The 144179-nt window shown below is 40.0% G+C and overlaps 2 protein-coding genes across 2 annotated transcripts; both read left to right on the top strand.

The window, feature by feature from the left end:
* The first annotated feature begins 71727 nt into the window (after nucleotides 1-71727).
* On the top strand, nucleotides 71728-127713 carry LOC142935418 (matrix metalloproteinase-17-like). The gene is made up of 10 exons (XM_076079787.1): nucleotides 71728-72163; nucleotides 93553-93685; nucleotides 93791-93926; nucleotides 104942-105228; nucleotides 116027-116203; nucleotides 116973-117075; nucleotides 118753-118835; nucleotides 119547-119699; nucleotides 120261-120518; nucleotides 127388-127713. The coding sequence occupies exons 1-10, from the start codon at nucleotides 72029-72031 to the stop codon at nucleotides 127711-127713; spliced, it is 1791 nt and encodes a 596-aa protein (XP_075935902.1). The 5' UTR covers nucleotides 71728-72028.
* Nucleotides 127714-137173: 9460 nt separating this feature from the next.
* On the top strand, nucleotides 137174-139945 carry LOC142935232 (T-box-containing protein TBX6L-like). Its single transcript, XM_076079447.1, has 9 exons — nucleotides 137174-137180; nucleotides 137279-137426; nucleotides 137637-137739; nucleotides 138431-138595; nucleotides 138688-138834; nucleotides 138964-139040; nucleotides 139191-139258; nucleotides 139411-139624; nucleotides 139750-139945. Exons 1-9 carry the CDS (start codon nucleotides 137174-137176, stop codon nucleotides 139943-139945), a joined length of 1125 nt encoding a protein of 374 aa, XP_075935562.1.
* The last annotated feature ends 4234 nt before the right edge of the window (nucleotides 139946-144179 follow it).

Raw genomic sequence — 144179 nt, 5'->3', positions numbered from 1 at the left:
GTGTGACACTGAAACTTGCTTTTGTTCACTCGCCAGCTGGTACATTTTCTCCTCACACACACATATACACACACTTAATGTTATCCTAATGTGTGCCTTTACTGTAGATTAGAAGTCCGGAGCATATGTCCGTCTTCCCAAATGAATATGAGGAGGTGTAATGCTATGTATTAAATGTTTTGAATGTTTGCAAATATATTTTTTTGTGAGAATTAGGAAAAGGTGTGCACACTTTCCAAGACAATGCAAATGTTTTGCTCCCTATACCAAATAGAATCCATGTTGCATACTTTAATGTGTATAACAGTAAGACTTTGTTAATATTAAACATGTACTTTAAAGATGCAAACAAGAGTGCATCACTCAATATGAATTGTACATAATTGAAATCAAGTTTGAGACTTTATTGGAACCATCAATCCTCTACGAATGATAGGAAATTGTTTTGATGCATGCTCGTACAAAAATAGGACAAGACAGCAATCTTCATACCACAGCACTGACAGTGATGGAATGCCTACTTCCACATCCTACAATCAGTCATTTATGAATCTTTTTGAAACATGTGATCAAACTTTAGTTCCGCTTGTCTTGGACGCGAAGAGTAAAAACACTTTACTGAGTAAATCTTTGGCTGTGGTGCTATCATAACTCCAGCCCATCACTAAGCCCCTGTGAAGCTAACCCAAATACGTTGGATGGGTGATTGTGTACACTGTGAATTCATAAAAGCACAGTATGTTCTCCAGTAATAACTAGATTATGTATCTGCGCGTAAGGGCTTCTTTTGCAGTATATCCAGAAGCCGAAACCACAGACTTAAAGTTGGACACCTGTAGCTCAGAGCAAGTGTATAGCAAATATCATTATCTATTATTTATGCTTGAAGTCTTGAATATGAATATATGCTCTTCTGGAGATTACTCCTCTTCTCTGGTCTCTCCAGTTAATGACAACGATTCATCACTGAAAGCACAAGGGAGAGGAATAATGAATTATTGAGCTTTTCTTTTGCAGAGATTTCCATTCCATGTGTATTTTTAGGTCAGTAGCAATAAAATAAACATGGGGTTTTGTTACATATTGTTATTCTATGACGTCAATTGCCTATTAGTCTTAAACCCAATGTACTGCATTGTATGCATGGTAGGCTGTAACGTTATGTCGAAACAAGACACAAATGTTCACTCTGTATGTGTTTTCAGCTGTCATGGTTTGTCAGGAATATTGCTTTGCTTTCTCTAAGGCAATTTCAAAAAGCAGACTCCCGTTTCTGTCCTCTCAAACCTAATTCCACATTGGCTCAGATGTTTGACGTTTGTTCTATTTTTGGACTTATTTATCTCTCCCTCACAGAGTTTTCTTGCTGTCATTGGAGACCATGTTCTGCGGATTGTTTACCTATCGAGCCCAACTTGCTGAGTTGTATCAGGGGTATATAACATCCTTGGACTTTTCAGCTGTAATCATTTTCCCATTTGATAAATGGGCCTCTCCGCTCTCCCTCCTCCTCCCTGAGTGTTTTTCGAAATCCAAACATACACAGGTTGTATATGTGATCGACTTAGATAGATGTGCAATTATACACACACCTTTGGGAATGTTGCTGTGTCCACTTAAGACAGGTATAGATCCAACTCTTTGGAAAGTTTTTTTGTATTGAACACAAATGCTTTACAGCAATCCAGAATATGTCAGGGCTTTACTGCACTGAAAAGCATATTTTATGCATTATTACCATTTTGTCTATCTCCGGTAAATACTCAACCCAAAATCTAGTTTCAAGTTTCAATGAATCCAAAAGAAAAGAAGTGCTTTTGCAAGTCTATTCTGATGCTGATGGCCATCACGGCCCATGCTATGGTGGAGGCCAGTCAACCTTTATATGTCAGCGGGAGTCTCAGTTGGAAATGCTGATAAATAACAAGGCAGACATCTCCCGGTTGGACTTTCTTCAGCTCCAACGTTACCTGAGCCCCAGCGAGTAATAAATGAAGGTCATTGCATGCACTGCTTCCTGGAAATCAGCAAGTAAGGGCAGTCCTGGGATAAGAGTCACCTCTTCAGTATAGCTTTAACATTCACACATGGAGGTTTGGACGAGGGCCGTGATCTTGGTGGTCAGGAAGACGTTTCTGCCATCTAACAGTGAAGCTCTCATCTGGAGGAGCTGATAAAATGGAGTAGCTCAGTTGGATATGGGGCTATTTCCATCGGACCTTTAACTTGCACGGCTATTACTTAAGCCTGCTCAATCTGCTCAGCTCCAGCTGGGAATCCTCACCTCCTGGTTTGGTAGTCATTGTTATGAAATGGAACCATTTCATATTACTAAGTTCCATTACTGTGTCTACATTCTGTTACGACTCCCACCTGTCCTGCCGGGAAAGTCATTTATTTTTGATGGAGCAGAGAGAAGTCTGCACTCTGCAGTCTTTCGGAGATTAAATTAACTCTCTTTTTAGTAGCAAACTGTGGATCTCCCAATCCATAGAGAGTGCTAACTCGTCTAACTCATGACTTATATTACACCACGTGGAGTTAATTCTGGAAATGGATCTCCTTTTTTCTATTTCTTTGACCTTAAATCTTTAACGCATATTCTGTTGATTTACATAATTGAATCATGTTTCATCTAGAATATTCCCCCCGAGTTAATTGCTCCGATAAGTAAAGGAGGAGATACGCTCTTTGATAAATTGGTATGTTGTTAGGCTTTTATTATGTTAATTAAAAGGGCCAACCAACTATTTTCTAATTTAACTGCATGTCTAATGATCAAAGTAGTAACATGATGTGATGCGTTTCTCCATATGTATTGAAGTCAAAGAAGCTTTCAAAAACATCAGAAATACTTCAAATATGTATCTTTTAATATGCAGGAAAGGCAGATAATTGGCAGTGTAAATGAAAAATATTCAAGCTTTGTGATATTAATCAGAATTTTGTCAGCAGCAGAGCTCAGACCTTGATCTCTTTGATTATCTAACTCCACTTGTTAAGTTGCATTAAGCGTGATAAGCATCCTTGGACTTTCAGCCCGCCCCATATCACCGTCACTGTAACCAACACAAAAGCAATGTTTGTGATGCTTAAAATACTTTGAGGCATATTTAAAAAAATTAAAATTAAAATGAACATAATTTTATGTGTTGGGATTAATGGCAGGAGCGAGTTTGGTTATTAGCAAGTACAACATTTAAATTATTGATGGTAATACAATTAGGAGTATATCAATTTGATTATAAATTCAGATAATAATAACGGGGCACCACTCTGGGATCAGGGACTATTAACCAAACTGTGGATAAAGTCTTTTGGTGTTTCAATAGATAAGATAATGTTCCACATTTAGAGTGAACAGTGAAGGGTTGAATCTGAGCACTGACTATAACAACCAGCTATTACTACAATACATATGCACAAACTAATCACAGAAAACCGCTCCTTAAAACATAACAGAGTGTATTTACCTACTGTTTAAAACCCAGTAATATAAATAAACAAACATCTGTTTTACATTTACAATCATACTACCTCAAAGCAATAAGCAACACTTGGTGAGGGGAGTGAGTGTGTGTGTGTGTGTGTGTGTGTAGAAGGGGGAGGAAAGAGAAAAAGGGGAGAGAGAGCGAAAGAGAGAGAGAGAGAGATGGCGGACAAAGTCACATGAGTGATTAAGCCGCGCAGGACTCCGCAATGGCGGAGGAGAGAGGAGAGGCGGACTTAGTCACTTAAGTCTTAAATGATTACGCCACGTGAGACTTAACAATGGTGACGTGGGCGTGATTATTTAAAAGTGGGAATGCGACACACATGGAGGCTATGCTTAACACACCACGTGTGTAACAGCGTGTGTGTGTGTGTGTGTGTGTGTGTGTGTGTGTGTGTGTGTGTGTGTGTGTGTGTGTGTGTGTGTGTGTGTGTGTGTGTGTGTGTGTGTGTGTGTGTGTGTGTGTGGGTTAGTTTGAAATGAAAGGAAAATACTCAAAGTAAAGTAGATCCTCACTGCGGCAGTAAAGTACAATAACTTGTAACTTTTTCACACAGGAACCTGATTGGCGAACTCAGATTCGGCAATCGGTAACAAAGTTACAAAAACACAACGTTGCGATCGGCGTGTATTTCTTCAGACTTCGACCGGGGACGTGACACGCTGTGGTTGAGTTAAGCGGCGCCCTGATCCACCGTATATGGAAGCGGAGAAAACTGCGAATGTCGACTTGAAGAATCAGGGAACGGCGTGATCTTCCTTCTGCAGGTTATTAAAGTGGGGGAGCACGGGGCAAGTTATCTGTTTCTCCTTCAGTATCTAAGTGTGTGAACACTGTTGCTCGACCAGCGAGGTGGGGGCTGCCACTATAAAAGATGACACCAGCTTGACTTGTCGTTGGCCCCATTTCAAGATAAGCAACGAAAAGTCTGAGTTCCTTAGACTCTATGTTGGAGGATAAATCCCCCAGTGACTGTGGGTTTTGATGTCTGATCTCAGATTGTTCTGTCTCCAGATAACTGTGATGGAGCTCCGGAGGGAAACCTTTCCCCAGGCAGTTTGGTAAAACAGGGTGGAAGTCACCTGGAGGTGGATTGACGAGTTGTACAGGAGCTGGACTACACTGTTGTGGGTAGAGTTAGACATCAAGCTATTTTGGACTTGGGGATGATACATGTGGTTTGATGTTTGGTTGTGTTGTTGTTGTTTTTCCTTGAATCTTTGATATTGGTTACAGTTTTACTAGTTTTATTTATGTGTTAACAGTACCTATGCTTTTTAGGATTGTCTATATTTCTCACTTATTAAAAAAGTATTTTTCAAGTTGCCCTTTTTCCGAACTGTGACACGTTTAGTTTAGTATGGGAGTAAAGCTCACACTTCCTTCTTTTATGTATTGACTATATTGCGCTCCATCCAATAACTGAATATTCAATTATGACAACCTGTTTCCTAAAATAATATCACATTAGCAATACATATTGCTAACTTGTTGTGGATTACATTTTGAGGGAAACATAATTGACTGGATTATGCTCACTGGCAATGGTGTTTCCAAGGAATTAAGTGCTACCTTCTTGCACCAAAAGCAAGACATAGGGGTGGAGGTCTGTGTGGATGGATGGCATAAAAAGGCAGGAGGTAAGAGACCAGGGTTTGCATCCTAACACTCGTCCCTTCCCAGATCTGTTCATTAAGCGTTTCGTCATTATGTTGATAAAAAACAATGTATGGTAAAAAAGTAATTTCCAGGAGACGGAATTGCTGAGTGATTCTTGCCGCCATCTCTGTCTCTGTAAATTATTCGGCACTTTGCAGCAGTAGGACATTTGCCAGGATATTGGTTGTTTATTATGTCATTTATTCTCCTGAAGAGAATCATGGCAATACTTATTTTCTCTTTAATTCGCTCCACTGTTGTTGTTCGAACACCATGAAAAACTTTAATTTAATGGCGCTCATTAAGGCAAGTGCTGTTTTTTTCTCCTTCCTTTTTTTAAAGATAAATGTGACATAATACAATTTTGATATAGGTTTCACCTATATGTTTGAAATTTGGTAGGAAGATATATACCAAAAAGTAGTGTAGTGGATCCTCAGCAACCATACGTATACAAGTAATATATCTCTGGAGAAACTGATTTAGACTTTAATAAAATATTCTGCAATTGTTACAGCGGATGATACGGATGTTACTTAACTTCCAGTCACGTCCACCTACACAGTTTTTAGAATTCCAACAGTGTGTGACAATTAATGCTGGATGCAGGCTGTTGAAAACATTCACTTAAATAAAGTTATGGTCATTAGCGCTTGGTGATCCATGAGTGTTTACGTTCTCATTAGTGGCGTCTATTCATCCCTGTGACAGCTGTGGAGGATGTTTACTGACCTGTGATTTGTTACAGAGGAGAAACTATTGCTGCCATTAAATTATCCGTGGACACCATGCCCGAAAGACAGCGATATGTTCATCAAGTGGGCTGCTAATTTTCTTTACCTACCTTGAGAAATACCTCTGTTTTGCTCTGTTTAAATCCCTTAAAATGATCTTCTTGAGCGGAGGGAGAGAAGAGCAAGAATATGTTTTCAAACTGTATCGTATTGTATTGAAAAGGACATTTTTTCTTTAGCTGTCACAATTATGTAGGATCCATGAGTTACAGAAACACAATTCTCTGTGAAGACATTTTTTTAACATAACAGGGCAGGTATTGACAGATTTAGCTTTAAGAGTAATCGCTTTCCCTCCATTCCACTAAACACACAAAACAAAGAAGACTCACTTTATGTCATACTTAATGCTGTCTTTTTCTCTCTCTCTCTTGCTGGGTTATGATATGTTTTCCTCCTTGTAGCCACCTTCCACCTCCATCTGTCTTCATGCCACATTATGTGAACAATGGAAAGGGGTTTAGCATGTGTCGATAAATCCTAATCTCTGCACCTGTGCCCAAAAGGAAAAAAAAAATCAAGTGTGAAATTATGACTCCTGCTTGCTATTTCCATTTCCTTGTAGGAGAAGAGGTGCGATAGTCAAACAAAGCAGTGATTAATCTTTTAATATCACATCAACTCCCTTTTCAATGACTAATAATTCGTTTTTAATTGTGTTTCCAGTGTACATGGGCACGTTTGCTCTTCGTCTTTGCACGTTTGATTCTAGATTCTAAATCAAAGTATTCACACTTTCAGATGTTCGTTAATACATCCCACTCACTATATTATAAAAGCGACAGTATTTTGCTTCCAACATAGACTGAGCGTGTGTGTGCTTTGAACTGTATCTCTATCCATTTATCGCACCAACATCAATCAAATGCCCCATTCCGCACCTCCGTTCTGTTGCCGATGTGTGTTCCAGCATGCAAAATCAGGGAGGACTTTGAGTTAACAGCCAACTGTGCTACAGCTAGAGAAATGAGACCTAACTCTCCTTTCCTATTTTTTTTAATTCAAATATTTAAAATTGTTAACATTTTCCTTAACTCCGAAAGAGTTAACTATATAAAACATCTGTGTGTATTTATCTTCAAAAAAAGTTTCCTGAGCATTACCCAAGTGTTTTTGACGAGACTTACTTTCTCTCACCCAAAACTCACACCCATGAATTTATCTATTACTTTTTATTTCAAAGGAATAGAAACAATTAAAAACAGCACCTTTTGAAGATCACTTATATACACATTTTATGTGACAGGAATGTAAAAATTATATGATACTGTAATACCCAAACTATTGCTTAAAGCCAAGAGCAGGTACAGAATCTTTACTTTGAGTGGAGATGCACACGAGCAGATTTCTGAAATTAACACTCACAACAGGAGATATGTACATTTTACCACCCTCGGCTTGCTCCTCTCATCTCACTCTAATTAACACGGCTGTATGCTGCATCCAGGTATCCCACACACAATAGACATTTATTGTTAACACCTCACATGCAATCCACCTTTACCTGGCCGTCACACACAAGTGCTTCTTCGGAGGCTGACGAGGGAGACACAAGCTTTTTACAACACATCCACATGAATATGTCTCTGGCCCCAAATGTACATCCAGGCTGTACGCAACGATTCCCTTCCAATTCGACCTTGCAAATGCAGCAGCAGCATTGCTACCTACATTAACTTAGTGCTTGACTCGGTCTCCCCAAGCAATAAGTACCAGCCCCTCTGACAGCAATTACCCGATGAGTCTGGTCCCTGCATGACCAAATACTATACCTCCTGTCATCATTATCACCGCAAAAAAATCCACAGCCATCTGGTCAGTTAGACCTGCAAGGTTTAGGTTAAGGGCTTTTTTTTTAGTCACATTCAATTCTTAACAATTCATTTTGTTGGCTTTAATTTCAGAAAAAAATTCCAATTCCTTACGACTTGAGTCTTAGTTTCGTGGTTTTGGCCATCATTTCTCATTTCTGGTAACACTGATCACTAGAGATGTGATGATCGTCTTTTTCAAAGATGACAGTGAAGGTCATTTTTTTTTTACCATTTGCTTTTGCTTTGTCTTCCAAATAAGTTTAGCGAAGACTTTTGTAGTATGAAACGTATTTTTTATTGAATGCTTGATTGTCTTCAAAGCATATTGTAGCTCCAATTGCAGATATTTTTCACTATGAAAGGATGGACCAGTTGGTTTCACTTTGCTAGCCTTTGAAATGCAACTTAAATCAATGTCATGGCCTTAACAGACCCATTTGTGGGAATAATATACACCCATGCAATTTTTAAGCAAGTGAGCGTAGCCTACATCTGTCACTCTTTCCAAAATCAATTCAGGCCCTCAGGCTGCAGTTTCCACACCAGCAGTGTCAGCCCCTGTTACCCAACCGCCCAACAGTCAATCAGACAAGTTGTTGGATTACATTGCAAGCAATGGCATCAGGCATGAAGAGCACATGACCCAATGTGAGTAGTGTGATCAGAAATACATTTGTTTGAAGAAACCTGACTTGGTTTAATCCAGGGCTGACTTTCTACTGTTTAGGAAGCAAGTCGCCCATTCTAAATTTCATTTTGTGCACCTATCTCTCTTTCTGTCACTTGTGAAAATGTGAGATGAAAGATCCCTACCCACAGCAATAAATCCCCACACATAAATGACCACAAATGTATGTTAATGCATTTAAAAAAGGACCCATATGACCATTACAAAAGTTCTTGGTATGTTTTCTGATCTGCCAGTACAATGGTTAAGGTGTGGTTAGGGAATAACTATGGTCATGGTTAAAAGAAACCATGTTAGGAGTGGGGAGATTGAAGCGATAGCAATTTCATCACATTTGATAACTCAGATGGCGCACTATGCTGTTGAAAATAGTAATTATTCACACAAACCCAAAAGGTTGCTGGTCAGGAAAAGTAAATCTTTGATGAGGACCATCTCATAGGCATCTGTTTGTGTTTGCAATCAAATACGACTTCAACTGCATTCATTCAACCATCTTAGACTACGTATGGACTGCCAATCTTCCAATTTCTCATTGGAAACTACATCAATACTGACAATAATGAATGATGAATGACAGACCTCCCAGGCAGGTAAAAAAAGAGATATTTCTTCTCATTGATGCAAAACCCGAAAGGAGCTTTAAAGACCAACTTTAAAGTGAAGACATTTTACGACGAATAAGCAGAAGATCTCAGATGATCCATTTGTCCAGTCAGTGTATCTGCTCTCTCTGTCAACTGTGTTGAGAGATTCCCGGCCTCATCATTTCTAGTTTTGCCAAGAAGTTTAAATGTGTTTTTGTCGTATTCGACTCATTGCTATTCTGATAGTTTTTGATTTCCCTGCTCCTTTTGATTAGGGGCTGGTCATCAAAGCTAGAAAGCCACAGTCAAATCAAACATTTAGCAATTCATTGTGTTACAGTTATAGCTGAGGAAACTATTTTAGAAATCTAAAGGAGAAAAAGCAGTCAGTTCAAGGCCTGGTTGACAGAATTTAGCAGCAAGTCTTGCGTGGAGCAAATTGGATATGAGATTGCGGGGAAGCCAGGACCTAGTACCTTTCCATTAAAACCTGTCAGTGACCGGCCGTCGCAGGGAGCCGGAGAACATGTCCTTCCCTACTATGAATTCCAACTGATTGTAATGTGAAAGATCCCCGTGTCTGTTTCGAAAATGTCTAAGTGGTCTTTGTCACCTGGTTCAATAAATGTATTGACTCTGTCTCAAGCGCTGCCAGAAATTGATTTAGCCTCAGAAATATTTAATTGGAAACTTTGTCTCTGTTAATGCTGCAAAGAGAAAGTTATATGAGGATAAATATGCACTCCGGCTAATTGGACATTTTTCATGAGAACATAGTTAGAATGAGAGAGTTGCGTGTGTCTCTGTCTGTCAGTCTCTGTCTGTCACTGTGCTATAATCCCTGATTGAGGCCTATTATACATTTAGGCATTGGGCTGTACATCAGACTTGAACCAGATTAAGTATTGTTAGGGATTGGTTGACGGATCCTAAATTGAATTGAGTTTTGAATTCAATTTGATGAGACAAACAAACGTATGGATTTTTCAATAGGAGTCAGAGAATGAGGGACAGCAAGAATAGCAATGAATGGGACAGAAAAAAGATTAGCACCATTAATCATGCATTATACTTGATCTATTTATACTCTAGTTAATAACATGTATAATTTGGACCAAACTGCACTTTGCCATTTATCATCCTTTTGAACAAATTGCAAAGGCTGTGGCACAATCATTCAAATGATTATGTTCAATTGTTTGCTGTTTCCTACATTATCAACAGCTTATGTCATGTTTGATCAAAAAGTATCAACTGGTTCTTTGTTGGACAGTCTTCCCCCCAAAACATCAGGCATTAGTTCATTGCATAAGTGATTACAAGCAGACTTATGCAGACATATTAGACTATTTTTGTAAATATGTCCTGAATTGATGAATTGGTCTCAGGTGAATCTTGACTCTTACTAATGAAGGGGGACGTGGGAATTATCAGATCAACCACTTAAAATGACTGCTATGCAGTGCTGTAAAACAGTCTTTTTTGTTTTTGTTTGTCATGCTCTGTCAACATATTATGCAAACAGTAAATGTGAATCCGGTCCACTCTCTTGCCATCAATCTCTCACACATAAAGTAATGTGTAACTTTACACTGTTGAAATCCCTATATGCCAGACAGAAAGAGCGCACCAATACGCATTTCCCATCATTGTAATCAAAAACTATCAAAGCCATAGTTAACCTCAGAAAATACTTAAACAGCATTTGACCTTTCGGTTTGTAAACGCACACAAGGACTTGTCATTCAGGACGCACTGCAATGTTCATCGACATAAATATTCACTTTGGAGAGATAAACTAATGGTTCATGAGTAAAGGACGTGCTTTTGCAGGTTTTCCATTGGGTGGTGCAGTTTATGAATTGTTTCGAAAAATGCCCTCACTGTTGCAAATTGAAAAGGATGATTTGAGAACTGTACAGACGGGACTGAGAAAAACTGTAATTCTATCAGACATAGATAATACATAATACAACACCACATGCAACCCGTTCCCATACAACTAAACTACACCCTCAATTACGTTTGGAGGGAAACGTATGTTCTCAAGTCAAAAGCAAACACAAAATTACTTTGTTAGGTTTAGGCAATGTATGAAACGTCTAAAATAAACATTATCTACGACACATTTTCCCTTGAAATCTAAATCACAACGCAGTTTTGTTGCATGGGAACATAGTTTTTTGGGAGACCAGGCTGTCCAATGTTATGTTAAAAAATTACTCAAAATCATGCAGTTTTAAATCAATTGTTAACTATCATTATACATCCACGCAACACTCCATTTTTATCTAGATTATTAAAAAATGAGTTTAAAAGCGTTCAGTACGTTGGTAAAAATAATAATAAATAGTGTATTTTGTGAATCTCTCTCTACATTCTAATTATATTTGTTTGCTTAGTGTGTTTTAGGACCTTAATGAGGTGCTCCACGCAATTAGCAGCTGTGTCAACAGAGATGCAATACTGCTTGATTAGCCCAACTCTTCAATGGATGCGTCCTGTGAGGTGTATTGCTGATGACTGTGACCAACTACTTTGACATGAGTGCTTTGGCTTGAAGCTCGCTCAAGGTCTCATGGTCAAAAAACAAGATATGAATTACCTGAAGCAGTTTAAAAAGCATATATTTATCTTCATTCTTTATCGCTTTCATCTGCAATGTAATTACGCCTATGAGAATATAATATATCGTGAACAAGCAGGCAGTTCAGCTCCCCTTTGTGCTGGCACAGCAGGGTTTGGAGTTGATGGAGGGACCGTTGCTGAAGAAATCCTTTGTGTCAGAGACTTTGAGCTAAACTTCGCACAACGGAAGAGCTTCTGGGGTTCTCTCAAAGGGATATGCAAACAAACACAATTCCTAATTAGTCGCGTAACATGCCAATCGATTTAAGTGGTGTAAATCCTGTCTGGGCAAACCTGCTTCTCGGCAGCAATTACACTCCTGCAGTTAAATGGCAGCGTGGTACGCTTCGCAACCTCATCCAATTCCAAAGTTGACGTTTCATCTTTATATGCAACACAAAATGTAAGCTCACCTCTTTTTAAAGCAGGCAATTTTCTCAGCAAGTTTCCGAGAGGATATTAGATCTCAGTGAACGTGAACGGTCATTGTGGTCAATTCACCACAGGTATCGGATGCGTTGTTTAAATAGAATATTTTTTGAAATGCATCTTGGCTGAGAGGACGATGTGTGGTTCGATTGTGCTGTTAGAGAGACAGCAAAGAGCTCACGCACTATCAATGGTAGTGCCATTTAATTATCCACCTAAGTGCACATTTTTCAACGGGAACATTATAAACAAATGCTAATTAACTGAAGTCGGTCCCCACTGTACACCTGGCTCCGCTTGCAGACTTTGTGTAAAAACCTGTCTTCCACAAGCACATATAACAGGTTTTAGCACCCATGGCATGTCATACTGTGAAGACTTGCGCTTTCATTACAAAGTCACAGCAAGGAATTGCCCTGCTGTGTAAAAAAAAAAAAAGCAGACAATCCCCCACCCTCAACCAAGCTGTATTAATGTCATAGCGCATTGTAGAGGTAGTTTTCAGCTTTCTCTGCTTTGTTTTTTTTGCTGCTGCAGTATTGTTCCTCACTTACAATCCTATTACTTTAATAGGACAGATGTGATTCTCACTGTTTCTTGATTTACTCTTCTTTGTCAGCTAAAGCCCTGTTGAGGCAAACAATAAGACCTTCCAAATTCCTTTTATCTCCGGTATTTGTTTGTTTTTCCTGTGGAGAATACAACTCAGGTGGTGCGATGGTTCATCCGTTAGTGTTTTCGCCTCACAGCAAGAGTGTCCTGGGTTTGGAAATGCACGTTCTTCGTGTCTTTGTAAGAGTTTTCTGCCTGCACACCAGCTTCCTTTCACAGTCCTAAGAAATGCATGTTATTTCAGCCGGACATTGAGTCAGCAAGAAGAACACATGATCCCTCTAAGTCGAGGGAATAACTTGACCTTATTGAAAAAAGTAAACAAGACAACTTTCACATTGTTTGTTGTGTGGAGTTTCATTTTTGTCAAAATAAGTTGCCTGCCCCCCTCCCCCCCCAAAAAACTGTGAATGATAAATGGACAGATCCTGTATAGATGTAAAGCTTTTGCAGGGAGTAATTTGTTATCTGACAAATCCATTAAACTTACCCGAGTGTAGAGGAGTGTAGCCAAGTACCGTATTTTCCGCACTATAAGGCGCACTTAAAAGCCTTTAATTTTCTCAAAAAACGACAGTGCGCCTTGTAATCCGGAGCGCCTTATATATGGATCAATTGGTTAATTGGTTGATCCATACTGGTTGTACATGGCGCTCTGTCAAAATGTTTCAGTACGACTGGTAAACTACAAAGCCGCACCGCGGTAAACACCGGTACTGTGCTTACTCCTAGTCCAACACCACTTGTGTGTATAAAGACCCCAAAATGGCACCTTTCAAGAGACACGCTTACGACGCTATTCTATTCTATGCGCCTTATAATCCGGTGCGCCCTATATATAAAAACAGTTCTAAAATAGGCCATTCATTGAAGGTGCGCCTTATAATCCGGTGCGCTTTATAGTGCGGAAAATACGGTATACTACAACTCAGGCTGAAGAAACTCAGAGGCTGCGTTACTTTTCCATTGAGAAATCTGCAATCTGTTGGTTATTTGTGTTCAATACTAATGGGATGCAAATATTGCTTTTTGGAATGGTTCTATTAGTACATCTTTTTTTATGTGGAGTCCTGTTTGGAAATCAAATCTGGATGAGTCAGTGAGTCCCATGCTGCAGGCAGACTTTGAGTGTTTACTCAGCTCAGGCTCGGTGCAGAACACTGAAGGCCTAGTTTGTTAAAGGAAAGTCAAGCCACCAGGGAGCGGAGCCGTAGCATGGTGAGTGGATACTTTAAGTCTTAAAACCATTATTTATTCATGTCATTCTCTTGATCATATGAAGGTCAAGCAATATTTATGAACAGTAATGCTATCCTTGCAAAGCTTCAAAATAGTTTCAAACCAAAATGATTGTGGTATTTCGGAGCTTTAAAGCCTAAGGGTGCTGAACTGACAGTTCACTGCTTCTATTTGTCTGAGTCTTATTCAAATGTTTATTTCACTGAAAATATATATTTTACAAACACTTTCAACTGTAAAAACCTTGCACATGGATGTGATGACCAGCACACTGTCACCAGGGTGGGCCTTGAACCGTTCCAAACACATTTTGGAGCAATTAATTTGGAGGGAGATAATGAGCCAACAAGCTAAGCACATGGACGAAACTTCGGTGGCTCAGGTGCAGGATTTGTAAGATCAATGCAACACAAATATCCACACACTGGAATAAAAGCTCTGCTGTGAAAGAGTCTTTATTCACAACATTTCAACCAAACAGGCCCTCCTTAGGAAACAGTATTTTCTATAGGGAACCGCTGTGTAAAAAGTAAACAAGACATTCACTCATTTAGACGAAAGGAGATTAACTATTGCCTCTCGGCTTGCATGATCTCCATTTAAATGTAAATGTAACTACTTCAAGATATTCCCCCTATTGAATAAAGATCTTGGTTTTCTTCTTTATAACTTTGCAGCAGCATTCATGTATGTTTATTCTAAGAGTGTAATGTGTGTTTTATTTCTGTTATTAAGGTGAAACTTTACCTTGATTTTACATAATCACTGTGCCACCATACCTCAGCTCTGCTGTAAATCAAAGCCATTGTTTATGTCTTTGCATGCAATCGCTGAGATGATCAGATATATTACGCTCATTGCTACATTAAAAAGACTCTCCAATTTTTGAAAGCACACGGAGGAGCCCAACATGGTTTTGACACTAATCTTGTGACAAATCTGGCATGTGTTCTGTAGACATAACATATATATTTGGTTATTTAACTGAAATAAAAAAATATATAAAATAAAATGGCAGCAACAGGCAGGCAATCAGTAAGTGCAAACTAGTCCAAATAGGGAGCAGGCCTCCATGCAAACAGGATGAAGGCTGCACACTGCAGCTAATGTGACACAATATTAATGATCTGGCGGAAAACTAATGTTCGTGGGCAGGTATACTGGGTGGCTGATTAAGGGGAATGAGGGGCAGGTGTGCTGATAGGTGATGATCAGGCGATTGGGGAACAGCAAGTAGAGTTTAGAAGAGCTAACAGGAATGGGTCTGAAATGACAGGACATGTTAGACCTGACAGGCACAACAAATATGGCCGCCCATAGGTAATTATAATGATAACTTGAAAATAAAAATGTAATTCAACAATAGCATTATAATCTTTCACATAGGAATGTTTTATTTGAGTAAAAATGAAAACGCAATATTCTGTCCATTTTCATTTTCACATACTCTCACATGAAATTAAATAAATAATTTAATTTTCAAATTCACATCTGAATTCTCCAAATTTGAAAATATTGCAATATATACAATCTAACCATTTATGCAAGCAATATTTAAGTCAAGATGAAAATGATATTTTTCTAAAAAAAAACAATTATTTAAATAAAAACGGAACTTGACATTTCATCTTCAAAGACTTAACCTGCTGTACATTGTCAATATTAAAAATGCAATAAGCCAAATCACCCCCAGTCTACATTTAAATGTCACCACCACGTTTGGTGTTAAAATGAAAATGCAATCTGGAGTCCTCTTATCAAGGTGGATCTCAACAGGCGTCAACCTGTGAGGTTGAGCAAAGTGAAGCCAATAAGAAAGTGCCTTAAACTTGCATTCTCTATACTTGCCATTAGGGGGCGACTCCTCTCGCTGCAAAATGAAGTCTTATTGTATGAAAAAATGACCCTACTCACTCGATTCATTACATCAGTAAACATTGTAAACATAAGTTTATGGTCTCAATCGCTTTAAAGCAGGCATGTCCAAAGTCCGGCCCGCGGGCCAATCACATTTTCACATTATCAAATCTGGCCCTCTTTGAAAAAAGTTTGGACACTCCTGCGGTAAAGTAACAATAATGTCAGGAAGTAAAGTGACATTTTTTTATCAACCTGACAAAATTATGTTCTTGTGGAAAGAAAAGAAAAGGCAACACTGTAACCTTTACATTCTAATAGAATGTAAAGAAGCTACAGTGTATAGAATGATTCTATTGAAGTTATTCCTTTTTTAAATGTTTTAGACGAGTCACTAATCACTTTAAAATAGTGATTATAGCTGATTTAACTTACAGACATGAGATTGATCTTCTCATGTCACTCTCTTTATACAATGATATAAATTCATCCCCGTTTTATTGATATCTTACGAAAAGTTACTCCTCACTTTTCGTGCGTTTTTCCTGCAAAAGTCCAGCAACATGAGTCTGTTGTTGCTTGTTACATGCATACTGTCTTTTCAAAATAAACTTCCATCTTCACAGGAAACAACTAAGGTTTAGGGCAAGTGTTCTATAATACAACAATAATGTTAATTTAGTAAAAACTGGTCCCATTTAGACCAAAATAGACCATAAGCAGGGTGTGCTTTAGGGCGGGGCTACCTTGTGATTGACAGGTCACTTTCACTACCACAGCTGTATACAGCTTCTCAACATCGCTCGTTAACAGTCCCAATAATGCATGACGATCAAATCAGATTCAACTTCATTGTCTTTGCACAGGGACAACGAAATTAGCATATGGAACAGGGAAAGTGCTAGGGACAAGCTTTGACTAGCATGGGCGCAAGATTTTTTGAAATCTCTGCCTACTCTGTGCTCATCTCCATAACTTCTCAGAACATGTAGTCAGATCCACCCTGAACCAAGCGGCGCAAAAAGGTGCTAAATAGTCCTTTTCAGAAACACACACTTAAATGCTACTATAAGTATCTATAGTATAGATACTTATGTAGCAAACAGGTAAATCAGACTTTAGTCAGACGTTTGCATTCTGCATTTTGTACACAAATAATGATTCAACACGCTGTAAGAGTGAGTTTATCATGATATAGATGCATTCAGATGCCGTAAGTTTATACAGTTTATAGAAATATCATACACATCAGTAACCACGCAGAAGTCTAATAATTAGTATCAGCCCTTTACTGTTAATGATCTCTCTCACACACACACACACACACGTGCATCACTGAAAGCCATGGAAACGGCAACCGACGTGATATTCGAGCTGCGTGCCTTCGTTCTGTCTCATTTGATATTGGAGTTGACCTGAGTTGACCCGAAGCTGGAAGCTGAACTTTTGGAAAACTTGGACAACTTTTGTTGGAAAAGGATTCATGGGACAGCTGAACGGGAAGAAAAAATGTCATTGTTCGAGTGACTGCTGCTGTGAAAATGGATTTTAACGGACCCCACGAGGAGGAGCACCTGCTGGACCCGGACTGGATCGACTACCTGAACTTCATTGCAGGTGAGACATCTTCTAACACCACACATCATCGATCAGATCATTAAAACATGTTTCTGTAAGAATAATTCATCTAATATGATGAATATGATGAAATATGATAAGTCTGGCTGCTTGAAAAATCCCAAAATGACCTCCTACATTCTGAAGAAACAGCCTTTGTGTAAAAATGTGCATTTAGAGCAACACCTATCTTTGCCAGTTGCTCCGATAAAGTACAAGTCTCTCCTCGGTTGGCCCGACGTGCTGTGTTAAGGCTGTCTTTGAAGCTGTTATATTAGTGTAGCATTTCTCCGCACACACTCAAAGAAACAGCAGTTGATCTGACCAATGTACCCCACAGTGCTGATTCATCTCCTCGCTAGGCCAGCCACCACTAATCTTTCTGTAGCGGGGAGTTTCCCCTGTAGCGAGCCTCGATCATAGATTTCATCTCGCAAGGGGCAGGAAAAAATCATGTACACAACTCAAGGAAAAGTCATGAAATCTCGTGAAAATTACAAACACAACCACAGAGGTGAGTTTTATTAGGTTGAATATTAAAGAGCAGGTATTTTTACAGAAGGTTTTGAGTTGTATGTTTATTGTTTCATTTGTTCTGACAGGTTTTCAGTGGCAAGCAGGTTATAGCCATATTGGAATATATAAAGGGATTGTAGCACTAAGCTAAAATGTATCTCTTTATAAATATATATTTTACTACATATTTGTGTAAATCTTGCCCTTGGATGGGATCACAAAAACACTGTCCTTGAACCATTCCAGACACATTTTTGGAACAATTGATGTGGAGTGAAATAATGAGCCAACCATTTTAGCACATGAAGCAAACCTCAGTGGCTCCGGTGTAGGATATAAAAGATCGATGCAACACAAGTTTCCACACTCTGGAACTAAAGCTCTGCTGTGAAACTTTATTGACGACATTTTAACCAAGCAGGCCCTCCTCGGGAAACATTATTTCCTGTTTTCTAGAGGCAAACGCTGTGTGTAATGTGACATTATTCCCTGATTTTCACTGAAGCAGATTAGCAATTGCTTCGAGGCTTGCAATTTATAAAAATCGATATAGCATGTCTCAAGGTTTGTCTCTCTTTAATTTTGCCTGTATCGTGACATTTCCATTATCAGCCCTTCAGCAGTGTATGTTTGCGTTGGGAGCCAGGAGCACTTGGTCTACAGGTATTACATAGGGCTTCTACTTATCAGGTTTTTGCAGACATGTTTTCAGTGGCGAGCAAGCCACTGATATGGGCAATGTGAAGGTACTTCATTGATGTCTGGTGATAGAGGCTTTGCTTTCCTTTTCGCTGGCAATGCAGTTTGCCAGTTAGGTGACCAAGCAAACAGTCTGCTGCGCGAGCTCCGTGATAAGTATAATGAAACCGCTGAAGAAATGAGGTGAATTTCATGGACAATTCTCTATGGCAGTTTTAAGCGAGTGAACACTTAAGCAAAGTCAGTGTTCTGTATATTCTGCAGGATGAGTCTTATGCACATATATACGCTACATCATTGTGCATTCATTGCACTGAAAGGGAATGTCAATTTGTGACTTATAGTACTCATTTGCCATAAATGTTATAGATCTCATTTGCATCCATCTCAAACTGTTGGCAGCGAATCATTTGAAGACATATACTTTCTTCGTGATATATTAGAGAAAACATTATTCCAGGCTACAACATTTCCCCACAAAGTACATTTAGATAATGGGTTGAGCCAAATTATAGCACTTGTGATCCGGTTGCAACCAATGCGGAATTAAAATGATTCGCCATTCAGTGATGTGTGTGCATTCATCCATTTTCTGCAGCTGCAGGCCTGGATTACAGCAGCAGCAGGCTAAGCAAAGTGGCCCAGATGCCCTTCTCCCTTGCCTCTCCCTCCTTGAATATCCTGAGGTACTCTCGGATCAGACGGGTATGGATATTTAATCCCGCTAGCATTTTCAAGGACTTCCCCAGGGTGGGTCTCATTCTTGTAAGATATGCCGGGAAAACCTGCAGAGAGAGGTGTCCAGGAGGCATCCTGATCAAGAACCCAAAACACTTCAACTAGCTCCTGTCAGCGCAAAGAGCCACACTATACATTTCTTTCACAACTCAAAAAAGATCAACCTCTACATTTAGGAAAGCTTCACTAAGTGGTGTCACAAACCAGCCATGTTTCCTAAAAATGAAGTTCCCATTCAACTAAAATAGAGTGTTGATTACATTTCATGAGAAACACAAGTTTGTGGTGGATGGGTCAAAAAGCACAGGGCTTCCACCTAGGAGTCTTCTGTTTGTGTTTCATGTGAACAAAGTAGTTTGAAACTGCAACCACTTGGTCTGGAAGGAAATATGTTTCCTCCAAAATGATATTAATAATAGTGGTAATGTAATTTTGTGAAGACAGGGTTGCAGAAACATACAGTCTGACACAATCGCACACTGTCTCACAGTAGTTCGTGAAATAGCACCAAATTTGAATCTATTGATTCTTGTACATGGACACGAAAGGTCCATGTTCTTCGTGCGGCTCAGAACGACTTTCTAACCAATATATTTAATATATCAGAATTTCATATCAGAAGTATCTTTTGTGCAGCATGTTTTTCGGGGCGACATTACATAACGTAAGAACGTTAGGTTCAGGCAACAAAACCATTGAGTTAGGATTGGGAAAACTGCCATGAACACACTACTTCACAACAACGTCTAGGGATATGCGGTCTCGAACACTGGCCTCAAACACCATTCTCGTGGTTAAGAGTTTGTTTGAAAATTGAAAATACATCAGATTTGAATTTCAAGACTTCACTAACTGCCGTTGGACTGGGTTGGACATTCAAACATTTTCCTTCTCAATCTTTAATCAACATGCAAACACGTTCATGCATATTCATTGAATATTAAATATAATAAAATAAAAATCTCAACATCTTTTCATTTTGTATGCATTGCTGTATGTTTGACGGCAAGCCGTTTTAAATTGGGTTGGAGCAGGGTGTGAAACAGTTTGCAGCATGTTGCAAATTATCTGTAGTGTTTTCCACTTTCTTCACATAAAAAGTGGTGTTTCTACAGACAACAGAAACTATTTTTGCAAAATGCCTCAAGCACAGCAACAAGCAAACTAGGTCAACATTACAACATTGAAATGTGACCTCTCATTTAGCACAACCCTGCACAAACTGTACAGTTCTAATTTAAAAACAGACATATTTTTACAATAAAAAATAAATACATATAGTATTTCTTTCTTTTTTATAGTATATCTCTTGAATTTTGCACTGAATTTATGTATGTGTGTGTGTGTGTCATTTATGCTCCAAAACACCAAGACAAATTACTTGTATGTTCAAACCTTTCTGATTCTAAGTACTTAATTGTCTGAGTGGTCATAAGGTCTTGCCTGACTGTGAATTTGTAATGTTTTCAGTCACTAGTCAGAATGTGCTCCTGATTACATATCTCGACAAAGACATTTGAAAATATACTTTGGTTTTTAATGAGAATCAGATTTCCATAGGGCCTTCTGCTGGATTGCATTCATGCATGGATGCCTGGTACAGACTGGAACACAAATTAGTTGTTTAAAATAATTGGCTGATCATGAGACCACTATTGTTTTTTTGTATTTTTTAATTGGCCTGTTGCATTTGGATATTGAACAGATTTAGTTTTAGACAAAAGTTGCCTTTCGCCCTCTGCATTTAAAAACAGCATGCTCTGGGAAAGAAGAACTGCCCACACTGTACCCTGCTTCACACCTAATGCAATAACTGTCTTTGTGAAGCAGGTTTCCCTCCTCATTGTTTGGTACAAAACCCAGGATCCCCCTTCCCTTTACAGCTATCTTGCAACCGTGCCACAGCATTAACTGCTGACTGTCGAGGAACAAGGAAGAGATCAGCCATCACCTTAGTATTAATTCCCAGTCGCCATCAGAGTTGCTGAGCCATAATTTGGTAATTTTTCCTCGCCTGTTAATGAAAACGCCCCCAACTGTGATATTTGCAAGAAAGCTGGCCACTACGGTACATCAAACACACAATCTCAAAGTTAAAAATAAGACAGAACCAACAGAGCAGCAAAAAAAAAGGAGAAAGGAGAAGCCCAGGTCACCAAAACAAATTTCACTGATGGATGCCCCTCAGAGAGGCAGAGTATCCAGGCAGGCTGCTTACAGAGCTTTCACAACTAATGCAGTTGCCTTTCAGCTTTTGCAGTGGCGCTTTGTTATTATTAATTATTATTACGATAATTTGCAGTCTGAAACATCAGCCCTTTCCTACATTTTACCGTTTAAAAGTAGTCGGAAATCTGACATGATAAATCGAAACGAATGAAAATGAAGCCAAAATAAAGGAAGCTGCGGCCTCAAAGCCAGCTGCCAACTCCTTTTCCATCTCCCCTTACCCTGAACCTAACAGGAGCTTACCACCTGCCTAGAGTGAGCGAAACAGAGCAAGCATCCAAATCATGGAAAATAATGAAATAACCATCATAATTCATCTATGGGCACTCCATACACACCAATGAGGACATACGTATAACAGAATGTCATTTACTGCAGACATATTTTAGCTATCTTCCTACATCTTAACAGTTCCCAGCCCCTCCCTGCTAAGAAGACTTAATTAGGCACACCTGTTTCCACTCTCCTTGTTTGAGCAGCTGATACAACCCGACATCCCAGGCAGAACAGCAGCAAAAAGTCCCATGAGCTCAGAAAACACACAATCTAAGCGAGCGTGTGTCTTGTGTCAAAGAAACTGAAACATTTGACGAAAATAGTAATTAATCAGGTACAAAAACACTGTTAATGTTGGGGAACAGACTCTAAAGAAAGGGAAAGGCAACCTTTTCGCAGTACAGAACATTCCAGAAAGTACATTGATGAAAAGTATCGGTTTCAGCAATACTGCCCAGGTGTTACTGGATTGAAGCCAAAATGTGTGACATTGACGTTCACAATTCACTCCTTTTTTTTCTTTTTCGTGTTTTCCTCCAGACCAGCAATGGATTTTTTTATTTATTTTTTTAAAATAAAGTCCAACCCAGTTCATTTCCTGCAAGTCAGTTTATTTCCTTCAATCTTAAAACTGCTTTATTGCCTGCAAATACTTTCAGACCAATCTCTACATCTCACACTTTAAAATAAGGTGCTAGAAAGTTGCAGTGGAAGTTACTGTATGACGACATGAATGATCTCATTGTTTGTCCGAGGAACCTTTGTGATATATGATGGCAATCTCTACATTGCAGTTTCTAGTTATTGTGCATTGACAGCAGTCTGGTTGGTTGGCCCTGAAGATTAATGTTGGAAGCAACAAAATCGTACCATCTAGTCACTGGAGTCCGATAGTACCTTTTCATGATTTATGCACTCAGTCTACACTGATGCACAAGTGATTGGGTTATTGGGCAACTGATGAGGAAAGTATTGGAGTTCAGATAGCTTGACCCTCTTGTGTAGTGTGCTCAGCCTAATGCCAAAGTTCATGAGTAGCCCACAGCCTGCTTGTATGTGTCCTTCTCTTTCTCACTCTTTCTCACTCTTCTTTAGAAATTAATTCACTTGGCTACCTTCACAAACAGGTTTGAATGAACTGCTTGTGGTGTGTTGGGTAAGGATGATGGTGAATGAGAATGTTGATCCTGTGTTTTTATGAGACTGGGGTGACATGATCCGTTAACTTACTGGAAGCCTTCCCTGACTCCTTAGCCTCCGGTACAAAAAGACAATTGACTAGATTTACTTAAATAAGCAGTGTCCAGGAGAGTGCAGACACAGAGAAATTAAGCCCTTAGACGATGAAAGTAGAGGAAGCACATGGGGAAATTTGACAGGAAAGGATAATGTAATCCCATGCACATAACTGAAAGGTATGTCACTGTGGTGCGCCGGTCAGCAAAGTAAAGTCAGCAGTGTGCAGTACATTAAATAAGCAGTTTCAAATGTTGCTTCGGTGGCTGTACTTAACGCATTTTAAGTCAAACTCATGTTCATGGCCTTTTCATTTTCATTATAGCTTGTTCTATTTCTGACTGTGTTCAAGCTGATATATCATAGAAGAGAAAACGATAGTCAGTAGTTGGGAGGTCAGAATAGGAGAGACTGTCCTCCCAAGAAAACATGTTTACGTCTTGTCCATCAAGAGTGAAGGAAGAAAAAGTTGGACGTTGTGACAGAACCACAAAGTCCACAGAGTAAGATAGTTGTTAGGCGTGTCCCCAAAATGTCCAAGTTGTGAGATGACTGTTCGTTTCTTTTTACCTACCAACAGTAAACGTTGGTCTATTTCATATGTGATCGTTCCCTAACTAAGTAATTACTCTAACCCAAACCACAACTAAACCAAAGAGGCATCAGATCAGAGAGCGCTTACGTGCCGCTCTAAAGGGAAGTTAGTTTTTGAAAGTTGCAAATATTCCCTAACAGATATGTTGGACATATTCCCAGCTGGCATTTAGAAAACAGAATAAAGCTGGACTAATATTCACTAGAGTCATTTATTTTTGATTGTTTTAACATCTGCTGTCTCTGTCTGGCTTTGGAGATTGCTTGGAGTTGCTAAAGTTCTGTGTGTGTGTGTGTGTGTGTGTGTGTCAATGACCTTAGAAGCAGCTGTCGTCTTGTCATTCAAAATGTATTCCCCCCCCCCCCTCCTCTGTGACCTAGTTTTACTGTATTCCCCTTTCCTCTTACTTCAACATCTTATTGTACACTTTCAGTCTCTGTATTACCTCTTTTATCTCTATTACCCAGTCTCCTCCATTTTTCCAATGGGACCAGCAGCACTATTTTTCCCACACCCATGCACACATACATCCACCTCCGTAAAGGATTGCACAATCAAGGGCAAAGCCCCAATTCTACTCTTAAGATTAGAAATGGGCTGGGGAGGCTGTTGCAGTGCAGACACTTGCAGATTAAAGTTAAAAAGCAGAACCGCTTACCAACAGCTACACCAGAGCCTGTGGTTTATTTTCCTCTCACCTTTCAACACTGCAAACATCTCTAGCCAAGTGGGAGGATTGAAAACCATCATGTAAAATAAAATCCGCAATCTACCCAAAGAAAGCTTGCATGAGAAGGAAAAAGAAAAGGCATCGTAACCCGGCAATAGGGAGATGCTGTATGTGTGATAAATTCTCTCTCCTTTTTTTTCCTCGTCTGTTTTCTGTATCTGCAAGCTTTACTCTCCACCACATCAATAATTAGTTTTTTATGATTGTATCACAAGCTCAAAGAAGCCCACTAGGGAGTAGAAGAGAAAAAACCACCCAAAAGTGCACATGCCTGTTGTACATTACAGTTTTATGACTTTCGTTTTACTCTCTCACTCATTCTTTCTCTTGTGTTGGCTTTTTTGCGGTAATAAAATGGAAGAACACTCACAAATGACACGAGGAATCGACATGCCTGCAAGAAACGAGGTTATGGCTGCTTGGTGCACTAATTCCTGGCCACATCCGCTGCAGCCCTTTTAATTAGTTTATTCGTTTCTAAATGCGGACAGAAGATTTAAGAGTGCTCTCTTTACTTGCTTCTCTGACCTAAATGGAATAAATTGGACTGGGATTAGTTCCCGGCACAACACTCGGCATGTGATTGGTGAAAAAATGATTCCTCCCACAGGACATTGTGGAAGCCAAGATATATCAAGCCTGAGGGAAATGAGCCATGTATTGCAACTTTCATTTTTTCCGAATAACACCAAATTACTATCATTTCAGGTCAAAAGTCGACCATCATCACTCAATGTTTGACTGCATGCTGTCATTGTCTGAATAAAGCATTTCTGTGCCTTCATTATTGTAAGTACACCTTATCTTAATTAAATATAAGACATGTCCACCTCCACAGGTGCTGGTTTATTTTTGCTCATAATACCCGGAGAAGCATACCGGCAGATTTGGATCGACCAGACCACTGTTGCTATGGTGCTCTGAAAAGGTGTTGTGAAAAAAACAGGAATTTGTGTCTGGCTACTGTATATTTATTTCTAATTGCAGAAGCTCATGTTTTGTTGGAAGGAAACCTCAAAGAAATAAAGTGCGCTTTACTTTCCTAAACACCTAAAATGGTTAAAACGTTGTATTTGCTTCTCGATCTCAGTCACCAAAGAGATGGGGGATGTAATTTAAATGCAAATTAAATGCAAATACATTTGGGTTTCCTGTGAAAGAATGTATGAGTGGAGCTATTTTAAAAAGGAACAGGTTGTATAGGTGTTTGTTTCCTCTGTTTATAAGCTCTTTGTATGCAGACACGGTGCATTCGGTTGATTTGATTGAGCTGATGTAATACGATTGTTGCCTTGTTGTGTTGTAATTGGTAACTGTTAGCACACCAAGCTTTTCTTTTGAATAGCTGCACTACCTCTCAAAAAAGACCACAGTGGATATGGAACATTTTTTTTTAGTATCATTGTGTTGAATGTCTAAAAACATACATGATACATGAGACATGGCACCTTGCATGGTAGCCCCTGTCATCAGTGTATGAATGGGTGAATGATGACATAGTGTTAAAAGAGCTTTGAGTGATCGGAAGACTATTTACCATTTCCATTTACTCAGCAGCATGTTATGTGGTACAATATATACAGTATATTCTACTGTGAATATAGTTTTCTATTCAATATTTCTGTTTTTCCACTGCCTTTAACAAACAACGTTTCCCATAAGCCCGAGACCATCAAAGGTTCAATGTCATTGCTCAACAAAATAGTCAAGTCGAGGGGCAGTGGTTAGCTCAGACAGTAAACTCTCGGAACATGCTCAATGAGAGATTGCATTGTTTATGTCATGTCTCTGGCTCTCTATATACCTTCTGGCCAGAAGTGGGAGCACTGATCGCATAAAACCTGGGACAGCATGGGTTTTTATCACTTAAAATGCTGCAAAAAAAGATTGCATAACATCAGATTTAATCATATTTTCAACATTCTTCTGGTAACCAATTAAAATAGCCACTGAGTGACTGAATGTCTAGGAGATGGACAGCAATTTGGTATAATGGTGCTGGATCAGGGATAGAGTAAAAGGGTCAAATCCTAAAAGTAAACACAATCAAGAGGACTTCTTATTCAGTTAATAAAATCATTGTCTAAAGTCTTTTTTTTTATTACTGGGGGTTAACACTTTGTCATGCAGCGTACATCGGTTCCAGGATGCTGTTCTTGTCTCACTGAACCAACGAAATATCCTTTTAATGCCAGTGAAGGCATTAAAAGTCACTTTATGGATGTGTATTGAGAAGATTAGGAAGAAAAGGATGATTGTCGGGGATGTCAAACTAATCATCCAAGCCATGGAAGGTATAGTCCATAGTCCGTTTGTACTAGCGTAATTATAAGCATGTGTAATTGTGCTTTTTGTCTGTGTGACTATGTTTGCCTCTTTGTGTGTGTACCTTCTCCTGAGATCCAGGGTCTGCTCCTACTGTACAGGGGGCATGTGATGCCTTGTGTCCTAGTATTTCCTGTGGTGCAGCTGTTATGTGAACAGTGTTGCTGTTTAATTGACTGTCCTTTGGGAGGAATGTCATGTCTGTGCAGGCAGCGTTACACCCAGGGCTCAAGGCTTTGGCAGCCTGCTTTAACATCTTGACACAACTCCTCCAGCTAATGAACAGCATTAGAGACCTGTGGGCCAGAACATACAAACTCATGGACAAACACACACATAGTCACCCAAGACAAGTAAACTTTCCCCCCATCTTTGCGTCTTACACAATTCCATTAAAGTCGTGTTTTTTCTTCACATTTATTTTAGTTTTTTGTCTCTGACTTCCTCTCTATGTTAAACAAGTTTGTATGAATTTAATAAAGCATGAAAGAACTGGGGCTGTGCTGATTGTCTCATAGATATGCTATGCAAGGGGAGTTGTTCAACTGGATTTATCAAGCACACAAATACAATCTGATTTATTTTCTTCCCCACTAAAAATTGTAGGGATTTAAGTTATGTTATTGAATTATCCTTCTTTCACATGTAAAACTACCCATGTCTCCTCTCATTCACTCCCTCATTTCCCCATTAGGATTCAACTTAGGTCACGTTGGCTATTAGTCAATATGAACAAGTGGTCAATTTTGATTACTTCATTTTTTGTCTTTGTCAGTTCGTCGTCCTAACCTTTCCAGCCTGTTTTCCAATGTGTCAGTGTATGGGTCTGTTTTTGGATTTGCCTCGGTTGCCTGCCTTTTTATGGACTTCACTCTTTAAGTTTATTCTTCATGATTGCATTGTCCTGCGGCCTCTTCATCCTTTTCTGCATTTGGGATTTTGAAACTTGACAGTACAAATGTACTAGTAATGGACCCAGCATAGGGATTATTTGACCATCAACTGCATGAACTGTCTTAAAACCTCCAATACATCTGCAATGACTGAACTCCAGAGGCAAGGGAAGGGAGGAATCATTGACATTTTCCCACTGGGAGGTTTCATCTAAGATGTGGCTTGTTAAAATCCAACCTACATTTGGGTCATCAGTTGCCAGTCATTTGGGTATACTCTCTTAAGGTAGCCAAATGCTTTGTTGGTTTATCTGAAAGGAGTCAACCTTTGGGGAATAGGAAATGGGAAATAAGCTCATTCTATTGCTCATTTGCAAGAAATTCAGTAAAATGTTAAACTATTTATAGGCAATAGTCTGACTTTAGACATAAATGCAGATTATTGTAATTGTCGTATCTTGTTGAATTGAACTGGAAATGGAAAACCTCAATGAAATGCCATTACTGATATTAAATTAATTGAATATTAATTTTTTTTGTCCTGTATTTGAAAGATACTTCAAATTACAGAGAGCTTGTCCTGGTACAGGTATTGTGTTTCAAGATTACTGTGATTGAATGTAACAGCAATGTCATTACCATTCTGAAAGCCTGTTTCTGCGTGACTGTCACACACAGAGTGCTGTACCCCATGTGGTGAAATGCAACAAATACATTATTATTGCTTCAGCTCATTTTCCTGATGATAAAGCATACGCGTTCAGAGTTGGCTGCCATTATTCCATCTTGATTGATTATAAGGTCATTGGATAATCCTTAGATGCAAGTCATTTAGCAGCTACATATTAACAGAGCCTGTCAAACCCAGCTAATTAAGCAGTATTAAAATGGAGATGACATTACTTGGCAAGACATCACCAATTGTGGTCTTTGTGGATTTTTCTGCTGTTGGCAGGAATTGTGTTTGTGCATGAGAGAAAAAGACAGCATACTTAATATCGTAATGGAGAAAGATTCAGTTTGTGTATATTTATGTTCGTGACTATTTAGTATGTGGAATGCTTTGTCATCAACTTAACTGTAAGAAAAAAAAATACAACAAAACAGGCAAACATTTAGATTTTTATTTTATTTTTTTCATTTTTATTTCAAATATTTTGTATATTATATCAAATATAGATTTGATTTTATTATATTAAATATACATTTTATATATTTTATTAAATATATATTTTATATATTTTATCAAATATATATGTTATTATATTATATGATATCAAATATACATTTTATTATCTTACATTATATTACAGTACATTACAGTAAATGCACTGTACTCATGTATGTTTTCTTTCTTTCTTTTCATGTTTATTTATTTTTATTTTTTTTTTCTTACTGTTATGTCGTATTTTTTGTTCTTATTATAAATGCTTCTATTGTTTCTGTTTTTAACATGTAAAGTGTCTTTGAGTGCCTTTTAAAGCGCTATATAAATAAAATGTATTATTATTATTATTATTATTATTACTTGTATAGCGCTGTTCTAGTCTTTCCGACCACTCAAAGTTGGACTACATGTCATCATTCACCCATTCACACCCATTCATACACTGATGACAGGAGCTACCATGCAAGGTGCCACCTGCCCATCAGGACTAACTAACATTCACACACATTCACACACCGTAGGCACAGCTACGTGAGCAATTTTCTGGTTTAGTGTCTTGCCCAAGGACACATAGACATGCGGCTCTCCACTGAGTACAGTAACAGTATATTACATTAGGTTACAGGATTCTTACTTAAACCCATGGAACATTTGAATTATTTTCAGGCTGAGAGTTTATTTTTCTTCTTCCCCTCAGAGTCTGTCAGCACCTCAAGATTTGGTAAATCTGTGAGGGCGTACTTCTCCTGCTTCCTGGTCTTGTCTTGGACCTTGTCAAGTTCAGTTCGGAGGCCCTGACCGACCTCCTCAGCCTGGCGCTTAGTGACCTGCTCCTGGTTGGTTGAGGTTCTTTCAGGTCCTCCAAGTCTTTAAAATACGTCTTCTCTTTCTCAGAAGTGTTGTCCTTCAGGGTGCTGATCTCCTCCAAACGTTTCTTCTCAGCCATCAGCTGCTTTATGGCTTGCAGGTCTTCTTTGGCCTTTTCAGCTTTGGACTGTGTCTCTTTCTTAAACTGTTTCTGAAGGCTGTTGCTCTTTTCTCTTTCAGCCCCAAGCTCAGGTTCATACCTCAGATTGATCATATTTTAAAGTTTTGAAAGTTGTTGTTGGAGAGCTTCACTTTTATCTTTCTCAACCTGGATCTCTGCTGGGAACTTTTCTTGACTGATTGCGTGAGGCGCTTTGAGCTCCCTCACTTCTTCGTGCAGGGTGTTGTTTTTCTCCTGTAGGAGCTTATTTGTCTCCACTTGTTTCTCAAGAGAGTTCATTTGGATCAGCTGTCTCTCCAGTTCGGTGGTAAGCTGCTTCACCTTCTGACAGCCACTGAGGGTTTCAGCACTTTGCAGCTTAGCCTTCAGCTCCTCCACCTCCTTTTCAAGAGCCTTCTTCTCTGGCTCCCTGATCTTGTCCTGGTGGTCTTCTTTAAACTGGGTGAGTTCTGTTCGGAGGCCGTGACTGACCTCCTCCTCAACCTGGAGCTTAGTGACCAGCTCTTGTTGTTTGAGACCGGTTCGTCTTTCAGGTCCTCCAAGTCTTTGAAAAACGTCTTGTCTTTCTCAGAGGTGTTTTTCTGTAGGGTTTGGTTCTCCTTCTTCATCTGGTGAACCAGAGCATCCTTCTCAGCTATTAGCTGCTTTGTGGCCTCCAAGTCCTCTCACATCTTTCTGCTTTCAACCTTGAGCTCACCTTTATTGCTCAGGTTGGGCTGATGTTGAAGTTTCAGCCGCTCAAGTTCTTGCTGGAGAGCTGCATTTTTTTCTCTCTTAAGCTGGAGCTCTGCTGAGAACTTCTGCTGACTGATTATTTGTGACACTTTAAGATCCTCATTGTCCTTTTCAAGCACCTTCTTCTTCTTTGTTTTGATGGTGCTTCAAACCTCAGTGGCGATCCTGAAGGTGATCAAGGTCTCTGGGTCACTGGCCCTTGTAAGCCTCTCCAGTTCATCACACGTGGCCTTCTCTTTTTTTAATGAACATTTCTTACAGGCTCTTCTGACGGGCCACCTGCTCTCTAGCCTCCTCCAGTTCTTTGATGAGCTCTTTCCTTGGGTCGGACTCCGAGCAGTTTTGGGCACCCTCCTGCGAAATGACTGATTATGGTTATGGTGTAATTCAGCTGTCTGGCTTGGTCCTGGTTGTACCAGGTGCCCTGAGGCCTCCTGTTGTTTCTACCCCGCTCCATTTATTAGCTGGTAGACAAGTACACAAGGGTCTTTTATAAATGCAGTCTGTCACTGATGAACAGTTATGTCTCTATCAGTGGTTTATCTCAGTTGAAAATTCCTTCTCTGTCACAATGGTAGGTCTCGATCGAAAGGTTGATTTGGACTGATTGGAAGCACAAGAGTCCCTCATATATCGGACTGACCTTTTCATATAGGTTTTCCTGAAAAAAAAGTTAGTTTCAGGCCATCTCCACACAAAACGTTTTTTTGTCTACTTAGATGCTGGTCATGTCGTTCACACTACTGTTTACAAAATGCTGCCAATGGCTTGTAGTCACAGTTTGCTTCTCATTTCCCTGCTGTAGCTCAGCCTGCCAGCTCCGCTGTCAATCAAACATGGACACCTCACCAGCTTTCAGAGGCTGACAGAAAAAAGGAACATTTATGAAATTTTCCACGGACAATTAAAAAAAAAAATGAAAGAAGTGGTGACTGATTGTGTTTTCCGATGGACTTTAAAATGACCTAACCTACGCAGAGAAGGGTGTTATGGGTAACCAGAGGCTCACAGAGGAATTACTGCCCACACCACCCAAATCTCCACAACTCATAATGCAAACCTGAGTGTCAAGCAAGCTGATTGGGTGATCGTCTAAAAGAAACAGCCATGCAATCATCTTTGAACGACCCCTGTGCATGTTTGCTTGACGTGCAGTCCAAATACTTATAACACAGCTTCAAAAGAAAATCAATGGTCATTGTAATAGAAAGCATTTAGAAAACTTGAAAGTCCCGCGATTGACATGCAATTTGTTTAAGAAGTCTTGAGACTAAACTTGGAATTTGATACTTGATTTGAACTTTTCTCGATTGACTTGAGACTTGGACTTGCTTCAAACGACTGCAGCTGACAGTGGCTAGGTCTTAAACTTAAGATGCAGATGACAGAATATGTTCTTCTGGGTAAAAATTACATTTTCTGATTCACGTTAAGGACTATTATATCTCGCCATGCAATTTATGGGTTTCACTGCACAAACACTGTGTTTAGAAGAATTCCCTCTTTCTTTTTGGCCAAGACTGTCCAAGGTGTGGAGCAGAAGAGAGCAGAATCAGGAGTTCCAGGCAGCAGCCAGGAGTTACTAAGGGACACAGCCATGGCTCTACTGGATAAGGTGACCCCAAGCAGATTATTTGCAATGACAATGAGCTGTGGATTCTGGCAGTTCTGCCTCTTTGTCTCTTTTTTTCTCTCTATCTATCATGACCAACTCTTTACTGCTATGCGTCCTTTTCACACTCTACCCCTCATATCTCTGCCCCGACAGGCTGATGATCTACCCCCACCCACTCCATTGCTCTATTGTTTTCTGGTCCATTTATCCTTCTATGAATGAAGTGCCTGCATAAATCTTACCTCTTTCTCATAGCCTCTTGTCTTGTACTCTTATCTCCTCTGAACCTTCCTAATAATTTGGCTCTTGTTAGATTTAGTCTCTTGTCTTCTCTTCCCACAATCTCTCTCCTCTCCTCTCCAAGACTTCTAAACTTCTCTATGTTGACAGAACAGGTTATTAGAGACAGGAGACTTCTCAGTCTGGTTTTGGGACAAACTTTTAAGATGTCAGACCTAATTTCCACCCTGACCCCTTCCCCTATTCTTTCATTATCTCACCCTCAGCCTAAACATGCAGATAGTACACAAACAGAAAGGTAGCTCCCGATAGCTCCTCTACTGCCTGCATTTTGCCTGGACACTTAATCTTGCGCTGTGCAGCTTTGTTTTAATTTTTTGTTTTTATATGTAAATTCTGCTTCTTTCCTCTTCAATATGTTCCTTTCCCTCACATCTCCCTCATTTTTTTCCATCCTCATTTCTCTCTTTCCCCGTCCCTCTCTATTATTTTTATTGCTCTTTTCTATTGCTCTGTCTTCATTCCTCTGTCCTGCTTCGTCATCCCTCTTTGTTTGCAGAAATAATGACAAGGAGGATGGAGAGCGAGGAGATAAATGTAGTGAAGGTCTCCTCTAAGATGAACCCGGGACATTTTCAGTCATTATAGTACGAACGTATCCTCAGTCCATTCTAGACACACTCATACAGTACATTTATGTCACATGTGAGGACATTGCGTTGACTTATATTCATTTCCTAAGGGTCTACCCTAACCTTAAATGTGCATAATATGAAATTGGGAGCATATCAATATCAGCAATATCAGCATGCCAACATGCTCGCAATGACGGATCTAACATACTGATTGATGCCCATCTTCTGGTTGAAAATCTCAAGCCAATCCGTCAATTAGTTAGTGGAGTTATTTCAATCTGGATCAGGTGTCATGCTGTTAGCATGGCTAAAAGCGAACATTTATTGTTGGACTGGTGGGATAAAAACTCTGGTCAACACGCCTTTATGTTTACAAGTCCCAACAGCCACACCCTTACTCTCCACCTTACTTCCAACGCTAAATCTTATCATGAAGAATGCTCCAATATGAATATAATTCTTCGGAATAAAGGGCTGCTCACACATTCACATTAAACTCTTCAGGGTTGCTCACATGCATCTCTCTACTTCTGTCACTGAATGTTGAGGTTTCCTGCAGAGGAGAAGTGTGAATGTATAAAGTACAATAAGATATGACTTTGAGCTTTGCTTATGAAGGGAATTGTGCTACTTTACATCTCTTCTCTACTTTTAAATGGCCTGTTGATCAGAACACTTTCTTTTGAGTCTTCTAATGCATTCTGGAACTTAAATTATACAAGGATCCACAAAACACATTGAATCCAAGGGATCAGATGTTAAAATAAGAACACAAACATCTAATGAATGACTCATGGTTGATTTGTAGGACATACCTCATGTAACTTTCAATAGTAACTTGTCACATTGTACCATAAAATTAGATTAGATTAGATTAGAAAACTTTATTAATCCCCAGTGGGGATTAAAAGTTGATTTAGGTATCTAAGTTGACTGAAATCACACTAAAAAAATGCTTCTGGCTCCATTATTTTCTCAGGGCACTTGAACATGCTGGTCCTGGTGTTTTAGCTACTAACAACAGCAGCATGGCTTTTGATGAACAGAATCGGTTAAGGATGCGTCATTCCCCAGTCTCTGTTTGTCTACTTGGCAGCAGTACATTACATTACAGTCATTTTTAGCAGACGCTTTTATCCAAAGCGACTTACAATTCAGATTCTATCACATTTCTACAGCGTAGGCACAACTACGGGAGCAATTTTGGGGTTAAGTGTCTTGCTCAAGGACACATCGACATGCGACTAGCAGAGCCCGAGCCGGGGATTGAACCGCCGACCCTCTGATTGAAAGACGGCCCTGCTATCCACTTAGCCACAGTCGCCCAGTAGGCCGGAGTGCTGTCACTGATCTCATCTCAAAATCTGTTCATATGAGAAGGGTTGCTGGGCTGCACACACACATTCACATTGAAACTTTTCTGTGACTTACAACCACAAAATTGTATTATTTGCATGTTTACCTTGCTGGGATTTGCACAGCAGGCTATCTTGGTTACAGTAGCAATTAATTGGAATAATTTATTTAATGTGTGCCAATTGAAAACGGTCTCCATCTTCCCTATCAGTAGTGCCATATTTAATGGACCTCCCCGGGAACCTTTTTTATAAATTACAGTATATCAGTTGTTTTTTAGGAAGCTATTAAGAAGCCATGAGACCCTTTAAATAAAGTTGTAACCAAATATCTCCTTTCAATGTCAATTTGAAAATGAAGGTTGCAGATTACTGATTGTGCTGGATCCTTTTGATACGATGCCAGCATTCAAAATGCTATCTACTGAATGGTGGATTGAATTCCTTAAAATATGCCTTGCTTTGATCTTAATTATCTTAACTTTTTAACTTGAATCTTATATGAAAATATGATCTGACTGAGTCATCTGTCTCAGTCATCTGTCTCAGAGGCACGTGGATGGCTATGCAGGTTTAGTTCTTCATTCCTATGTGTATCCAGCGGGGCACTAATTTAATCCGAGCAGACAGTGGTACACTTGGGCAATTACAGCCATTTAGGAGCAGACAGTTCAAACTAAGCGGGAAGCCTGAAGGTAGCGTTGTGTTGGATAATCTACAGCATTTATTTATTTATTTTCTGCAGGAAGGAGAGGACAATATCATTAATATACTACGGCATTTTTCTGTAGCTAGTTTCTTTTTCACATAATTGTAATGATTTGAATTTTATCGCTGCAGATTTTACATCAGCTGTTTGATAGCACAAGTTTACATCTTACTGAATGCTGAGAAAGCAGTAACCTCAAGTTTATTTAGTGATGATAAAATCAAATCAACACAAGGGTCAAAATAAATACGCTCCCTTTCAGTTCCTAAAGGAACATTTCATGCTCCTGTAACTGAATTTGGTTATGGTTGCATAATATACAAGAATTCCAGATTCAAGTTTCTCTGGTATTTATAATTTGGCCAGTGGAGCAGGAAGTGTAACCTCTCCTTAGGTGCACATAACCGTCTTTAGTGCCAAACATGTTTCAGTTACTACACATTTATTGCACATGAGAAAGTCTTATTGACAGGTGGGGTGGATCAAAAATGATTAAAAAAAAGCGTACTCTGTTGATCACTTGTAATTGCTTTTGTCAACTCCGAGAATGTTGATGATTCTGCAAAACTCCATATTATGTTAAATGACACCCATCCAGCAACCTGATCTCCACATCCTTACTTTCTGCATCTCTGCATGAAGCTCTACTTCCTTCCTACAGAACTTTGACACTGTACGTAAATCATGTGGTGAGTACTTGTTCAATATGGACGTACGGCGCGGATTTGAATTTCTCAATAAAACTAGATGACAAAAAAAGTATTTTTCTTGACAGATATGGTCGTAGTCAAAAAACTGAAATGTTATATTCTTTCTACTTTTGACTTAATCATGTATTTACTAAATTCTAATTGCATGGTCTAGAGCAGAGGCTTACAAAATCTTGCCTGAAGTACAAGCACATTCTGAGCCTTCCGATGTCTTATCTTTTCTAAGATGATCATACTTCCTGTAAACCATCTTTGGGTTGAAAAAGAAAACAAAAAAGAAAATATCTGTAAAGAGGACAATTTTAATTTTCTTATTCTAGAGTTTAGGCTGTTAGTATAATATACAATACTTACTAAAGGTTATTATTGTAAAATTAAATCAAAGAGTTTGACAAAGCAGGAAGGAAACATGTGGAATTTGAGTGTGGCATGAAGACATTTTGGTTCTGTTTCTGGTGTAATTTTACATATTTTAGATTTCAATTTCTAATAGGATAATAGGAGAAATCAGATTATGTAGCTCATTTGTGTATTCTTGGGGGGAGTGAAATGTTGAAATGGGAAGATGAAGGGAAGTTTGAGGAAAGGCTTGGAGGTATTAAACACTGAGATATCAGGGTTTGTCTCTTTGTAACACGGCCAGTACAGAGTGAGCTGATAAGTAAGAGCCAAGTGGCTCCATCCTTTTTTTAATGTGCTTTGCTAATGGGTCTAAGGGGGCTTCATATACGGCATTACAGTATGTCTACAAGGTCTTACAATGTGATGGAGCACAGTTGTTCATGGAATTAGGAGTAACAAATCTATCAAATACCTTCACATTTGTCAAGAGAAGCGTACGATTTTCTCACAGTCACAGAATCAGGGTGGCAGGCGGAGCATTAATAGGACACTGAATAGGGGCCTCGGTTTGTGACTCATGGTAGTTATTAGCTCAGAGACATATAATGAGGCATATAATGTTCTTTTAGCAGATCATTTATCCTCGGGGATCTTATGTCAGACCCAATTGTCTCAGTTTTACAGGGAGTAGTAATATCGAATGAAGAGAAGCAGACATGATTAAAAACACTAAGTAGCCCAGCAGTACTGCCTCACAGATATTACTTTCTTTACATCAGTTTGAATTAGGTACTTCAAATGGGAATTTTCAATGTGTAATATATACTTTTTTTTCATAAAGCCTTACAAACTGCTGTAGGGCTGACAAATCAAGATAGGGTAGAATATACTATGAAGCAACATTGTGTGTGTGCTTGTTGGCAATTTAAATGATCATATTTGGGGGTATTTTAGGCCTTTGTTAGAAAGCGCCAGTGGAGAGAGAAATGCAACAAACGTACCCTGCTGCACTTGAGCCAGTGATGTATTAGTTCATGTTTGGCATCTTAATTCTGCAACAGGACAGCAATGGACATCCAACACAAAGAGGACATTTCATTCTAAATATACTTGAGTTGTTTAATTCAGACTGCTAAAGCAGGTTTAATTACATGGCCAACATCACTTTTGAATGCAATTCTGTACAGACTGTGTTGTTTCTTACATCATTTGTAGACGCATTTCAGTGTTTGGGAGCTTCTATTTACCTTGTTGCTGAAGTTTAGAAAATGAAAAACAATCTGTGGGTGTGGAGTTAGAACACACCAGACCTCTGTAGCTCGCTCCTCGTCTCTGCTTGAGGCTAGCACTTCGAAGCGCGACTCAAATAACGGACCCGGGTCTCAGACTCAACTGTTGGGCATTGGATTGCTTTGTGGAAAATGTAAGTACCAGAAGAAGAAAGGGTGGAATGAAAAAGACTATCTCTTGTTCTGCTGCATCGATTTTGATCATTTTATTTTGTAAAACCAGTAAAATGCTAAATTTGTATACTCTTAGCTTCAATTGCTTGAAAGATTTTTGAGCAAAGAGAAACTGTTGGAATTTAGATGTTTTGTCAACACGTTCTCACTTCTAACTCGACAAATACCGACGTTTGGTCAGTGGCCCTAAGCTTCAAACTATGATGCTTTAGGTCTGGCATCAGTTTTTCAAGGACGACGAGTCGGTTTCCACTCGTTACATGCATAGTGTCTATTCAAAATTAACTTTTGTCTAGACAGAAAGTTAGTTCTAGGCAACAAAACCACTAAATTTGGTTTAGGAAAACAGCTTGGTTGGTGTTAACTTGACTGACTAACCAATCACATGACTACCAAATAACTAATGAGTCACGTGACTAGCGACTCGCATGACAAAATGTCAAGATTGACTTTTAGTTCCGCACAGTACACAACAGACAGTTTCCTGGATGAAAGTCCTGTTAGTTTGACCACCATCCATCCCACCCACCCTGTGAAGACTCTCTCGCTCTTTATACTACATCAGTGTCTCATCAGTGTCACTGAGCGTCCGGCGTAATGACGTAGATACATTTGCATTGTAGTTAGTTGTAAGCTCGGTGGATCGGTATCAGGCGTCGAGGGACACTGACCAAGCATTGGGAATGAGCACAGGTTGTTTCTGTGGATTTCTAATGAGAGCTTCATTATTTAGCTTTAAACTGTGAATATGCTCAAATGGAACCTCTTTAACAGCTGAATTGTAGATGGTCTACCATCTGTGGTTTATCTCACTTGTTATAACCACATTCTCCACTCACATTCACTTACTCCTGGAAATAGTATCAGTTAGCTGTAATTTTACCTACTTTATGGTGCTATCGTGATGACACTTTGAGTACATTTTTCAGATGGCATCTTTTAACTACCAGGTTTTAAAACTCATGCAGTATGTCAAGTAGCCTGCCATTAAAAGAACGAAGGATGAGGCTGTCTTTTTTTCTCTCCTGCTCGTTCCTCCCTCAGATATCCTTTGACTTTCCTTAATTAAGTATAGTCTGTCGTTGCCCAGTCAATCTCTGTCTCTTTCTCTCTCTCTCTCTGTCATTGCTGTTTCTATCTTTCTTCCTCTTTTCTCTATTCATTGATCATACTCCTTGTCTGTCTCTCTGTCATTTATTCTCCCTCCTTATTAGTAAAGGTTAAACGAGCGGGACCTTTTTTCCACTCTGCTGGGCAAATTTAAAAAGATTTTAATGCCAGCTCAAATCGGTCTTGCTCTTGATCATTCTCTCTGTCTCTTCTGACACTCTGTTGCAGTATCACAACAAGTGCTCTTTCGTAAATGAAACGATAGGCCAATGAATTCCAAAATGATCCATACGAGCAACAACAGATATGTTCATGTTTTATTGTTTGTTCTTTTTAAAAAAACAAGTTTCATCTTTGTCCCTTCACAGGCCCATTGTTTCTGCCCACCAGATGTCTTCCCACATGTCAGTGTCTTCCTGCGCACTCCAGCAGCTGTGTCTAATAAGTCGTAAGCTCCTGTGTGTCTCTCTGTGGGGTATTTAGCTGCTGAAACTTGATTTTTCATGACATCACTCAAACTGTTAACTGGTCGTTGTGCTCCAACACATTCTCAGTCCCACCTCATCCAATACCGCCGATTGGTCAGTGCCCATTGGCATCAGAGATTGATGCACTAGGTACTTCTCTAGCGTTAGTTTACAATGTGCCGAAACGGCATGTCAATATATGCTTGTTACACGCATAGCGTCCTTTCAAAATAAACACTTTTAAGCAACAAAAGCACTTTGTCATGGTTAGGGAAATGGAGCTCAAGTTTACTTTTTAGTCACACACGTTACTAGCAAGTGACAAACAAGTCACATGACTAGCCGTGACTCACGTGACAAATGACAAACAAAGTTGTAAGCAGGATTAAAAACATGAATGAACCCTAGTGGCATTTTCTTGATGGGCCAATAGGAGCAAAGCGATCTTGGGCCCAAGAAGGCTTTTCTTCTTCAGCCATGCTTGGTTTGGCAGTAGCATGCCAACCTTGCCTTCTTTCACAATTTATTGACTGCAGTTGAGTGTTCTGATCATTGACATGTCGTAATTTCAAAGAGTGTTATTGTTGGATGAATATTATCATGCTGTGATGTGAACCTGGTCATTGGATACATATTTTACGTGTTTTGTCAGTAAGCTTGGGGTTTAGTCCGTAGCATATTACATCTGCTTGGGGAATATAGATTGGCAGAATTTGCATCAAAATGGTTTGATGGTTTCTAAAGCTCTCGTGTTGCAGGGTGACTGCGTAAGGTTGGCAGGATCTTTTGAAAAATCGACAATAACATTGAAGAACAAAATCGTTTTTTTGTATTAGTTTCTTCCTGTGAGTGCACAAGTCCTAGTTATGTTTTGGCAAATTTTGTCATTGATTTGGAAATCGAATCAAATTACAAGAAGACTGAATGGATTGAAGGAAGAACAAAGGCTCAATGTTGAAAAATAAATAATGAAATAAAGTTGAGCTTTGGCTGCTTTTGTGTGCTGTTTATTTGTCAAGCTGAGATGAAAAGTATTGAGCGGACAGCTTTGTGCAGAGTGAGACAGGCATCAACACATTAGGCCTCCCCCATTGTGGAGGGATGCTGTTTTTTCTAACCCTGGATATTTTATTCTGAAAATGAAGAAATTGCCAGAGGGAGGAAATTAATGTGTCCTTTATCTGTATATCATGTATCCTGTGCAGGATTGCAGCAGGGGACAGGAGCCTATCCCAGCAGGCACTTGGCGAGATGCAGAGTACAGGCTATTACAGGGCTAACAAACATACAGTAAGGCAACCCTGTCTCCTACAAAATGTATTTCCCATACAATTAAAATGCACTCTCAATTACATTTTGAGAGAAACTTATTTCCTTCCAGACCGAACTGTCGTGGTTTTAAACTGTTTCAAACACGTGCTAAATGAACAAAACAAAACAAATACAAAAAAACTACTATGAGGGCAACAAAACTACTCAGTTAGGTTTAGTAAAAACATCATGGTTTAGCTTTAAACGACTACGAAATTGAAAAGATACAATATAAAGACGCAACAGAAGTAACTGCTTAGGTTTAGGCAGCAAGACAGGGCTGATTAAGGACGTATACATCCACAGATTTCTTCTTCAGACTTTCTGGCGCTTCCGCTCATGGTCACCGAAGACCCCCAAGGTGAACCGTGGCATTTTGTCTGGAATAAATTGTGAAAATTCATCTGCCCCGACAGATTGAATCTTGGATTGAACTGGACTTGCTGAAGTATTGTAAATCAGCTCAATCTTACGTGTTCTGGCATGCATGCTCTTGTCAGACCAAATACTCGTTGGTCAGACAATTGCTGGTGTTACTGTCCTAAGGAGAAAGGCGCTTCCTACTTCATTATTTTCTGGAGTGGGAGGGGCATGCTTGTAAGAACGAGAGGGAGAGAGAGACGCTCTCTCCCTTGGAGAGCGCGCACACACTCACACACATTTGGTCCTTCTCTCTGTCCTTGTCTCAGTCCTCAGTCCTGACAATTGTGCTACAATAATGCATAAAGTTGGGTGGTTCGTGGGTCATGTTTGGGTGGTTGATTATTTTGGCGGGTTAGGCTGGTGCTGATTGTCCCTCGCAGGTCAGGGTACTAGACTCCCTCAGTATTACCCTCAGTATTTGATAGGTTTTGAGTATGAACACACAAGAATTAGCATATTTCAATATGTTTGGTCTAATCTAATTGCTTTGTTTGAAATACAACTGCAGGGGCATCCACTTGCGAGAGCTTGGATGGCTCATTCTAATTAAGGAAATCATATGAATATGGGCAGGTGCAAACTGTTCCGTTTGAGACTGTTGGTATCAGTTAAGTATGGAGTTGAAGTAATTCAAAATGCTGCAAATAGCTTCTCATGTTTATAGACAAATCATATAGGTAGAGTGCACTCAGTGCTCAGTGGCCGATTTAATAAATCTAGGTTTTTTTCCCCCCATCTACATTGGTTGAAGAGTAGGTACATTTTCAGTCGACCAAAATTGTCTGCGGTTGACCACGGTCCTAATCCCTATATCACAGATCAAACATTTGCCTCAAGGGGCTTCACAATGTGTACACAAACAACATCCTCTATCACAAGACCTTCGACTCAGATTACGAACAACTCCCAGGCTTTGATCTTGTCCTTCATCATTCTCTCGGCAACAAGCTGCCAGTCTACCACTGTTCATTGTAGAGAGGGTGAGAAGGGTTTTCCAAGATGGCTTTAATCTTCTCCCCCTTCATCCTTTACGCCACTGCCTCCACATTGTCCATTCCCAAACTGATCCCCTAGCTTGCCTTTCTTAACAGCCTGTTGAGACTGCTGGCCTCCAAGCCTTGATGGCTTTACCACAGCACACCAGTTTTGTGGTGGAACAGAGCACTGGCTACTACAGACTACTGAGAGAAGATCTGCAGGAGCCTGTTGCTCACACTGAAGAATCTGAGTCTCCGGGAAAAACTGCTCTGTCCCTCACTGAAGAGGGCTTCAGTGTTGCTGCCAAGGTGAAGGGGGTGCAAATGCCATAATGCCATAAGTGCACTTCTGGCACAGGTATGTATTTTGGATGAAAGCAGTGCCTGACTAGTATTTCAATATATATATATATACTGTGTATATATATATTTTAACTTCATGCATTGAATGCTTTTTGTTGTGATGCCACTTAAGAACATGTGACAGACTATCACCTCTGCAGCCACCCACGCACTACTTTCACTGTTAGAAAAGCTTGTCTCTGTGTTTGTTTGTATGTGACTGGGAGGCCACATGCATGCATGCATGCTAGGCACAGACTGATTCACAAGATTATGCTCAGTTGTTTTTCTGTTTTGCTTCTGCTTTTCAAGGGAGTTGAATGAACTTTGTCGCTCAACAGATTCACCTCACTTCCTGTTTTGCTCCTGGTCGCAAGAGGGATTTGTGGCTTGAAAATAAACACACGTTGTTTTGATCCGATACTTTTGTTCTTCTTGGGAGGACAGTCACAGTTGTTTTTTTGTGTACTTTGATTCATTTTCATGAATCAGTAATTTTATTATTAAGTATTTTTTATCTGAAGTATTTGACTTTGTTACATTTCAGTATCTATAGTATAGAACCAAAGCCATTTGAAAAACTCACAATAAACTGTGTGAGAATTGAACAAAAGAAAATAACTAAACCAGCAGCGGCAGCCGCAGGAGGTGAAGCAGCTGGTATGTCTCTGGACGAAGGATCGAGGAACTCCATTGTCCAGAGAAGTGACACTTAGTTTACACTCTGCAAAAACATGCGAGTGGTGCCGTTGTGCCGATACCGATACTAGAAAGGTATCTAGATACCCTTTTGTTAAAAGCAGAACTATACCACATTGTATTTGTACTGTTAAGAGTGACATTGATTGCAGCGCTTTACTTCCTGAAGGCATAATGGGCGTGCCAACTGTTTTTTGAAACTGAGTTTTTTTCTGCTTTTTCTCTTGGTGACCATCCACAGACTGTCGAATAAGCAGACGCTCAAAGACAAATAAGGCACTAAAGTACTGCAGCTGATGATTATGAGCTGCACTTATACTTCTGAAAGTAATAAAATAATAATACAGAGGCTCCGTAGTCCGAACCAAGACAGCATGCTCTTTATTGCTTCCACCTTATCAATGGCAGCAGTGGCGCATTACAGCTTCGCAAGGATATAACCTTTTGTAAGCAACAGTTTGCCGTGTGAAGGTGGATATATGTGAATGTGTAAAGAGCTGATCTTGATTACTTGTCCTGGTTGGATATTAACATGTATGGTGCAATAATTCACTCATTTGGTCTTATGGCCATTGTCAAAATATTTTAAGTTTTTGAATTCATAAAAACAAAACAAAAAAAAATCTGTTCCATGTTCTGTCATCTTATTCCATTACTCTTCCCAATGTCTTTGCAATGGTATCGTTTCAGTATTGCTATAGAGATATTAAGGCAGGTATTGTAAAGAAGTCATAATTATGGTATTGCCACAACTCCAATTACCACTGCACACCAAAAAAAAAGGTTGCATCTACTTTAATTAATCGCTGATTCAATGCACCATCCGGCAAGCTAAGACACCCAAATTGAACAAACTATAGTTGCTCCCTCTATTGACTGCTCCGTTGATGGAGTGCAAAGGCTCATGGGACTCTGTTATCGACCGTTCCTGTTCTAGTTTAAGTGTGTTTTGATGATGTTCTGTTCTTGCTTTGGGTTTGCATTTATGTTACATGCAGTGTTGGTGTTTGTGTTGTTAGTTTAGTGCTCATGTTATTTTATAAGGTGGTGACCATGATCAAGACATGTGTGGAGATTGATGGTGTGCGGCCAGTGTGGCACTATCACGCTCAGCTTCTTGAGCAATTTCTTTCATGCAGCTTGAGACAATACCCTTGATAATACGATAGTATCAGGTGCATGCAGGTCAACATAATTATGATCATTTACTGAGAAACTGAAACCTGCAGTGTTGTGACTGGGGCCTTCTTGCTGTTTGTGACAATCTAACCCTAATCTAACTGCAGAGCAGAGTTCAGCTCAATGTTTGAGAAGTGCAGTGGGACAGAGAGACTGAGTGGACTGCTCATATTATGCATTGACAATGAATGAGAAGAGAAGTTGAAACTACATCTGATTGTGGTGGACCAACCGACTGATTGATGTTACTCACTGTACGGAGAAGGACATCAACAACCACAGCATAGTCTGGTTATATTTGTGCATGAGTGTGTGTGCTACACCGTGTGTGTAAAAACTGTGCCGCTCTCTTTTTGCGTAATGTGTATGTGTGGGCTGTAGCTGCTGTCGAGTTTATATTTTTTCTGCCTCTCCGTACTGTCAGTCAGTGTACAGCTATACTTAATTTATGCAGTCTACTGTTGCATACTGCACCAGACACAGTGTCCATCTGGTCAACGTTTTTCTTGAAATGTGTCGACCTACCATCGGTCCCTCCAGTTGCCACTAAGTGTGGAATATACCGTGCACAAAAAATAAAAGAAAACAGCCACTAAATCCATGTCAAATTATGCTAGCTAATTCGTAGTGTAATATCTCAGAGACGTTTCAATTATTACAAATCATTAGACATCCCAAAACTAGGTAAACATGGCTAAACAAAATAACCTAAGCCTACATGTCCTTCTCCTGCCTCTTTTTTATCCATCCTGCCAGATGTTTCCTCTCTCCGTGTTCATCTTAAATGCGTATCATATGAAGCCTCAGCAGCTCCGTTACGAGTATATCATGTCCGGGGCAGCATTGTAAGTGAGAACTAAAAAGGCTAACCTTTAGGTAGAAATATCTGGTTTCATACCTGTCTGAGAAAACAGCTCATCGGCTGCAAGGTTGACATGTGCTTTGGTGCTGAGAATTTTAAGTTGGGTAAATAATTCATACGGTACAGAATCTTGCATCCTGTTTAAGAAGAAGGATTCTTATTTTCTCCCAAGTGATAATGACATTCTTCGGCGTATTGTTTAATTGTGAAGCTGCCTGAGGGCTATATTGTATCTCTCTATTAAGGGTTGTGTTATTTTGTTACTTTCATTCTTCTCTGCTGTTGTTTTCTTTCTCATTCCCTCCCCAGCTGTCTTTCTCTCCAGCGCTCACCAGTTTCACATGTGAAGTTGTTTTTAGTGTTCCCTCTGTGTGTCTCAGCTGCTGTTTTAAAGCCTTTCTTTTGTGTTTCTGGTTTGTAGCAACCACTTCCTTGTGGGAATTGTCCATAAAATTGCAAATATGAGGAAATGGCAGAAGTACTTTTTTTTTTTTCTTGTGGTTTTTGCAATTGCAAAGGTGAAGGATCAGTGTAATCAATTTCATCTAATTAAATTCAAGACTGATTTATTGTTCGTAGACTTGCAGACATTGCAATAAGGAGATAATGATCGAAAGGAAATTGCTACTTGTTGCTGCTCTCAACCGAGACCTTTTGTGTTGCAAAATTTGTTAAGCATGAAATACAATCTAGATACAGTACTGTTCACTGTCTAAAGGAAATGTAGTGGGAGACAGAATAGCAATAATGAAATGATGTGTACCACAGATGGCAGCTGGCATGGAAAACATTTAAATTAACAGCATTCACACTTTATGAATTAAATAAATAAATTGCTCACATGAGGCTGATTGGTACTGTTAGTCTTTAACACATTTATAAGTCCAAGACTAATTCATTCATCACACCTGGTGGAGATCTGCACTCTACTGAGTGCACTTTTGAAATTGATCAATAAACTAGTGCCATTTTAGATAAACATTGGCCCTGAGTACCTCTTCTGCCAAACGTCTTGAGACTTCTTTACCGTTATTTCAACGTGCCAATGAATAAATGGATGCTCCACACCGTGTTGAAAGGGTCATGGCAAGATGATGGTGTTCAAATCCAGAAAACTGCTCCATTTGCCAGTTCATATTCTTTGTCCATGTCACTGTCGGGTAATTTAAAGGGCCACAACAACAAAGGAGGAGAGATTTCTCCACATCATTCACTGACTGTGAAAACCCAAAGCCTGCTTGATCAAGGATGTCTATCTGGATGCTTTAGGATTTAAATCCTCCAAAATTCCCAGTGTAGGAGATCACAAAAAGCCTAATTTTTTGGCACGTCTTACTTCCATCTGTGAGTGTCTTGCCATGATACGATATGACACATGGGTCAAAAATTCATTCCTGCAGTGTATGTGTGTGTGGAAATAATTTTATTTGATTAGTATTGCCTTTTATCTGCCTCTACAGCTGTGCTGCCTTTGATAAAGCAGTGAGGCCTTCTGAATGCGTAATTGTCCACTGCCACTGAGGAATAGACAACTTTGAGTCAAATCGAGTGGATTGAGGAAGCTTTCTCACAATAAGCACATATCCCTTTATTACCAAAGCAGATATTCTTATATTTCTTCCAAGCATATGTGAATATTGTTTGACTTTCAGCTCCTTCGGTCCACTATTCCAAATGTTTAAAGGAGAAAGGTCACCATTAGATTAAGTACTCCAGGATATCTGCACCAGGTGGCAAACTTTTAAATGCCACCTACAATTGGACATAAGTTGAAATCCAGAATGACGATGTAATGTCAAGATTTATTTATGCAGCCCTTCACCAACACTGACTTTCAACACCAGCTTCCTCTCTACAGCCTTTCGCCTGATTATAGTAAGGTCTGATGACAGAGTTGGCTGTCCACGACACTGCAGCCAATCTGACATGGGAATACTTGTGGAGAACTTCTGTCTTGTGCACTTTTTTAATAACACGTGTTTACACGGTGATATTATGGGGACTCCCCTCCCATTGATGATAAAAGGGTCCTCACAAAGTTGACCTTTTTTTTTTTAAGGTTAAGGCTTTATTTAAGGTTGAAGTTCCACATTTGCTAAATAAGTATTAAGCTGGACCCAGGACACATTATCTTAGCTTAGCTCTGTCGAAAGCCTACCTACCAATAGTACCAAAATGTTTGACGCATTAACACATCATACCTCATTTGTTTGTCTTGTAAAAGCGCCATGATTTCTTGGAATATTGTCATCACTGTGAGTTTGCTGTGTGTGTGTCTGTGTGTATTATTTCTGGTTTTCTCCCACATACTAGAAACAGTTGCAAGGTGTCGGTAAACTAGAAATACTACACTGCCTATGGGTGTAAATGTAAGTGTTAATGTGGTGTGTCAGCTAAATTCGATATCTGTGATATTGACTGGCAGGCTATTTATTTTTCGATATTCACACCTGAAAGCTCTCCAATTCAACCTCAACCGAACTTTCCAACCCGTCTGTAGCAGTTGAGTTAAGTGCCTTGCTCAAGGACACCTTAAAGGCCCACATTTAATCTAAACCTCTGTGGACTCCTGTATTCAGATATTTTTATCACACTGAATGTGATGTCATCCCTGATGACTTAGAGTTTCCACTGTACACACTGTACTATATATTTTTAATTGCCCTTTCAATAAATGTTAATTAGTTGGCAATTTGACTCTGGATGACCCTGTGATTTACGCTGACATTCTGGTTTGACTCCTGGTGGGCCTTAGTTCCCAAAAGGTTGTTAGTAATTCATCACTGGCCACCAGAAATGTTAATGAAAGGGTTGAGGTGAAAAATATTCTCCTTTGAGGCACTCCAGAGGTAATATGATGTTCACTTTTATTCAAGTCGCTCTGGATGAGGCTGTCTGCTAAACTGCCCAGAGTTTAAATGCAAAACCTGACCTGGTACCTGGTAAAATTCCAGTCCAGTGCTGCTTTAGTTACAGAGGGGAAGAAAACAGAGGTCAAATAAGCACATTGATATAAACTGAAGAGAAGGAACAAACATACGTACACAGGTAAATAATTGTGTTCACTAATTACATTTAAACGTGTTTTGTAACATTTTCAATATGTTCTGCAGTTGAATAATATCCGAGTGCCTTCAAGTGCATGCTTCAAATGTTTCACTCCTTTTAGTGGAGTTACACGATGGGGACACAACATCCCTGGTGCTTTTAAAACCACTTACCAACTTGTACACACAGAGTGCATAACTTAGCCATTAATATCTCATTCACGGGATGTTGCCTCAGGTTTTGTAGCATTTGTCTTGATCAGAATAGACAGATGTCTGAGACGGAAATAGACAGATGGGAAGACAAAGACAAAGATTTGCGGCAAAGACTGAGGACAAGTTAAGATGGTGAGTGTGATCCTCCCCCTTCCCATAGTTGGTTGTTTGTCATAATGAGCCTTCCCTTTATAGAGGAAACGTATAACAGATTGGGAGTAGTGAAAGCAGGGAGACCGATAGGGAAAAATAGAAAATCACAGAGTGTACGCAGGGACTGACGTCATACATAGGGAAAATAATTATTTCAGTCTAACTGGCAGTTGTACTTTATTGTGCACTGGACGGCTGTAGTGTTTGTGTAGGAAGAGCATTTTTCCCTCGAGGTCTCAGCTGGATATACCACGTTGCATGCAGGCAGGCCAATTGGACTGTGACAGAACACTGGAGCTTTTGACTGAGTCAGTGGACAGCATCAGCTGCAGCAGTGGTGGTGGTGTCCTTCTTTTAACCCCCATATATCGTGGGTTTTCTCTCCTGGTGTCTGCTGCAGTCTTCGCCTGTTCTCGCAGACAAACAGCCCTGCATCTCTGGACAACATGCAGAGTAAAGCTGCCAATGTTCCCCTTAAACACAAACTCCTTCACATTCATCCTCTCAGGCCTCGAACTCTGGAACGTGGGCAGAGCTTGCTAAACAATGGCCCCTGAATAACTGTTCCATTAGACATTCAGACAGCTCCACTGTAATTGGAAAACACCTCTAATGAGTGAGGCTGAAAGCCTGACCATAGCCCACCAAGCTTGAAGCCTGGGAGTTTGCATTGTTCTTTTCTCTCAGAAGGGTTTAGAGGGGATACATTTACCTCTGTATATGTACTGAACTCCTGTCAGTATATTGCAGTGGAATTTCCCTTCTCATCACAAAGTACTACGTCAACATGCTACGATGGATTGAAGCACATTAAAAGAGAGTTTGATTAACTGTATTATCCCCACAGCTTTTGCAGTATAGGTACAGAAAAAAAAACATTTGCACATAAAAGACATTTAAAATACAATTGCATCACAACATACACACCATTGAAACATGACAAATAGGATCTTCTTCTTTTTTTTATCTGTACTTTTGTTTAATTTAAGTTGAAAAGGTGATAAGTGCTGAGCAAGAGTTGCAAGAAAATCAGGATCACTGACGGACAAAAGTTGTTTCCCTCCACAGTGGGTCCAATTATGCTCATACTTGTTGGAGTGGGAGGAGACAAGTGGCTCTTAATTGGTGGCATTTTTACTCTGTTTGTCTTCCTGTGACCTACCATACTCTCATTACTCTGCCTTTTTATTCGCTGCCAAACTGAAGCTCGGCGTAATTTCATTCCTGAAGACTATCTTTATGCTTATTATGTCGCCGCTGTCAAACTTGAAATCTTTAGGCGAAATCGTTGCGCCCTCCTCCGCCCCATGCACCTCCAGTCATCATTCAGTGCCCAGGTTAGGCTCATCAGAATTCCACTCCTCATCTCGTCCAGATCTGCAGCATTCTCTTCATCTCATCACCACCAGTGTCTGGACGCCATAGCGGGGTTTCCTATTGTACTTATAGCTTCATCCCCCCTTAAAATAAATGATGTAATGATGGGGTGTTATTGCCAAAGAGTATTCACATTTCTCACCCTGTTCAAAATGGAGTTTCTTCTGATTGAAATGCTGTAAGTAAGACACCAATGGTGTAAGTAAGACACCAACTATGTTTCCATGATCACAAAACAGAATTTCCTCCCCTCCATGATCACCTTTCTTTCTCTGCCATTCACAGCAGAGCAGCGGCAGTCTTCTGCTGTCTAATATTACACAGCAGCCTCTCCACATTCAACAAAGAGTGAGGTCGCAACCTGTCTGAGCTTCATTCTGACTGGCAGGCATGATGGCCCTGCTGGGTTTCCCTTGGCAGGAGAACTCTGCATTTAATCTGGCTTTGATAAAGCAGGGGCTGGGAAAATACAATTTCTGACCCAAATAAGACGCAAGCGGCAAAAGATAGCAAAGCAATAGCAAAGCAATAACGGAGCCGTGACACTGGCACCTCTGTGTTAAGAGACCAAGGAGTGCTTCTTTAGTGTTTTGACAGTTGTATTGACCTGTTGTCTGTTGCACTCTATTTATTTATTTATTGTAGAAATACATCCCACTGCAACTAAATCTGTTCCAATAATTCCTCTTGACAAATTCAGTGAATCAGAGTGGGGTAAATTAAAATACCTGTCGCACATTCAATTGAGTAGTTGGTCTCATGCATACTTGCTCAGGGTAATGAAGAATCAGTTGATGACTAGTGCACAATGACTCAATACCTTTAAAACAATTGAGCTTGAAGTTTTTCAGGGTTTTATCTTAGCTCAAGCTGACCGGTCATTGTATTGTTTAGGCTATACCTTTGTTATTAATGCATCATTCTGTAAAACCCTGTTCAATGACAGGATTATTAACAAGATTTTTAACAATATTGTCATTAGTCTTACAATATACACACACATGGTGACAGTACAGTTATGGTTATAAAATCCTAAAATCAAACATTTTAGACAATATCTACTTGGTTGATTGTTGGGAAACCAAAGTGTTGTCACGTCTTACGATGCATTTATTTTTCAATAGTGATTTGTCACTGTTTCGGAAGGCACAGAAAAATCATGTTATTCCAACCTGATCTCATAAAAATACGTGAAATGGCCACAACCTCTTAACAGCGGTGGTGGCACAAATTGTGTTAAAATAAACCCAATGGAAAGCCAATCAGGATACTTTTTCTTAGTGGACACATTTAAACAACTAAATGCATTCATGTGAATTTTGGAACGAGAGCTACTTACGTATATTAAACAGTCAAAAAGACACAGAGGGCGGGTGGGAGTGGAGCTGGATAGGGCAAACAAACACAGGACTTTCAACCACAAGACCGGTATTCGAGACCGGTGTTCTTGCCCCAAAGTGTTGAGTAATTGTGAAGTCACATTTGTGATATTTTTACTCGACCAACTCAGTGGTTTTGTTGCCTAAACCTACGTTGTATGTACATATTCAAAGCCCAACCATGAAGTTTTTTCTAAACCTATCTAAGAGGTGTTGTTGCCTGATCCAAAAGTTAAATTGTTTCCGCTTCTAGTTGTCGTCATAGAGAGCATGGATAAACACTGTATTTTGGCGTTTGATTTAGAGGACTGGTTGCAATCATTTTACTAATTGATTTCTTACTTTTAATTCAAAACCAAACCACATTCCGGAACTAAACTATGTAAATGTCACGTATTATAAATTCTGTGTTGCAGAATTGTCTACCAACAAATGTCAAGGCAAGTTGCTGATTCATCATTACTTCTTTTTTTTTAACAAATTAGGCATTCACAGTATTGAGCAGCAGCGGTGTCAGTATAGCAGCAGTGTGTGCAAGCTGAAATGTTAGGTATCACAAGCAGAGCAGAGGTGAACTGTGCCAACTGTGAACGTGTGAAGTGAGGTGTTTGATGTTCCACTCGTAACTCTGGTTGTTGGAAGTGGTTTACCCTGCTCCTTCTTACTTTTATATTTACAATTGGAGAAGAAGAAAAAGGGTAATTATATTTAAGTGCTAATTATGGCCATTCATCCATGTTGTTTATCCTTTTCCCTGTTTCTTTGCATTCTATTTGAGGACCTGCTGTGTATCAATATACTGGGAAATGTCAGCGAGACAGAATCCTGCACATTCATCATTCATCAGAATCCTGCACATTTCATTCTGGTGATGTCCTACAGATAGGGAGGTGAAAGGAATACATCTCCTGGCCTGCTCGCAACTAGAAAGTGATATAAAACTCTCATTACTAATCAGACACACTTCTAAATCATTATGATTTTTTTAAGGACAGAGCTGTGTAAAAACATTTGCGAGACGATGATTTATTACAGCCTTGCTCACAAAACACACACACACACACACACACACACACACAGACATATAGACACACACGGCTGCTAGAAGCGCTAATAGAAACAAACCAACCATTACTACTTCTACAGCGTAACGATCGGGCACAGATTCAGTGCCTTTCAGCAGCCATAAAGTACCTCCATTTTCATTAACCCTGAACTGAACCTAGAGAATGAGAAAGGGGCTTTATTGTGACAGGTGGGTGGACAGGAAAATTTACAGATGTGCCTTTTCAATGTTTTATGGGGCTATGTTTCTCCCAAATATCCATTCAAGTCATTCATAACTTCTGCGACAGCAAAGATTACTTTTCTTGTGTGGGATGGGCTAATCGTAGCCCACACAGACATGTACAGATGCAGAAATTAGAGAAAAAACTTGAACACCTAATCTATAACCAGAGTTCATTATCTGTCCCCTCGCGATGACACTCCATTCAATTATTCCATTAAGCACAAGTGGGCCTGCAAAATCCACTGATTTATTCATAACCCAGGATCACTGAGGCACCGTTAAAAACCTGCTATGAGCATTTCTTTCCCCAAACCACATCGTGAACATACTTAGTCAAAATCTCCACGGCAGAAGAGGGTATTTCAACATCGCAGCACTGAGCAAGTTATTATCCCCACTCAGTGCTAATCATATAAACTATCTGGCTGCATGAATGTAACAAAGGATTAGTAAGAGTATGAACGAGGATGCAAAGATGTTCCAATTTTTCAATTTAACTGGATTACCATCATCTTCTGCTGCTCCATGAAATTGCATAAGCTGCCCAGACCCTGATACACATTTTCCCACAGACACTTTTGTGGCCTTAGGTTAGCAATGGACGAGAAGGGAGCTATTACTCTTCCCAACACACTCCCGTAAAGTCCCATCATTGTCTACTCTTCCCCTTTTTATTTTTCTTTCCCATCCACTCTTTCCTCACTGTCTCTGTTTATCATGTACTTCTTCTTCTACCATCACCCATCCTTCCATCTCCATCCACTATCCCAAATTAATCTAGATAATGGGCCGAGCTTTTGTGCAACTGGGCAGAACGGGACCGACTAAGATGCCCAAATGTGCACCAACAGGAACACGCTGAAGCGCAATACTCATGTCCATGCACAGGACACACTTAAAAGAAATGCAATAAAGCACAACTGAGCGTAATGCACAAGCACACTTGCACACTTTAAGGCCCACTAGGTAAACAAGCAACCGTGCACTGATCTGAAAGCTTTTACTTGATCGCTTTACAGTTGTTGTGATGATTCTGCAGCTAGAAAGAAAACTAATTTGATTTACGTGTCCTGTGGATGAACTGGGTAACCCTGCCATAGCACTCCCTTAATTAGCAACTAGATCTAAGCGAGCTGGCAGGGTGGGGCATTATGGGATTGACTAGTTGCGGGGGTAGAGGCTTTCCCCTCTATTACTCAACCGCTAACACGTGCATCGGGGAAAGATGCAATGGGGAATGGAGCAGTGAAGCTCAAAACTTTCTCTCAGGACTCGCAATAAATAGCTTCCAGAAACATTCCCAACCATGTATTTCTTCTCTACATCTATCAATGCGTAGGAAGTACAGACTCATGTTTTGGGGTTAATTTTTGTTGAAAATAATTATACTTTTGAAATACAACACACTTAATATATCTACAGTATTTGCTATAAATCCTTTAAAACAGGGATTTTTCAATTGTAGTCTATTAGTATAATATATTAATAATAGAATATATATTTACTACTAATATACTAGTATATAATAGTAGTATGAAATGTAACTGGCTACATCATATCTGTTTTTATTTTCAATCATTAATTCTCTGTCTCACAGATAGCATGTTAGGGTGAGAGCGCATCAATCATTGTATCATCAGTTTCGGTGTGATCTCTGTCTAATGAGCCTGGAAACAGCTGCTCACATATGGTTTTCTGAATAATAGATGTGATGGGCCGGTGCTTCCACCACTCATCATCTCATAGGTTCCGTTGGCACGATTGAATCGGCTGAAGAGGAGAAAGGAAAAGAGTCATCGCCTTTCAATAGTTGCTGAATCCATGTTAGTCCTTCTTGGCCTTCAGTGGTCCCTGACATGGTATTGGAGGTAGGAGCATTTCCTCAGGAACTGGGTGACTTGGAATTCATCCATGGGTCGATAGGATTTCTGAGATAAACCTGTCCCTACAGCAAGCAAATATACAGTTGTGTTAAGTCTACTCTGTTAGAAGATCTAACAAAAAACGTACCAAAAAAAGCTATGACTTTTGCTGTTTATACTTAGATGCTTATACGATGGAGCATGTTTCAAACACTGTCCGACATCTCTCCATCCCTGTGTCTCATCTGGGTGCCCAGATTATTCAGCATCGGTTGGCCGTTTTGCTTCGAGGATTCTTGTTTTTTTTATCAGCATCTAGCACGAGTAGGTGGTCGGTTGATGGCTGCTTCATGCTCACATGAGGATACAATGGTCCACTGGAGGACAAAATGAGCAATCTAAGAATTTACTCATCACTACATTCCTTGAAGTCAGATAGCGTTTGTTGCAATCAGTGGAATATACTCGGGATGGAAGAGCATGTAAGGACCGCTGCCACATACAGTTGCATGCATGCATGCATACACAGTGTACTGTACACTCATATACAGGAACATCTAGTCCTCTGTAAGATAATAATGATTAGACTAAATATAGTTTAACTAACACATATATCGCATACACGTCATACACACTTATGACATGTTGACCATCTTTGGATCTACACTTTCCTCTTGGAAGGAAGTGGTCCGACATTACTGTACGCTCCCACAGGCTCTGAGGAATTCAGCGGTCTTTATTCTCCTTTTGGCTTTTGTTCTGCTGGCATTACTCTGACTCACCCTGCCTCCTGTTGCTCTGATCGCTGTGCTGTGATCCCCCACTGTTCTCTCCGTCTCTTACTGTCTTCAAAGCTAGCTTACAAACTGCAATGTAAAGATGCCAAGGGTAGCTGTTCGGTTAAGTAGATATACAACTGGGGTCGTGTCTGTTTTAGCAGCTGTGCGTGGGGTTTTATTAAAACGTAAAGCTGCTATAATAGATATTTTTGAATTACCAATGTACAAGATTGTTATGTATAATGTTAAAGACGTCCATGGAAGTGACTTATCCACACAGAATTATGACCTAAATCTGCATTTTCACTCAGTTATATGGACGATTTTAGCATCTTTCAGCTCATCGTTTTGGTTTTAAGGCCCTCAACTTTACGGTTTTAGTTCACTCTCACCGATCTCATGAGCATTATTTTAGCCATGGAAGGCAGCTGTTTTCAGCAAAAAGAAAAGCTCTTATAAACCTACTACTATAGCTATACTGTGTGGCAGACAGACAAAGTTAACAACTAGCTGGTAAAGAAACTGGAAGGTCTAGCTGCTGAAGTACCATATAGAATATACTGTATATATATATATATGTGTGTGTAACGAATGACAATGGTTACCTAAAGCTTGGTTTTATACCAAGCAGAAACCTCCTCTACTGTAAAATGTAGCCAACAAGGCGGTGCCAAAAACTGCAGTTCTTCAAATGGCCACTTGAGGCTGGCTCCAAAAGCGAGTCAACCTCCATAGACCCCCATGTTAAAATGCCCCACTTTACAGCAGAAATAAACATGGTTTCAGCTCGGTACCAAAAGACAGAACTCGTATATTTAAAATTTGATTCATCTTCCTTGTTACTTTTGAAGAACAGTGTTTTGCGGAATATATTTAACTCTTTAGCAAAAAATGTTCTCCCATTCACTGCGCTTTTTCCTATTAGGAAATTATTATTTTGCAGAGGCTTTGTATGTATATTTGAATGAGGATTTACATTCACAAATGAGCGTGCACAGTGCTACTCTAAATAGTGCAAACACACTCAGTAAATAAAGGCACTCTGTTCAATTGACAGCAGTCAGTGATTTGTGTTTTGTGTTAAGCAGCATCCTAGCAAATATCCTCCTGGCCGGCATAAATAAATCGTGCATCTCAATCAGCATTTCAACCACATCAGCAATCAGGAACAAACTTTGCGATTGGGTAACCATGACAGAATGTCAGCTGGCGTCACTGCAACATCAGATGCACACAAATACCCTCAGTCCGCTCAGCATCTTTGAGATGTTTGCTCATTACTTCAACTAAAACTCGAGGCTAATCTCAATGGGAAACAAATTTAAAGTGGGGTATTAATATAAAAGGGAAAACATAAGTACACTTGTTCATCTTTTCAAGAAGTTGATGGCAACATAATAAGACCCTCTTTAGTAGCGGACATCTTTCACAGTGGTGAAGTACTGCCTAAGTGAATGATGAAATGAGAAGGAAAACAACCCTTCCTTGAATATTTGCAAATTAGGCATCCCTGAAGATTAAGAGTTTTATCCATTTTCTTGGAAAGTAATGGTCAAATGGGACCTCAGTCGGTAACTTATGAACAGATTGCCTTGTGTTGAGAGGGATGTTATACTTTTGGCATATTGAACGACAATAATACAAAATAATACCAATGAGGACATAAATGGCCCTAAGCAATTATATAAGAGAATGTTTGTGGTTAATCCTATGGAGAATGGCACACTGATGTCTGCTGGAACTAATAAATAATGTATTTTGAAACAGAGTTATGAGTGAATGCACACATACACTGGCACAAGCGCAGACAGTATTTACTACATTCACTACCATCACACACCCATGCACAATATTAACTGCAGTGCCCTTAGCACATTATTCTCGTTCACTTTCACAATGTCTACCAAACCCAAATTCTAATCCATCTTCCTTCTAAGTAGCTCTCAGACTAAAAGAGGTTTTGTAAATGTGTACTGTAATATGATGATGTATTGTACACAAAATCAAGAGGAAGCGAAATCAAGCCCATTTGTACACTTCAGTCGGGCTATAGAGGAAGTAATGAAGGGAAAATGTTTTAAATATATGCTAGATACTGTATATTATAAAAGGCCAATGCGGGTAGATCTTTTTATGTAATGCATTTGTATTCTCTTGCAATCATTTCATCAAATTGTTGTTGGAAATTGTTGGAATGCAAGGGAAAGGGGAAAGATGGCCTACATTGTATTTATATAAAAGGGGGCTACAATTGTATCTGTGCAGGGAAATCCTTACATAAGTATAATAATATTAATTGAAGTATAATAATACTTACTTAAGACAAATTAAATAGCCCTTTAAAAAACTCCAGACAGATTTTAGGGCTGAAGGCTCCCATCAATAACAATATGGGGAAGCTGCACGGAATGCACTGATTGGCCAAACCCATTGAGACAGTCCTTTCGGCTGCATTTGAAATATTCCTCTTTGTCCCGTAGAGTCTAGACAGTATCCTCAAGCACAGAGTCTGATTACAAAAAGGTTGGAAAGGTCTGCCAGCAACCCCCCTGGTCAATAAGTTAACACAGCTTTCTGTCCAGACCTGAGGGGAAATGACCCAAACACCGACCTTCTGTGCATCCATCCTCAGAGTGAGAGTTCCCTGCACATTGCCCCAATCTCCAACACTGTATAAATGCCATTTAGTCAACCATTATCCAAATTAGATTTACCACTTCGTAGGGAATTTACCATTCCATATACCTCTAGATAACAAATATGACCCGCAGTTAAGCAAAAGCTCATAAAAAAGGTGTACTTCCAACAGTACAGTAATACATTTTCTGAGCAACCATAATTGTTGAATGGATGTCGATACATTTTTTTATTTTCTTTAGATCCAGGAGGTGTGACACACTGCACCTGCATAGAAAACGTCTTTTACTTCCCCTTACCAGTATCAAGACACACACAGTCTGGCTTCACAGTGTTTGATAGATACGTAGGTTTAAGGTTCATGTTTATAATGGATTGAATCAACCACAGTTCAGTGACATCATTTAAATATTGTGATTTAGCACCTTATGAACAGTGTGAGGCACAGCAACACGACTGTGTGCCAGAGGTTTCATTAACTGATGCAGCTCTAATTATTGACAATGAATTCTATGCAAGGTCCGACTTATGAAAACTCAATTATGGTTAGAAATGGACAGAAGGTGAACCGCCACAGCCGAATAATGATTGTTGTGCTGATTTATGTCAGGTATATTTCAAATGAGTGTTACATTTCCTACAAAAAGGATGCCCGAAGAACAGAAGAACTTTTAACTGAATTCTATAAACCCAATGTAAGGGGAAAATAAATAATTCAGAATTTCTAAGAATCCAAAACAGAACCAAGAAAATTCTAAACAAAATGTAAAAACAAAAATCCTTTCTAAAAAAACTCTATGGAGCTCTCAAATTATCTATTGTTTGGTCTGACGTGAAAAATAATTTCTGAGGCAATGTGTTTACGTGACTTTTGAGAGTCCATGTATGACAAAAGTAGGATGAGGTGACATGACAAAAAAAAAACTAAAGAGTTCTCTCACCGTCTTTAAAGATGGGCACAGAAGCTTTGTCTGAAGGAACCTTGTGGCTTAACATAAATAATATTGCCTTCCAAAGTGGTCGTTGGAAGAAGAGAGGACTGAGGAATACAGAATCTGATTTTCAAGTCATAGATCGAAAGGAGGCAACCAACATGGACAATTTCTAGCACAATCTGGAGTGTGATGGATAAACAGGAGAAAAACCGAGAACTGCGCGAAGTCCTCTCAAGCAGAAGGGAAATGCTGTGAAGTTTGTTTACTTGCACTCTGATGATTCCATTAGTGTTGATATAACAGACAAATCATAGGGCAAAATGCAATATTTTGAAAGCTCAAAGCAGAGCATATTTATCTGAACTGTGAATCCTATGAATAAGTAATCAGGAAAAATGTTGAGGCCGGTTATTAATAAAGTCTTGGTATGAATCTCTTATTCTACTTGCTTTATTTGACATCTGAGTAATCAAATCCACTGTTAGAAATGTGTGGCCTACCTGTAGCTTTTGTACAGTATGTGCAGTAGGGCTAAAAAAGTATGGAATTATGCAGATTTGTTTTTGTTCAATAACATCAAATGAGATCCGTTCATTCCAGGGCGACCCTAATGTAACTCATTGAAGACTTGAATCTGTATCTTCACAGCTGTAAATAACCATAACATCATTTCACAATCAATTTTGTGAAATTATAGAAAGTATGTGCTGTGTTTTAACACTTTTAAGAGAGTGAAACTGCTTGTATTTGACTTCACTGACTTTGGTACTAAACTACATTCTTAGTGTTAGAGCTAGTATATTTTCACTGAAGCGTCATCTGCAATAAAAATTGAATGTCATCTAATTCTATTGTAGGTCCTGACGTTTACACCCAATTATTATCTTAACTCACTGCATGCAGTTGGATGTGGATTCTCAATGTGTTCAGGCACGGAGTCTTCCTCCAATCTCTTGGGCCTTTCATCATCTCTTAAATCTCGTTATCTGCAGTAAGCCACAAACCAGCTGAAACGGCCTTCATATAATGCCTTAGAATGAGTCACTAGCTGCCTGTCATTTGTAGTCGTTGTTTTTCATGTAGGTTCAGGATCAGCGCATCCTTATGGCTCTAATCCACAGTATTCTGCACTATGGTTTGTCTATGAAACTGTTATTATCTGGGTTTCATACTTCATCCAGGATTTTCATGGTTTTGTATATTTTTTAACTGGTGATGTAATGTTTTTCTCCCGCCAGCTGATAATGTCCCTAATTACGGGAGGTGGTGGTCTAACCTTTCGACACTGTCCAAATTGGCCCAAATTGAACCCTAATTGTTGTGTTGACACTTCAACCTTTTCTCTTCAGCCATTCATTCAACACCTGCTTCAAATGTTATCAGCCGATTGAATGGGCATATAAGTGGTTATCAACCTCATAGAAATGGGTTAGAAGGGGCCTGCTAGTGGGTTCAGAAGGCCGTTATCATCTATTGACATGGTTGATCAATGATATGAATACAAGAGGAGAAAATTAGGCACCGGCCATAGTGATTATAACGGGAGCGCAGGAGCAAGTGAGGTTACGTACAGTCCAAAAACATGATTTGTTTTACTTTTCCTGAACCACACAATGTAAACTACATGTTTAAAACTGCATTAGTTTCACATAGGTGCAGTTTGCCTCGTATGAAGCATTAGAATGGTGGTGATAACAACTGAATGGGCCAATAACATTCAAAATGGGTGTCCTCAAGCCAAAAGGTCAGCTGTCTTCTCCATTCAAAAAACAGGAATGCTATTTCTATAGAGTCTGGTAAAATACTGGAGGAGGATGCTAATCCAGGTATTTCTTGGTACAAAAGAAAACCGGGGAAATAAAACCCATGTCAACTGGTTTCTGGCAATTCCTTAATGTGAACAGGCTGTTGGAACTGATCCAGATGGATTAGGGTTTCACCATTGTACGCTTAAAATGCTTATACTTTTATGTTTTAGTAGCTCCTGGGCATACATCATTGTGATGCTGGTCCCAAAACACCAGCTGGAAACCATTCCTTCACCAATCATCATAAGATTCAATTATCAGGGAAGGATCCCCAACAGGCCCTTTTATCCTCTGGGGACATATTCGAAAGTCAAAGACAGCAGGTAGAGTGGGAGCCTCAGAGGAGAATCAGGACCTACTGGAACTGACAGCAGAGGTCTTGCAACACGAGGCAAGGATGCAGGATGCAGACAGACAAGACGTTTTTTTGTGTGTTCAGCCTGCATTTGTGAAGACACAAAGAACCACTGGTTTTGGACATCAGATGCAGCATTCTCCACTCCCTCGGACCACTTCACAGACTTTGCCTACAAAATGCCACGGCTGACAACGTAGCCTGAAATGTGTCTGTCAAAATAACATGGCTGAAATGTCTCTGTCCTCTAAGTGAACCCTGAGCTGTCCACAAGACTAAAGCAGGAGGAACCGAAGGCCACGCTGGTAGCCCTGGACCAGACAATGATACAAAATGCATTTTTTGGGATTATATACCCAAACTAAAACATGACATGGTTCTCTTTAACTTTTTTTAAATGCACATATCACTATTTGTTATCTCCACCAGGAGATTATGTAGGCTATTAGGTTGTGTTTGTGCATGTCCATTTTATTGACTGTTCTATATTGTCATTGACTGCTGACTAATCACTACTCTTACCCGTTGGTGGGGGCTGCAAGTGATAAACAACTGCTTCAGTTTGGACTCTTGACTCTTGCGTGTATGTATGTATGTATGTAACAAACACTTAGCAAATGACCAACTGAACTGAGCGCTGACTATAATGGAGCGCATTGTTTTATGTAGGTAGGAGGGGAGATAGTTAGCGCTTGGTGTGTTTGGCTAATATAACTAAACAGACAGCAGGAATAACTTTATGTTCATAGAGAGACAATTGTGGTTTGTATTCATTTGATCAAACATTTCAGCAGTTGTATTGCTCAGCAAATCACAAACTCAACTCAGCGCTGACTACAAAGGAGCACATCTTTTCATGTCGACAACAGGAGCGCTAGTTAGCTGTTAGCAGTCGGTGGTCAGCAGAGTCCTGCGGTGTTTTTGGCTTAGCCACAACAACTTAAATATGAGAGTATATGTTTTTTTCCTTGAGAACATGGAAAACATGAGAACTCTTTGACATTCCTACTTTCCCCCATGAAAGTGGAAAGCAGCAACGTCATAGAAAAAGTCCTCTCTGTTACCATAATCTAGAGTTCAGGTGGAGTCCTCAAACCATTATCCCCACTGGCTCACTTGTCTGCACATTTTAAGCAAGCTCATCCTTGATTTGCCGACGGGTCCACCAATGCACAATGTGATCTGTGAAAATAAATGATCACGGTTAAGGTGCCCAATTAGCAGGTTCCACCTATTTCATGGAGCTATAGTCACAATACATAACCATTGTTATGCAGGCCACATCATGATAATGCAGGGCTTTACATTACATTACTGTATACTGTAAGAACTGTGCTCATAAGCTCTTTTAATATGCTTATTCATTCGTTATTGTTCTGCCTGGAGGGACCTGGAATGTCTGAAAGCAAAAATTGTGAGTGAACTCTGTATCATCAGAGAGAGGCTTACTGACACCAGAAGTTTTGGGCACTAAGTCTATTATGTTTGGTTGTAGACCCCAAATAAAAATAGCTGAAAGTTGTTTTATGAACTGAGGTCTTTGCATCCAAGTCTCCCTATAATTACTCAAGGAAGATTAATGCAAGAATGAAATCCCAAGTCACAAAGACTAATCCTCCAAATGGAAGGATGGTGTTATGTAGACTATTAGCGCCTTGGTTAGTTTTATTTTGCTGCATTGTAACTGCAGTTCTTGTTCATAAGAAGGTAAATCTGTGATGCTGAAAATACTGTGTTTCTCAGAGAAGAACAATATTATGGGTTTGCTCTTTCAAATATGCTTTTTACATAATTGCTTCACAATTCACAATTGATTTGATGTACGGGCACAATAGACAAATACACCCACACAAATGTACAACAACTGACAATACAGAAAGAGAGAGACTGAGATACAAAGCGATTGGTTCTTAAACTTGGCAAACTTCCAGGTCTTAAATGCGGTCCAGTAGCAACATATTAATACAGCTTATATTTATCATGGTGCTCCATATTATTAATAGCTGGGACCATAATTATTTTTCTGACAAGCTTTAGTTTGGCAAAGCGAGGCTAAGGATACTTTAAGTTTGTGCTTGTTCTCTCATTCTGGGCCCAGAATAAACTGCTACTATTATCAAAGCAGACTTCAAACCTGAGATTTTTTAGGGTAAAGGTCTAAGCATGGCTTGACCACTGCTGATATGTTAATTTGAGATGATTTTCAACTTTTTTCCATAGTTGAATATCGTTTAACATCCTACACTCTCTCAAGGGATTGATGAAATCTTCCAGGAAGGAAACACAGTATTGTGAGAGATTATGTCATTACTTGGCAGAATCGCAGGTCTCTCAACACGCCAATGCACTTCCTTTGCCTGGTTCTCTTTATGACTAACTTTCACAGACTAGCTTAAATCTGGGCTCATCATCTTCAGGTTTCATTCATCAAATCTGGAAATGAATAATGTGTGCATTTTGCATATTAATGACAAAATGAAACAGAAATGAATAATACAAAAGTATAACATTTTAAAAATAACATTGGCAACACCACCAGTCTTTATTAATTACTGAAGGGAGTCTTGTGTATAATCAGCAGTTCATCTGTGTTCTCTCCAAATTCTTTGGCTTCCCATTCATGCATTTTTTTCTGAGCTGTGCTCATTTCAAGACAAACTTGTTTACTGAACCCACAATAATGGTGAATGCCCTCTTTTAGCGGAAGACAGAACAACTGAATGTCATGTGACGTGTGAGGAGGATGATGTGTGGGGAGGAGATGGAAAAGCTGAAGAAAAAGGAAAAAGGAGAAGAGCAGAATGACTAGAGCATTGTTTCCACGATGCATCACTTGGCTGCATCCCCTATTGTTCAGCTCTTTATTATCTGTCAGGGTCACAGCACCATTGAACTGTGGGACAGCAGGCAATATGAACTAGTCCTTCCTGTGCTGACACGTATTAACATTTGAGAAATTAAGTCAATTAGCTGCACCCTATACGCCCACACATACTGTATGAGCAAAAGGGAAAGCAATGCTGGAGTTAAACTTAAAACGCAAACTTTAAACTTTATTCAATTTTTCATAAAGTTTCATACATGAAATGTGACCTCTACATTTAAGCCATCCTAAGCATTTTAGGAGCAGTGGGCTGTTTTAAAGTGCCCGGGGAGCCACTTGATGTTCGGTGTTTCATTCAAGGACACTTCAACATATGGACAGTATGAGCCTGTCCGTATGTAGTACAGGTCATACAGAGTAGCACTTTGTTTAGAGTTAAACAAATCACAGCCATGCCCTGACCCACAGAAACACAAATATTAACTTGTCGAAAGAAATCAACTAGTTGTTTTTTTCCACGCTGTGTTTACTGCCATTTTGTGCCGCTGGAAGGACACGGAAGCTGAGAAGAAAAAGATTACCTCTGGGCATGTGAGCCCCCGGCACAGTTTCAAAGAACCACTTCCAATCTAGGACACAACTCTCACACAGCCGCTGGGCAGGAAGAGCCATCGGGATTACTCTCTAGTCTGATTAACAAGGACAGAAGAAAGGTTCATATCTATTGCATGTGCAACCTTTTGGCCTTTCTCACTTCACCATCCAATATCGAGGAGATTCTCCGGACATTCATCTACGTTACAGCAGTAATGTGGCTCGTCTGCATACAGCCCTCTCTCAGCCAGGATATCAGATTTCATTATGCTGTGCTGCAGCTCGGCTGTTACAGATTTAATCAAGGGTCTAATCATACTATTGGCACTAATCACAAACACATCTTGAGATCAATGTGCGTTTCACACATGCAGAACCTTTTTGGCAGCAAACAGTGAGCCGAGTGTGCTGCATCTTGTATGAAATCAAGCTGAGCGAGCTATAAATTAAACATGACTATCATAGTTGTACAACCTCCTCTGTTCTTTTACATCATTTGTAACCTGTAATGAATAATTCATCACAACGCTATAAATCCACTTCAGGGCCCTAATTGGATTCATTTGGCCATTAATTAAAGGGAGGATGATTGAGGGAACACCATGTTCGCTATCGGGAACTTCTGCTTTGTAGAGCCACCGCATGACTTTAGCTCACTCATAAATCTACCTCATCACATTTTGGATACAAGGTAGAGACCTCCCAGGGACCAACACACAGTAAGATCAGGCTAAAGTACGATTGATGAGTTTATCTTTAAATGAAACTGTGGAAAAGAGTAGGGGCTGATGGTCGGGAATCAGTGATGATAGATAGAGGGATGGGAAGAGGAGTACAGTACTCCACATACTGAAGTGACACTTCTCATGCTCTGCTTCCTCCCCTTTGTTGTTCTTTGACATGACGCACCCATTTGTGCCATCAGTTTAATGTTGTGTCTGCCTTTTATTGTCTGAAAAGAAAATTGTGTATGACTGCTGACAACAAGGGTTACTAAAAGGTTTAGATCACATCTTAGTGGAATGGAAGGAGTATGTGGGTTATGTTTAATGTATGATACCTACAGACACTTGTTGTTGTCTTTCTCGTCACCAAGTAACATAAATTGCCTCACTCTGCGGAACCTCATTAATCATCCGTCAAATCTCTGAGCAGAACGGAACTGTCCAATGGGGTACAAAAATCTAACCAGATGGTTTGTCACACAAAACCATCTGAAAAGCCGTCGCTTTAAACTGTTTGAATGGGCATGCTCGTTCAAAGATACTTGGCAGGTGATCGGATGAACCATCTGTCCATCAAACTCTTGCCGAAGTCAGTCGGGAGAACAGATGAAAAGAGTTCTTTGCTCTTCTTTAAACGAACAAATACTCTCCAGTTCTGATAACAACTGATGCAATAGCAGCATCTACTCTAGCCTCTTTAGGAGCATTGTTGTTTTGATTGAACCAACAGTCGCCACTTTTTGTTGCATCACTTATTAAGCCACAGCTGTAGCTGCCAGTAGCTCCTCTCAGGATACTGATTGGTCCTGCTACTTGCTGTCTGGATACAAACTCATTACTTGAAGCCTGACAAGATGGACTTTTGTATGATCTCTGATATAACCAGAATCCAGCTGCCGTGTGACGCAAACAAAAACCTGCTCCAAAAGTCATCTCTATCTTGAATTTCGACAGTAAAGTATGCCTTATGAACATGTTTTATCAAATATGTTTTATCAACAGGGAAGTCAAAATGTAATGAAATGACATCGTGGTTGAGTATGACTTAGCATTCAAATCAACTTTTGATTACAGTCACAACTGCAATTATCAAATCTTACATTACATTGCAAAAAAATATAATCCTGATATACTCCCTGCTGTCACACACTGAGTAGAAAACAGGACTAGTGCAGAGGGAACAGAGGTCAAACAGGAAGATTGGAGATTTATGGAAGGCCAAACTCTTCAATATGCTCTTTGTTTATATATTTTACATAATTTATTCATATTTCAGAATATATTTTATCTAGTTTATATTCAACACTTTGAGGTTCCATAGAGATGGAAGTAAAGGCAAAGGTGGAAAGAAATCATACCCAGACTGTTTGCAGACTCTGAGGCCGCCCCGATAATTTCAAAACTGATATGAAAACTGACGGTCAAAGTTTCACCTCCAGTTCTCGCTGACGAATATACAACCCGTGTCAACCTCGTCTCCCAACATTTTCTAACCCAGACCCATTTAGCCGTCTGATTTTGGGTTTTTTTCTTACTGCAAAGAATCACTTCAGCAAATTGTTGCACCATGTCAGTCTCTATTTCGTTGACATCTATCTTCCCCGTTCAAATATTGTTGTGTTTGCATGTTTGAAATTAGAGAGAAGTACATAATGCTTCTCCCTGTGTATGTGATGCAGGTTAGGATTTATAAACTCCTGTAGTCTGAGCCCGGCTTAAAGAAATGTCATACTGAGCTTTCTTGTGTCCCGAATCATCACCTTCCTTAGACATCCTGGCTGACCTCATAGCTACAGGTGACAGTGAACACATGGTCACAGACAAAAATGTTACTTTAAATCACTGTGACCGTCAGGGACGCCACAGGAGAGACAGCGATTTATGAGCAGGCAGGTGAATGTCCTTCAAATAACTTTGGGGAAAACGGAGCGTTAGTAGGCGTTGTACGAATATTTAAAAAAACTGTACCGAGTACATTTGCTTAGACTACCGAGATACAGACGCTCAAAAGCATGACAAAAGACCCATGGAAACCCTCAGACTGAGCATGCATTGGCCTTGACTCATGCATTATGATTGTGCTTCCTGCTTATGGAGGAGAGCGGCAAGAATGTCCCACAGGTTGCCTATTTATACCCTCCCCCTAAAAAAGAAGTGCCTTCCACAGCTGAGCGTGTAACTTAGAGTGAAGTGCTTGTGAGCAGGGATCAGTGAAGAGGCTTTACATGTGATGTCACTGTAAGTGCAGTGGCCACAATCAGTCACCTCTGGGTGGCAAACACACAGCAGCCAGCCTCAGCCACTGTGTATTCACGTGGTGGAAGAACAAAGTAAACACGGAGTTGTTTCAGAGAGAATTCAACGTGATGTTTTTACTGCTGAGGACTAAAGAGAAGAGAAGTAATGGCATGCAGTATAAGGAGTTGTGAGTCTAATTAATCCAAACCACTGTTCTCTGGATGAAATAAAAAATATTGTTGCAAAATTGTCCACAGAGTACAAGAGGAACTGAAACCCACAACTTCATTCCCCCGGGGACCATGAATGTCTGTACAAAATTTCATGGCAGTCCATCTAATAGTTCTTGAAATATCTCAGTCCGAACCAAAGCGGTGCACTGACAGACTGACCCGTCCTTTCTATCCCGAGAACCAATAAGCGTCTAGCAATGTGCTTATTTCTTTTTTTTGACACTTCTTGGCTTCTTCTGCTGTCCCCATTTTCAAAAGACACAATCATTCATTATGGATTATTTCCCCAAGCATGGCCCACTCACTGAAAGTGTGCATAACGTTTTGGAAACGCCTCCTTGTGCTTACACTATGGAGTTCATGGTGGCGCCGTCCCGACGACTTACTTGAACTGTACATCAAAGTCTGTGAGTCTGTGACCGAAAGAGTGGGTGAGACAGACTTTGAGAGAACGAGGAAGAAGAGAGAGATGTGGGTGTGGAAGGAGATGCGCTGGGGGCAGCGACATCATTTATTTCACCGTCCGAGTGATATTGACAAGTCCTCCAAACTAAATAATGTTATTGGAAACATGATTTACATTACAGCTCATGCACACTGGCAGGCTAAAAAAATATTTATTTTGGTTCGTATATGCATGGTGGCGTATCCCAAGGGGAACTAAAACTCTATGTTAAACACAAACAGAATGTTTAGGGGTCAGAAAAAGGACTGTATCTTTCACTAGTCACTGCTGCACCAGACTGGACATGCTTAAAATAGCATAACATGGATATAGCTTATGGAAGGAAATGTAAATTTTCGAGTCACTCTGCCAAATGATTGGTCAAATATGATTTCCGAAACGATTAGGTGGATTATATTTGTATCGGGAAATGCCATGCCATGTTGATTCTTACTGATGATACTATATTGCTAAATATTGCATTTGCATACTGTATGTTTATCCTTTTTTAAATGGTTAGGTAATGGTTTTACAAAAGCTATGAGGCACCAGAGAGTGTATTTTCTGTTAGCATGTATATGATGGGAACCTCTTTTGATAGTGGTAGCTTTCCACATTAATCTTGCACCCATGCAGAGCGCATACATACATACATATATACATACATTAATGAGCTTGATCTATGTGCCTATTTAACTTTACTAGGACAAGGTGTTCAATCATCCCTATTCAGGGGCAGCATTCACATTTCACTGACATGGTATAAAGTGGACACTTTAGGTAGATAGGTCAAACAAACACAGGGTTTTCATTCAGGAGACTGCTGTTTTTGAGCCGTATGAAACAAAGACAAAGCTGATTTTTTTGACTTACTAAATAATGCTACATACGAAACTTACGGAAAAAAATATTGTTATTTATAAAATTGTTATTGAGTGAAAATGTGTTGCAACCCATTCCAAAGATGTTGATGATTCAGCGTAAACACAAAGAATAACATGAAAGACAATTCATGCATTACACATTATTCATATTTACAATTATACAACACTGTCTCCGTGTTCACACAAAATCCCACTAAGCCACACAAAAACATTCCCGTCACTCTTCAGTGATACTACATTGGCAGAAGGCAATGGTGAAGACAGATCTTTGACAATATTCATCTATCTTTTAACCTCAGCAGTGCAAGAGGCCTACAGCCAACTTGGCACAAAATGCTGCAATAAATATTAAAATGCGTGTGTGATAATGGCAGGCAACAGATTAATTCAATCCATGTCCACACTGGGCAATGGGTTTTCCAATAATTATATGATCTGACCAAAGAAAATGTGCTAACGCGCTCTGGGAATTAGTGTGATGATAGTGACGCACTTCAGGTAAAACGTGGACAGCAGACTGAGATGAGTAAATTGATGTTTTAACCTTCTGTTAACGGTAAACTGAATGACTGAAGCTTCTTTTTGCCAGCAGACAGATGAGACACAATATTCAGCTGCTACAATTATCATAATATTGTTGCTATACGACAAATCTAACTGGGACTAGAGGCAGTAAACTTGAGAAGTTTTCAGCCTTCAGCTCTAAGACAGCAGAACTTCATGCTGCCGAGCAGAACACATATTTTTCATGACTTTCCCTTCTGGACCAATGATGAATGACTGCTGTAAAGGATCTGAATAAGAATTGGAGATGTGTGTCTGTTGTTACCAAGAACAAGAGCATGTTGAATTTAGAACAATCGACAGTCTCTCAGTTCATATTTTTATTAGAATTCTTTCATTTACCGGCGCACCAACCACGAGTTGGTGCCATTAAATGGTTAATATGCTACAGGGGCATGTAGCTCTTAGCGATTGTTAGTCAGCACAGTGTGTTTCCTTATTACCTGGTGGATTTTAACATTATGCAAGACAAAAGAAATAAATAAGTACATTAGTCTTTTCTCAGAGGAAGAAAGCCGTGGGATGATACCACTGTTTCATGCAATAATTATCTCCGCAGCTCAGCAAATTGTTTTGTGCTTTCCTCTGATGTTCTCTCGAATACGGTGAAAATAGAAGCGTAATGAGGGGTAGAACAATAAAACGTCTTTGCACTTCAGAAACATATGTTTCTATACTTCAGTGACCTAGCTTCCGCTGATATGTATATTTCATTTGGTGTAATTTAACTCTTTGAATGCTTACTGTCAACATCTTAATTCAAAGTCTGTATTATCATTACAGTGTCCGTAGTGATATAGTGGTAGCAATATTTGTACCTGCTTTCTAAAAAAAGAATTTGATTGACATATTTTGGCCACATGTCCTGAAAAGATGACAAAGATGATACATATGGCATTGATTAACTGAGGTTTGGAAAGAAAATAGTTAAATGATTATGTAGTGATCTAGTTAAATATTTCTCTCTGGGAAACCCCAAATCAGTCAGTTGACTCAAGGCTGCATTCAGAGTTTCAAGACTAAAGAAATAGGCTACTTACTCCTTTTTACATTCCTTGCCATTGCCTTATCTCAATCATTTCTATTGAAACCCTGTCACAGCTTTGAGCAGAATACCAGACGTTGCCTTCAGGCAGACGGTTCAGAATGCCAATCTGCAGGCTAAATCGGTACAACAATGAATTAATTCCATCCTCCATTAAAATATGAAATAGCAAGTGGTATGATTTTATTGGGGATTAATATATTGTGGCTTGATTATGTATTATCTGTGTTGAACACACTTGGCTTTATTATTCGTAACTATTGTCGACATGTATATTAAGCATGTTTATGCATGTATGATCTATGTTCTATGCGTGCATGTGGACTGTGCTGCTGGCAAGTGTATTGTGTGATGCAGCGACTTGGAGCCCAAGACAAATTTTCCTGCGGGACAAAAAATATCTTATCTTATCTTATACAGGACAAATATAAATAGTATTGGATTGTTGTTTTATACTGAATGATCTTTGTTATGTATCCGTTCTGTGCTTTACTTGCCAGACATTTACAATGACTAGGAGGGGGACTTCAGGATAAAAAAAACCTTTGTGAAATTGAATCATGCCAACAAGTCAAAGCAGACAACTGTTCCAGGACCCTGCAAGGCTTAGAGCTAAATGCTACCATGCTGATGTTAAGCAGGCATAATGTTTACAATGTCCACCATCTTAGTTCAGCATGCTAGACTTTGTGGATTACCACAAAACTGTAACAATAAGGAAAAGGCCATTAGTTTTGCAAGTATGTGGTCATAAAAGTCAAAGTTCGACATGCCATGTTATGACGAAGTAGTATGGCCCAATTGAATTCATACTGTATGCAACTGTAGCCTACATACTTTGTAAAGGCATCTGTGGTATTTAATGAAAGTAAAAAGAAAAAGTATGCAATTTGGAACACAGCTCTGGTCTTAATACCTTCATTATTTATATTTATATGTTGCTTACATAGTGCCTATTTTGGGGGTTGGGGGTGTCAATAAAGATGCAATAAAATGCCAGTTCAAAACTGGTCTTTCTCCAAGGCATGTCAGACACACTCGACACTTAGACATTTGTCAAACAACGACGATAAAGCAAGACAGGCAAATTATGTCTTTTGGTCTCAATCCTTGAGACACTCAAATTGCGCACGAGGCGCGTTATGAATCCGGTAGTGTTCAAGTGGGCTGAGAAGGCGCTGAACTTCCCTCCTCTGCCCCTCCCTCATCTCCATGAATCCGTGGAGCCGAACACCCCATTCTCACCGTGTGTGCGTCAACGTGCCGTCTCTGCCGCTGCTCGGGACAAAACCGCACGCCGCTGCTTTCATTTTCCAGAGCTCGAGACTGCACGAGCTGGAGGGGGAGCTCGCGCTTTTTGCTGCAAGGGATATCACCCCTGATGGACTTCATATAGGACAAGAATACACCATTTTTTTAAATCTGAGAATTACCACGTATAGTAGTTACAAGTGCCGTTTTGTGGGGGGAAAAAACTTGTAAATCCTAACCGATCTCACCGCCGCCGGTTTTAATGTGTTTCATGTGTTTGCGCTCAACAGTGAGGTAGACGGACACGCTTTACGCAAGTGTCGGGTTGTGATTTACCCCCGTGGATGCGGCTGTCGGGGTCGGTGTCTGAGCCCTGCAGGATCCGCCTGTCATAGGGCATCATGATTTCTGTGGCGCTTCACAAGTGGATGAGGAATATTTCACCGGAGATGCTGCTGTTGGTGCAGATATTGTGGTTTTTACCCCTGACCGGAGCGGCTCCTTCTCTGACTAACGAGCAGCTGGACACTGGGGTGGTAAGTTTTTTTTTTTTTAATCTTATCTACACGGGGGTAGGAACTTTTGCTGCTAATAAGGCTGCACATGAAGTTTTTGCACTTGATACCACCACTGACACAGCATAAAGTATAATGGTGTGTTACCAGACCCCTCTCTCGTAGAGGGCAGTTTGCCCTACTTTTTGAATGTCGTAGGCAAACGCTGTCCTCTCCATACTTGATCTGAATTTCAACACCTCGCAGTTCCATGCGCGGGGGGGGGGGGACTTGCGGTTTGGATGTGATGGAACATAAAAACAGGAGCCTGTTCTCCAAAGCAACGCAGATCTCTGTCAGGGCTTGCAATAAATACATGCAAATGTATTTGCCTTGGCCGATTATCGACCTCCCCCACAGCATGCTGACATATATCCTGCACTGATGAGTGGCTCACTTCCAGCGCAGTGTGACAAACCAAGCCATAAGACGTTGGCTACTTCCTCTTCTCGGTCATGCCTTCAAAAAGACTTGTCACCTGATGCCAAGTTTGAACAAATTAGGCTACTGCATTCAAAATAGGGTTGTTTGAAATGAGAAGTCGTGGAGCAGCAGCTCCTGCCGAACAAATTAAATAAAACAGGCGATGTTATGATAACAAAGTAGAATCACCCCCAATGCACTGTATCCGAGCAAATTAAAGCTATGCAGTGATATTTCCATTGATAGGGTAGACTCGCAGTATATTTCAGCTTTGGAGTTTTAATGAGCACCTGCAGATAAAACAAGTATCTCCTAATTAGTAGCTCTTGAGACAACATCCTAATTAATTGTTTGTTTTAATGCCTCTAATACCAACATGCATTTCTCATTAGGATGGATGGATTCATGTTCATGCTGTTCATTCAACTTCTAGCTCTTTAGTATCTTGTTCTTGGCTCTTTTTTTGGGGGGGGGGTTACAGAATCTTGATGATGAACCTCTATTAGTAAAGACATTGCTGAGAGGTATTTCTATTGCTGGACCCCCCTCCTCTGACTCCCTCTGCCAGGAGACACCCTTGGTCTTAGATACTCTTAACTGCAGACGTGAATCGTCCCTCACATGGTGTTGTTTAGGACTTGAGTGCACAGAGTGGAGCTATGTGTCATCTGCAAATTCCATCCGGTAATAGTGAGGATGTACAGCTGTAGAAGACAACAAGGGGAGAGGACACATCCCCGGGTGATCAAAGGGGGTTTACAGCATATTACTTGTCTTTAAAAAAACAGCATTGTTGTACTTTTGTTCAAATACAACGTTGCCATGGTTCAATCAAAGACACAGGTCCACAGCTGTAGGTAGATATGCATAAATCACTGCTAAATACTGTTACAAGTCTTTCATTGATACAAGTAGTTGCTTTAAACTTGTTTTTACACTAGAGATTCAACATGTTTATTGTTGGATGCGAATGCTGTTTGGACAGGCAATCCTTAAAGCTGCCTTGATACCGTCTCATCCTCTATCAAGCTTTGTTTGAGTGTGTGAGCAAACGCTTGGCTTCTTGTTTACCCAGCAGAAACAGAGCAGTGTGGGCATCACTGGAGTTCTTTTCCCCCACAACACATCCAGTGTAAGTGGGACATTCACTGCTGTTTTGTTCCTGGTTTGGTTCACCAGCTTCTGGAGAAAACAACTTTTTTTTTTTTTTTGCTTTTGAGGTATTCATCTCTGCTCATCAGCAATTTCTTTACTTCTGCCCTTCATCATTTCATGCTGTAGGCCTGCAACTGGTTGAGCTCCTTTGCTGAGAGCAGCTGCTCACGTTCTTTTTTTTCTCATAAAACTATAAACCAAATCAATGAAAAGGGGCTTAAAGCTGCTCAGTGCTGAATCCGTATTATCAACGAGATTGGCAGCACAAACAAACCTTTTACATATTATTGGAGAAAAGTGCATTTGGTGTTGACATCCAAGTATTGTTTACTCCAGTTTAAACTAAGAGGATTTCTTCTTTAGGTTTAAGATTGAAAAAAATGAAATGCTATTGAGTTTATTCTGAATAGCTTTCACTTTTCAAGCAGTTTTAACATTCTCAAAAATACTTGCTATGATTAATATTTTGATGAAAATGTTTTTTCCCACCTTAAAAAGTACAAACACCTCTGAAAAGGGGCTAGAAGCACATGCTGTTTCTCCCCCATTGATAACTTTTGAATCTGCCACACACACACACACACACACACACACACACCACCCGCGCTGTTTGTGCTAGGTTGAGCAGTGCGCATCCAGCTGTTGGAGTGTATTCTGTGCCATCGTTTTGAAGTGAGTGAAACTTGCAAAATACCGACATAAAGCTACACCTGGCTTGTCCTCTGTTATGCCTTGTTGCGCCTCGCGTTACGCAAATGATATTAGAAGCTCCACCCTACAAGATGCCAGAATTGGTTTCTTAAGTATTTGACGTATGCAACCCTGGCTGTCTGAATCCAGAATTAAGAGACTGTCATTGGTGCGTTGCAGTTCGAAGGCGGAAAATGCTCAACCATGGCGTTTGGCTGCTTATTTCCCTCATGACCTGTCTTATAGCATATAACAAAAAAAACATAACAAAAAAAAATGGCCACAACAGTTTCCCAATGCTCAAGTGACATCTCAAAATGTTTTTTTTTTAGCCAACAAGCTCAAACCCCAACATATTAAATTCACAGTGTTTAAAAACAGAACATCCAAACACTGGAGAAGACTGGAGAACAATAACTGATCTTGTTAACAAAGGCAGACACAGATTGTTCTCCGGTTGTTGGTTCAGTGTAAAAAGGGGTTTAGGGGGACCAAGGGAGTTGGACAGACAGATGGACAGATGAGCAGCCGTCCACAGACGCACTCCTCCCCCGTGACTGCCTGATTGACTTTTAAATAAGACTTCTCCTGCCTTGACGAAATTGCTCTCAGCTGTTGAGAGCAGGATAATTGGTTGTTGAGGGTTTGAGTGGGTTCTTCCATCTCAGCCCAGTTGTGTTCATAAGTGCTATACATTTGGGACTCGGACCACAAAAACAACCTTCTACCCACAGAACCGTGTCCTGATCTCCAGCTCTGCTGCTCCCCGGCCCCGTTTCACTCCAGAGCCACGGTGCTGCATCGCTTGGCTTTCAGTCGAGCTTGAGCGCTAAATGTATCTATCTCTCCTTGTAACTACTGTTCACCGTGACTGTAATTAGCTGAACCACAAAACTTTAGCACAGCTCTGAGGCATCAAGTTCCTAGTTTTGCTGTTATATATATATATTACTATATATTATATATTACTATATTACTGCTGTGCACCAATTTGGAATTGCAGCATTTTAGGGAACTGCTACATAACTGCTGCATAACAGCTATAATGTAATCTGCACTTCGCTCATCATATCATTTTGCTCCTGATTTGCTGTTTTCTGCGCGAGCACAGAACGACTGAGCTCCTTTACGAGACAGTTTGGAAGCAGTGCTTTGCTTGCTTTAGCGGCTGCCATAAGATAGAGTGAGGTAACCAGATCTGCTGCTGATAAAAGAAGCTAAAATACTATTTAATCCGGTAGAAACTGACCTTAAAGAATGTCTGTGTGGCATTTAATCTCTTTCAGTGAGGAACAATTTATTGCTGTCATTTTTTTAATGTATTGTAAGAAATAAAACAAGTGTGCCGCCTGATGGGACAACCACACCCTGCCAGTCTGCTTCTAATTCTCATTTTGCTTTATAACTTCTTCAATGGGAACACCATCTGGCCTGCACTGTATAGAAGAGAGAGAGAGAGGAAAAAGAAAACGCCTGGTAGACGCCACCCTCCTCCGCCAGCTTCCACCGCGAGTCCTACTTACTCTCCCTTCCTGCTAGGCCTCATAATATTGAGTTCACATGCAGCTAGCCTGCCCGGCACCAGTACCACCAGCCCTTGTTAGCTCTCTCTTTGCCTCCCATGAGTGCACATTTCACTAGTATCATATTTTTCCCCTTCAGTCTTTCAGTCTCTTTCGTTCAATTTTCCTCTTCCAATCCAGATGGGAGGCTTTCTTCCTCCGGCACATCATGGGTTCTTCTGATTACACCCAGAGGCCCAGGGGTGGAGGGGGGCTCAAAGAGAAAACTGGATGCTGTGACAGTCGAGTGCGATGAAGGACTTGCTGTGCTCAAATAAGTAATCAACCAGTCAGGGGTCAAGAAAGGAAACGTCTGAAATGAAAAGAAAGAGAATATATCATTGCGACTGCTTTAAATGTGTCCGCATACTTTTTTAGGGAGAGAGTTCACTTTTATTGATTTAGTTATATCTGTAAGATGATTTTACATAATTGTTGTAAACAACTGTGGCATGACTGCAGATTAGTAAAAGAGTACCAAATCTTTCATTAGGATACTTTTAGCTCCGCTGTCCCACTGCCATCACGCCGTGTGACCTTTCTGCCCGTATCATGGGGCTTATATCCAGGGCAAGGACACCTTCTTTTCATGGATGTGTAGTGGCAGATGACTGCACAGCAGTATAAAATGTATCATTGTGTAATGATTGACGGAGAGCACAGGACACAGTTCAGCATGTAGCACATTCACAACTTCTCAGGAAGAGGGAGATACTGTGGAAAGCAACCAGTCCTTCAATCCGCTCCTATCTAATCTGTCATCGCGGCTTTGCTAAGTGTAACCGTTCTCCAAGTAGTTGCAAGTTTCTGTGGAGATTGTCAGAGTTCATAATATCCTTAGAGGCCATTTCAACAAAGATCTTTATTGGCTGCCGCTGCAGCATGGCGGTGTGGGACTGGTGCGTGGCAGCTGCAACACTTCTGCTTGACATTTTTAGTCAATGACAACACCAAAAACATGTGGGTAAATTCGTGACTTAAAGTCGATAATATAGACGGGAAAGCCTGCCAGTTACACTTTGTAAGCAGGTCGTACATTTATAAACATTGCATTTTTTTCTGGCCTTGTGTTTGACCAAAAATCGTAAATCCCTGTCTCGTACTGTTATTAAAGAATTAAAGAGTACCTTTTACTTGGAAAACTCAGTTCAACCGTATAAAAGCTCAACACAGTGCAGACCTGTAGCAGGGCTGATATGATGAGGCTTCTTAATGTGGCAGGGACCAGTGCTTCAACCATCTCATCAGTCAGGCTCAGGATAGTTTCTGTGGGCAAATGAAACATGGGTCTTTATTAGAGCCCGAGGATGTGTGAAAAATGAAAGTCAACCCCAGATTTGCTATCGTGTTGGAAACGAGCTTTGTCCACTTGCTATCTTTGCGTTTTTTTGTCTTCAATTTCCGTATGCTTCATCTCGGATGCGTGCTTGCAGATGCGTGGGGACTACGCACGCGGTGCCCAAAGGCTGACACCCAGGAACATCCCGACACGCAGCAAAATAAGAAAATACAGGCAGAGGGCAGGGTCCCTGCAGATAGAGACACCGCCGCCACACACTTCTAGCTGATAAGGGATGATTGAGAGAGAATACTTTTGTAGTATTTTGTTTTTAAATATTTTTTTGTGAAACTTGCTTCAGACTTATCTAAAGGCTCCATTACATTACTACTGAGCCAACACTACAGACCAGTCTATGATGACCAGATCTATCTTTGTGAAACCGCCCCCTGGTGCTCTGGGGAAATGTATGTATGTACATTTCGTGTGATGTATAAAGAAACAACTTCATTCTCTCTCTGCTGTGCTACCTTGTTTAATAGTACAATGATGTGCTGTGATTCAAGGACTTTAAGTTGCATCTCATCAGTATATTTGCTTTTATTTTCAAAAGAAAAGTGTGGCTATCTAAAAAATTTCCATTCGCAGACGCAGAGATTAGATGTACCCCTATTTATGTTTTGATTTTTACAGAAGTCATGGATTTAATATTGTGGGCAAGTGAGTGCTGTATGCCACAACAGAGTTGCACGCGATAGACTTTTTCCAATGGCTTGAACTGAACTTCATTACCCGAGCAGACTCACTCCGGGGCTTCCCTTATAGAAAACCTCAAATCAACTCCATGTGGACAGTTCTATTTTAACCCGAGGAGCCCCGCCTCTCCTTCTTGTCTTTGACCAGATCAAGGGCTTGGTTGCCATTGCTATTCAAAGGGCCGACCAGATCTTGTAATTACAGTGGTTTCTGGTGTTGTGCTGGATCGCATGCTGAAGCCTGCAATGATCTATAGCCCTGCCAACTGAACTGCCAATAGGCTACTTTAATAGTACGATCAAGAAAACCAACAAAGCAACAACAAAGCTACTCTGAAATTGCTCGCAGAAATTGGCGGAATTGTAAAAAATGTGGTTTTGTGTGTGTGTACGTGTGTCACTTTCTTCTTGTGTGTCGCTATAAAACATGCGCATGCTGCATAGCGGAGCGGATGATGACAGACAAAAAGGAAAGGGGAATGGACGAGGACGATCGCTCATCATCTGCGGAGTCAACGTCGAGACCGTTGTGTGAAGGTCCAAGTGAAATGAAGAGAATTAGACAGCAGGGGGAGGGAAGACCGAGAGAGATTGAGTGGGTGGCAGGGATAAGATATGTCTCCATTCAACTGTCACTGGCAATTAAGCCCACTTCTACTGTTAGTCCAGTGTTGATACTCGACTTGCGATCAAGTGAATATAATGAGCCACTAACAGTCTGCTGAATTTGAAGTGCTACTCGTGATCGTGTGAATTGCAGTCTGGACTTGGGTAAACCTAGCTGCATAGAGCCATGCTCTTTGAGGGATTAGTTTAAAAATAGAGAAGCACACATATAGAGATGAACGCACACATGTACATAGTGTGTGTGGGTATTTGTGCATGTGCATGCTCACTGCAGACATGCCAGTTGCCGGAATTCCTCAGCTAACACTAGAGGAACATTGTCTTCTTTGTATGGGTCGCTATAGTAACACATGGCAGCTATTTCACGGGCTCTAAGAACTGCATATAAGGACAGTGAATAAATACATGCTCATGTCCATAGTCCATCTTGAAAACCGTTACAAAGATGGATAGCATACCTTCACATGACGGCACAATGACAGTTTCTGAGCTACAGATAATTATATTCACTGTTGTTAAAGTCAACGTACAAATTGTAATAAAATACCCACTATATGATGTATACTGTCCTTGGTTTCCGTAGTGTATTTGATTGACATTTTTTCATATCTGTAAAGGCCACAGAGATTAAACGCATCTAAATGAGTTTTTGGCAGAACAATTATTATGTAATGGTGAATGACATTTTCGTTGTGATGTAGTTTGAGATTTCACAAAGACCCTTGCAATGAAAAAGAGCAAGTTGCATTCAGAGTTTTGTACCTGCACATCTCCAACTTGCGTTTAGTATACAAGTATAATCCCTCTAAAACAAGTATGATGGACATTTTTGTTCGCCTAAAACTTCTTTCAAATCTTTGACTTTGTGCCCAAATGTATGACTTTTCCATACGCAGAAGCACACGCCGGTTAACGCACGGTAAAGCGGTAAGCCGATAAGAGAACATAAATGAAGATTGACTGGGATTGTCATAATCTGTCAGGTGTCTGTAGGTTTGTGTATGTATCTGCTTTACAGTCTTCTCTGCTTTCTCCGCTATCAGGGGACACTTGGAAAGTTTTATTCAATTTTTGTGTCTATTGTATTTGGAGCAGTGAATGACCGCCCTCAGAGAGAAGAACTTCTAAGAAGGTTTCGGGTCTTTTTTCCCTCACTGGAGACACTGAAATGTATGCCTGTTAAACTAAACTCCAGTTACAGGAGGAAGTCCTAATTGGCTCCATCAGATTGTTTATCTTTAATCTCTGGCTGACATTTCCTTTAATTCCCCCTTCTCTTTTTTTCTCCTTATATCATCCCTCACTCCTTCATTCAGTCCCAGAAATCTCCATCCATCCATCCATGCGTCCTAACTTCTCTCTTGAGTTGATTAATGGCCTGACATATACAAGATTGCATACTGATACAGGATTGTGTCTGTTAAAAGAGAAATCTTTATATTGGCAGGGTTGTATGTGTGTGTGTGTGTAGGCCTTTTGTGCATTATTTTGCCACAGGAGTGGAAAAATACAGAGCTGATAGGACTTAAATGTGCACAGGGATGCCATATAGCTGGCCTCTTAAAAATAGAGGTGAGTTGCTGCTGGCACAGATGAAGCAAATCTTGCCCATGTCAAACAAGGCAGGGATTAACAGTCTCAGCAGAGGTTCCTGAGGTCTCTATAAAGACCCGCTGACATATTGTCAGAGACAGAAGGGCCAGTCATCATTGCATCATCGGTCCACCTTTATATCATTTTGCAATCAATCTAACAAGTATGGTGATTCCCTTTAAGAATAATTGTGTGTTTTGTGTGTGTAATTCAGGCAGAGGGTTCTGTTTTGTTGTGTTCTGTTGTCAGGAGTGCTTCTAAACACACACACGCTTTTACACACACACACACACACAGTGTCAAACACAAGAAGAAACTGATGGATGAGGCTTGGTGTGGCAATTTCAGAATGCACAGTTTACTCATAGAACTGCTTTCAAAAAGTTGATTAACAAGGCCCTAGCTTGTTGCAGTGCATCTAAATATATTCTGCAATGTCCTCCTTCAACCTGGTTTCTCCCAATAACCTGGTTTCTTTTCCTCAACCTCCTTTCAGATTCTCTCTTTCAGTATTACTTTTTATTATTTTTTTCTTCCTCTCTCCCTATATTTTTCCTCTACCACCCTCTTTCTGTCCCGCTGTCCCTCTGTCTTCGTATTCTTGTCACTTTTCTTTCTCTCACCCTTCCTCCTTGCTGCCTCTAGGAGCACAGTAGTTGAGTCGCAGCTCTCTGTACAACCAGCTGTTCCTAAACCCGGGATTAGATGATTCACTTACAGTCGCATCGTAATCCCTGATGCCACGCTCTCACACACGCAAACATGCAAATTAAGACAAATTTTCCTCCCATATGTCTCCTAAATGACATCCACTCCTAACTGGATGGGAACTGTGTGTCAGAATAAGCACGTCCATCAGAATGTATGGTATCATTTCAACAAGTCAGACTCATGTCCCATTATATGCTCATTGTATCTGCAGGAGAGAGAAAAACTGATGTGATTGATTGTTTCAGCAGGGTGGCGTGTGTGCCATCTGCTTGCAACATAGTGCATCTAGTTGAATCTAACTGCTGACTGTGAATCTGCTGTCTGCAGTCCCAGTTCACTGCATGCAATCTGAGGAAAATAGTGAATAACTTAAATAACTTAACTCTTCTAATTGCAAACAAAGTCTCTTTTTGAAATAAGTCAGTGGAACGAAACCAAGCTGTACACATTTCAACGTCCTCTTGTGCACGGTTCATTTCCTGTTTGGATTGGAACTGAAAAGTTGTAAAGATTTTTAAGATGACAATATCTGTTTTTTGGTTTTATGAAGAGCTAAAGATGAATTTGTATAATGTTGAGACCTAATGTTGAGATATTTAGCAGGAGAGCACTTCTCTTCTCTGCTGCTGTTGCTCCGAGTGACATCAGTACTCTTTAACCTCACTGAAACCAACACTAAGAAGCATAGATGTGTTCCATTGTGTTTCTGATTATTTGTTATATGTATATATATATATATTATTCTATATTACACCCACTTGTTACAGAGGCTCTTTGTCACATATTTTATTGTTAAGCAGAGGCAATGCCATTTGCCAAGTCCATTATGCATCAACAGGAAACCTTATATAAATGGTGCTAAATATAAAAACTGGGCCGGATAATTGGAGGTATAAAAAGAAAGCCATGGTGTGGATGTACTGTAGATCCATTCAGTAACATGAGGCTCATTGTTTTTATTTTCCCTGAATAATACCCAGATTTGTTTTAAATGAAGTGAACGGATTCAAACTGATTTTTATACTCTCATGCATCAAAAGGTTGGGTTTCCTGCTGCGACAACCACATTTATCACTGATGATCAATTATCACAGCTTGTTATAGTTAAATAAATAAATAGTAAAACAATACAAATAAAGTCAAATACAATTAAATAAAGTGTTTTCTGATTGCCGGTTTACTATTAATAACACTCAAATGTCATTAATTGACAACTCTTCAACCATCATACAAACTACCAATTCAAATGAATATATTCTCTCTTGATTTTACATAACAGAATAAAGTCATCATTTTTCCATTAGCCAGTTATTCACTTAAAATCATGACACATAACTTCAATAAATACTTGAAGCAATAGGCAGTTTACGAATCAATAACAGAAGCACAAATGAGTCTGCTGCTGCCTGCCAAGAATTTCTAGTTGATAACCAGTGTGAGCAGTCTGCAGGCTGGACACTGTGTAGGATCAACGTCTACTCTTCACAGGCAGGAACATTTCAAACACCATTTGTTACGTTGAGCCTTCACTTGGTCAACACCGTGTGAATCATATCATTTTACGAGCCGTACAAATGGTAAATATGATGAGGGGTTTATCGCGCATAGATCGTCTTGTGAAATAAGTTGTGTTTATGCAGAATGAGATATTAAATACTATATTTTCATTGTATTTCTGTGAATACACGATTGTATCTGTGCTTGTTAATGGCATAACTGATAATGTATCAGTGGAAGAGGCTTATGGCCTGAAACACTTTGCTGCTGTTGAGGAAATCAAAGATTGTTGAGAACGAGGTTGGATTTCTCTCTGCAAGTTGTATTTATGTTGAGGTGACTTAATTGGTCAAGTCAATTATCTTTTGCTTACGACCGTGGTGTTGCCTGCAGATCAGAGTGCAGCTTTTGAAAGTGAGGTTCTTTGGAAGAATGAATACGGACAGACGTCTGTTACTGCTGTGCTGCTGTGTGTTATAAAAGGTCTGCTCTCTCTCTTAATAAAACAATCCACACATTTGCACGCACTAATCGTATTCAATTATTCATCGACGCAAATTTGATACATAGCTATCTTTATTCAAGCAGTGGATGTCCCTAAACCGTTTTAGATTGTAATTATTTTTAATAATTGGCCACATATGACAATTAATGAAAACATAAATCAGGGACTAGAGGTCAAAAAAGCGGCACCTTTTTTCTCTCCACTGGATTTTAAAACAATTCGCAAAAAGAGTGCAGCTGTAAACCCTGAACACACACATGCATGAACATGTTAAAAGCAGTGAGAGGAAAGGTGAGGGAAATGCATCAGAGTGGAGGGATGATTTGGAGGCTTGGCTTAATGCTTGCTCTTTTACCGCTCGGCAATCAGTTTTCTGTTGGATTAAGTGTGTCATTCAGGCTGCATGTCCGTCCACCCCAATTTCCCCCTATTTCTATCCCCCTATATTCTCCCTCTTTGATCTTATCTGCTTGCACAAATGAGACTAAACCCTTCATTTCTTCAGTGAATTGTGTTTGCACTCAGGATGTGCCTTTGGAATGGTTTCTCATTCAAACACACTTAAGCGAGGTTTCATTCCCTGAATCCTACATCATCCCAGTGTAACACTTTAAGTAAACCATCCCTCTCTCAATCAGCTGGGGGTATCAAATGTGAAGCTGCTACAACTGCTTTGAATAATGATAGCATCTTTGTGCCCAAGGAGGTTCTGATGAGATTCTGTTGAGCGAAATTTCCTCAGTCGAGCGCAACACAAGAAGCAAAAGATTGCTTGATGTGAGACATTTACACGTGTGGATATTTCCTTGGATGTTATTTAGATGGAAAATATATATATTTTTTTAAAGAATAAGATATTTGCTCTCTGTGTTGTCAAAGCTGTTGCTTTATCAGGAAAAGATGCTTACTCCAATACAGCCATAGATACCAATACAAATACATTGACAGTCATATACAAATGCAGAAACTTACACCATGTTTTTCAGACTCGTTTTGAGGTCATCATCATGATATTTCATGACCACAGTAGTTCTTTGCTGCTGGATTGATGGTTCGGGTTTCCACTCCATTTCTGCAGTAAAGATATCTAGATATGCTTTTGACAGGTTTGCACCGGAAAATTCTCCGTGGCACTAAAACATGTTGTGTGTAACACTTTTGGGGCTGACATACTCTAAAAAAGACACACACAGTAAACAGAATTGAGGTAAACTTGCGGACCCTAGCAACATTGACGCCTGCAAACAACCCATAATGCAACACTCTCTTAATGTAACAGGTTCACTCTGCAGTGCAGAGATGGATACCCACTGCATTCGGAGAGAGAGAGAGAGGAAATGTCTAGTCCGGGATATAATACAACCCACCTCATCAGATGTAGTTTCCACAAAGCGATTTATAGTCAGAAGAATATGATGAGTCAACTACGTCACCCTTATAATTCTATTGCTGTCAGGCACGTATGTGAAACATATGCAGGGTCAGACAGGGAACAAAATTTGGCCGTGGCAATTTCCGCCTGGAAATTTGTTGTCATTGTTGCATGAGTTGTCATTAAAAACATACATTGCTCTGAACCACAAAGTGTCAGTCTCAACCTAAACATTTGTATAGTATAATGGTGAAAATTACAATTGTTAAGCTTACTACCTGTAGCTGTGTAGCTGCAAGCTACTGTGTAGCTGCAAGTACGTATTTAGAAATAGGTGCATTGTGCGCATAAAAAAAGTAACATTTGATGCTCTGAATGCCTCCCCACTCCCTCTACAAACTTTTACTTCTACTCTAGTGCAGCTTCATAACCGGGATGCCGGCCGAAGGTCTGACCTCATCTTTTAGGTAGGGAGGAAAAATATCAACAATATAATTGTCTGTGCTACTTCACGACCTTTTGGGAGTCAGTGGGGTCACAAGGTTGAATGTCTCACATTGACTCATTTCCTGTCACTGAGGCTGGAGATGAAGGGACTCAGCAGCTGTTAATCAGGGCTAAACAGGGAGGTATTGTGGGAAGCCATGTCCACGGTGGAAGAACAGATTCTGCTTTTGAGAGATGTTTCCGTGGTGATACCATCGTCACAGAACTCATTGTGCGTTTGTGTGTGTGTGTGTGTGTGTGTGTGTTTTGTACCATCTGACAGAATTGCATTAAAGGACCAGAAAAAGGATGTAAAGTCACAGACTGATGCTGCAGTTTGTAGTGTGATATTGTGCAAACTGGGTGATGGTACAGTACGCTGTTCGAATAATGACTCCTCCATTTTCATACACAAGATGCAGTTGTTTCTATCTGTAGGTCAAAGTTAAACAACAGTGACTTTTGACCTGCGGGTCTGCCAGAGCCGCACACAGAAACAGGAAACTCGTTCTTCGACTCAACAGCTGAGAGATGAGTGAATATTTGCAGAGGCTGGTGCAAGTGTGAAAATGGCTTAAGAGGAGTTACAATAAAGTTGCTGAGCAAATTCTTCAAAGTGACTTGCGTTCACATGTTCCCTGGTACTTTTCTTTCAGATCTCTGTGCACACGAAATGCCAGAACAATAGAAAAATGGCTACCTTTTTTCTTCAGCATCTTCTGTTCGGTTTGTAAACAAGAAACAATGTGCCTCACAACCATCTGGTAAGGAGTGGGACAGAGGGTTTACTCTCAGTCTCAGCTTGTTTTAAATAGCATCTTTCTTCTTGTTTTCTCTTTTGAGAACAAAAAAAGTGCACCGCTAACATCAGTTTGCTGGCTAGATAGCTACTTAGCTGCTCGACTACATTAAAGGGATGCAAACCTATCTGAAATGATCGCTTATGCTCCATAGTCTTCCATACCACTGCTCACAACATGCTGTCCAGCTATTGCTTGTAAGTAAGCAGTGCAAGTCTTCTCTTGTTCCCTTTGCCAGTGTTCTGCAGCAGAGCTAATCAATCAAACACAGACACGCTTGCTCCCGTTGGAAAGGAACATTTCCCCCCAAAGACCTTTTATTCTTCCCTTCCAATTACAAAAACTATCAACAATATATAAAAAAACACGTTGACATTTAAAATATCTTTCTATTAACAAAGCACCTAGAACATTTTATTAAATATATCACCAAACACTGTCTTGTCCTTCCTTAAGCCTACACAGCCACACGCTGCCTCACCGTCTCATCCGTCCCGTTTCAAACACTACACCGATGTATCTGCACTTCAGCAACGCTTCAAATCTGCGCCCACATTAATCAATGTCTCACACAAATGAAACTTGGCTTTCTACCTCAAATCTATTTTATCCATGGGCTTGTTGCAGAAAGGCGGTGAACAGTTAACTCACTTAGTTTGCTGTGCCCACAGACACAAATTTCTATTGAGAAACGAGTCATTTAAAATATCATTTAATTTAAAAAAGAGTCTGGGTAATTGTCTTTGTCGGACAGGGCTTCCTCCCATCGCTAACCAGCCTTATGCATGAATATAAGTACACCATACTATACTATAAATACCATAGACTCCAAATGCACTGACTATTTGCAGGCCCTGCTATTCTTTATAGCTTTCTTCTGTTTTTTTTCTGAATGTTGTACTCCAGACCTTACTGTATTAAAGGATTACGGGGAGCAGGGCTCCGGATTACAGAGATAAATTATCCTTCGCATCCAGATACTGCAGCACAGGCTGGGAGTATGTCAAACCCCATAATACCAACTCAACGCCTCAATTATGTGTGTATTTGTGAGAAAGTGAAAAGCAGAATGTGTGTGTTACTGTGCCTCTGCGAATTATTGTTTAAGTGTGGATACAAGTAAAAGATTTGAGTATGTGTTTGTGTAATGTGTACGCATGAGCTCTTGGGTGAGTACACAAGTGTGTATGTTTTGCTTACTTGTGTTAATGAGTTGCATCTTGTAGATGTAGATACTGTATTCTAGGGAAGTGAAATATGCGATCAACTATCTTCATGCTTTTCACACACATTTGCAAAATTGATTGTTTGCAAACGAGTTTGTAAAGTTGTGTCCTGAAGGATCATATGGTGCAGGATTTCTCTCCGTATATTATTTCAAGGTCATTTATTGTCACAAATCCTTTGAAGAGAGTTGGTGTGTCACATGAACATAATCTAATATCAAAGTATATGCAAGATATATTTTTTGTATTATCCAAAAGGTTTTTACATCCAGCCCCAGAACAACACATGTTCTTCACATTGATGTTGTCCTCAGTTTTCATTTTGGAGAAATAAAACACAGAAAATTGTCTCCGGGAATATCATTTGAGGATCGTGGTTTTGTTTTTACATAACACTTACTATTACCAATTTGTTCAATGCGATTAACAAACTGGAGTCCCAACTGGCAACCTTCCAGCCACAAGCTTCTCTAACCTTTAAGTTCCAATTGTCCCAGAATACAATAGTGCATACAGCTCAGGACGGGGTTCTTTCTGCTCAATGATGGTGGCAGAGAATGTTCAAATGTCCTCTTGGAGCCCAAATGTGAGTTAAAAGAAATTGTGTTTTCCAACAGCAGTGTGCAAAATTGTATTGATCCATTCATTCAGTTTTATGGTTTAACTCCTGCAGGTCCTATGATTCAGGGATTATGCTCATGGGATTACCCCAGTGTAATTAAGTCACACTATTGTCTTAAACTGATTAGTCTGTAATTGTGTGTATGCTTGTAAACAGTTTATAGCTGGAAATATATATTTATTTTTTCTATAAAATTATTATCTCCGCCATTTGACTCCTCACTCTTTACTCTCAACAGTCCCCACGGCTGGTAAATATGAATAGTATTTAATAAAGGGACATGGTAGAAAAATTCGAAAATAGTCAAACAAGGAGTTTACAAAAAAAGGCTTTACCATGTGATTATTTCACATGGACTGTTTATTAAATGAATTACCAGAAAGCATGCTCTATTGTTCCATATATTGTAATTGAGATATGAAATTATTTATATCTGGATAGAAGATTAGGCTGTATTGTCCGTCTGCAGTGGCAATGTTTTTTTAAGATTCCCTGGTGTTTAGTGGCATCCGGGTAATTTGAGTTAAAAACAGTATATTTCCTCAAAATTCAATATACTGTGCTGGCTAATCCAGCAAGTAGTAAGTCGCTGAGATCAAAGTACTTTATCACATTAATTCAAAAATTCTGGATATCCAAAATCCAATGCAAACTTGGTGAAATGTGCCCCTGCTTGCTGATTTCATTGCTGAACCAGTTGTCAAAGAAGATATAGCTACCTCAATACAAACAGTAAAACCTCTGCCATCTGACAGATATCTTTTGTCTCATGGTATACATCATCATATCAGCCAACCGAGGGACTTGAGGCGTGCAGAACATGGGGAAAGTAGGAACACACATTGATCAACAGATTTGATAGAAAGGATGCCACGAGACCAAGAGCTTAATCTGCCGGAGTTACACTCTGAGGAAAATGGACTGCTGTTGCAGTTGGTGGTACATCAACAGACGAGTTTGATGTAGGAGGCTGTCTTATTGTACCACAGTGAAGTGCATCAGCGCAGCCCCGTCCCCCACGAACTATACAGCCAATGATAAATGTCAGCTGATTGACATTGATGAAAAGTGCTGCTCAGATTGATGAAATGCAGCACAGCTGCCAGTATTCAAATGAAAAGAGGAAAGAAAACAAGGGTATGTCGTTTTGCAGAGCACTGGAGGGCCTCTGCCGCGCTAATGACATTTTTCTCAAACATGACTGTAAAAGAGTTGCTGAAAGAATAATCTCGAAAAAAAAATGAAGGGGCTTTTTTTTTTTTGTAGCATGAAATATTAACGACTGAGCATTACTTATTAACACTCAGCTGATGTCCTCATCATTGGTTTGATCAGATTGGTTTGACAGTAAGTAATCAAAATTGTTCCAACATAAGCATACAATTGGATGTTCTCGTAGTTGCTGATAGCAAGAAGGTGATTAAAGAAATGTTTTCAGGGTCTTATCATGAGAAATCAGTGGACGTTCCCTGTATTTGTGCTATATATGCTAAGCTATCCGGCTGCTGGAGGCACCTTCATATTTACTGAGAGTGGCATTGATCTTCCCCTCTTTCTCTTGGCAAGAAAACAAAACCATATTTCCCAAAATGTCAAACTTCTCCTTTCACACAAAACATCCTGTTTTTTGTGTTTTTGATGTAGAATCACAAACACACTGGAACAGTAGGCTACTTACGTTTTGGGTTTAATGTTCATTGCATTTTAGTCAGCTTGCAAATGAGAGTTGCTTCAACATTTAAAAAAACCTTTTAAAAATGTATTTACATTCATGAGTCAACCCACCTTTAAACTTGCTATAACTCAGTATTGTATAACACTGGCACATATAACACATTAGTTAGTCTTCAGAAAAAACAGCATGTGACTTCCTCTAAGCAGCCCTACTTCATTATACATGAACATATTTCCTTTGGTATTGCTTCACCACACCAATCAAAACTGAATGTTAATTTAGCAGGACTGTGTAGGTCATTTTTATCAGCAAGAAGGCTAAGTGGTGAGGACCCCCTGGGCCTGAGTTGGGACATGAGGTCAAGCCCCCACGTCAGCAATAATTTGCCCTGCTGAAGTCATTGAATACCAGCTTCTGGGTTGTTGGACTGCAGCTCTTCAACGGAGAGAGAAAGAGGAGAAAATGTAGCCTGTTTAACAGGTTTCACAAATGATGGGTGGTGATTTGATAATACATTAACACTTTATCTGACTATTTGGTAAACAGAGAGAGGATGTAATGTTGGGATTATGTGCTCATTAAACCCACACTTTATTATGGCATTCATTGATTTAGAATACAATCCATCTCTTTTAAATTTCACATTTTTTCTTTTAAAATGAATGCCTTTCTCTATATATTGTCCTTTAGAAATGGATGCCCAATAACCTTTTAATGTGCAGCCACAGTGTTTTTAATGTATCTCATTGAAGATCACTGCATTTGATCTCTTTGAGCTTGCTGAATATACACAAATTCCAGAACTGAACTGAGCTCAGAGCGAGGTTAATCACGTCATACGTTGTTCCATCATTGAATCAGTTGATTAGACACAGATTTGAAGTGCAAAATGAAAGACACGGTTCAAATTTGCTCTGGACTTTAATGTGCATTAACCTTTGTCAGCAGATCACTTTGGAATTGTGTCGCATTTCTCCAGAGCTAGTGAAACAGCAACCATCCGAGAAGCTAATATAATGTGATATAAGTGTGACTGAAGAAAAAGAAGACATCAAACTTAAAGAGAATGCTTTCTCTCCACTTGTTTTCTTGAGATGACCTTAAAGTCTTGATCATTTTTTGACAGGTAACTTTTATTTGTCCTCTCTCCTCTATCTTTCCTTCACACACTCTCAGCCTCCTGAATTAATTATCATAAAGAGAGAAACACATACGTTTTTTTATGTTGCTTGAAGCAGTGGTTGCACTTTACACTGTGCCAATCAAAATGTTCTTTTAGTTCTGCTTTACAACTCTGGCACAAGAAAGTAAGAGTCTACACTCTTATTTTATGCAGAACACAACACAGCAATCAAAACATTGCCGCAATGGTTGAGTCAAACAAGTTGCCACTGCAGCATCAAAGGCTTGAAAAAAAGCTTCTCATTTGGGATGCGGTACAGTGATACACATCATTTTTTTGTGTGTATGTATATGTATGTGTTTGTACTTCGTGTATCTTAATGAGCGATAAAAGAAGTGCAGCCGTCTGAGCTCTTATTGTTAGACAGAGACTTGCAGAGGATTCATTTGTTGTACAGACCAGTTTCTGTTTTTCTCCCAACTGCATCATTTTTTTCCTCGGGTGAACACCCTAAATTTGAAATGCTTGTAAATCATTTGCCTTCTTACAATCGTAATTGTATCTTTGAGCTGTCACTGCCTGTCTTCTCTGTGAGAGGGAATTATTACTATTTTACTGTAAGTGTGCTTAAGTTTGTTGTTCTCCTTATCCAGGAATCTTTTTTTCTTTCACGGTTAGAACTCAGATGACTTGTGTGCAGTCTTTTGAAAGTACCCACAGTCTCACCTAAACACAGTGACATATATAATTTAGAAGTGTTCAGCATGTTACTGAACTCGTTGGCAGCTTTTACTGCTCCCTCCCTATGAGCTACGATGTCAGGCTTTAAATTAGTTGCTGGCTCCACAAAAAAGTTTGATGTGGTAAGTTTATGGGTGTGAAAACAGGGCATTGCGGTTGTGTAGACGGGGCAGATGTAATCCATCACTAGCACACCTTGCTTACAGAGAAGAAGAACATAAACGTCTTGTTGTCTGTATGGACGAGTGCACATTCATACAGTGCCCACAGGCGTACGTATAGGCTTGTTACATTTGTTTTGATTTAAAGAAAATTTCTGGTTTATTAATATTATTACAACTTGGGTCTCATTTTTTAAGGTGCTTGCCATATTTTTTATCTGTCACAATATCGTCAAACTCACAAGGAAATCGCTGGGACACAGCTTCAACAAAGTCTGATTGGGCAAAAACCTTGAACTGTCAAAACAACCAAAATAGATAGAAACAAAAATAAATGTATTTCCAAAAAGGAAAAGTTAGGATAGGCCCATGGCTATTGGACCGCTAGCAGCTAGCAGCAAGCTTCCAGCAGCTCTGCACCTGAACTGAACCAACTTCAACGCCAACAATGAACTACTCTCGACTGAATTCTATCCCTCGCTTTTAAACAGACAAACCTGAGTTAGTGCTGAATCAAGGAACCTATGTAAAAACATCATTTCAAATCATTACTCTAACATATAAATACTAACAATGTAAGTTGTTTAGTGTACTTTTTGAGGCTATTCCCTGAAAGAATGACCCCCCCACCCCTGTACATGGTACAGTCTGAGTTCCCTCTACTACAAAGCCCATTGGAAGCTCTCACTTCCTGTTTGGCAGTTTGAACCCATGACTAGCAGGTAGGATGGATGAGAGCTCATGCAACAAGCATTTTCTCAATTGACGTTGCATATAGCCAATGAATGAATTTCAATGGTATGTTTTTATAAATGTATTGAGTCATTATTTAATTAACAACGTGAATGTCCACATTATGCATATTAAAATTACCAGAAATGTCTTATGTAGGCATACCTCGGCCACAAAGGCCTGCCTTCACGACAAGGACTAAAGAACAACTTTGTAAAATGAGACGTCAAAATGTTTTCTTAAAAGATTGAATCCTATTTTGTTGGTTTTTTTCCAGTATTTTTCTCAAGCTCTTTTTGTGTTGCATGGTGGAGGAATAGTGTCCAACAGCACACTCAAAAATCAACCATATTTTGTAAACATACTGTCTGGAGTATACTTAATTTGAATACTTTGACAGGAATTTCAGTCAGGCTTTAGAACGTACCACAGCACTGAAACAGCTCTTACTAAAATAATCAGCAACCTCGCACTAAATTCAAATGAAAATAAGGTCTCAATCCTTGTCCTCTCCGACGTACGTGCGTCATTTGATACAATTGACGATGATATCTAAATGAATTGTCTTCAAAAGTTGGTTGGTCTTTCAGACTGTGTGTTAAACTGTTTCAAAACACACAATACAGAAAGAAAGTTTTACATTACATTTTGTTTTGGGGTTTCAAAAGGGAGCTATGGTCCAATATTATTCTCAGTATATATACAACCACTTGGTGACATCATTAGAGAACCTGACTATATTTCCATAGTTATGCAGATGACACGCAACTGTACATCTTTGCTGAACCACGTTATGCTGTAGCTATAAACTCCATCACTACCTTTGTAAATAAATAAATGGATGAGGAATAATTTCTTAAAGTTAAACGTGCTGAAAGCTGGAATCCTACTCATCACAATGCTGTTTAATAATCTGGGGAAATTAATTTCCTGTATTAAATCTGATCATACATTGATTGGTGTTTTCCTAGATCAGGTTCTAAACTTCAAGCCCGATTGAATTTAGAAACACAGTTAAAGTGCAACAATTTATAAATCAAATATATGCTGAAAAACTTGATTCATGCCTTTATTTCAAGCCTACTTGATTACTGTGGTGTACTTGTAGAGAAACTTCAGTTCATTCAAAACTCTGCAGCTTGCCTATTAACCAGAACCAAGAGGAGAGAGCACATTAAACCAGCCAAGGATAAAGAGGCAACTACCAGCCAACAGAGAGCTATGCTGGAGCTAAATCATTCAGTTAATGGCATTTCACCGGCATTGTCAATACAGAAAGGATGCCTTGCTATTGCTCTGTGTCACCACCTTATTGGCTCCCAGATCATGAAGGGGCTTTTAGTTGGGTGGAGACAGATGAAGGGAAGAGAAAAACAAGACAAAGTAAGATCTTAGGGGAGAAAAGGCAAGAGAGAGAAGAGCAATGTTCAAGTTGCAGCTCAGTTGGGCAACTCACAATTGCTTCTTTGCTAAAGCTCAACATGCAAGCACACAACATGTATGTGCATACACACACGGTATTCACAAACAGTAAACATGAACAGGTGTCAGACCCTCTCAGCAGCTTTGGGATACTTGGAGTCCTTGAAATGCCTGTGATGACTCTTGAACTCTGTGTCTATGGTTTCCCTTCCAGGACTGGCTGAGCAAGTTTGGCTACCTCCCGCCCCCTGACCCAGTGACTGGTCAGCTTCAGACCAAGGAGGCCCTGACCAATGCCATCAAAGCCATGCAGAAGTACGGAGGGCTGAAGGAGACCGGAGTCTTAGGTATGTGGCTGTGTTTGTTTAGGCGAATCATGTGGGTAATAATGATAATTATATACTTCAATCCAATCAAGAACACCACCAACTATAGTCTTCCCTCCTCTTTAGACCAAGCCACGCTGGGCCTAATGACAACACCCAGATGTTCTTTACCAGATGTCTCTGGGGCCGAGGTGACAGTGGGCCGCAGGAAACGAAGCCCGACTCCCCAGAACAAATGGAACAAGAGACATCTGTCCTGGAGGTAGGAACAATGACATAAAGTCTGATAGACGCCATGTTGATACCGCTATAATACGGTAAGCAACGGGTGGGAAAATGAGCTGATTATAACTGCAGGACCTCCACTATTTACCCCTTCTATGGTGAAAATACACATGTTCATTAAAAACCGATCATGGTCATATTATTTGGGTACTCCAGAGCTGATGTTGTGATTTTCAGCATCATTTGTTTATTGCATATCAGATCCGTTTATCTGAGCCCCATGCAGTTCTGTAGATTAGAGGACTCTTCCTCAAGCCGGAAATATTTTGCTCTCGGGATCAATTGTGTCTCAAAGGAAAGGCATTTTGTAAAAGTGGCTAACTAACTGATTAGAGAGACGTCTGTCTTCTCAGTAAAAGACTCCGATACCATTAAACTTATGATAAAATGTTGTTTTAAGCAATTCTAGTTCAGAAAATCCAAGTACAGAAAATCCATGATTGATTTTTACATTAATTGGATCCATTCTAAATTCATGCAGTTCTACTGCAATTATATTCCACTGGAAATATAACTCAACTCTATCTTAATTACAATGAATTCCTAAGGTTACCCAGAGTCACTCCGTAAACGTATCAAAACAGTAAAAACCATAGAAACCTCCCGAAGCACTCCTGCAACATAATCCATCTCTCTGGTGTTTATCCCATGTTCAGAACCTGCAGAGCCGGGCCTCTGCATACTACAGCTAAATGCATTACTACCTTCTCACACCATCGCCTGCATATATCTCAAAAGCTCCGCCAGAAGCAGTGCATTTAGTTAATCTATTGGAAAAAAAGAGGATTATTTGAAATATACTAAACATGACGATCAACAGAAGAAAAGTAGGTAATGCTGCAGAAGGGCTTCCTGTGGATTGGATCATGTGACTATGTTTCACTGTTGGATTCATTTTCAACTGCCGTGAATCCAAGCTGCGAACAGCTTCCGTCTTCCACAAGAAACATCACACAAACTTTTTAGAGCCACCTTTTGTGCCTACAGGTGGTGAAAGAAGAAAGTCAAGTGTATGATTCCCAAAGAGCAGAGGCTCTGTTACAGAGAGAAGGATTTTTTTGTAGGTGTCCCACGATAGGATAATATGGATTCATGACCACCTGAGAAAGCATAGCCTATAGTGTTAGACAGCAGAGGGGGAGGCAGTGAAACATTGTCTGTCTGTGGGGATTCACACAAACTATCAGGGCTGATTCAACAATAATCTGCTATAAGCTGGTTTGTGTGTGCAGGATATGAATATGCACATCATTTCAGACATCAGGAGAGCCAACATACATGCATACAGTTTACATGCACACAAGCGTGTATGCATTTGCCTCCCTCCTGGTGGGGTTTAACTTTCTTTCTCTTCTTTGTACTCCTGCCAATCATAAACCGTGCTCCCGTCAGCTAACTCCCCCTTGAAATAAAACAGGTTTGTCTATAGTCCAGTGAGGCACCTTTGTATTCGCAGCACTCAGATTTGTGCAGGAACAGTTGTGGACGATATGCTGCAGCTTCAGAGCCAGAGCCAAAAACAAAGCATTGATATTCTGCATAGATTGGCCGTGTCTGTAATTCTCTGCTCGTGCTTTCGGTTTCTGTCATTGTCAGCTGACATTGTAGCACTCGCATAATGATTTCCTTTCGGCTCGGTTTGGAAAATTATTTTTATCATCCAATATTTCATGGTATCTTTGCTTTATTCGATTATATGGCTGAACAGGGCTGACAGAATTGAGATAAAGCTCAAAACATCTAATGAGTCAGTTGCAATCTGACAGCCATATTAAATATTAGTATTTTGATCCACCACATCAGTCAGATTAACTATTTATATTGCTGCCACATAAATATTGCATCAACATATTTTTAATCATTTCATTGTACAGCCGTGAAGGCAAGGTATATGAATAAAATCGGAGGGTAACATGATATTAGGACAAAGTTCAAAACACAGTTGACCCTTCCCTAAGTCCCTAACCTTGAACACAGTCTTTGCAATTATAGAATAAAAGTGGCCTGCTCCGACCACGGCTGGTTTTGTGCATTTTCGAGCTAGTCATAGTTAAATGTTGTGCCTGGGCCACGAGTAATATTGAGACTCGTTACCCGGAGAGGTTGGGAGGAAATGTAAGTTTCTAAAACGTTGCGTTTCTATGTAAAAAAAAAAAAAACCTGTGGACCTAACATTAGCAGAGGATCATTAACTACCGTAGCTGTCTCGATCGGCAGGTGATGTTGTGCTTCTCTTTTACACTGTGATCTGTAGGCTTTAGCTTCTATCTTTATCTTTTCAACCTGTTTTTTTGCTGCTGAATCCTGGATATATTCTTCAAATGCATATTACAGACTCGTCCGTCTTCTTTTCTCTGAAGTTGAATTGCCATCTTTACAAAAATTAAACGATATGTATTCAGGGAGTGCAGTTAGTGACAGTGTGGGCTCCGTGGTAGCTCTGACAGCTTGACGGAATAGCAGCAGGGGGAAACGGCATAGAGCAGGATCACTTGCTGTAGTTCCCAATGACTGAGAAGCTGACACAAAATACAATATGTTTTTCATTATCTGACATAATTGGTTTCAACAGTACTTTTTATGCAAGACCGCACGTCCAAGATCCCAAATTATTCTATTAGGATTTATGTTATAGGAGTTTTATAACTGTGTATTCACAAGTGAGTGTATGATCAATTAATTGTATACAAAGTCAACATTAATTAGAGTCATCATCTGGCAACTGTCATGTTTACAACATAATCAATTAGTTATGTTATTCACATTAAGATTGCAATCATTGCAGGAGTCACTTAGTTGAGTTACTCATCAGTCCTTCTGCCATCGCTCAGCACTGAATGGTTCTTTTGAGTCTGTGCTCATGCCACGTCGATCTGGATGAAATGTGGTTTCTTTCACACAAGAAAGAGCGGTGGCTAGCAGTGGGCAACAGCAAAGTAATTATGCTTGCGTCCCCATGCTCTGATTAAAAAAAATAAATATATAGCTCTGCAAGAAGGAGCAAAGTGCAATTATGTGCAGGTGTTGGCATGCAAGGTCTGTTACTGCTCCATAGTTATATTCAGGCATTCAAATACTTTGAATAGAACTATGGCTTTCATTTGGGTATTCACAGAAACCAAGACTTTCAGGTCCTTCAACATTTAAAATGTGACACGTTATTGAGTCCCGGATCTCACAAAGGTCTGCACCATTATGTTTAATTCGATTATTATATTAAATAACATTTAGAAGCAAAGACTTGCCCGATTGCTGATTTAGTTCACCTTGGCACAATTGACAATGTCTGTCTGGCTGGCACTTCACACTTCATTCACATCATTGTGTTTTGAAAATGAGCAGAGTAGGTGGTGAGTGGCAGGAGGAAAAAAAAAAGAAGGTAAAGAGTTAGGCTAAGTAACCATTGATTTTAAGGACTGGGATTCAAGTAATGTGTTTTTTTCCGCAATAGAAATATAAGTAAATTATTTTTGTGATGATGTCTGCAAGTCTTTGTGCCAGGGCTGAGCCCTTAATCCCCAATTTAACCGCATACATCTTTTTCTCTTCCTCTTACACACACGTCCATACTGCACACTGCACTCAGTCCAGTTGTGTAGGAGTCCACTGTTAGCTCATTATCTCATATTTTTAGCCCATTATCACAGCAGACAGCCTGGCAGTCATTAGCAGCCCAACTGATAGCTCAAACGGATAGGTGTGTAGCAAGCTGAGAAAAAAGATTGGGACGAGGATAGCGAAGAGGAAAGAAGGGAAACAAGCAGCAAACATGGAGAGTACGATTGCATCTTTTCTTTCTGCATCTGTTTGGTCCGATACAGTGGGTGGGTTTTACTGACTAAATGCTGGATTGAAAAATCACCAACTCTCATCCGTCTCTTTCGACTTGTCATCTTTTTATTGAAGCCATTGAAGTGAGCACAGGACTGAGCGATGTAGGAACATGAACACACACTTAATTACAAAGAAAATCCATCATAGATGTAAATCAGCAGTGGCATCGTGCTCTTAACATTTTGTGGCGTTTATATTATTATTGTTTTAGCGTGCCCTGAAGCTCAAAGCCATTGTCTTGTGAAGCCTGCATGGTGTAGCATAGCGCTCTGAAGCCAGTGAGAATTATTTAAAAACGGTAAAGACACATTCAAAGTCCAAGGCAGGTAATGAGAATATTAAGTATATCCATGGTCATAACTCAGCAGCAGGGGTCCATCAATGTACTAATTATAGCCATAGCTCACAGTTGTTAGTGAGTGTTAAGAAATGCAACAGCTGTATCCAATAGCACCGGTATGTTATAGTCCTAGAAGTAGCTCTGGGACTATAATAATATAAAGCTGCTAGCAGTAATGGCGACACGTTTTTTTCTCATTCTCTTCTTCCTTTGGCACCTATGAAATACTTTGAATATGTCTTCTTAATTATGCACCATGTAATACACGGGCGTATACATTTTCAGTGGAGTATTCACCAAGATCAGCAACTTGAATTAGTTAGAATTCCACATAATTTGGCATTCTGGCCTGCATTGGGAGATTTTATACAATAGCGCGCCCTAAGGGCTAATCTATGGCATCTATCATATCCACACTGGGGCTATGTGGCTAATAAAGAGTAAGATAAGAATCTATGCCTGCGTTACTGGTCTGATTTACTCTAAAGCCATGCTAGCAGCTCTATGAGGCTGTACTGTGCTAAACGCTAACATCAGCATGCTAACATGCTCACAATTACAATGACAACATGCTAACTTTTAGTATAATCAGCATTTTAGTTTATATGCTAACATTTGCGAATTGGGGCTAAACACAAAGTACAGTTGAGGCTGATGGGAAAGGTATTTGGTCATAAAATAAAGAATTGCACAAACTCAAATTTTGACTTTGACAAGGAAAAGTAATAATAAATCTTCAGTGATCATTTTGAAATCGTCTTAGTCGGTGAAGCTTGTACCTTGAGTTTCCTTCATATATGTGAGAGTTGCCTCTATTATTGGCCAATCACAAAATCCATCATTGTGTCTGTATCACAAAGCAGTTCTGCCACCCAGAAGAGTTTATTGACTTGGCACATATTTCTAGGGTATTGGAGTCCTAAACATTAATCTCCCTGCTGTCATTTGAGGCCACCAACCTGTGAAATTGCTTGGTGGAACCTTAAGAATAACTATAACTATTGTTGAGTGCTATCTTATTAAGAGACCATTATATATTTCTCCACAATTCGCATCGCCATCTCTGAGTTGGTGACTGTGATAGTCAGGCTAGACAGAGAATGGGGGAAAGAAAGATGTGAGGAGAGAGGGAAGACTCATGCAGAGCCTTTTAATTGAATGTCTTTCATCTTCAGCCTGAATGACATAACGTGTGTGTGTCTGTGTCTGTGTGTAAGAGAAGTATGAGGAGTTTTGCTAATACACATTGCGTATGAGTCCGTGTCTCTGTCGGCAAAACATATTCCTGTTTGTGAGTGTGTTTGTGTCGCTACATGTGTGCATCTACAACAGTATATCAGCATATGAATCACCGTCTGCATATGAGCTTTCAATTTTCAGAGTAATCAGCTTATGTCTACGCAGGGTAGCGGAGCACAGGAGGTGACTATTACTGTGTGTGTGTGTGCGCGTGTGTGTGTGTGCACGAGCGGCGGTACATTTTAGCATCACTTTTGATGTCAGCTCATGTCTCCCGGGAGCAGCAGAGCCACAGGAGGTAAGAGCCTGCAGAGAGTCTGAAGGCGGGGGACAGCAAAAGAGTCTTAGAGTCTTTCTCTCATCTGGTTCTCTCCCTCCATCCATCCCTCTCTTCTTTCCACTCCGCCTCTCTTCATCTGAATCATCACTCTGCGTGCGAAAAAGGCCTGTAAAAAGTATGTCGAAATTAAAAGTCAAACAGGTGAAATATAGAAGATTGCGTGTGCGGGCTTGTGTGCCTGAAACGTTTGTGTCTTATCATATCGGCTTAAGCTCATACAGCACGCACACACACACACACATTTCCCCGACACGTAAGCCTTCTCATTTGTCAAATGATGGTGGAAATCGTGCCATGGAATTCAATAGGTCGAGAAAGTGAAGTCCGCCTTAATCAGCTTTCTGCCCGTCCAACTAATTTCAAAGACTGTTAAATTACTTTTTCCTAATCTGTGGCGGTGGAAGCAAGATGGGTTGCAGACCTGTTTCTCGCACGTTCCCCACAACCCATCCTCTTGTCTTGGCATTTTAGTGGAATAGTGACCTGAAACATCATGACTATGAGTGAAATTTAGAGCACAAATCTGGAACTTTTCTCGCCGTTTGTGTTACCTGAAATAATGTTTTAACCACAGTCATTTTTGCTGATTGTGTGTGTGTGTGTGTGGAAGGTTGTTTGTAATCGGGGGGGGAAACTTGGAAAACACGTTAGTCAGCAAAGTGTACTGCCGAGTTCATGGTAAATACAAAACATGCTGATCAACATCTCTCAATTGTAGAGTATTGAAAAGCGCCTCCAGCCGTGGCAATTGTGCAGGGTTGTTTCATAGACATATTAATGCAAGGTTGTAATTTCCTAGCCCAGTATCCCATCAAATTGTAGGTTTGGGATGGTGGATGGGCATATATGCACATATGCAATTATAGTTTGCTTTTTTCATAACCGTAACCGAGATCTTCCCCTAACCTTTGCCAAAGTCTTTTAGTTGCCAAACCCCCTACCCTTACCTCAACCACAGTTTACTTTTCCACAACCACAAACTTTCTCTGACCTTAACCATAGCAGCCAATCACAGATATTTCCGAAAGTAAGTATTTTTAAAACAGTGGTGTTGGTTTTGCAGAATCATCCATTATTGATGTTCTTGTGTGCCCACAGGGTAAAGTTTTCAATGGTGACCCGTGGCACCCCTGTTATACTTTCAATGACTCACTAGAATAGTTCTGAAGGGTGTCCTCTCACTGCCCAGCCACTAGTATCCATTTGAAAGAAGTACTCTCAACAACAAACTAGCATGAAGCAGCAGCAGCAGCAGCAGCAGCAAGTGCTTTCGGACTGTTTCCTGCCCTGGGATTCACCTCTCAGGCTACATACAGGCCCATGTCCTTCTCTACAATGTTGTCGCTAAAAATGAATTCATGTTTTGATTTACCGTTGACAATGTGTATTATAAAACCCTGATAACAAAAGACACAAAAATTGGACCTCAATAAAAGGACATTGGTTTAGATACAAGACAAGATATTAGTTTAACAATGAGAATGCATTATTTTTCATTGGCAGGTTCTCTACCAGTGAATGTGAATGTAATAGTTGGTGGGATGAAGCCATTTATATTGCAGAAATGAACAGGGTATTTCTCATTCCTGTTTTACAAATACCATTTATCATGGAAGGCATGATGATCTATTTATGATAATGTGTAATTCGCTACTGTAATTTGATATAACTGCCTATGGAGGAAAGAGCTTGCATAAAGTTTCATTCTTTTAAACCACAGATTTATAAGCCCTCCCCCACTTACACCCATTTATAACCGCCATCTCTCTCTCTGTTTCTCTCTCTCTCTCTCTCTCTCTCTCTCTCTCTCATGCGCACACTCCTGTACTGCCGTACACGTCTGGAACACTTGTAAAGAGCTTTTGTAACGAGGTACATTTTTTTTGCGGGTAAGGAGAAGGAGACATCACATACTCTGTCAGAGATGGAAATGTGTCTGTGTGATCACTGATCCCTCCGAGTGTAGTAGCCTGGAGAAACGCTGAAACTTAAGGAACTCGTCATTCTCGTGGAGAACAAACTCTGATTCTGACTAAAGTTAGAACTGTGGAAGATAAAGCCATGGGGAGATGTCAGAAATATTCCTGCCGAAGGAGAGTCTCTGTGTGTCTGCTCTTTCGTCCCTCTTTTGCTCACTCTCCCTCATATCTTTCCCTTTTCTTCCTCATTGTCTTCGTCTTACCTGCATCATCCTGTTTATTCTCTCCTTCTGTTTCTCTGCAAAATTGGACATGTACAGTGTGTTCGCCTGACATATAATAGTGTCACCAAGTGAAATGAATGAAAAGAAGACTAACGCCATAATCTTAAAATTGTTTCTTGCTCACCTATGTTGAGTCTCTCATGCACACGTACATTTAGAAGCACTCACAAACTTGCAGCAGCATTGCACTCTGTTTCTGTCTGACACACATTGTCGTACACTCAACTTGAACTACTGCTTATACGTAAGTGGGTTGTCTTTGGAGTGTACGCGTCTACTTTCAAACCCCTGTGATGAGCTGTGAAGGTGAGGACAAGTATGTAGAGCTAGTCCCAGTGATCGGAGTACTGGACAAACAGTCCGTCTGTCCTACTATTTCACCAAGCTAAGAGCACTTCAGACTCTTTGGTTTTCAGACAGTCATTAACAGATTCAATGAGCCTGAATCACAAACTGGGAAATGCTTGAAGTAGACGTTAGTGGTTTTTTTTTAATCTAATGTATTGAATACATATTTGTTTAATGTTTTTTTGAGAATGCCAGAACAAAGAGTTATAATCAGTTAAGATAAAGAATCCAAAAAGGATAAATGAGCCATTGAAAGTATCATTATGAACCGCTGCTGTACCTACACCATGACCAGAGATCCGAGGCTGGTAAATGAGCAAAAGAAAACTGTGGGAGAGAAGCTTCAGTCAGAGGAATGATTCGCCAAGTCCTCCAGAAAAAAAAAAAGTCCTTAATCATGAAGGATGTGTGCATGAATTGAAACAAGTGTCAAACAAATGATTTGTTTGACAGGTACTCGGCTTTCAAGTTGCCAGCTTCAATAAAAGAAGGAATGGGGATGACAGAGGGCTTTTTATGAAACAAGATTGTCTGTAGTGACAGAACTTCCGTCTCTGAAACCTATTTGTGACCCACATATTTAGATTGGCACAGTCTTGAGTATGACAAGTTCCATAGCGGGTGCAGCTTGATTTTTTTGTTATGTGGTATTAATGTCGTTGAGTGGAATTTGGATATTCTCCGTAAAGGGGAGAGGTGCGCAGACATTACAACGATTACACCGTGATTTTGAGTTTAAGGTTAAAATCATAAATATGTGCTAGTAAGCATTCCTTGAGCAGCTACTTTGTCAGAAATACAGCAGAAGAGCAAGCAGTGTATCCGTTTAACATCCAGCCAAACAAACTGACATTGTTCTAATTAAGATGTCAGTCAATAATTAGCCTTTTTCCACTATGCCATATGCAACCACTGATCTGATGTCGTTCTGCACAGTGTGAGTAGTTTCCCACACAAGACCAGGGCCCAGTTCCTGAAAACAGAGGTGTTGGATACCATTCTGAGGTGTGCAGCATCAATGTAATGTATGTTAAAAGGGACAGTTTACCCCAAAATCAAAAATACATATTATTCCTCTTACCTGTAGTGCCATTCACCTACATTTACCGTTTTCTTACCTCTTCCATGCAAATTGCAGCATAAATGAGATATGCGGGTGGTTTGGTTTTTGTTTTGATGCAGCTACCTGCAGGAAACGATTGGCAGTATGTTTTCGTTTCACACTTTCAGAGACGAATATCTTCTGTTTATGCTTGTGGAATTCAGTCGATATGTGTGAGACATCTTACCTTGTAATATTAAACTATTTCTCAGGTCTGTCTGTTACAATCAATATGTGAATCAATATTCATGTTTCTGCTCTCTTTTTTTTTTTTTTTGAATTGAAGGACAGTTTTGCCTCATTTGATGCAAGACACGACACGACACTTGGAAAAAAAGGTCAAGATTGTTGATAAAATCAAGCTGTGCACCCGAGCACGACGTGCACCCAGAATAACCTTGAACACCTGCGAAATGTTAAACACATTTTCTGTACGATAAATTACCATCTGTGTTTTTGGTTTTTTAATGAATCGCAGCAATCGGTGATGCAAATGTTTCAATGTTGTGACTCTATTGATTTGATTTTTGAATTAAAGATGATGCTCCATCAATACAAAACTTTGCAATTTCTCAGATAGAGGCAAGATGAGGCGGCACTCTCTCAAGGCCAAGAGCCTTGATTGAATGTCCTGGAGCAGCCTGCAGTGGCCAAATCGCTTCTTGTATTTACACAGAGGGCTTTTGTGGGGAGAAAAACGTTGAGGGCAGGGGAGTAGGGAGAGGCAAAGACTGGAGGAGAGCGAAGACGGGGAACGATGGAGTAGGAGTGGAGATTTAGAGGGAGAAAGGGTAAACAAACGTGTGGATGATTTTCTGTTTATTCTTGTCCTGTTTCTATTGTCACTGACGCAACGACAGAATAGCGTGAGAGATGCTTAGTGGGATAAGAGGAAGGACGAGGGAAATCTAGCCAGAATCTATTTCAATGCACATTGTATTCCCTATTTATTATCAGTATGTGTGAGCAGCGGGAGCACCTAACCATGAAATACAAAAAACAATGGAATCACTTTATGCAAACATCATTCTTTTGTTTCTGTGCAGTTCTGTCCCAGTGGCAAACATTGCCTAGTTGACCTTTTTCTACAATTCAGAGCTATCTCTCCATCCTGCTCTTCCCCTGCCAGTGTCTACTGCTGCAACCTGCTTCATTTTTCCACTTCTTTCTTTCTCCTGTGCTCAGCTCCCTCTTTCTTACACATTTTCCTTTTGTGTCCCTTCCCCAACTTCATGTTCATCTCTGATGTGTCACCCTTACACTTGACATCTTATTTTCCTGTCTCCTGCCATGGATTTTGACCCCCTTACCCTTTCCTCCTTAACGTTTCTTTTTCTTCCCCTCTTGTTTCTTGTCCATCATCACCTTTTATCCTCTCACTATGCCCAGCTCTCTCCTCTTGTCTCCACTTTTACTTTGTTCTTTTGTCAAGTCACCCATCCTCTTCCTTCATCAGCCACCATCTCCTCTCCTCTCCTTTCTTGTCATCTCAACTCCCCCGTGTCCTTCCTGTCCTCTTCCTCACCCCATCTTGTCTCTTCTTCCCTTATGTAACATATCTGTCTCCTCCCCCTTTCTTCTCTCAGAGTGAGGACCTTCCCTAAGGATTCGGCCGTACTGGGCAGGGACACTGTCCGGGCCCTGATGTACTACGCCCTGAAGGTCTGGAGTGACATCGCACCGCTCAACTTCCATGAAGTGGCCGGCAGCGATGCAGACATTCAGATCGACTTCACTAAGGCCGACCACGACGACGGATATCCCTTTGACGGGCCAGGGGGCACGGTGGCGCACGCATTTTTCCCCGGAGAGAGGTTCACAGCTGGGGATACACACTTCGATGACGACGAGGCCTGGACCTTCAGATCTCCAGGTGATGAAGGTTGCAATCTGCTATATTAAACCAGTGTCCATATGTTTGTGCAAATGTGTAATATCCATTTGATGCCAGCAGCACAGAATTAATTGGACTCATATGAGTTTAAGGGACTGGGACTATTTCAACGTTGTCGTTTTTTTACTTTTATCTAACTTTTTCAACTGTTTATCCATTATAGATATTTGAACAATTTCTCCATTATTTCGAAGCTTCTCAATATGATATTCAGATCATTAATACAGCAGCAAACAACTATTTGTATCTAAAGATATAGGCTGGTGTAGTGTTTTGTGTGTAATCAGAGCTTCTCTGTGCTTTGTTTACATAGATACCTGTGTACATGTTAGTTCAAGTAAATCTTTATTTATTGTCCCACTAGCTAGCTAATCGCTGGTGCTCTGCACTGCGCTCATAACGGTTACCACTGATCACTGCGCTGAATTTCATATTGACAACCTTTAAGCTAAATGCTTCAAACATTTATCCATTACTTTTAGCTCAATTTCAACTCATTTGCTCGCCTTCCAAACTACTTTTCATTCACAATTGAACACTTGTTGTGTGTTACAATTGACAGGTTAATTGGCCACTTGCTGGTTATTGCAAAATTTCTAAAGCTTATTAACCAGAGCCAGGATAATTATTATCTGTTGTATTGTGTTATTATTAAGTCTGTTTTTACTCATCGACACACAGTCTGTCTTTAGCCGATTCCAGTGAAACATATTTATGCAGTGTTTGTGCTTTGAGCTGTGTGGGCTAATAGATTGCTTTATGCGACGTTATCCTGAATGATCTGGCCAAATTACTTTCATCAAACAGTTTTGAAAGAGCGTGATTACCCGCTGAGGGAGATCTGCCAGTTTGAAATGAGGACAGAATGACAGCGGCTCTAAATGGAATTCAATCAGCTCTGCCAATCAAAAATAGACCAGCTTATATTGGAAATATCCATTATTCCTTGGCGGCTCTGGAAAAGACAACACAGTGCTTTGGTGTTTTGGCTTTAGAAAGTTACCTCCGCACATTCACTCGTTCATACAGTCACTCACTCACTGTACCAGATCTGTCTTTTCTGCAGTCATCATTCACTCGCGTCCTCTTTGCACCTCTGCAGAAATGTCTGTGTCCTCGTTATTTGATGAATAATTGTGAATTCTAGACTCATTGCTCTGTTTGTGTGTGTGTGTGTGTGTGTGTGTGGGGTAGGGGGGGTGGAGGTGTGTGTGTGTGTGTGTGTGTGTGTGTGTGTGCACTGGTGCAAATGAAATTATTGGTGGCACAGCAGGAGCATTTTTCCAGAATGTGACCTAATCATCATATTCTCTAAACCTTGGCGGTCTTGTCACTCAGCATCTTCCTCATTTCTCCCCACTGTCCTTTGCTTATTTTTATTTTTTTTTTAAAGGAGGGAGGGAGTTGGAAAGGGCAGGGGAGCAGTATAAGTTCACTCATCCGGATGAAATGAGCGGATGGAGTGATCTAGTGAATGCATCGTCAGGCAGAGGCTGTCTCAGTGCGGTCACACGAATGACAACATGAATCATTAACTCTCCTTTTCTCTGACTTGCTTTCTTTAGTCTTCCTTTCATCTGGATGACTGCATTTAAAATGTCCTTCCTCTCTCCTCTGCTCAGTACCTCCATTCATCCCTTCTTTCTGACATATGGATGGACAGCAGAGGAGAGAGAGAGAGAGAAACATGACAGGGAGAGAGGTAGAAATTATGTGAGAAAATATTTGGAAAAAAAGTATCACAAGGTTCACAAGTCCAAGACTGAAGGTTTGTACGAGTATGACACAACAATCCAACTCAAGGTCCACTTGCCGGTGAAGATGTCGTTGGATGATGCTCTAGTACTTTACTAACTAAAAAATCTAAACCTTTTTGACCATTAAATTGTTATTCAATTACAAAGGCTTCAAAATTATGTTGTGACACTCTCAAGAAGATTATAGATTACGTTAAGTTCAAAACATAAGTGTGTGAACACATGCCAACACGTTTTGTTCGTGGTGTATCAAAAAGGGATTGGGCTGTGAGCAGAAGCCTCGGCACTAAAAGTTGGTCCATCAATATAAGGAGACAAAGAAAGAAATAACGTGCAGCATTGTGGCGCAAAGTTCCATCAGGCTGCGTTATAGGATGGGCGATAAAGCGAAGGATTGTGTCCTGAGGGTGCAATCCTGAGTGAGTTAATTTAGCAACAAGCTGAAATGGATACTGGCATACGGTTTATGTAATTTTAAAGCGACACGCATAGGCTGGTACGCTAAACAAATAAGCCAGAGGGTTGTTCGAATTTTAGGTTATTGGTTATCTTACAGTAAAGCCCCACAAAAATATGTTATTATCACCTGTCACTTATAGGGGACCAGGTGCAGTTAAGAGGAGACACCGTGGGGTTCAGTGAGTAATGGGGAACATGAGGCACAGTCTTTCCTCAAAGACGTATGATGGTGCAGTTGTATACACACAAAGTGGCAGAAATGTGTCTGTAAAGAAGTTTGAATCTCACCTGCGCACACCTGGTCAAATGTTGCGTGAAGTGTATCGGATTGTCTGTTTCAGAAAGTTGCACGTATTGTTGAAAGGTGGTAAGGCAGAAGAGATACACCCACACGTGCAGTTTCGGTTTGACATATCATCAAGCTGAAATGCATTGTGGTTGTGTGGTTTGTAAGAGGGAATTTAGCCACAAGAAACCTGGACTTTTATGGCGTAGGTGGTTTCTTTTGTGATGTAAGACGTATGTTAACTCAATGACAGGAAAAAAAAGGTATTTACATAGATTGTTGTACCTATATCTGATGTTTGTGGGTAGTTGATGGTGGTATTTTGCCGTTGTTTATATAAAATTGCAAATAGTGCCTAAGCAGGGGAAGAGTAATTGCTACTGCCTTGCTGTATATACCATCATCTGCTAAAAAGTCCCTGCAGCCATGAAATGAAGGGGTGCCAAACGTTTGTGATGTGTTGCGTCCGCCACCATTATTCCTCCTCTGTTTCCAAGTGGGTCCTTTTTGTACTTCCAGTAGACGCAGAATTGCACGACTTTGCAGCTAATACCTATTTCTAAATACACCTCTTTCTCACCTCACCCTCAGACATCCCAAAGAGAGTAATTCTTGGATGAAAGATGAATTCATGACAAAACCTGACATTAATACCTCCTCCGAAGCTGGAAGCAAAACAGAGGCAAATCTGTAAGAAAACTAACTTCTGAAGCAGCTGCACTTGCGATATCAGTGATTTTGCTACGCAGACGCAATGGCGGTAGGCCTATACGCTCATTGTATGACTTTCATTGATATGTGTGTATTATCTTGTGCAATACACTGTGATAAACGGCGCTCCGTTACAATTCATGCACCAGTACTTTATTTGATATTGCTGCATTGTAGAAGAAGTTGACATCTGTGGGCCATTGGAACAGTCTTGCAATTGCAGTATTTGGATTTTTATAGATTATTTGTTAATTAGCAAGTTGTAAGTTGTGTGTTTCTAATGTGATTGTCACAGTTCTGCTGTGATGCTCTGTTGCATTTTGTCCTCTGCTCTGATCCCCACTTCACTTACTCAATTAGTGTGCAGACAGTTACTCGCTTGTCAGGGACAATAAGCAGGAGAAAAAGTTCAACTCTGTCGCAAAAAATGAGCTGATATTGTGTGAAACTAAAGGGTTCAGTCGCTTGTCTAATACCACAGATCTGAAAGATTCATTTGAAATAGCTTCATGGTTTTCCTAACTGAATTTGAAGGGTTGAAATGAATGCATGCCTGGTTTCCTATTCACTTAGTCACTTCACTCTAACAGAGCTGAGCCAAAATGAATTGTCTATTTAACAAGAGGAATTGGGATCAGACAAGCTAGATGTTCATGGAATGACTTTGTTTTCTTTATTAGTAACAATGAGGTAGCCACAACAACAAATATTGTTTGAATTTAAAATCTTGTCGAATCTGAAATTGGTTTAACAATATAGTAACCAAATTCCAATTTGACATATTTTTATTCTGTTTAGTTATTGTCCATAAGAAAGGTCGGTAGATAGATCCGCAGCCCCATGGTGCATTTTGACCTCATGTTTTAAATTCAACCTCAACTGTAAGGTGGAGCTTCGAGGGGGTGTGTGTGTAGGTCCATCCCATCTGGTGAGTCTTTGATGGGGCCAGGACCCTCCTTTGTTTTCTGCTGTCAGGGCCGTGAGCCATATGTTACAGGACAGCAGCTCAATCTGCTCCAATTAGACCTCCCACCAGGCCGCAGCAGTGGCAGGACAAGCAGAGGATGCTGTAGTGCAGCCTGAGTGTGTGGTTGGGGGGGGGGGGGGGAGCAGCTGCATAGATGTAGGTTTGGTTAATGGGAGCAGGGCAGTGAACGAGGCAGCGGTCAGAGGTGTGACCTAATTTATTTCTCTGCCTCAATCGTGGTGCTTTCCAAAAGACAATTATTCGCAGGTTATAAAACTACTACGACACAGTAAATATGTATTTAAGATATTTGTAGTTGCAGATCAATCCAGACAAATTGCTAAAACTTAACCTAAAAACAGTTTAACAGCAAAGTTATTGCCTTTAATATTTTACGGTTCTAATTATAAGGTGTATATATATGAATAATACTCCAAGTGCTAATTTTTAACATTATGTTGATTTTGCCAGCCATGGATAATACAGGGAGACTGAAGGATAATGGTACCTATTGTGTTTGTCGAATAAAGTGGCCGTCGATGTGGGAGAAATTCTGTGAATCGTCATACCTGGTCAGCTCACCTCTGGATTATGATGCTTTGTTAAACCGTTGGGATCGCCTTCTCTCCCACTCTGAGGGTGCCAGACTGGCGCACTGAGGCGTAGGGGAAAAAAAGTTAATTAAACAACTCTTAATTTCTTCAAGTCACACTCTGCCAGCCTCACCTTGCTGCTATCTCACAGCATCCTCCCCCAGCATCATCAACTTGTCTCTAAGTCATAGCTGATGTCAGTATCACTGCTTCTACGTGTCGTTCTGCCTTTAAGGCGACAGACGTTTAGTCCCACCCGGCTCAGCTCTGCTCCCACAAAGCTATCAGATTCATAAATTGTTGTTCTTAGCAACTTTTTTCAAAAGCACGCTAATCCCTTGAGAAGATGTAGACTTGTTAGGTCAGCCCAGGGGTTAAAAAGTGAATGTCGGGTGCTGCAGCAGATTGCAGAGCTATGTAATCGTCTTTAGAAAAATTGACCTTATCAGACAAATCCGTAGCTGAGTAATTGCCTTTGCTAATTCCCTTTCCCCATCTACCGGTGCATTGTTCTCTGCAGGACCCTAAATCTAGGTCTGCCAAGGCCATCTCCTAATGTGTATGATGATGCTGAATAGTGGAAAATTAAGCACCACATTTAGCGGACCAGTTCACCCCTGCTGTGTGATTGATGGCTCCGCCGTCCATTAGGAGTCGTGAGAGGGCGGAGTCTCGGTGAGACAAATAAGTGGAGGTCTGAAAGTGTTTTTTTTTTTTGCTTTGATAGGCAGCAGATTGCTTCTGTTAATTAGCAGTCTGCCAGCAATCTGCTTCTGCAAACTGATTACCCTGACTAAAACAAAAGTGTCATTAAGCAGGTGAATTTTTCATGACGTTATTTTTTTCCTCTCTGTGTGCTACTGGTGGGATCATGCATTCTTGTGTGTAGCTCATGTCTTCTGCGAAAGACAATGTACCAGTGGCGGCTGGCCAATAGAGGGCGCTAGGGCGCCGCCCCCCCCCCCCCCCCCTTGAATGGACCCAGTAATATGTGTAAAATATGATATCTGCGCAAAATATGTGCTTTTCCTGCACGTCCTCTCCGCCTGTCTGCATGTCTCAGCAGCGGTGGGGTGCTGGAAAAATCGCCCACAGGAGGAGGGTCTGTGAAGCAGTTTAGCCAATTGCTGATTAAAGATATGAATGTATGACATACAATTTAGCCAATCAGCATCATTTGACAGTTTAATGCTACTATATTATCATTCATTTTAACTTCTCTTCAGATAATATGACCTACATAAATATATTAGGGCAACCCCAGTCACGTTTTTCCCCAAGTGTGCATTAGACTGTGTTCACTTTGAATCTTAAATCTTACATCATTACGATAAGATAATCCTTTATTAGTCCCACACGGAAATGTGCAAAGGTGTAGCAATCAAGCCTTTGTTACAAAATAAAGTGCAAGTGACCGACAATGTGTAGGATATCTGTTTTGTTTTTTAGGTGTGTAAATATTTAAAAAGCATCTGTGTGAATTCTGCAAGGAGAAATTAAGGTTATAGGACTATGGACATGTTGGTAAAATAAAATGTCACTCTCTCTTGTTTGGTGGTAGAGGTGAATAGGGGAAGTTGTCTAGGACAGTGGAGCTACAGCTCGTTAAAGAACAAGGACTAAGGCAGAGTCACTGAAAAGGGGAGAGTGGTAAAGAATGTAGACTCTCTAGGCTACATCATGTTGTTACATGTTACTTGTATAAAGCATTACAGGAAGTGTAATTTAAAGTTTTGTCTTCAAACCCACCCTTTGTAATATATTACATATTGCCCTTTCCTGGGTTTCACACCACCACATGTCCAGACTGCTGCTGGCTGAAACAGAGCAGATGATAACAAAGTATTGTAGTATAACACAGAATAGAAAACTGAAGGAAACAAGTAGCAACAGGATCAGATTTCAAAGAACACAAACAAACCACAAAGTTAGAACAGGTACGTACGAGAGGAGGGCAGAGTTGAACAGTACTGGAGCCTTAAAGTACCATACTTATTTCTGAGTTACCTTTCCTCCAAAATGAAGTATATAGCCATTAGGCTGCTTGTTGTCACCATTGTTAAATTTGAACTGTGCCGGTGGACAGACTTGCAGTATCGGCGAGTCTACGCAATATAAGACTGAGCTGTGTTCATGTACCTCCAGTGGATAAACATGTAAACACAGAGCTCTGTTAGTGCTCACTGAGCATGCAGGAGATATCATGAAGGGATCATACTCTTGTGGCCTGTGAAAATGTGTGCTTATTAAACACTGAATTGTTTATGCCATTACTATTAGTTCGGATAAGTAACGGATCATTTGTAGCTTATTGTCTCTCTGAGTTTTCATGAACCTGAAAGAACACTTTTATTTTTAACTCAGACATAATGTCAAATGACACTCAATTGCAAAACCAATATGCATTTTTACACCAGCAAAGATGCTGTAATCATAAGCCACCACATTACAAGGATTCCCATCCAATGTAAAGGCTGACCTTTGAGCTTGATGGTTCTTGTCCTCGTTAATGTGTTAGCAAAGTGGAGGCCAGAGACTATTTACATCATACCACATCGCAATAAATGGAGCACTTGACTGCACTGTATTCATTGCACAACAAATGATCCTCACTTGGACTGGAGCCCCAGAGGGTCTGTTTAAACCATCGTACTGTTTTAGATCTGACACAATACATGTAGCAGTATAGAGCTGTGAGATATCTACAACATAAATGTACCATAAATGTTTGAGAACCTGGAAAGAAGACTTTGAAGCTAGTAACACAGAGGGAAATGATCCCCCATACATGTTGAAATGTAGCTCAGTATATCATCGTCAACTCAATTGTGAAAGAGATGAAGAAGAACGAGGCAACCGCAACATAAAGTGATTAATTATGTGTTACACAAGGTTGCTGCAGGCCTATTATTTAGTTTGCATATTGCCAATTTCTCATCAACTGTCTTGCATACTGACTAATAAACATTGTCTTTGTCATCTTAATAGGGTATTGGACAGAGGACTGAGTGGCAAAATGTATTTACCACAGCTGATTTTGCCACTGAAAGCCTTGACTAGTTTCAATACCTATAGTCCAATGCATAGTTATAACAATAAACAGAAATACAACGTTAAAGAATACTGCTCTATACATAGTTATAAATACATTGCAATGCAGTTAGAAGAAATGTCATTGCACAAAAAAAAGAGTGAAAGGGGCTACAAAAAGCAACATAAAATGCTATAATCTACTGTATATGCGTTATGCAGATACGGTAAAACGCAGAACCACCAACTCTAGCCTTCCATTGTTTGTGAGGAAAACTCACAAAACAACTTGACTTGATATAAAACAATATTTATCAAAATAAATGAAAGATCTCTTGCACAAATCAAGTCAAAAAAGGTAGCGTATAACTTGAGAGTGAAATGCAATTTAGTATTTTCAAACTCATTGATTGTAGTCCTGTTTACCATTTTGGGGGATATCAGATGTATTGATGAGGAGCACTGCTCAGGGGAAGAAGCTGTTTTGGCTCCAATTACCCCGAGTTGCTTCCTGGAAGGGAGAGATTGGACACTGTGCGTGGAAGAAGTTGGTAATGATGTTGAATGCAAGCTTCTTGGGCCTGCAGTGGCAGATATTTTGGAGAATGAGGATGTTGTTGGCAATGATCTCTGGTTACTCAATTATTTGTGTGATCTGGTCTCATCCAGTGAGAGAAATGTTTTCCGTAATGGAGGACTGGATGTTGGCTGTGGGCCACACCACTATCATTAGCCAGCTGTATGTCCTCAACTGTTGCATGAATCATCAACCCATATGATGAGCCTTCTTGGTGATTAAGTAGTAGTCCTAAAGAAATATTGTACTTTCTAGGACCTTTAGATTATGTCTTGTCTCAGAGTTGTTAAATTTACACGTCACTAAAATGAAATTTGTTCCCCCACACAATGTAGTTCTCAAGGAGAGATTAGTTGTTACTCCATGTATTTGTTTTTCCATGTATTAATACATAAATAAAGCTAAGTAATAATTACATTTTGAAAGGATTGCCACTTCAGTTTAATATGTTGTTTGCGCACCAAAACTGTAATTTTTTTAAGTTATCCCACAGCTTGTGTTGCTACAATGACTTCCTGTTTACAGGGATGAGTGCTTTTGATTGGACGGCGCTGCAGGTGTTTTCCGAGACTATTTATATATTACTAAAATCCTAACTACTTAAGACATTTCTAAAGTTGTAATTGTGCAACGTGATAGAATTTGCAACGTTTGAATGTTTGAAACTAGCTTAGTTCCTAAGTATTGAATTGGATTTTGCAAATAGCCGGAGCAATCCAAGAGACAGGGGGGTCTGAAATGAAGATGTTAGGTCTTCAAACATGATAACTTCCCAGGCTATCAAAGTTAATCCAGAGTCATGTTGACTGAGCCAGTCTTCCACAAACATGCTGGCCCTGTAGGCAAACGTCAGGGCATCCACTCAAGGGTGTGTGATGTTTTTTGAGATAGCCGTCTTTAAGGCCCTCCTAAGATCAAAGCCGCTGTATCCTGTTTTTGAGGACTGTAGGATTGGAAGATAGGAAGAGTTTAGAGGTCTAGTAAATTAATTCCCACTATCATCAGCATCATGCAATGAGAGCACTTGGGTTGATAAAAACCTGCTTAATGGCTCACTGGTTAATCCAGTGGAACAAAAATTGAACCCCTAAATATAACAGAATGAAATAGTCTGTAGAGTTACACAAAAGTCCTCTCTGTCCATCTCTCTCTGCCTTCCTAAATGAATCTGGTTCATCCATCCAATTCTCTCTGCTCCTACTTTGTCCACAGGCATTACGATCATTGTGTCAGCCTTCCATGGACCGTGAATATGATGACATGGTACATGCTCTGTTGTGAGGCCCTGTTCTCTCTCACACATTTCTTTTGTCCACCTTTCCTCTCTGCACCATGTGTTCCTGTAGATTAGAGTTGGCATTTGCCTCCTGAATACCCCAGCTGGGTACTGTAAGCATGAGTGCACGTCCCAAGCCGAGGCCAACCTTAGGTTAACTGAATGCAGACTTCAGCTTAGCCACCAAGGAACTCTAAGCTAGCTTGGCTTTACACGCTAGCTCTCCATATTTTTGCAAATCTAAATCTCCAAGCCCAGGTTTTGTCCTGCTTGGCAAAGTCAGACAAAGAGTTTGGGAGGCTCTTTCTCGTCTTTTTCTTGCTGAACATAGAGGGAAGGATGCTTTAATAGCCCGCGGCCTCTTCAGGTGTCTCTCCACACTCAGGTTTTTTGATTGCCAGCCGAGGGACTCGGGCAGTTTTACCACAGTTATCTCACTACACCACATGCCTAACAGCACTCAAAGCCTCCTGAGCTGTCTGTCATGCCTCTTAATTTGCACCATAAGCAGCTGAGCTGAAAAAAGTATGGAATACCTGAACAGGGCTTTGACTGGGTCAATTTAGGACACAGAGTAAGTTGGTCACATTGGTGAGTGTCGCCACTGGGTCTTTCCAATGCCATGTACTAAAAATCTTTCATGCCCTGTTCAAACATCAATCTCAAAGTATATTGAACGATGCATTAAACATGTTTGACCATTTGAAGATTCATATTGGTCACGGATAAAAAGCCGTTTCACAGTCGTGTGTGTGAACTAGCTATGTACACATAGCTGTAAGCCATAAGATTCTGATGGTTATCACGTTACGAAAAAGCTTTACAAGTTACCATCTTATGTGTCTACGTTAGTGGTAAGGCCACAGTTGTTACTCTGTAATAACCCAACTGTAACTAACTAGTTGCAATAGTACTTTCTGTTCGCCCCCTTACCCAGTGCATGGTATAGATTGATAGGCCTGTATATAATCTATACTGTTCAGTGGAGAATTGTTAGGAAGTCAGATTGAGCATTTACCACCCATTTTGACCCAGTGAGTAAGTATTTTAAAAGAAAGGTCAGCTTTACTGTGATGTCTTATTTTTTATTTAATGATCCCTCTCTCTCTGTCTCCTTTCAGACTCTCATGGGATGGATCTGTTTGCGGTTGCGGTCCACGAGTTTGGTCACGCCATCGGCCTGGTCCACACCTCAGCCATAGAGTCCATCATGAGGCCGTACTACCAGGGTCCTGTAGGCGACCCGCTGAAATACGACCTACCCTACGAAGACAAGGTCCGCGTCTGGCAGCTCTACGGTACGTGGGAACATGTATGTGTGTGAAAGAGATAAAACGGGTGATATTCAATTTATTGTATTTCTATTGCCAATTCTAAATTTAGCTGAAAAACTTTTTCAATCATTGTTTACATAATTCTGTCGTTATGAACAGGATATCTATGCTACACCACACACTGGCCTAAATGAGCTGTTCATTTGAGTCTAGAAAGATGTTTCTGCCTCTTCTAGATTTCTCACCAGTGCTGTGACGTCTCAGAGTGTGTGAAACAAGAACATTGTGGGAGACATACACCATTGTTTTCACAGAATCTTCCTCTTCTTCACTGACCATATCTCAAGGGCCTCTGCTGTAATTATGTATGTTTCCCGGAGTAGTGCTGCAAACAGCCGTTTGCTGGTGACAGCTCAGCAGACTGAAGATTCAGAGGCATTCTCTTGCAGGAAGCAGCAATTGATGAGTTCTGGAGAGGAAGGTTATTGATTTAATAAAAGCACGGAGGGTGTAATTGTACCTCGTTATGGCATGAGACCTTATCACACCATTCACTCTAGGATGGAGAGGAAACGGCCGTGTGAGGAAAGAGAATGTTGAACATGAAGAGCGAACAAATAAATAAAGCAAACAAAAAAAGAGGGGAGAATTACACACATTGTGCGCAACGTTATAATATGGTACAACATAGGAAAATAGTAGCATTGCAAAAGAACAGGAGTAGAGCAAATAACCAAGAATCACAAGAATGTTGCTTTATATCCATTTGAGTTGACATTTGGCACCTTCCTAGGTGTCAGAGACTCAGTGTCCCACACAAACCGACCAGCCAACCCCTCCCAGACGGCTGAACCTCCCGTCCTGCTGGACCTTCCTGAGAACAGATCCACCTTCCTGTAAGTAGAAGATGTAAAGTTACTTGGAATCTTTCACATGCAACACAATCTAGTGTTCTAGTGCGATACTGGATTAAAAGATCCACTCGGGCCTCTTCAATAATTCGTCAGCATCTACTGTATCTCATAGGATCTTACTGTTGTGTCTAGACCGAATGCAGTGATCTTGCGTCACAATAGTCACGGTGTTGTTTTATGAAAAGCTTTCCAGCCTTCACTCATTCTGTTGATCCGATTCAACATGCCACGGCCTGTGCTGCACCGGCCAGATGAGTGCAGCAGAGAGGATAGAAAACGAGATGGCACGGTACAATTTTGGCACCGAAAGTGACGCTTGCGCCACAGTCGACTCAGGACACATCTGATTAGAACTAGAAGTGCTGCTCTTCGATATATCGTATGGCTTCAGTTGGCAAAGTTGGAAATGCTCACAAACCTCTTCATATAACTGTTGTTTTTTTCTTAACTAGGCATGTTTACACAGCCATAAAAAGTGTCTCTATTAAAGTTAGGGCAATAATAGAGGTTTGGCTACTTCCATATGAACATTATACTCCTAATAGGCCTCACACAGGTGGTATTTATTGCAGTGTAACTGTATTGGATCTCATTATAGAGAGATTTCAATTGTTGTCACGGTTCCCTGTACATCAGCGTAATTATAATGTGATCGTTTTCTAATTTTCTAATTTTTTCTTCACTTCCACATGAAATATTGTAATGAATCCATGCAGGAATACTCAACGTTTATTGTAAAATAGAGGTTGTTGGTGCTTTATAGGAAGTCATGAGGTGCCAACAGAGAAAATTAGCAAAGAGGCCGAGAGTGATTTTGGGAGCCTGCCCGTCTAATTAAGTAATTCCCTAAAGCAAGTTGGGCCGCTATCAGCCTGTAGTTTTTCCGATTATCAAGGATAATTTGGCTTAATTATGTCCATTTATGTATTTTGAGTGTACATACACTCACTCACACCCCCTAAACCACCAAGCACTAACCCTTAAAGTAGCCCCCGAGAGGTTCAATGAAAGACAAAACACAAAAAATGTCTGCATTCGCAAGGTAGGTGCAATTCAAATTACTTTCAAAGAACATGTGCATGCATACACACACTACAGTAAATGGCAAGGCAGCACTAAGAAGAAGGGATAAGCTAAACAGGCAGTGGTGCAATATTTAACCTTAATCTTTTTCTCCCTGCCTAGTCCTTCATTAATCATTTTTCACTGACTCCATCAGGTCATGAGGCGTGAAAAAGCTGGATTAGGCCTGACAAGGGCTCCAATGCTGACCACTAGGCAGTGGTGTCGTGTTAATAGAGCTTTGAATAGAGACCTTTGTTGGCAATATAAGGCCTGGCGGGCTCCCACTCCCAGCCCTGTGGTGCTAATGGCTTCATCATTGGAAGGCCAGCCACGTCAGTGCTTTAAATCACTTAAAAATCTTGAGGGATCTCAACGTGTCAGCCGTATCGTTTAGCCTGGCTTCACTGGTTGATGGGTAGGCACAATTTAGATGCATAAAAAGATCTTTAAAAATATATACACATTCATCAGAGCACATAAACATTATTGACTGTGGTGCTCAAAGATTTAATGTGTCCAGCTTTACAAAAGTGGTTCTTTTTTTCCCCCCTCTTTTCGCATTCTTCATTCCTGCTTTCTTCACATCTCTCTCAGGCTGGCTCGAGATGCCCCAGACAGATGCACCAGTCACTTTGATGCAGTGGCCCAGATACGAGGGGAGGCTTTCTTTTTCAAAGGTACCGAGTTACAAAGGGAGAAAGACACAGAGCTGCTTGGGAAAAATAAAAATTAGCTAAATGAGCTGAAATAGAAGAAATTAAAAAAGGAGCGAAAAGGAGAGAGGGCGAGAGAGAGCGTGGTAGATGCAGACGGCCAACTGAGCCAGTTGAGCCCTGCCGAGAGACTGCAGTCCAAAGATTACGTCAGTCTTTCATGCTTGCCCTCTGGAGGAATGACCCCGAGCCTCCCACTGACAACAGAAACAAGAAACACACTCGCACACCTTCAGCACCAGTGTGCAGAACTTTAACCGACAGTTATTAACCTTTTTTTTTAACTTTTTCATTTGTTTTTTCATGAGATGACATTAAAAGTTTGTTGATTCATCATTACAATCATTTTGCCTTTTTGAATGTTATTTTTTCAGACGTCTGAATTGATCACGGTATAGATTTTATTTGCAGTTCTGCAAATTCTGCCTGTTATATTTTGGTTATTGTCTGAAGCGCAGTATTATGTTTTTTTGAAAGAAGAGTTACCTCTTTTTCAGTTTGCCTTGGAGCTCTTCTGAATTGTCAACACATGGGTAAACTGCAGAGGAAAGGAAACGACTAATGCATATTGATTAATATTGATGATAACTCATTTCTTCAAACAAACAACAAATAATAAGGGCCACCACAGCCAATATTATTTGTCAGCATCCTAAACTGTTTTGTTCCTCGTAGGAAAGTACTTCTGGCGACTGACAAGAGAGAAGCACCTGGTGTCTCTGCGTCCCGCTCAGATCCACCGATTCTGGAGGGGCCTCCCAACCAATCTGGACAGTGTGGATGCTGTATATGAGAGGCCTGGGGACCACAAAATAGTCTTCTTCAAAGGTACGGTATCAAAAACAAGATCAGATCTTGGAATGAGTCTTGAAATGTACTAAAAGGTCAATAGGTCAATCGTGTCAATAGTGTCAGTGAGCATCTGTAATCACAGGATTTAATTGTATTCTTTCTTCTCTTTGTCAAAGTAAAGAGTTAGAAAAAGAGAAAGATATAGAACAGTGTTTTTTTGTTATAACTTTGGATGACTTGCAGACATTTCAAATGTGATTCACAATAACGAGTCCTGATTAAGAGAGACACCTTTCTTACAGAGACTCATTAGGACTTTTTCTCTCTCACTATGTGAGAGAGAAAAAGAAGAGATGTAAATTTAATGTAAAAAAAAGAAACAAGAAAACAAGGGCATGTTTCACTTTTGATATATACCTTGGCGGCGTAGCGAAACGTATGTGTGAATCTTTTTTTATTTCATGAGTGTACATGAACATATCTTTCGGGTCTCATCCTTTCAGATGTATCATCTCAAGTGCATTCACTGTCTGCTGTGTGTGATGTATTAAACTATAGATTGTTAGGTTGATTTTCTGCCCCTCCCCCCCCCTTCAGGTCTAAAGTACTGGGTATTTAAAGACAATAACGTGGAGGAGGGCTACCCTCGTCCAATCAGTGACTTCGGCCTGCCCCTGGAAGCAGTGGATGCAGCCTTTGTTTGGTTACACAACGAGAAAACCTACTTCTTCAAGGACAGCCACTACTGGCGCTACGACGACCACCTGAGACGTATGGACCAGGGCTACCCTAAAGACAGCACGCTCTGGAAGGGGCTGCCGCCACAACTAGATGACGTCATGAGGTGGTCTGATGGTGAGTAACCTTAAAGACGCTTTCTTCTTACGTCAGTTACAAAGACTCAAAACACACACACACACAGATGACAATTTATCATCATCCAGTTATGCTTGGTTTCAAAAATAAGATGATTTTCTATCTGCATTGTTTTTATTTCATCAAGAACCTTCCTTTAGTTCCTCCTACTGAAGGTCCAGGTACTCCCTGGCATTTTAGAAGATTTAGTCCCTCGAGAGTGGCCTGGTTCTGCCTCCTCATAACAGGTCATGCACAGGACTTAATTAAAGAAAGCCAGTCGTTGACTTATATGTCCTTTGTGCACTTCAACCTGTCACATAGAGTAAAACCAGTCACTCTGCAAAGAAATGTAATTTGACCCCTTGTCCACAAGATCCATGATCTCATTATTTGCTACGAACCAAAGTTTAAGACTAAAGGTGTGAATTGAGGTAAGCTTTGCTCTGGGGCTTAAGGCGACAGTATGCTTCAAGTGAAGTGCTTGTCAGATTGTCTTAACAGTGTCTGAACCGCCCCATTACGGCTATCCTTTAGACGTGGTTGGATGACACGTTGCGTTACCTAAAGTGTGATCAATATCTCAACCTCTTTTACCTCTACGTATGAAGTACGATCTACTGTGCTCTCTCCTGTGTTGAAAGTAAAGTAAGTAAACGAAAATTAGATTTATAAGAACACCTTTCTTGAGCAAATGTCACAAAGTGCTTTACAATCAAATACAATTCAGACATACAACTATGATATTGTATCGTAACATAGTAGAATACCACAAAAGCAGAAGTCATTCATTGTCTTTCTCTGTATTAATAAATAACGTAGAACAAATGCCGGCTTTCCTAAAGAACTGTTGCTACTTTTTTAATATTCCACAAAATATATGATCAAAACCGTATCCCCGAAAGCAATCTATCACACAGTCAAAAGGTATGTCAAATGAAGCCAGTGACATATTTTGACCTCTTCTGTCTTTATTAAAAATTGGTTATATAGGTATACTGATTGATTACATTTAACATATAAATGATGAATCACCAACTGTCTGTTTCTTCCAGCGACAACTGATTACATTTTTCCAGAGAGCAATAGAGTTGTTACACTCCACCAGAGTGTCGGACCACTGGTAGCTCTGGTATGTGCTGGTGCCAAAGGCAAGACTGTGCAATATCCTTCTTCAGGGAAATCCTCAAAGACGAATGAATTACAAGAGATATATGAGACAAGGATCGAACAAGTTAGCAAACATGCAGCCTGAAGTCTTGGATGAAGTTTTACAATCAGATTACAATTCTGAGACAACTTTCCAGGAGCAGTAAGACGCTGAAATAGTTGGAATCACTTGAATGTGTCTTTTGAGCCATGCTAACAGTATGGATGAACGTTCATGGTCTCCTGAGGGTGAATCCTACTGACTTGGTGATCCCTTAACTTTTCATCTGGCACCACTATGAGGTGGACATCTGTGATTTTGTGTGATACACACATTCAAGACCCCACAGAGCCGCTAGCATTGCATAGCAATGGTGCCATAGTCATTAGATTGCATTACATTGATGTTTGTGTGGAATACAGGGTTCAACACCTTGTACTAATTTGAACAAAGAATAATCTTACCACATCTTAAAAGTGGTTTGAATTCATATTGAATGTATTTATTAGTTTAATTCCATCTCTCATAGGTATTGTGTGTTATTCTTGTGTAGCACACAAGGTCTTTTTTTCGCCAACTCTCTGCTTCACATTCACAGAGTGGAACATGTTCAGACCTTGGAGCTCGCCCACTGTAATCACACTGATCGACTCCACTGCAACAGCGGAGTGTCGAGGTCATAACGCCGGCTTCCATCAAAGCACCACAGTCATCGGATCACATGTGCACTATTTGTGAGAAACTTTGTGCGTCATTTAGTTTTTTCCTGTTAGGCTTGTGTGTGTGCGTGTATTAGGCTCTGAATGATGCAAGGGCATTTTTTTAATTAAACAAAATACCCTCAAAAAGCAGCCACAGAGTCCTTTGAGGCCAGTCTCAGTGGGAGCTCGGTTGTCCCTAATCCCCCCTGCAGTATGTTTATACAAGGAAGCTCCTTCGCTGTTAGGTGTTTACTGGTCTGTGTTCTGTCTTCGGTCTTGCTCCAAGCTCTTTGATGTGTATGAGATGAGGCCAATCGCACAGTCCCGACTCTTCACCCCCGACGCTTCCCCCCCCCCCCCCCCGGCCATTATCGCCACAGAGCCTGGAAGGGGTAAACTTGGAAACCTACACGCACAAACGCACATAGACAGACCACGGGGCGTTGAAACTGGAGCCACATCAAAGCCTGCTCTCTGTTTGTTTCACCAGCTCAGGATGAATAGAGAGAAAAGACAGGGAAGAAAAGAGTGATATGACAGCAAGAAGGAGAGAGGAGATATGGTACACCTCGTTATGAGAATAGTAATGGTGATAATAACCATAGCTGCTGGCATTGGTATGGCAAATCTGTATAGTAAGTTCAAATAGTCAGCATCCATCATTTAAGTAGTGTCTCATTAGTAAAGTCAAAGTTACAACCTCTGTTCCCATTATGTCAGGAAGTAATTCCTGTAATGATTTTGGCATCAAAAATTTTAATCGTGGGCTACTTTGTGTTGATGAGCTACGTGTTACACACAACACACTAGTCCCAGTTGGAAACTAATAATACAATATCAACAATATGAAAACAAGATATTAAATAACATACTATTTCAAATTATTATATTAAAATAAATTATAGTAAAGCTACTCGTCCTTTGTTAGAGGTGAAACTCTGTATTTGTGACTCATGTTAGTGGTTTGGTGTGTGATCTTGTCATGCGATGTGTTGACAAGAAAAGTATACAATACCACCTGCCTTATTCTTTATTTCTGATGTTTCAGTAATGAATGAATAGAGCTGTCCTTTTTGTACGATTATGAAAATTACTAAGAAGTCCAAAGCAAAAGGATGAGCCCCCCCTGTTTGTTGATTTATCTTCAGTCAAAGAATCTGAAGTAAAACCGTATTCTTAAGCTGATTCAGGTGTTATTCGCCAGTGGTGGGTGAGATTTAAAATGTGATTCACCACTTTGTACAGCTAGGACTTTTAGTCTTCGGGGAAGAGAAAAAAGAGTTTTGGCAAAATGGCATTCAGCCCTATGGGATTGGACTTCCAATAAATAGTGATAGATGGATAAGGAGAGTGACTTTGTGGGTGTGATTACTCTTGTGCTCATGCCTTTGTGAGGATAAAGATCAGCTCTGGACTTAGTGGATGAGGACATTTTTGGAAAGTGAGGATATAATAAATCCTCATTGCAAAGGACCTCAGAGCTATTTTGGGACTTGTTTTATGGTTAAGGTAACTGAGAGAAATGAGTCCTCCGAAGGTTAGAGGAATGATGAGTTTGTCCGTGCAATGTAGAGCATACTTTATTTTTATTCCAACAGGCTGCAGCCTATAGGTTGAATATACAGTATCTCATGATTGTGCACAGTGAATGGACTCTACTAGGTTCTGTGAGCCATCGCCCACTTAAATGGGTGAAGACCCTTTATAGAAAAGGGTCTAAACCAACACAACCACTGTTTTACCTTACTTTGAACATTTTAGGTATTTTTATTATTCCTCATAGCCATTATAAACAACAAAAAAGACAACATTGCCATCACAAGAAATGAAGGTTTCCTTTATTTTTTTGTCAGGGTTCAGCTCCTGGTTTTCTTAAACATGAAGGCCAGAGTAGATGTAACTCATTGTGTCCTCAGAGGCAGAATTACCCAGAAGAAACATTGCTGCAAGATCAAATGTGCGTCATTCATTTTATTTAACACTAAAGTTGTGCTCTAATGTAATGCTTGCAAATATTCTTTGGTAAATATTCCGGGGTGCAGGAAACATTCAAAAGTAAACTAAATGTTTGAATCATTTCTGTATTTTATTCCTATTTACTCTCATCTCACACCATGAATGAAAGGCTCATACCATGTGTCATATTACAGACTCACTTATTTTACAACCCAAAGAACATTTACTCCACAGTTAGTGGTGAACTCCCAAGGCCATTAACGACAAGGGGACATTCTTCACTTCCCTCAAGCTCCTTCACTTGTTTATCTCAGGCCTCGTAGTCATTTCAATCACCAGTTGAGAAATTGGATAAGCCATGATACTATCGCCTGTTTACTTCTCTCCTCTTGTTTGTCTTTGTCAACAGCCTCGTGGGAGGTGGTGCCCTTCCTGATAACAAATTGTTTCTTAGAGTTCAGGCAACTGAATTTGTTGGTGAACCAAATTCAAAACAATCCATACATTAAGGTTTTCATACTCAAATCAGATATTATATTTGACATGGTACTATAGCAAAAGGAGCGTGTGGCAAAAAATATTGCCATCTTTTTTATGAACCTATTTTTCATAATGTCACACGACACATTTTGGAGGCTTTGTTTCTATAAAGTAGTATATATATATATATATAAGAACCACACAGCGTTTAGTTTTTATTTTTGTTCTGCCAATGCCCATTCGGTATTTTGGAAACAATAATTAAGTCAAGTACACCGAAGTGAAAGCACAGGCACAGTAAGGGTGTGTGTCAGTAACGATCAACTGGCACACTGTGCAATTATGGTGTCAAGAATGCCCACCCAGGGTTGCTGTTTTCTGCGCTGCAACAAAGACCCCACAAAAAGACATTAACCCTTTTATGTATGTACTTCCAACCAGTTGTAATTATTCTGTCTTTAAATAGGACATATGTGTAAATGCACAATAAACGTATCACAATGCAATAAAAAGGCAGAATCTGCTCTGGTTCTTCTGATAACCAATTCTACTAAACAGCAAAACAAAATACACCTTCTGTGTGTTTATGCATGCTCTTGCTGGTGTTCATATATCCAGTTTCTTTTAACGTGGTTGCTCGAGCTTGCAGCTATCTCACCAGCAAACTTTTTGCTTACAGCATTCAAGTATATATACAGGAAGCATCTGCCACCTTCATTCAATTTGGTTCACTCCCTAGTTGGATCACCACCATTCCACAACACCTAACTGCAACCAAATAATAAAAGCTTGTGACAACACATGGTGAGTGGTAACAATGATGTGTGCCAGCTCAGCCATTGTTTTCATATGGAGATAATAGAGCCTACGGTACCATCTGCTCAGCAAGCACATCGACTGCTTGTCAGGTTGTTGTTTTTTGTTATTTAATACCCTAAGAGCTCCATTTTATTTTCTTTATTTTATTTTATGTAAGAATGAATAGCATGTCTTTTTGTAGGGTGATTTTGTTTTTCATCTTTTATAATCTCATCCTGTTTGAAATTAGTCCCACTCTGTCTTGAACAGGTGTACCATGTGGTGTGTTAGTAACAGTGTGGAAGCGTTGAGCAGACACACTATGCCTTTGAAGTTGTATGCTGTTGGGACTTCACCATGTGGCTGAAACAAAGGCCTACCTGGCCTTTCAAAAGCTTAAAGTGGGTTTAACCGCACCAACCCCCATCAGGCGTCAAAAGCTCACCTATGTGTGAGATTTGGGTCAAACCAAACACTGGTACCTCATTGGATGAGGCCACAGGAAGTCCCCGTGACACGGCCATGACGTCACTAAGGCTATATAAATCACTGCTCACCTTGACTCTGTGCCGTCCATGTGACTGAGGTTGTTGAAAGGAGCTATACCAACGTTGATGCTTTAAAAAAAACAACCCTAGGTGGTAGTCTTAACTTCCCTGGACGAACAATAGACTTCTTTTTTTGTTGATCCCGAAGGAGAAAACTGATAACTTTCCCCGTGCTCCGCCACTTTAACCTGCAGAAGAAAGATTTACGTAATCCCCGTATTTTTCAGAGGAAGAGAAGGATAACTTCTAGGCCCCCGCTCTCTTATATTCAAGTCGACATTTGCCGGTCGTAGAAGGGAGAAATTCCCTTAACTTCCGATGAGCAGATCCCTGCTGTCGTACGGAGGATTTGTTTGCGGCGTAACTCGCTGTAGAGTTACAGTTGCTGTACTTTACTGCTGCAGTGAGGGTTTGCCTTGTATTGAATGCCTCCTACTTCTTTTTCTTCTTCTCTTTCTTTCCAAACTAACCCACACACAAATATACGCTGTTACGCTTACTTCATACACACGTGTCTTATTCCCCGTTTGATAATCTATAATTAATTATCTGAATACGTCCGCCTTCCTGCTTCCCCCCTTTTTTCCCTCTCTCCTCCTCCATTGTTAAGTCTCACGTGAAGTAATCGAGTTTTGCGCACCCATCTTTCTCCCTCTCGCTCTCCTTTGTCTCCCTCCCCTTTTTCTCACATACACACACGCTCCTCACCACGTGATTGTTTGTTGCTTTCAGGGTAGTATGCTTGTAGTTGTATAATCGATGTTTGTTGATTTATATTATTGGTTTTAATCAGTAATGTTAAGTAAATAAACTGCTGTATTTTAAGGAGTAGTTTCTGTGATAATAGCTGGATGCAATAGCCTGTGCTCGACTTCAAACAAACCTTCACTGTTCACTCTGAATGTGGAATAGAACTTTGACTATTGTCATTTTTGAGTGAACACCAATTTTGAGACTCTATCTACAGTTTGGTTATTGGTCCCAGGGTGGTGCCCCATTATTGTTAATATGTTAATTATACTATTGATATTAGCAGTTTTGTTGATATCAAGGATTTAGTGTTCATACTTGTTAATAACCAAACACGCTCCTGCCGGATCCCAACAAAGTGTTCTCCACTTGAGGTGTTTATCCAACTAATTTCTTTACCCCCTCTCTCTCTCTCTCTCTCTCTCTCTCTCTCTCTCTCTCTCTCTCTCTCTCTCTCTCTCTCTCTCTCTCTCTCTCTCTCTGAAGGCTCATCCTATTTCTTCAAGGGGAAGGAGTACTGGCGAGTGCCGAGCAGCGACATGGAGGCGGAGGCCGGATACCCCCGCCTCATCGCAAAAGACTGGCTGCTGTGCACCGAGATGCAGTCGGACTCTCCGGACGCGGAGCCCAAAAGCACGGAGACGAGAGTCAACGTGCACCATCAGCCGGACCACGCGGAGAACGGATACGAGGTGTGCTCCTGCACCTCTGACACCGCCTCGCCTTTAGGAGCGCGCCCCTCCCCCTCCCCCCTGTGGCTGCTGCCACCTCTCTGGACGCTGTCTCTGGCCCTCCGCTCAGAACCGCTATGATGCCAAAGCACGGGACGAAAACCAGCATGAGCTGATGAGTGAAGGGCCAGTAGCCAGCTCAGTGGAAGAATCTTCTTACAATATCTTTGGTATCCTTTTGTGCTTATTTTGTTGTTATTTATTTTACAGGTCATTTGGTGGGCACTGAAGTAGTCATCCTTATAGGCATCAACCCGCACATGCTTTACTGAACGGTCAAACTGCCTCATATGTGGAAGGAAAAATATTACAGGTTGTAGAAATGTTTTGCAAATGCACCAAGCGTAATTGTTTGTCTTCATGTGTAGCAGGTTTACAGCTGCAATGCCTCATATACAGACAAGTTAAACGTCCTAGGATTTAGACAGGTGCAAAGGTGAACAGCGTACCAACACACACACACACACACACACACACTATTGCCTATTTTATGAAATTAAAGAAAATGCTTTATTACAAGGTACAGTTCACCAATATTAGTTAAAAACTGTTAACATATTGTTAGCATTTTTTTATGACGCTATTATTTAATTCTGCTGTGCACTTGCCCTGTGAATAGTATGAATAATAATAAAGTTAATCTTGAATTTTGAAAATTAACCCCAAATCCTATTTTCACACACTTCTAGTAGTAACTAGCCATGCAGATGGTTTGACTGTTATGTAATAGGTTCTGCCTCCATCTCATTACAGTGGAGGTGAAAGAATATATTTGTGCAGTTCACCACTGAAAACATTACATCTGGAAAAACTACACAGTGTATCTTTTGCAAAAACAATGTCGGTGTTACTCCGGATGATCCACAGAACTCATCGCGATGAATTCCTCCTTTGAAAGTGGTTCCAACGAAAAATAGTTTAAAACTAAGTCTGTGGATTTTCCAGAGTAACTTTAATTGGAAGTTATACACGTAATGTTTGTTTACTTTGCTGTATGCACCACTAACATTCAGTTTGCAAACTTTTGTTTACTGTGAGAAGCCTTGAGGATGGTTGGATGTGTAGGTGGATGGACTCTGTCAGCACCAGTTTCCTTCTCTCGACTGTACTCTGAAGTGGAACTGCTGCTCATGTACGTATTCCAATGGTTTGATCATTCCCACCTCTGGTTCAGAAGCATTCCCTGTTCTTGGTTTAGTTGTATCTTTTGTATCAAATTCGGATGAGATAATCTTCCTGTTTATTTAACGTTGCTTCGATCAGGCCGTAGTTTATAGAGACTTTGTTGGACTGTCGGCCGATGTATCACCCCTAGCTCCTTCTGAATAAGTAACAACTTGGTCCCTGGAATTTATTCTTGCTGTAAAGATATATTTACCCATAGACTGATATATGTGAGTTTGAAGGGTTCTGCAGTTATTGCATAACCGAGTGGACTGTGTATATTTTAAGCTGTGTTTTATAATGTAAAAATATTTTTCTAGAAAAATTAAAAAAACATCTGAATGACTTTATTGGCTGGTCACATGAATTTCTATGGAGGCAGATTATTTTGAGTTGTCAGTGTTTGTGTCTGTGCGAGTGTGTGTGTGTAATTAGCGCCATTGAAAAGGAGCCCGGCCTTGACGACGGATGAAGGTAACATGGCAGCTTGCAAACACCAACTGGGAGCTGCTCTCCATCGCTCTGATGTTCTGCATGTTTTTCCTCTTGTAACGGTCACTGCTGCTCGTCAAGAATGAAAAAACACAAACATGTCAATCACACCGCTCACTCGCTCTGAGTGGCTTTATGAACAGATTTGCTGGCAGAGGATTATACGGTGTAACTCTGTTGTTTTCTTAAGGAAAGAGAATCAGGGAAGTAATGTCACAGAGTCCAAAGAATATTCAGCCGCTGAGATACTGCTAATGTGCATCTTTAAAAACACCACTGTTCTTTACTGCAATATCTAACATTTCATTTTTGATTGGTGTTCAATTCTATTGTAGAATATTGATTGGGAGAATATTGAATGTAAAAAAAAAAAAAAAGAATTACTGTTATTTTAAAGCAAAAAACATGCAGAGGAGGTTGCAGTATTTTTCTGCACTGAGCAGTTAGTGGCTTCTTCTCAGTCTGCAGGCACAACCTCTGCCTCTCAGAGAGTAAGTCGGTAGCGTGTATGCAGTCTGAAAGGTGAAACCTGGGGCAATCTAAGTCTGCAAACCGCCCACCGCTGCTCGTTAAGCTTATTACCGTGAGCCACCTCGTGATCTCTTAGAGTTTTATCGCCTCTTCTTTACTCTCATGTGGATTTCAAAAGTAACACAATATTGTTTAGAAAGATTTAACAAATCTAACTGAAACTGTACCGTAAGACACACACACACACACACACGCAAGCACACAATGAACACCACAAATTGACACCTTTTAGTTACAGTTACATCAAACACCTAAGTAATGTAAAGGAACAAATCCAGTATGTGCATGTCTATGCAGTTGTTGTGTGGATGTTTATTCTACCCAATATTCTGCAAATGAACCCTCACCAAAATACTGCAGACATGAAAACTTTATTCTGTTTTTGAGGTCAAATTAAGTTTAAAAGCAAAAAAAAAAAAGTCACTCAATCATCATTTCTGCCAACAGCAGCAGTTTTCCTTCCTTGCTCTTGACACACTCGAGTGGTATTAATTAACTGGTGTGTCTCAGGAGACACCAGGAGAGCGCCTGCACCCACAGGCAAACGCAGCAGGGATGGGTCACTTTCCAGCTGTACTTCCTGTTTGGCAAGGCACCACTATCGGAAACAATTACATGTTTAATTTAGCAATACTGGAATTATTGTAGATGGACACTTTTCATTTCAAAACTACTATTTCATTGAATATTCAAAAAGAGTGTCTTCATGCATAGAGCTCCTTCTATAGTTGCCCCATGGCCCTCTCGCTGCTTGAGTCTCCAGATGGGCCACGCAGAACCAATCAATCACTCTGTAACTGAAATATGCAAGAGTTGAGGAGCTGCTTGCAAAGCTGAGAAGTTGCTGTGGGGTTGTGTAGTGTAAGAGGAGAAACAAATGGACAGGAAGTGCCAGGTTAATGGACAGACACAGGGTTAGACACAGGCAAACTGATAATAGAATAACTGGCAGCCATAGAACAAACACGGAAAAAGACAAACAGATTTAGAGATAGGAAAAAAAAAATGTCATCTCCAGAGAGACAGTAGCAAAGATAAAGAAGCAATTTAGCGGTAAGTACATAATCCACAGAGGAGATGGGAAACAGTTTCCTCACAATTGTTGCTTATACAGACAATTCTTGACACTTCTTTTAATAGTGTGAACCATAGAGAGAGAGAGAGAGAGAGAGAGGCCAGGTTAGTGCTCTGCAGTAATTTCTGAATTCTGAACCATGCTCTCTATCAGACACACACTCTTTGTACTGGTCTCTCTCTCTCTCTCTCTCTCTCTCTCTCTCTCTCTCTCTCTGTCTGTGTGTGTATATACTTGTACATCTGTCTTTAGGAGGACCACAGGAGTTTTATGCCTTCAAAGTGAGGACAGTCCTCACTTCTTCAAAGGCCTGTTTGAGAAGGTACGGGTTGGAGTTGGGGTTAGGCATGTAGTTGTGATGGGTAAGGGGCTTGGGAATGCATTATGTGAATCAGTGTCCTCACAATGATAGAAGTGCAGGTGTGTGTGTGTGTGTGTGTGTGTGTGTGTGTGTGTGTAGGCTTTTGGCTTTCAGGATAGCCCTCCATAGACCAGGAGGTGATGGTCATGGGGGAAAGGAGCAGCTGTTGTTGTGGCTGTCCATTTTGCATTTTGCCTGTCCTTACGCACACATCAAAGAGCTCAGAGCAGGACCCCTGAAGCTGGCACAGGTGCAGAATACAGACCTTTAAAGACCTGACAAGGAGCCGTGGGGGAGCCGTGGGGGACACAGACGGGATGCCAGAGTATTCACTTTTGGAGCACAAGAAAACCGGCTCAACTACAGTAAGTTGTAAAGGATGGTAAAACATTTTTGAACTTCACGACAAAGCACATAAAACAGATATAAATTCACATGGAATGCTTATGAGTTAAGAATCCCACCTTTTAACACCCTCTGCCAGCATAACTTATTTCAGACATCAGTGGGTTCAGTCATGGTACAGATATGTAGATTTATTTAAATCTATGAGATACTTGGCCGGGCATGTATCCTTTCCTTTAATCGTAAATGACACTTGAAGGCCTTTTGCACCCATTATCGATGGCACAGGCCGGGCAGAGCCAATCAATCAATCTGAGATGAACCACGGTGAAGCTGTAATACTCCACGCCGGAGCAATTTCCTGCAAAACTCTTGCAAAATTGTGTCATGGGATGGTTTGAGAGGATGAGGTAGGATGTAAACTCTGAGATGCGCAACCTGTGGTGGCAAACGGCTCAGCACTGTTTTCTAAACATGTCTGAATTTACAGCAACTATATTCTTCATGACCATTTACGACAAAATAAAATAAAAGCACAGCAGGAAGGTCCTGGGTTTACCTTCCTAGTAGTAGTAGTAGTAGTAGTAGTAGTAGTAGTAGTAGTGGTAGTTTTTTTTTTCCTATTTGGGTGTTTTTATGAGGGTTAACTTTAGGTGCACTTTTCTAACTTAGTCCATTGCAAATATGCAGGACAGTCATTCTGTATGTCTATCGACTATTTGTTTGCACTCTGCTGCCCTCTGCTGGTGGTGAAATATGACATTTTGACATAAATTGTTAAACCAGCGTAAAAGTGGATGCAGAGTATGTGAGATCTGATCAATATTCCATGATCATAGACCAAGAAATATACCACTTGGGTTCAAGTGGGTTAAAGCACTGTCAGTGTTTGGCTGACACTCCCTAAGATTTCCCCCCCAAGCCAACTGATGCAGCGTTGGTAGCAGAAATATCTGCAGGCGTTTTAGCTCTGATCTTCTCATGCCTCTTTAAATATGTCTGGGCTTCTGTTCAGCGACTTTGACTAAGGTCTGTCCCCCTTGGGTCTTCCTTAGTCAGTTTTTCTTAGATGTACAGGCACTTGAGTGTGTGAACTGTGAAAGTTTTATTTATTCTACTTTGGAACTTCTGAAGCGTATCTGCTCTAAACTCTACTTTGTGGGCCTCCCCTCTTTATTATTGTCTTTTTCCCCGATGAAGAAATGTCCTTTCAATTTCTGTCTACCTTTTTTTTGTATCTCTAGCTGCCCCTTCCAGTCTCTGTAGGTTTTCTTCTTCTTCTGCACACTCTCTCAAGGGCTTCTTCCTCATCTTTCATCCCCTCTTTCCTCTGCCTTCACCTTCTCTTGGCCTTCTCTGTGTCTCGGCTCGCCTCCTTGCGTCGTCCTCTAATTTCTCACTTTAATTGTTTCGTTAGCTTCTCTCTTTTTATCAATTCCTTTTCAATTTTCTTTGATTAAGCACGCTTTTCACACTAAATCTGGAAGAGTCCTTATCCCCTTTGCATGAAATCTTTAAGTTTTAAGATGTCTCTTTACAACACTTACAGTACATTTATTCTCCCTGTTGAATCTTCCATGTATCAGGTTTCAGGAATATTAACATTTTGAATGCATAACGCAAAGTGCAAGGGGTACAACACCTTACAATATAATGTAAATAATTAACATATAGTACATCACAAGAGATATCCTCAAAAATTAATATTAAGCTAAATATTGTATATTTGTCTGTGAATTTCTGTCTAGAAACATGAACTTCAGCCTCAAGTCCTTCTTAGTAAACCCAAAACATCATTTGTATTACAAAAGGGAGAAGTAATAGTCTAATTTTGCCTCCTTCATGCTTTTCTATGTTAGTTATTTGGAATTAATTTAATTTATTATGCCTCTGACAAAACACTTCTGTACAATGAAATGATAAGGGTACAAGGTGGAAACTGAATAAATGCAAATACTGTAAATATCTTTATTCTTTGCAATAATTGAGAATAATTGCAATGTCTGTGGCAATTGCGTTACCTTCCGCCTCATATCATTATGTGTTGTTAAAGCGCCTTCAGAAGGGGATTATTATATTAGGAGCATAAATGGTACTTTTCATAACTGCATGTTTCAGCATGCTCAGTAGACCAGGGGATTATGATCTGCACAAGTGCTGCTTCTCCTACAGGCATTTAAAAAAAAATCCCTCTGCAATGTGTTTGAATATGTTTCTATTGTTCAAGATTAAGTATGTATTTGTGTGTATCATCGTATATTATACATAGTTTGTAATTTGCTTATTACGTACTTAAAAATATTGTTATTTTGCTAGACTGTGTTTTTTATCATACATATTGAGTAAATAAGAATATGAATGAATCATTTCACGTTGACAATATGTTCATTTAAGCATACTGGTTAAAGTACAGTAGCTGTCAAGATGGAATTTATCTTTTCGGGGCACTGTTGATTGGCAACTGTTGAGGTCGAAGGCTGAATTGCATTGTGGGTATTATTAATTACAAGGGAACATTCATTACTTTTGTACAAGACAACAACACAAGGTAAATATATTTACACTAAAACAATTGTGAGTGAATGGATCATTCATTTACAGCACATTGAGATTTGAAAGACATATCCAGTAGGTGGCAGTATTGACAGATAAGAGCTTTATTGAAACTTGTTTGTGGCTTCTTAACATTACTTCTTATGTCTACAGTCGTGGGACAATGGTAAATATTCCTACATCATAGATGTATGTTACTGTATTGTAAAAAATACAGTAAGATCTAGTTTATCTTTGCTTTAATTGTACAATGCGGCTTCATGATTCTCTCTGTTTTTAGATCAGCTATACGTTTTGCATCCTACACGAACACTGCGGTTCTGGAAACTCTTTGCTAGACGCTGGAGGAGGTTGTTTTTGAAGGAATGAAAATGTTATGGATTCGCACTCCCCACACAAAAATACACCTCCCATTCTCCGTTTTTGAAATTACTTGCTTGTGGGAGTACCTCAGATTATTCATCCCACCCACTCTGCCACACTTCATCCGAAGCGGTGAACAGATCACAGAGACACGTCCCCAAACTGCCACCACCGGGGTTATGCACTGCATCTTCCAGCTGCAGCTTAGGTTAACTTTTCGAAACTGTCAAAACCACAACATTTCCTGTGAGTTATTTTTTTCTGCACAAGATCTGATGCATCACAGAAACACGACACTAAACAAATGTAATGCAGGAGGAATACTACTAACATCTAACACAAATTTGATATCTGCAGATCTGCAATTTACTCTCCTATCAGATTCATTGCAAGTCACTGGATAAAACTGTGAAGCAAACTACCCCAATTCCAATGCAAACGTTGACAGTATACTTCATTTGCATTCCTATTATAGCAGTGCCCAATCATGCTGAAATACCATTAGCAGAGGCAGATGTTAGCGATATCTTCTTCTACACAAACTTGACTTTGTAGCATAGTTGCAGAGGTGACACGTGCCGCAGGCAGGAGCAAACTGAATTCCATCTTTCTGCGTGAAGTTGATTTAAAGCTGAGGAGAAATGTTTCAACACGCCTAAAGTTGGAAGCGGAAAGCTCTCATGAAGGCAGCGAGCCGCTCTTTCTAAGTGTGCTGTAAAAGCAGGAGATGGATCAGCTAAATAATATGGTAATACTGTATACAGTACATTGTCAGCCACAACTTTCTCAATATACATCTAATCTGAACCAGAGGGGTTACTATAGGTTGCACATAGAAAACGGTCAGTAAAACAACCTAAAAACTAAATAAAGAATGAGATTAAAATGAGAATAAAAAAGCAAGTCATAGCTGATTATGGATCTCTTCCCACATCTGAGCTCACTGAGTTCTTAAAGGGCGACGGTGTGGCATTAAGGTCAAACCAATCTCAATGTCTGACCACATATGGACACATGTTGCATGCATGCTCCCTGTAATTTGGTGAGTGCTCAGAACAATTCACCTGAAACCTTTATGCTGTATTCTTGATGTATTGTAATAAGTAGAAACAATCACCACTCTTTCTGCAGTTACTTTCATTTGTCTTAAGAATGGGAAAGTTTTAACCCCTCATCTAGTTTTTGTTCCCTTTACCTTTACGGTTGCATAATTCCACTCTGTCAGACATTATCACATATTCTGTTTTAGCTTGTTCCAACTCTTCATTGAAGCAGTATGACGTTTACACTGATGGTTATTCCCAAACTCCTAAGAATCAATGTTTTATATGGCTGAACCAATCCACCAAATGGAAAGATTCAAGATGCTTTGTAAAAAAAAATGTCTTACACACAAAGAAACATGTTTGGTATATTTGGAAACCTCAGCTAAAAGTTCAAATCAAGTTCTGTGGAAGAAATTGTCCTAGATGAAATTCATGTAAATGAATTGCTCTGCAACCTTTAAATATTTGTCCTCTAAAGTCCCAAACGACTTCCTCCCACCAGCCTTTCATGTAAACGGGCTGCTAACTGCTCGCTCCATCAGAGAGCCCGCTCTCCTCCCAGGGTGGAGGTAACACGGGGTGGAGGGGGGGCAGGCCCAAATGGCCTCATAGGGTAAGTAGCATTGTCAAGGCTACACTGAAACTCCAATCACCTCTGTAATCTCATGATTTGTTCTCAATACACAAGCAGAGCTGCCAGGAAGAGACCTGTCTGCTCCTCCATCCCCCCAGGGCACTTTGAAATTCTGCTCACTCTTTCCTCAACTTGGACTGAAGGAGAGAGAATCTTTCATGCATTTCAGGCCCAGCACACACACACACACACACACACACAGCATAGTTGAGTGCTGGTTCGCCAGAATCAAGTCCCAGGTAGATTACTCTCTTTGGGTGAGTACAAAATCATAGAACCCATTGTTAAGTTTTTGAATCCCTAAAATTCTGTTCAAAAGATAACAACAACAACCAGGCCAAACAGCAAATCAAGAATGGACACATTAAGTTCTTCTACATTTTTATGTTTCCATGGAATGTTTTATGGATTCATCTTTTCATATCTCTTAAAAAGATTGTCTCACAATAAAATCTAAACTGTATCTGCTCTTTCATGGCTGCTTTTGTCTGCACACAGTCCCATACTCGAGCAATTGAACAACATCAAGTAATGTTCTCACCTGCCCCCTCATTCTCCTCGGTCTACACTCCCCTTTGGCTGTTCAGACCCCACCCTTTCTGTGATGACCAATTAAGTTCAAGGCTCAGACTTTGGCAGGATAGAGACCCATCTGAGAACATGTGAAAGCAGCACTTTGTCTCAAGACTGCGTTGGTGTTGATAACAGGCGGAGAAAGTAACAAGCAACACATTTCTGGTAAGTTTCATCTTATTAGATCTAACTGTGCTGTATGAGCATGCATGTGCAACATGGACTGCAACGATTTGTTCTTAAATGCAAAATGCATTTGGTCATGAAGTATCAAATAGTTCATTAATTTGCTTTACTTCGCTTTCAACCTCCCCCCCCCAAAAAAGCTGATTTAAAGAGAAATTGATAATGGAAAAAGAGTGTGAACAACTATCCTGAACTATGATGTATCTATCAAGTTCGGCATGCTTTGTGAGAACATATTTTCCCTGTTTTTAATACTCCTAGGAACTTTTTATGTGAATACATCTGATTTTGCAGAACCGTTCTCATGGTTATTTTCCCCACAGACTCCAAATCGCATCTGAGCATGCCCCGGCCCCCTCCAGCAGCTGACTCATACCAGCAGGGCTGCATCAAGATGACCCTGGAGAACACTGACCTCTGGAAGTCCTTTCACAACATCGGAACAGAGATGATTATAACAAAGCATGGAAGGTAACAGTGCTTTATTTCGTGATTTCAACTATACTCTCTGCTTTCTGACAATACCAACAGTGCTTTGTATCATTCATCCCATAGTCCGGAACCTGCAAGAAATGACCTATGCTTAGGTTGAAGAGCAGAGGCGCTGCACATGTTTTACACAATTTTGTTAAAAATATTTACAACCATTCACTGACACATGACTCTGTGTATTTGTTTCAGGAGAATGTTCCCACACTGCAGCATCAGTGTATCTGGGCTCCAACCTTTTGCTAATTACGTCATCATGGTGGACATGGTCCCTGCAGACAGCTTCAAATACAAGGCAAGAGCATATATATATCACTCATTCTGTGCTGTTGACATCATTTGGGGATTGAAACCAGCAGATTGCAGTATGTAAAAGGCAGCAGTCTGCAGCCAGACATTGGCCTGCCCACTCTGAGCCGTTCACCGCTGCATTTCAAAGCCTTTCATTGCTTCCTGTTTGTGCAGTGTCGGCTGGAGGCCCCATCAATTAGCATCCCTCCTTATTCACAGTCGGTGAATGACTAGCAGTCGGCCATTCATACAATTCAACGGCTCTTACACCAACTGCTGTGGCCCATTTGGTCACAGATATTGCTTTTAGCACACACTTGAAAGAAAGAGGTACATAATAAAGGGAAAGTACTGCAGAAGAGCATTGGGAGGAGTGTGGGTTTTTGGGTGGTTGTGCATTTGTAGAAACAGTGATAGTTGATCTCCCTTTTTAATATATTAGCATACTTGACCAGAAAGATAGAACCCCCCCCCCCCCTGTACATTGTAACACAATGTGAAGAATAGTCTTGCAATGAATCCTGCCAACAAACATATTGTCATGCACCACCTCTCTCTTTCATTGCACCAGCCATTATGAGGTGAAAAAAGGTATTGCGTGCTTCACCAAGACTGATTAATCAGACATGCCGTGAGGTCCAACACTTGATAATTTTGCATCCCCCCCCCCCCCCCCCATCCCCATTTCTCTGTAGTGGAAAAAGGAGCAGTGGGAGGTCGCGGGGAAGGCAGAACCCCAGCCCCCGTGCCGGACATACGTGCACCCAGACTCCCCTGCCCCAGGAAGTCACTGGATGAAGCAGCCGTTGTCTTTTCTCAGGATGAAGCTCACGAACAACACATTGGACCAACATGGCCATGTAAGACAACATCTTACATACAGAGTTCAAGTGATAATACTAATAGATGTATAGTTTTAACTTTACTACATTTTTCTCTTCTTATCCCACAGATCGTTCTACACTCCATGCATCGCTACTACCCCAGGTTTCATGTCACCCAGGCCGATAGTCCTTACACTATCTGCTGGGCCCCATTTCAGACTTCCTCCTTCCCAGAGACAACCTTCACATCAGTGACCGCTTACCAAAACCCAAGGGTATGAGCTTGTACAGCAGTTTTACGAAACATTAACTCGACACAAATGTGATGATATTACTGTTTGATTGAAAGAAAACACAGACTGCACCACCAACAGTTTGGCAATTATCTATTTTTGCTTTTTAAGATCACCAAATTGAAAATCAACCACAACCCCTTCGCTAAGGGATTCAGGGAGGGAGGCACCCATTCCCACAGCAAAAGGTAGGAATAAATACAATTATAAAATGATGAAATTACTTATTTTTGTTTTAGTGTTCTGAAGATTCAGGCCAATACAAACAGTGAAAAGCGTATCACAATGTGTCGAAAAGTGGAACAAAAATGTGTAGAAAAGATCTATTTTTTCTACAGGTGTCGCTCAAGTAGAAGTCCTCCTCCAAAAAGAGCCGCGCTGGACAGCAAAACTCACAATAGTCCTGGTAAATTTTAGGGATTATTCAGTTATTTTTTAAGTTTTTACTCATACAGCATGTATGAAATCTACACCAACAAATAAAAATCCCAGTAGTATGAAAAGGTGTTCCTTTAAATTGCTGTATCAGTCTTATTAAACATTGTATTTCCATCTCAGGCCTGCAGAGGATGCCCTTGACCTCTCAGTCAGCGGAGGCAGAGAGGGATCAGGCTTCCACACAGCAGCCCTTGAAGGGGGGTGACCTTTCAGCCTCGGCTGTGGAGCAGGACCCATCGGAGAGTCTACACACTGAGCCCCTGGAGCTGCAAGAGTATGATTACAGCTGTGAAGAACAGATGGTGCCTGCATCCGTGCCATACCAGCCCTACAGGTGATTTAAGATATAGCCTTCCCAGTGTGAGATGAAATCCAATGACCCTTGGACAGTACAGAAAAACAAAATGCAAACTGATGATGCATGAAATGTTAACTCCACGGCACTCTTCACCTCTCTAGATCTGTAGAGTACACCAGATATCCACTTTCTTCCAATGACGTTGATGCAGCGCACACCCACGTCCACCCTCCATCTCATTCACTTGCCACCGCTGAACACAACACTCAACAACATGGCTACTACCACCATCCTCACCACCACGGCCATGCGGCGGATTGGAGCCAGTACCCGCTCTTCTCCTACTCCTGTTGGTGAACTTTGCAGCGGTGACATCATTGATGGAGGATACAACCATTAAAGCCTTGAAGGAATGCTGTTATTATGGGTGGACCAGCAACCTACTGGCAGGCCACTCCAGCAGTTCATGTTAAAAGTATATCATTGTGTATCGTGTTTCATTTTCAAGAGCCTGTACTGTATGTGGGGGTCACTTTATTTGTTTGTCAGAATATATATATATATATATATACATATACATATATATATGTATATAGCCAAGAGTCAGTCTGACCTGATAAAGTTATCACAGATAGTTAGTATGAAATCACCATCATAGTCTGGCATAGTTTCTTCTACAGAAGGCAGCGACGTCTGTGCTGTAAATGTTTTACGAGAGAGAGAGAGACCATATCTGGGTCATTCATACAGCTTCAGGGAGCAGACACTGCAAATGAATGTTTTAGAGCATATCAACTGACTTGTTTTTGTGTGATAGACTTTTTTAACATCACTGTAAAAAATGCATACAGAGAAGAGAGGTAAAATGGTGAACGGCAGATGGGCTTTCAGTCTGTGTTTTCAGACGCTAAATTGAAATCCAAGCTGTAAGGATGTATGATAGTGGGACATTCTGATTACAGGATGGTTGATTTGACAGATTAGGTCTATTATAATGTACAAGTTGTTATTCCAGCACCTACGGGCATTTAAGAGTATGTCACAAAAATATCATTAAAAATTGCATTGCTATATGTATGTGTAGAACTCAACAGTTTAATGTGGAAGTGAGAAGGAATGGATAGATTGTGATGTGTGTGTGCCCTTTCCTGTGCTGCATGCAATCATATGTGCTGGCTCCTTCCATGATGGCACTAAGTCATCACAGCTTTGAGAAACCCTGGTATAGAATACCAAAAGAGTCATATAAATGTCAACGTATGTCGCAAAAAATGGCACTCAAATTTGTATAGAATGGTACGCGGTTCAAGAATGCCATGGTATAGTATTTCACAAAAATATAGTATAGTGAATCATAAAAAATATATAATAAAGAATCATAGTATAGTGTGTCACAGAAAATCATGATATAGTGTAGCATAAAAAAGCCATACAAATCATAATTATATCCTGGCTCCTTACAGTATATTAACCAGTGACCCCTGTATAGTATGTCACAAATTAAAATTCCATAGTACAGTAAGCCATGAAAAAAAACTTAATATGGTAAGTCACAAAAATGTTCTGGTATAGTATGCAATAAAAATTCCATAGCACAGTAAGGCAATACAAAATCATAATATAGTATGTCACAAAAATGTCATTAATTCACAGTAGTATGTAGAAAAAAGTCATAGTATAGTATGTAGAAAAAGTCATAGTATAGTTGTAGAAAAAGTCATAGTATAGTATGCCGAAAAAGTCATAGTATATGTAGAAAGTCATAGTATAGTATGCCAAAAAAGTCATAGTATAGTATGTAGAAAAAAGTCATAGTATAGTATGTAGAAAAAGTCATAGTATAGTATGCAGAAAAAGTCATAGTATAGTATGCCAAAAAAGTCATAGTATAGTATGCAGAAAGTCATAGTATAGTATGCAGAAAGTCATAGTATAGTATGCCAAAAAAAGTCATAGTATAGTATGCCAAAAAAGTCATAGTATAGTATGTAGAAAAAGTCATAGTATAGTATGCAGAAAAAGTCATAGTATAGTATGCCAAAAAAGTCATAGTATAGTATGCCAAAAAAGTCATAGTATAGTATGTAGAAAAAGTCATAGTATAGTATGCCGAAAAAGTCATAGTATATGTAGAAAGTCATAGTATAGTATGTAGAAAAAGTCATAGTATATGTAGAAAGTCAGAGTATAGTATGCCAAAAAAGTCATAGTATAGTATGTAGAAAAAGTCATAGTATAGTATGCCGAAAAAGTCATAGTATATGTAGAAAGTCATAGTATAGTATGTAGAAAAAGTCATAGTATAGTATGTAGAAAAAGTCATAGTATAGTATGCCGAAAAAGTCATAGTATATGTAGAAAGTCATAGTATAGTATGTAGAAAAAGTCATAGTATAGTATGTAGAAAAAGTCATAGTATAGTATGTAGAAAAAGTCATAGTATATGTAGAAAGTCAGAGTATAGTATGCCAAAAAAGTCATAGTATAGTATGTAGAAAAAGTCATAGTATAGTATGCCGAAAAAGTCATAGTATATGTAGAAAGTCATAGTATAGTATGTAGAAAAAGTCATAGTATAGTATGTAGAAAAAGTCATAGTATAGTATGCCGAAAAAGTCATAGTATATGTAGAAAGTCATAGTATAGTATGTAGAAAAAGTCATAGTATAGTATGTAGAAAAAGTCATAGTATAGTATGCCAAAAAAGTCATAGTATAGTATGTAGAAAAAGTCATAGTATAGTATGTAGAAAAAGTCATAGTATAGTATGCCAAAAAAGTCATAGTATAGTATGTAGAAAAAGTCATAGTATAGTTGTAGAAAAAGTCATAGTATAGTATGCCGAAAAAGTCATAGTATATGTAGAAAAAGTCATAGTATAGTATGCCGAAAAAGTCATAGTATATGTAGAAAGTCATAGTATAGTATGCCAAAAAAGTCATAGTATAGTATGTAGAAAAAAGTCATAGTATAGTATGTAGAAAAAGTCATAGTATAGTATGTAGAAAAAAGTCATAGTAGAATATGTAGAAAAACGTCATAGTATAATATGTAGAAAAAGTCATAGTATAGTATGCCGAAAAAGTCATAGTATATGTAGAAAAAAGTCATAGTATAGTATGTAGAAAAAGTCAGGACACTATTTCAAAAAAGTAAAACAAATGTAGTATATAATGTTGAAAGAATTTCATTAACAGTCATAATATAGTATGTTGAAAAAAGTAATTGTATAGTTTGTCGAAAAAAGCCATATTATAGTTTACTTTTAAATCACTGACATGTAACATCAGTGACAAAATGTTTCCTGTTTATCTAAAAAAAGCAATTATAGTGTTCTTTATCATGTAAATCATTTATCTTCATATTCTTCAACAGCAAACATTGATTGTGGGCTAAACGCTCTACAGCTGCCATCACAAAGCTGGAGGGCGGTGGTGATAGTAATGGACTGTAGGAAGGCTTTCATTGACCGTTCACATCCATTTATACACACACATACACAACTGACATGCACTGTGCCCCGAGGAGAGGTCACACTCGTAAAGTTGATTCACTCTGGTCATCCTCACTGCAGGCCCCGCCTATCACGGTCTGGAGCTGTGCATTGATTGGCTTTAATGACAATTTAACCTGGCACATGCACACGAAGCACAAGGCGTACAGGGGTAAAGGTCAGAGAGAGAACTAAACACACAGCATCCATAATCAGGGAAGAGTTTAAAAAGGCACAATTTCAAAAACAATATACCAAAATCAAAAAAATAGTGTTAAAAAAAAAGAAAGAAAAAGCTGTTTTATATATATATATATACTGTATATCTATACATCAGGGAGTGACCAGCTGCAGACATGTTGTGTATGAAGACATGCTTTATAGCATGAGAACCAAATGCAAAAAAGGTAGCATTCTAGTCGTTATAAATGTAATATGGATCCATGCATGCCCATGGCTACTATGCAGTTGCATAATCCAACATATGCTTCAGTAAAGTCTTAACGTGAATAGTTGGAATCCTCTTACATAAAGCTAAAGCCCCGTTTCGTACACGTCACCCTTTCATCGTCAGAAGCATCTGATCTGGAGTCCGATGATTAATACCTTGTAGTATGATAGGAATATAGTTTCATTGAGTATTGTACATCTAAGAGGCATGACAGCGGGGCAATAAGGCCATGCTATTTCTAGAATAGTTAAATGGGTGTTCATCTCTAGTGGTTAAAGAGTATACGAGTCAGGACTTATTTATATCAGTTAGCCTTGAAAGATCACATTTTGCAGATATTGGAATAACATATTTCGGACTTATTGGCTCAAACTTGTGTTATATGTACCTGGTTTGAAGAAGTGCTGAATAAACAAGTCACAGGACACGCTCCTCTGAAACACTGCCCTTGAGAAGTTTTCCATTCCCCATCTCTAGGTCAGCTCGAGGTTCTTTTATTAGCACTTCATTAAAATGCATTAATTGCTTCCTTTTCTCCTGGGCGCAGCCGGAACCAAAACTGTCAAAAAAAAAAAATGAGAGCAGAGGAGCAACTGTCCTGTGCTCCAGATACACAACCTGTGACGCCCACCCCATCTGTTAAGAAG

Source organism: Anarhichas minor, unplaced genomic scaffold, assembly GCF_050575085.1.
Source record: "Anarhichas minor isolate MPS153535 unplaced genomic scaffold, ASM5057508v1 ptg000073l, whole genome shotgun sequence".
Taxonomy (NCBI): domain Eukaryota; kingdom Metazoa; phylum Chordata; class Actinopteri; order Perciformes; family Anarhichadidae; genus Anarhichas; species Anarhichas minor.
The sequence above is the reverse complement of the archived record's forward strand: the minus strand, read 5'-3'. Positions and strand labels throughout refer to the sequence as shown.

Excerpts from the sequence above, each read along its gene's own strand:
- LOC142935232 (XM_076079447.1), top strand. Across the intron at positions 139,041-139,190 it reads ACCCATTCCCACAGCAAAAG|GTGTCGCTCAAGTAGAAGTC; the intron begins GTAGGAATAAAT and ends TTTTTTCTACAG. Across the intron at positions 139,625-139,749 it reads GTGCCATACCAGCCCTACAG|ATCTGTAGAGTACACCAGAT; the intron begins GTGATTTAAGAT and ends TCACCTCTCTAG.
- LOC142935418 (XM_076079787.1), top strand. The coding sequence starts at position 72,029 with ATGATTTCTGTGGCGCTTCACAAGTGGATGAGGAATATTTCACCGGAG. Across the intron at positions 93,686-93,790 it reads GAAGGAGACCGGAGTCTTAG|ACCAAGCCACGCTGGGCCTA; the intron begins GTATGTGGCTGT and ends CCTCCTCTTTAG. Across the intron at positions 105,229-116,026 it reads CTGGACCTTCAGATCTCCAG|ACTCTCATGGGATGGATCTG; the intron begins GTGATGAAGGTT and ends GTCTCCTTTCAG.